Raw genomic sequence first — 144,179 nt, forward strand, 5'->3', positions numbered from 1 at the left:
GAAGGAGAGAGCCACAGCGGCTCACATCCTCTGGGACTGTGCCAAAAACCCGCGCGAAGCGTCGACAGAGACTATGATCCCGCCGCACCTCGAAGCCGCAGCGGGAAGCTACGACCAGGAACAACAGACCAAGGCCGTCCAGCAGATCTCGGCGGCCCTTGAAAGGCAACGACCAAGCGAAACCGACGGAAGGTTACCGCCCCAACAAAGGGGCAGGCGAAGCCAGCCGAAGGGAGTAGCGAGGCCGGAGCCAAAGTAGAGGGACAAGAAGTCGAGAAGACGTCACGGCCGCGTCGCGGAAAGACCCCCGCGCGAGGGGATCTAACCGAGCTGCAGGCACTTTAATAAAGTTGCTCTCTCTCTCTCTCTCTCTTCAACACTTGAATTCACTTATGACAGGGGCACGCGCGCCGGCTCAAACAGCGCCCGTGTTGGTTTTCTCGCACCATACGTACACCGGTGCTACATTACGCCCGGTCGCGAAAAAAATGGTCCCGGAATAAATGGCCCCGGAACAAATGGCCACGAAACTAATGGTGCAGGAACAAATAGTCCAGGAACAAATTGCCCTAACTTCAAAGAAGGAAAAAATGGCCCCACCACTACTGCACCTATGCATGAGCGCCTCTATGAGAGAAGGAAGGAGGAGGTCAGTCTATTTATATTTATATGTCTGTATTTGTGCACAATGTATTTTGCAGATTTCTATATACAGTGTGATCAAAGTTAGGTCGACATTTATTTTTAAAATTAGACGCTTAGATGTACGTGAAGACGACCGCTGCAGTGAGGTGATGCGCCAATGGCGACACACAGTGAGGTGGTAACTATAGATGTTCGTGGCTTAGTTAACCTACATTGGTTAATTACTTTTTAGCGACTGCAGTAAGCAGGCATGTTTGTATTGAACATTTAGAGGCAATCGTGTTTCCACGCAGTTCCATTTGGCAAAATTCTTTTAGCGCATTCGTGCTCTGAGATGTCGAACCGTGAAGTTTATTTGCCGTTCGCATGATTACGCATGCAAGGCAGTGAAGACCAGCGCAAAGCTCCTCCCTTTTGTAACGCGCCTGCTGTGTACGGTGTTTAGTTCGACAATGAGGAGGAGGCATAAGAAAAAGTGATAACTGGCACCCCTTCAGTCGTGGCTGGCGTTATCGCAATCTGCAGTACTCAGAACCGCTATCGAAACACAGAACAAAGGGGAGGAGCTTTGCGCCGGTCTTCACTATATGGCATGCGTAATCATGCGAACGGTAATTAAACTTCGCAGTTCGATATCTCGGAGTACGGATGCGCTACCAGAATTCTGCCAAATGAAACTACTTGCAACTTCTCAATACAAACATGCCTGCTTACTGCAGCCACGAAAAGGTTAATTATTCAATTTTAGGTAATTAAGCGACCCACATCAATATTTAGCACCTCATTCTGTGTCCCTATATACGCATAACCTCACTGTAGAGGTGGTCTTCAAGTATATATAAAAGCCCAATTAAAAAAAAAACCTGTCGACTTTACTTTGATCACCCTGTAAAATATATTTGCTAAGGCTGAATTTATTTGAGTTAAATGCTGCATATAAATTTGTTGTCATACGTGTAAGTTCTCGTGTGCTTCCTTTGCATTATTCTTCTGTTTATTAAAGCTTGTGAAGCGAGTCCCACTTCAGCATGAGCCTATTTACAGTGGCAGTATTATTTAGGTTATGTGTAGTATCGAAAATGTGAGTGGGCCGGTACTGCTGAATATCAAACAACATAGAGTTGTACTAGTGCATCACGCTCGCCGATTTATCGCTATTTCAAAAAAAATTTTACACGATGAATGGTATATTTCGTTAGCTATGCTGTGTTAAGGCGCCATCCATCTGAAAGGCTTTGATATCTGTAGTTCGGATTAAGCGAAGCGGAGATGATAAAGATTTTGGACCTTGATAATTTGGCAGCTTGCAGCTTAGATTAATTAGATCCCCAGTAAAATTTAGCCTGACCAGTATTTAATCAATTATGATCCAACTAGCTCAGATTCTGCTTATTGCAGCTGAGATACTTTTGTTTTTCTAAAGAAATATGTAATGTAGCTATTAATATGCCTCATATCTTGGTGCAAGGTTTACAAGACTGCAGTTAACATGATTTGTTAATTTTCCGACATGTTGCGGGAGCGTAACAATTGCTACGGGCAGCAGCTGAGCTCATTCAAACCGGTTACTCACCATTAACAACACACTTTATTGGTCGGAATTGCATTTCAGCACAAATATATGCAGTTTATTCGCACAAATACAAAAACACGTTTTCGCTCGTCTTTCTGATGGCTTTACTTTCCCAGAAATTGCGAGAACCAAAGAAGTCATTTGTCATGGTTCAATAAAAAGCCAACGATTGATGCTAGTTGATGCACCAGGCCGCCGGACGTGCCTTTTTCGGACACCACTTAAAAATTAGCGAGATCAAACAGCAACGACCGGGCGGTGGTTCGCTTCGGTCAAGGTTTTAGATTAGGTTGGTTTCGGTACAGTACTTCTTTTGCTTGAGCTGGCCCCCGTTGCCCTCTTTAGAAGAAATTTTGCCATGTTGCTGAATGTCGGGATAGCCACGTTGGACCAGCGGCCCAGCCCAGGTAACATTCAAACCGCTAAAGCACATAGCTAATCAGCTAAGGCACATAGTCGTAATCAGGCATGCCCACGTCTGGGAACTCTGCCTGCCACCAAACTCTCTTACTCGCGGCGGCTCCTCGCGACAGGTGTGCCTTCCTGGAACACGGCCGGACTCAAAAACTGTCTTCCTCGGTGATAAAGAAGCGTGGAGTCTGGCCGTGCCTGGACTTATTTGTTATTACCATAGTTGCTGTGGCAAGGAAAACCTCCGAGAGGGGTGGGAAGAACTAGCGAAAATATATAATTAGCGGATGTAACGGTGTAATAGTTATAATAGAGTAAATGGAGATAAACTGTAGTGCGGGATTTTTATAAATACAAAATAAATAACGAAATCAATAATACGAAAGAAATACAAACGTAAAAAATATTACAAACAACTAAAGAAGTAAAAATGTATTTTCAAACACCTACAACAAAGAATGAAATGAAAAGTCGAAATATTAAGGCGGGAACAAATAAAAAAATAACAAGAAACAGGCCAACTGTGTTACACCATGCATTTCCATTTGCGGAAAAATGCATACTAAAATGAAGCGATGCTTTACTGAAAGTTTTTGTTGCAGAAGGCAATACACCACATTCAGCAAGATGCAACAAATTTAAACAAAGAGTCAACGTAAGGTTTTGTGGAATCATTTTGCCCGAAGAGGTGCCCGGGACCATTTGTTCCGGAGCAATAAGTTCCGGAACATTTGTTCCTACTTTGAAGTTCGGATCCTTTGTTCCGGAACCATGGGTTCCATATTAGGTACATCCTCATTTGTGGCGCCGCGCACACGCAGCTCCGCGCGCAAAATGCCACCGCTTTTTGAAGTCCGCACTACTGGGAGCGCGCGCGCGCAAAAGCGGCGGCGGCGGCCGAGACCCCTCTCCTACAGGGAAGCAGTGGAGGAACCCGTATGCCCGCTTCGCGCCGGCCAGCTGCCCGGGGACAGCACTGACCTCGCAGCACACGCGAACCGGGCGCTGATGGCTCCTTGAGTTTTGCGCAAAGCGCCTTGCCGCAAAAATGGGTCACAGAGCTATCCCTGCGCGGCAGAGGAATCTTGCTGCAAAAGGGCGTTTTGCGGCGGGCGTTTTTGCGCTCGCGGCGCTGCGCGGGCACGCCGCCGAAAGTGAGGACTTACCATAACTATTCACGGCAAGCAAATGAGCTAAGGCTTTTGGGCGGTGTTAACTAGGGTATAGTGCATTCTTAAAAATTTTTGCTGAAAATAAAAGGCACTCTCCCTTTACACAGAAAGCAGCTTTACAAACACTCACTTTCCCCCCAAAATGAAGAAAATCTTATGAAAAGTTTTAAGTAATCTGCGTTGTCACGATAAACTGAATTTTCAAACCCTGATGTCCCTAGTTTTTTCTCGAGACAAGCCAGCGATATTGTCGTGAAGGAAGAACAGACCTTTTTGAAAGCACGTGCACGCACTGTACGTGCCCGCGCACGCCCTGTAATATCCGTTTGTTGTTGTTGTGTCAGGCGGGGGGGGGGGCTAGGAGGCCCATGTATAGTCCCACGCAGGGATGGTACTGCCCCTTTGTTGTTCCTCTTGGGTGCAACAAAAGCCGACCCCCCACTCATTTTCACTGAGTAGAGGGTGCAGTGGACGTTACACGGACGGGGGCAAATGGTGACCTGTGTATTTGAGACGAGGAATTGTGAACCTGAGTGCAAATAGCGCGGTTATTTTGGAAGAGCGATTCTTAGACTGGCAAAGGGCCTTCGGGTAGTTTCATGGTCCACCCACCGCAATGTCCGTGCACCGAAATGTCCGCACCGAAACGTCCTGCACCGACATGTCGTACACCGAAATGACCGGATACCGGCTGTAGGGCACCCTTCTTGCTTGTTTTTCCCGTTATTTTCATCATATTAATTGGCGGGCACAACATACCCATGTTCGCCAGCTCAAGCAACGGCTGTGTTGATTTACACGCGTCATATCGCTCACGTTCTTTTTTTGTGCGGATTCCGTGACCCCCGAGGGAGACACTGGGACTCGTTGCGGCTGCACCGACGATGCAGACGAGATTGAACTCTCCGGCTCATTATATCATGATTGCTTGTGCCATCATTCGTTTATTACGAATTTGTTTTCGTACATTGCAAGGCGATAACTACTCACCAGCTATCGGCTCAAGCCAGCCCGCCTTTCTGGTCAACGTCTTCGCCTACACTGCCATTTTCCCACCACGTCAGGTTTTTCCCCTGCAAAAGATGACGACCCACGCCAATACAATGACGACCGTCAGTGGCCCGCGGGACGCCCGGAATTCCTTCCTTGGAATTTGGGTTCGTCGCCCTTTCCCCAGCGAGCCAAGGCACGCACGTGAAGTTAGCGAGTCTTAAGTGCCCTGTACAACAGCGTCTCAGTTATTTCCCTCAGGCTCTTCAGCCGCCACCTACACTCCCTTCTCCGCCGCCTCTATCATCTGCGGCATTACTTACATAAAAAACCCCACTCGTCACAATTCCACTCGTCATAGGCCAACTCGTCACAGGTAAACTGGTCAGGAATGCAAACTCGTCACAGGGCATTTCGTACGAGGAATCCTCGTATCACCGGAATATTCGTCACACGGAAAACTCGCGTTACGACCTTGTTTTGGAATGTTAAAGCGATGTTTCCTCCTGATGCACGTCACCCATTTAAAACTGAGTATTCTTTCAAAGTTTTTGACGTAGGAGGTTAGGTTGAATATGCCGTCATACTCTGAGTTATATTAAAATGATAATTGCATGCAAATTTGTAATAAAAGTCACCCAGAAATGGCACGCAGTTAAAATGACGCAGTGAACAGGCTGTGAATGAAATAAAAAATGTTTATTGCACCCGCTTTGTACTGTTGTACTATTTGTACTATATATTGTTGTATTGCCTCGCTGTCTGGTTGTGTAGGAGTCTCCAACACTAAGTTCCGACGTTGTTCACTGCATCAGTCCAGAAGCGGATGTTGCGGGCAATATTCCGAAGTGTGTTGACTGGGGCACCGCTGTCATGATCACCCAGGATTCTTGCGGTGCGATCGTTGACATCTTGGTATTTGCGTGCGAGCCGTGTTTGTGCTATCCCACGATGACTACAACTACCACCGTGAAAAGCGACAACGAAAAATCTCAACAAACAATGACTCGCCGCGGTGGCACAGTGGATATGACGTTCTGCCGTTGAGCCCAATGAAGCGGATACGATTCCCGCCTACGGCGGCCGCTTTTCTGATGGAGGCGAAAAGCGAAAACGCCCGTGTGTTCGAGATTTCGGCGCACGCACATTAAAGATCCCCAGAGGGTCAAAATGAATTCGGAGCCCTCCACTACGGCGCCCCTCATAACCTGCGTAGCGTCGGCGCGTTAAACCCCCACAATCAATCAAATCAACAAATAAACAATTTCAAACCTAATGCAATGTCTGGCGGTAAGTCCTTCTGTGTTTAAATAGAAAAAAAAATCATCCAGCTCAGCTATGGTTCAAGCCTAGTGCAAGCTTCATGCATTTTTATTTTTTTATTCCCAGACTGAAAGTGGGGGCGCGGGTTATATGGAAGGGCAGGTTATACGCGGGAAAATACGGACGTACATCACCTTAACACCGATAACGATCAGCACTTGAAGAAATGCTGGTCGCGCTGGCCTCTCCCCTCCGCCGCTTCTCCCCAAAGAAAAAAAAAAGCTTTTTATGCACACCTGCTGCTCACACAGACCTCCGTACGCCCTCCTAAACAGCCGTAACGAAATTACCATTGTAGAAACCAGTCTCAGACCGGCTTTCAAAGACAATTTCCGGTCAGGGCTTCGAGGCTTTTGTTCACCCGGCCGCGGCGTAACGAAATCCATGCGACGAAAAGGCGCTTTGCATGAGAGTTCCTATCTCGAAATGGCACTGTACCCAAAGTCCGGTGTGACGAGTTGGCCTATGACGAGTTTTCCGGTGACAAGTGGGCTTGTGACGAGTGGGCTCGTTCCCATAAAAATCCTAGGGAGACTTTCGCAGGTACTACGAAAGCATACACGCGGACTAAGGCAAAACAAGCTGACACATTTCATCTTTATAACAGCGTGACTGCAGCCAGTTGGTCCAATGAAGTTTTGAACGCCCAAAAAGAGAAAGAACAAACTTACAAAAATTACTTTACCAAATAACACGTGTGCATCTTATAGGTATTTTGAAAGTAAGAAAGACTGAAATACAAAATCCCAGAAAATAAACTTGAAAGCATGATTGAAATCGCGAAATTATAATTGCACGTGTTTTTTGAAACATCTTCTGCGAATATTTAATTAGGATCGCTCGTCGATCCTTTTTCATTGGTTGAGCTTTCTTTTAAGCGATTTTTCAACCGAACTCACTTGAATTACGCAGGCCATGTCGCTATATTACTCAGCTCTTGTCGCAGGTTGCTCAAAAAAATACAGCAATAAGTCGTTACAAGAAACCAGTGAAAAAATACACGATAATACTGTCACTGATTTGTTCAATAAATTAAGTCCATAGAAAAATAGAAATAAGGAACAAAATTGACTGAAAGCTTCAAATATGTCGGCTCATTTTCCAAATTAAATGTACATTTTTGGAAAGGCCGCATAATCATCCGCTGGTCTAAAATAACGCAGAATTTCGAGCAAGAACATCTCTAATAAATAGCACAGAATGGCGTGCTTTCTCATTCTAATTATACTACCAGCCGCTCTAACATATGAATAAATCGAATTCAAAGAAACGAATTGTAAGCGCCCACATGCTGCATTTAAAACAGAGAAAGCTTGGTGTTTCAGCTTTCTCCCTCATTAAATTACTTTCATTATTTTTTGTGTTCAGGAGCCGTGTTTGCATGTAGCATTTGAAAGGCAGCAACTGAAACAAGGCATACATTTTGCCATGATAAAAAAAAATGCAGGAAACTATCCCACAGAAGCCCAAAGAGATAAGCCCTTCATAGTTATAAATTTGTTTGGAAAGAAATAAATGAGCGCCACGGAATACCTACAGTGTACAACAAAATAAGAACACAAGATTGCTGTCCAATTACCAACTTTAAATGCAGTAAGCGTGAATATAATTCAAAAACTTCGTTTATCTTTGTCCATCCGTGCAAAAGACTCTTCCCTAGATGTGTATGATTGAATTCAACGAAACGTCTTGACAGAACACTCCTTCTAGGAAAACGCCATTCGCTAAGAAAGACATTATTTGGTGTCGGTTTGTTTCAGCGCGTTAACTGATTGTAGGCTTACTTGTTTAAAGCCAACGGTATGATTTTATGCCCACGGTGAAAGGGTTTCGCCTTAAATATCAGCTGTGCAAGAATAATTTGCGTTGAATTGAATAACTTCATTGCTTGCCGCATTGTCTGCGTATATACTGTTTAGTTTGCAACCTGCTACACTGAATGTCATTTATGGTAGGTTGGAGCCAATGATCTGATTCTGTTTTATTCGCAATCGCTGTTCTGTATGTTAGGCAAATCATCGGTCACTACTTCATCGTACAATGTTATGTGCATTTGCCGATGTTTTTTTTAGGGGCGAAGCCTCTTAGGGGCTGGGGCTTTCTGCGTCTCCTGTCATTGTCGTCATTGTAGACACGGTGCTAAAACACCGGAACACTCGTTTTCCAACGACTCGCGCTAGAAAGTGACATCACCATGGGAAAAAACGCGTACTAGAAGAACCCACTGGGACACTCGTTTTCCAACGCCTCGCTCTAGAACGCTTCCTGCTACAAAGAAACAAGACTTTTTCAGCAAAGCTGTATACCTCTAGGCTCTACGCCCAAAATGATTCATCTCCATGGGCAAAAACGCCAAGGCGCCATGAATACTGTTATACGCTATGCTTTGCCTTTCCACACGTTTCACGTGAGTGGAGATGGTACGGGATTTTTTCTTCTTTCGCAAACACTGTTCGCTATTATGTTCAAACTTTGTGTGTTGGTTGCTATACCTTCTTATCTTGGTATCTAGCGAATTTGAGTTTTCCAATTTTTTACAAGGTACACAATCGACGGAACATCACATTGTTTATATCGCAAATATTTCGACACTACAGGTTTATGCACTGTAAGCCATGCCATGAATTGAATTCTTGGTCCCAGTAAAGCTATGTTTAAAGCTTTTTTGCCTAGGAACCCGTCTAGGTATTTCAGAAAATAGGTAGGTAGCTGGGTTAACTGGTTTATTCAGAGGAAGGGTTGCAAGCCAGCAAAACCCGGCTACTCAATTTTGCTGAACGAAGGGTCATATACCCAATAAAAGAAATCACTAGTACACCACAACGTCCACAAGATTCCCGAGGTTTAGTTGGTCCTTCTGGGTTCGTATTCATGAATTCGCGGTGGCAGGCTTAAACTATGCGTCATTAGTTTGAAGCGATACCTGTTGAGTAAAAAATGCATTGAAGGCACGGACAACCTGACGTTTCAGCTTCAGCTTCAGGCTATTTTGACGTTCAGCTTCAGGCCATATACCTAATAGTTTCTGGACCCACCATAGTATGGTTACGTACTGCTATTGTTTATGACGCCGTTCACGTTTTAGCCAGGAGTATATTGGCCAGTCTAAAATAACACGCTAAAATCACCTTCCTTGTGCTCTCCGCATGCGCGGGATGGTGAATTTTCACGGTCATTTTAACATCAGGTGCAACACGGCTCCAGGAGGAGACGGCATAACAAATAAGCTGCTGGCTAACTTAGATAACGAGTGTATTATTGAGCTCACGGGCCATCTCAACACGGTGTGGAGGTCAGGTCGACTCCCAGACGAATGGAAGATGGTAGAAGTGCGCCTTATTCCAAAGCCTGGAAGACCACCGAGCACAGAAAATCTACGCCCCACCTCCCTAACCTCGTGTTTGGGGAAGCTATTGGAACACATCATCCAGAAAAGGCTACAGAACTATCTCGAACAGCACAACATGTTTCCTCATACCATGTGTGGATTTCACAGTCACCTCTGTACCCAGGACATATTTCTTCAATTCAAGTAAGAGGTCATGCTTAAAGCCTCCCGGGACCACCCAAAAGCCGTACTAGCCCTGGATTTAAAAGGGGCCTTCGATAATATCAGCCACACAGCCATACTCAAACAGCTAAATGGCCTAAACTGCGGGCAACGTACCTACACCTACGTTGGAGACTTCGTCGAAGACCGAAAAGCTATTCTCAAGGTGGGTGACCTGAAATCAGATTCCGTTTCTCTCGGCAACAAGGGCACACCCCAGGGTGCCGTTCTGTACCCCTTGCTATTTAACATCGCCCTGATTGTTCTGCCTCCGCTCCTGGCTGCCGTACAAGGCTTACGCCATGGATTATATGCAGTCGATATTACCATATGGACCATTATTGAATCAGTTAGGGGCATGGAAAACAATCTACAGCAGGCGGCTGACATATTCATTTAATATGCACGGCCGTGTGGCCTAGAATGCTCGCCGCAGAAATCGGAGCTGCTGATCGTCTCCGGAAAAACGAAACTCTCTCCTGGGTCGCCAACCATCTCCCTGCACATGGACGGCCATGTAATTGTTCCGACTCCACAGGTCAGAATTTTAGGCATTATTTTCCAAGCGGATCGCTCGAACACCCAACTGCTCAATAGACTTAGCAAGTCAATAGCAAGTATCGCACATGACCCGCAGGATTAGTACCAAGACGGGGTATGCGAGAGGAGGATGTACTCAGGCTGGTTCAAGCCTTCGTCGTGTCTAGGGTTACTTACTCCCTCCCTTTCGCTATACTCTCCAAGACCTAAAAGGACAAGGTGGTGCCCTGATACGCAAGGCGTACAAACTAGCCTTAGGACTGCCTGTTAGCACCTCAACGCAGAAACGTTTGCGGTTGGGAGTCCACAATACCTTAGATGAATTATTGGAAGCCCAGAAGTTGAGCCAACTCTTACACCTAAGCTCTACCCCTACCGGTAGAGCCATTCTATCTCATATACACCTGCGATGCCCTCTGCAACAACCGCAGGCGGTTGCGACTCAGCTTCCCGATGAGGTTCGGAAGTTCATTGATGTGGCCCCACTACCCCGCAACATGCATCCGACTTATCACGAGTCTCGTAGGGAAGCCAGAGCGAAAGCTATTCTTAATCAGTATGGCCGAAACTCTGCCACAGTCTATACACACGCCGCTTCATATCCCAGACGAAGAGCTTTGACCGCTGTGGTTTCTGCTAACGAAAACCTCGTTACTTGAGCATCCATCCCCACACTCCAATCTCTGCAGGCAGAGGAAGCGGCCATCTCTCTAGCGATTGCACAAACATCGGCAGAAATAATACTCACAGACAGCCAACAAGCCTTTAGAACCTTCTCCAGCGGTTGCATATCACGACGTGCCCGAAAAATTCTACTCGAGCATCCTCCTCGACATCCCGTACAGATTATTTGTGCTCCAGACCACTCCGCCGTGTCTGGCAACGAAGCTGCCCATCAGCGTGCCCGAGAGTTGACCCACCGGGCAAGCCAAGAGTTCGGCGAGCAGTGGCAGGTCTCCCCTCTCTTGTCGTTCCATGAAATCACTCAGCAATACTGTCTCGAACGAATGCTATATCCTCCTGCGCACAACAGCCTCACCAAAGAACAAGAGCGCCACCTCCAAGGCATTCATACAAACATATTTCCCCAACCCACTAGAGCCCACATTCTGGCCCCTACCCTGTACTCCTCGCAATGCCGCTTCTGCGAAGCTCCGGGCACCCTCTACCATATCATGTGGGGCTGTGATAAGAACCCCCACCTGCCCCCCCCCCCCTGCCTTCCCCGTCCCCTGAGCACTGAGAGAGAGCACTGTCCAGCTCATACCCTGACGACCAGCTTTGGCTGGTGCAGCGAGCCCAAGAATCCGGACGGACTCAAGGGGTCCTAGAATGAGGAATCTTCCCCAGCGCTGACAGCTCTAGATACACGAATATTCCTCCTCCTTAACAGCAGAACTGGTTAGGCCCAGCTATGTCCGTCAGTCTCAGCAAAAAGTCTCAAAGCCTGAGAAATAACCGTGGTTCGGGAGGGCATGAAACCACAAACTAGAAACGCCATGAAACCGGAAACCTAACCCTGTGACACCCCAATGGCCCGAGGGTGGCACGGTTGTAGCGGCGGCAGGGAACCAACACAATAACAATAATAGGAAAGAAAAAAATCTTTGGCCATCTCCACTAACTTGAAGCCTGAGGTGGGCCAATGCATTGAGTGTATAAGTGCATTCTTCGCGGCTTGCAACGGAGATGAAACCACTGGGGGTAGAGGTATACAGCTTTCTTGTAAAATTCTCTTCTTTGAAGCACGAAGCTATCTTGCGCGAGGCATAAAATAGTGTCCCGGTGTTGTTTTAGTAATCGTTACGAAGCGCTCCAGCGCGAGAAGAAAGCGAGTGTCCCGTTTTTTTTATTGCGCGTTACGTTCTAGCGCGAGGCGTAAACGACTTTTCCTGTGTTTTAGCACCGTGACTACGTAAAACGACGATTACGACGACGAAGATGGTGACGAAGACGATGACAGGAGACGCCAACATCCCCAGCCCCTAAGGGGCCCCTGCCCGCGGTCGGTATCAATCCTAGAATCCTCGCGTTTTGGATACTGATTGAGCGTCGCATTCCGGGCACACCGCATTTCCTTTTGGGTTCGCCGCGCGGGCGTTGACTTTAGACTCGGCCGCCAGTTCTAGCGTGGGCGGCCCACTTGGGGGATGCCTGCAGACGAAACGATCCGGGCTTGCCAGTCTTGAAGACCTTTTAGCGGCCAGTTCGGAAATAAATGTGAGATGCAATAGCCTGGTCTCCTACAAAGGGAGCGCACTGCCAGTACTACTTTTTTTCTTGCAGTGCAAGGTGCTCCATTTTTTAAAGAAAAAATGTGTAGTCAACGCCGAGTCACATCAGGTGGAACAGAACTTCTACATATTGTGGCACCTCTCGGAACTGCAAGGCTGGAAAATGTTTGAATAGAACTGTTGGATATTTGAATAAAACAAGGCTGGAAAATGTTGAAAAGAACTGTGATACGCAGAGACTTACAAAACGTTTTTAAGGGGGTCTCAAGGCAATAGCTTGTTATTATTTTTTTATTATTATTATTATACTCTGATATTACCCCCGAATATTAAAGGGCTACTTCAAAAACGATTAGTGTAGGGATCGTTTATATAAACCTTGATGTTGAAAAGGAAACAAAAGCCAGTTTGAGTTTCATATAGCCCAACCTTTCGTCTTTCCTTTTTGAATTTTTTGGTTCTATACAAGTTCGTTTTCTCTCGGTGTCTGAGTAGTTTTACCAAATGACGGCCCAGGCTTTTGCCGCTTTCATTTCAAACATCCTGCATAGTGTCAAAAGTGAAGCCGGAACATGTTTTTCGAGAAAGAGTAGCGGAAGCTGCAGACAAACTCCCACTTAGCATCTTCAACCCTCTATAATGTTTGTATTGGCGGTGAGATGTTCGAGTGGCGCCCCCTGGCTCTGACGTCGGCTTAGGGATTCGCGCAGCTGTCGTCTGCTACACTCCGCTTGTGAGGGGCAGCAGTGTCTGTGCTAGAAATCTCCCGCTTTGTTGCTGTAGTGCGTTAAGAAGCGTATTTCTAGTGACTGAGTTATTTTTGTCAGCTTCTGGCACATCTGAATAATTTCAAGCTGTACACCCACAAGTTCGCAACACACAAGGAGAGAGAGAATAACTTTCATAGAGCATCGATCAGAAGATCATGTGTAACTCGTCCTTTCTAGCTTATTCGCGAGGATCAGCGATCACAGCTCCTGGAAAAGTATTCAAAATGCGTAGGCTTCCCTACAGTATTTTTGAGATGCTCTTATGAAGACTCAACAGTCTAATGCTACGTACCAAGCAGCGGCCCCAACATGTGCATCGTACAGCAGGAAATAAAACGGCTGTCTTCTATTTCAGTCGTTGTTGTTGTATTGTATCAGATGAATGTTTTTTGCTTTTTTTTCTGCCCAACAGATCAATTTTTCTGCACCGTCACAAACGTTTTATTAGGAGGTTTGTGGGTGTTTGGGCGCCTCACAAAGATCGTGTGGATATTTCCTTCATGTTGTATGGCATACATTCTCTTCCTCACAAATTGGCTTTCATTACGGCTGCGTGCAAGAAGGTGCATATCCGCAGCGTGCTTTGTTTATTCACATGCAAATACAATGAGAAGGTTTGTGCTACGCCACAGCGATCACGCCCTAAATAACGTTGTCCGCAGTACTCGAAGGCGGCTTTTGTGCTCCGAGTTTCTCTCGCAATCATCGTTATCATAACGAACTGACTCTCAAACCGAACAATGATGCTATGATTACGGTGTTGAAGGCAAGCTATACTCGCGAACTAACGCAATAAATAGTATACCTGTATACATTACAAGAATCGAAACCGATGAATAATTCCAAGCAGCTCTTTAATGCTTTCCAACCCTTCCAGGCGCAAAGAACAAATCGTATTCTACTCGGGATGGAGTTCTATGAATTGAAGAAAATTACTTTTACTCTCTTGTCCTGGATTGAGGACCCGGCCCACTAACCAGCTCAATTTAACTTTAAATAAAGTCTTCCCTCCTGCCCTTCTCCTCCTCCTCTTGAGTGCAGTTTTCCTATAACGCATATCCGAATATCGGGAAGATATGGCTGTGGAAAATGTACCGAAATATTCCTCCAGGTCTGACCAAACATAGTGTTACTGTATCTTTAATGTAGACGTGACTTGTTTTGCTCAACAAACCTCCATACTGGTTAGATGCCTGGTATAAAATCAGCACGCGACTATATACAGAGTGGGTAATTTTGGAACTCAACCTACAGTTTTTGCAGCCCACAGTGCATGTCGGCAAACTTTCATGCCTTGACAACGTAAAGCGATGAGACACAATACGTTCGAGCGTTCGGCAAGGTTGCAAAAACTGTTTTACCTTACATATGATTACTGGGAATCGTAATGCCTTCTGCCAAAGCCAACAGCCCTGAAGGCCTAGAATTTGTTTTGGTCTTTCATTTTCGCTGTTGTCGGTTATTAGCAGCTGTCTGTTCCCTTTGTTCGAAAGATTGCTCAATAGAGAAGCTCACCCCTAGCTCCGGCTCTTCGCGCTCCGCCCAGGACCGGCTTCGCAAGGAATGGAGCGACGCCGGCAATGTTTCTTCCGTAGCGGTATCCAAAACTATAATTTAACTGACACCATGAGCTAGTGTATGCGATTTTAAGCCTATTATTATGATAAAAGTTACCCACACGCCAATTCTGGTGCGGACAAGCATCAGCCGTTGACCGAGCGCAAAGACACAGCAGGGAGATCGAGCCTGAGTGAAGCAGACGACAAATGCGAGAATCCCTAAGCTGACGTCACGGAGGCGCGCTTCGCAGCGCCGCCCGTGTTCGCTCTCACCGCCAATACGCTTTAAAATCTAACCAATTGCCCAGTTAGGCATTCCATAAAATCCTGCCCTTCTGTTGCGGTGCTGTTTTGACGCTATGCTGTTTTGGCGATGTGCTCTTCCGTCGGGTGAGCTTTTGACGCCGTGCTGTTTGTCGGTGCTCTTCTGTCCCGTGCCCTTTCGTCGTGTGCTGTTTTGACGGCGCCCCCTTAAACTCATTGCCGCCTATGAAAATTTTGAAAGGTATTAGAATTGCTTCGTTACCTAAATTATTTTTATATGTGTAGTTTCAATACAAGGAGGTTTCTCTGCTGTCCTCCAGTGGTAGGAATAGAGATATGTAGCCGTCATAGTTGTTACTGTGATGCCTTTGAAGATTAGGATACGGCGTTGATTGCAGAGGCACAGAAGCGCATCTTTGTCGACGTTGGCCTTAGGCGCGAAGATATGCGTCTCGCGAGAGCCTTTCTGCGACTCCAGTGCTGGAAGGGACTGTGTCGACGTCGTCGTGAACATAACGTGCAACGCTGGCAAAACGGGCGAAGAGATTTGAAAGATTGCAAGATCACTGACCAAACTTACTCACCGCTTTCCTGGTACGGAATACTAAAAATGAGCGAGACGGGTTTTGACAGCTGGGCATGTGTAACATACCATCCTTTCCCTTTCCTTCAGGTACTAGGCAGCACAAATCATGCCAGCTAGTTCGCCGCAAGAAACCTTCTCTGGTTCTGATGTATTTGCTTAACCCTACAATAACACACCCAGTGTCCGAGAACTCCTCTATAAAAAGCTGCTGTGCTTCGCGTGTTAAAGAGAGTTCAGGGTAGAAATATGTGTGGTTCATGTTCCGAATGCGACTTTCCGGAACAAGAAATTTTCAGCAAATTCGGTATGTAGCGCTTGCATGACCACCACCGCCGGCTGGTGCTATCTAGATTCTGGGAAGGGAGGTCGCAGAGATAAGTCGGTCAATAGCGAAAGGTGGGTCCACTTGCCGCACCGCGGTGTCCAGATCCTTCCCTCCTGCGCTGCTTGGGTACCGAAGAACATTTCAAGTGTGGTTTTTCCCTATCTAGTTACGCTTCCGAGGCGTCTAGCATAATGTATATGTCTGGAGCTACCAACGAGTCATACCGGCCTTAAGGAGTGGGTGACTGAAGGTCCACTAATTGTAGTCGAAGCTGCAATGAATGTCAAAGTATGTACATCTTTTGGTGTATTCCCGTGCAAGTTACGAATGTCTACAGGAACACAAGTCACCTTTGGGAGTGCGGCCCAATTATATTAGGCGATGCTTGACCATGCTAGTTGTTGATGTTCTTAGAGCATGGGCTCTTCTCTGCGTTGCTAGCCCTCAGCACTATCAGGCTAGTGGTTTAGCCTGACTAACTGGCACCGTATTTATTGTTGGGTCTTGATGCTCTGCCCTGTTCAGGCGACCTAATAGGGCTGGGGCCTTTCGTCGCTGGAATCTTTCGTTGTGTGCTGTTTCGCCGGCTCTTATGTGCCGCAAATCTTCCCGATTCCTCCCGTAAGTTCGAGATATCAAATAGTTTATTTGGGGCATTTCGTGTAGAAAACGTCTATAACTTATAATCAATGTTTGTACGCAATTGAAATCCTGTTTTCAGGAAAAGAAATTTAAGTGGCGATATGGGCACACAACAAGGGTTGTTTGCTTACACTATGGAATCAAGTTGTTATATGAAGCCCCATCACCGCCTGAGATGTACTTAACCCGGCGGATTGCCGCATAACGCTTTCAAAAAAAGGTTAACAGGCTACAATTGAAGTTATTATTAAATTTAGCACTAGGAAATTACTGATAAAAACGCATTTACTCATAACATTTGTGTACATTGTAGCCATATATTTATGTAAGAAACCAAACCCGCGCAAATGTAAAAATATATCAATGATATTCGTGTTATGGAAATTTTGCATTTTCATTGATTTTAAATCTTTATTCCTCTTCAGAGTCTTTACGTAAGCAATATCTCCATTTCTTAAAACTCTCGATCAGAATGAGGAGTAAGAGAGTTGCTATATTTTAATGATGGTAGGGTGGGCGGTAAACCTTGTGTAATAAACTTAAGAATAAACAGCCTACTTTGTGAGATGTGTGTGCCTTAAAAAAAACTCTCTAATGTCCACGCGCCGCCGGCCGCCCAGCTTTCAATTTGCTCTCTTCCTCCTTCGTTTGCCCTCTCGTCGCTGTGCCTCTGTACATGGCTCTTCCCTTCTTCGCTCTCCCCAGAGGCGTCGTTTCTTTAGCAACGACGTCTGTCGTATGCCTGTCCTACTATGCAGGAGGAATGCCTGCACGCGCGGAATTTAAAGGGACACTGAAGTGAATTTGTCAAGCTCCCGTTTTTGCTTGCACTGCGTAGACTGGCTCAAATTAGCACACTTTTCATCGTTTATCCGGTTGACTAATCGGTAATTATTTTACAAAGCGCGAAAGAAGAAAGACATCCCCCTCGCGAGGGGCACGATCAAATGCACAGCATTTCCGAGGGGGTGCGCCGGCAAGTCGTATCTCTTGATTGCGGGACCCGTGTCGCCATCTTTTGGAGGCGCGGGACAACTTGTGGCGCTTTCGAAACAAACGAGAAATGAGTGAAGGATATAAGGCGCGTTCGGTGCGTCGAAATGTGTGTCGGTTTCGTGGCTCGGTCGGTAGGGCGCCGGGCACCTTGCGTTCCGCCCGCGGCGTCATGGGTTCGAAACCGGGCGCCGGAAACTGTTATTTTATTTCTTCCTGGCTGCGGACTACGACAAGGCGCGCATGCGGACTACGACAAGACGCGCATGCGGACTACGACAAGGCACGCCAACGCCGCGTGACATTGTGAGTTACTAAAATGCTATGCATTTAAAAGTTAAGCCCCGATTAACGCGAAGTATTGAATTTTCGGGTACCGTATCTCAACAAAAAATCGTTTTTATTGTTTTAACTTTACAGACAGGGTAATAATAGCAGACGTTTAGGGATTCACGATGTCTAGTGAAGCTACCCCTCACACCACACGAATGAACCAGCCAGGGCCGACAAGTGGTGCCACGCCCTCAGAGCCCGTCCAGGGCGCAATTTCGGCCGGCGCACAGGGTCACGCCAGGCGCAATAATCCCCCTGTATCTGTTCAGATAAAATACCATATTTCCTTGTGTGAGCTGCGAGTGTGTACGAACCGCGCGAGTGGCGTTGTCTGCAACCACCACAAAACAGGCAAATTATCTCAACCGGGCCATTCTCGCCACACACCTTTGGCACAGTCCAACATGAGCTTGCCATGCGCGATGGGGAGAAGTAATACTCTACAACAATTCGTGCCCACCGCCTGTCCCACATTTGTACCCTTACAGCGGAGCCACAAGTGCCCTCGAGACTACTTTGCGATCTTCGAGTGTTCAATCCCAACTCGCTCTTCGCGGAAGGCGGCGCGCTACCACTACACAGTGACGAAACCACCTCCAAGCGCGAAAAGTGGGCGAGACCACATCCGCCCAACGAAGACGAGCTAACCAACGTAAAATAAAGTCACCCATGCATTCAGGTCAAAACTAAGATTAAAGGACCAGTAAAGGTAAGTTATTAGGAAATACGACGCATGCGCAGTAAATCTTGCGCGAACAAAGCACTGCTTGTACAGCAATAAATGGCATGGTGCTATTCACGCAGTATGGTGTATTTCAATTTCTTGGGCATGCATTGGCGATGGGCATCCAACGTAGAAGTTCCGGTGGAAGCTCTTCGATTTCCGGTGTTGGAGTTTGTCTCCCTTTGCCAGCCTCCCTATCGCACCCGTCTACTGCCCGATGCTGCAGCAGCTGTCAAGTGTCACCACGTCCACTCTCTTTGTAAACTCGGTCGAGAGCCACTTTTCTTCACCACCAGGTTTACATACGCATGTTGTGGGTTTATGGTTTGACGCGCGTTTGGGCAGCCAGTGCGTTCGCTGTTCTTTTTGTTCTTTGCTCTCTCACTATGCCCAGCCACCCGACCTCACTGCGCATAATACAAGGGGCTCACGTGCCTACAACATACACGCACAGATAATCTCCCAGAAGTCCGTGGGTCTGCTTACCGTATATACATATCGCCACGAATGGCATTGTGATTGGCTGGCGTGCAGCAAGCATTGCAAAATCACCCGATCTAATTTTCCGTGTTTCCAAATGGAGACCAATGTTACCAACAGGCATTCGACCCACTCCGGCAAAAGTGTCGGCCTTTTTTTAGTTTTTATTGGTGAGGTGAACATCAGTTGCTAGCAGCCACTGCTTTTTTATTTATTGTTTCGGAGAAAGCCTTCTAAAACGAAAACATTACCATGCAGATTAGCATCGTTGTCCGGGTTTGCTCGGTATCGTGACCATCTATTTCGCAGTGCGAAGAGCGTCGGGATACGCATGCAGGACGCCGCCATCTCTCACGTCTGTGAAATGTGGCGACCAGCGTCGAAATGTCAGCTTTGCAGTTTGAGCACAACCAAGGGCTTAAAATTAAAAAAAAATATTATCCACAATCATGTCCTCCCAATATTAGGAATGCGGTTCTCAAGTTTTAGATTATCTAATACCAGTTTACGCTGGAGCCCAGATGAAATAACGAGCCTTTGGGCCCGCAACATGTGCAAATGTAAAGTAGTTTTACTCTCTCAGGGGAATTGCAGGGCAACATTCGTAAAATTATTTTTGCGGATTCCATTGAGTAAAATTTAATAATAAAAACCAAATGACATATTCAATGAGTGAAAATTTTTTTTGGAAACTCTTTGCGAACACATGTGTTGTTAAATTCGAAAACTCCGCAATTCCGTGTCTTAGGGTGGCACACTGAATTCTAAATATTCTCTTTTAAGTGCTATACGCACTAACAACGGTAACTTGTTCCGTGTGAACGGGTGAGGGCCATTATCACAAACTGCCAAAATCACCTTCCTTGCTGGAGTACAATTTCAAAACACCGGCATTTTTGAACCTCAATGCCGTGGCACAGCCGAATGCTCAAGTCTAAAGGCGTTGCTGTTTTTGCTGGGTGTTTATGAGTCAGTGACTGTGCCAGTCAGTTGGAAATTTTGTATTTACCCCTCATGTAAAACCCCTGTACAGGGGCCTTTGAGGTATAATAAATAAATAAATATATATATATATATGTGTGTGTGTGTATATATATATACATATAGATGATACTTTGATTGCGAGAAGGGCTGTCTTAGGTTGCCCTACCAATAGTAAAAAATAGTTAGGGCTTCTAGCAAAACTGTTTATCTGTCGACGTTTCGTTCGGATGCGAACTAAATCAAGACAACATTTCGTATTTATCTGCACCTATTTATAAGCACGTAGTCCAACGACACCGAAAAAAAGAGAGAGGGGGATTTGGGGAGAAAAGCAACAACAAACACACACTCTCGGCGAGGTGAGGTCATCATCATCATCATCATCACAAGCCTATCTACGCCCACTGCAGGGCAAATGCCTCTCCCATTATTATCCGATTACCTCGGTCCTGTGCCAACTGTGACCAATTTAACCCCGCAAACTTCTTGATGTCATCTGCCCATCTAACTTTCTGCCACCCCCTGCAACGCTTGCCATCTCTAGGGATCCACTCTGTTACCCTTAATGACCAGCGGTTATCTTGCCTTTGCATTACATGCCCTGCCCACGTCCATTTCTTCTTAATTTCTACTAATATGTCTTTAACACCAGTTTGCTGCCTGACCCACACCACTCTATTCTTGTCCCTTAATGTTACACCTATCATTTTCCGCTCCATTGCCCGCTGAGTCGTTCTCAATTTAAGTTGAACCCTCTTAGTGAGCTTCCAAGTTTCTGCCCCGTAAGTGAGTACCGGTCAGATGCAGCTGTCATACACTTTCTTCTTCAGCGACAATGGTAGGCTGCTATTCATTATCTGAGAATGTCTGCCGTATGCACCCCACACCATTCTGATCCTTCTAATTATCTCTGCCTCATGGTTGAGATCTGGGGTCACAACTTGGCCTAAGTAGATATATTCGCTTACCACTTCCACTGCCCCGCCACCTATCTGAAACTGCTGTGCTGTCCCGAGGTGATTGGTCATTACTTTAGTTTTCTGCATATTATTTTCAGGCCCACGGTTCTACTCTGCTCGCCCAGTGCGGAAAGCATGCTTTGCAATTCGTCCCCCGAGTTACTTAGCAAGACGTCATCAGCAAATCTGAGGTTACTGAGGTATTCTCCATTAAGTCTTACTCCCACCTGTTCCCAATCCAACGTTCTGAATACTTCTTGTAAGCATGCTGCGAATAACTTTGGAGAAATTGTGCCTCCTTGTCTGACACCCTTCCTTATAGGTATTTTACTGCTCTCCTTATGGAGGATGATGGTAGCTGTAGACCCATTGTAGATATCCTCTAGTATTCTTACATAATGCTCATCTACCACCTGGTTCGGTAATGACTGAATGACTGCTAGGGTTTCGACCGAATCAAATGCTTTCTCATAAACTATGAAGGCTATATATAGGGGTTCTGTATACTTAACGCACTTCTCTATCACCTGACTGATCGTGTGGATATGGTGAATTGTTGAATAACCTTTACGGAACCCTGCTTATTCTATAGGTTGACAGAAATCTAAGGTTGCAGAGATTCGGTTAGCGATTACCTTGGTTAATACCTTGTAGACGACTGACAGTAAGCTGATCGGCCTGTAAATTTCAAGTCCTTCATGTCACCTTTCTGATGCATTAGGATGATGTTCGCATACTTCCAAGATTCCGGTACCATTGCGGTCATTAGGCATTGCGTATACAGGATTGCCAGTTTTTCAAGTACAATTTCTCCGCCATCCTTCAAGAGGTCTGCTGTTATCTGATCGTCACCAGGTGCTTTGCCCCTTTTAATTTCTTTCCAAGCCTTCCTTACTTCTTCGGTCGTTACTGGTGGGATGTCTATCTCCTCTGAACTACTGTCTCGTTCGGCATTATCCTGTATGTCCCGGCTACTGTGCAGATCCCTATAGAACTCCTCGGCCACTGTGACTATTTTCTCCCTATTTGTAATGACATTGCCTTGCTTATCCTTAAGTGCATACATCTGATTTTTCCCTACGCCAAGACGTTTCTTCACTCCTTTCAGGCTACCTCCGTTCTTTACAGCGTATTCCATCCTCTCCATATTACACTTCCTCATGTCAGCTGTTTTGCGCTTATTTATTAACTTCGATAGCTCGGCTAGTTCTATTCTGTCAGCTGCGGTGGAGATTATCATGTTTTGCCGTTTTCTGATTAGATCTTTCGTCTCCTGTGAACGTTTACCAGTATCCTGTCTAGCCATAGTGCCCCCGACTTTTACTGCACACTCCGTGATATTGCGTGTAACGTTGTCGCTGGCTTCCTGTGTCGTAAGCTCGGCTTCCTCGTTAAGGGCGGAATATTGGTTCTACAGCGCGATCCTGAATTCTACTTTACGTCTTACTGTTAGCTCATTTATTGGCTTCTTTCGTACTAGCTTGTTGCGGTCCCTCCTCAAATCTAGCCTAATTCGAGATCTTACCATACGGTGGTCACTACACCTTACCCTTCCGAGCAGTTCCACATCCTGCACGACGCAAGGGTTATCGTATAATGTGATGTCTATTTCATTTTTGTGCTCCCCATTTGGGCTCCTCCAGGTCCAATTTCGACTCTCCCGTTTACAGAACAAGGTATTCATTATGCGTAGGGTATTCCGTTCCCCAAACTCTAATGGCCGGTCCCCCGTGCTATTTATGCAGCCCAGACCATAGTTCCCAACTGCCTTGTCTCCAGCCTGATTCTTGCCTACTTTAGCATTGAAGTCCCCCATAACTATATACTGTGTTTTTACTTTAGCCATTGCCGATTCCACATCTTCATAGAAGCGTTCCACTACTTGGTCGTCGTGGCTGGATGTGGGCGCGTAGCCCTGCACTACCTTGAGCTTGTACCTCTTATTGAGCCTAATAACAAGACCTGCTGCCCTTTTTTTAATGCTATAGAATTCGTCTATGTTGCCAGCTATGCTTTTATTGACTAGAAATCCCACTCCCAGTTTTCTTCTGTCCTCTAGACCACGGTAACATAGGACGTGTCCATTTTTCCGCACCGTAAAGGCTTCGCCTGCCCTCCTAACCTCGCTAAGCCCTATTACATCCCATTTAATGCCCTCTAGTTCCTCGAACAACACCTCGAGACTTGCTTCGCTAGATAAGGTTTCCGCGTTAAACGTTGCCAGGTTCAGAGTCCATTGGCGGCCTGTCGGGATCCAGGGAATCTTAGCACCTTATGCTACGTCACAGGTCTGACCGCCGCCGTGGTCAGTTGCTTCGCAGCCGCTGGGGACTGAGGGCCGAGGGTTATTTGGCGTATTCATGGGAGGTTCTTGCCGTTACTACACCAGGGTGGCCAATCCTGCTCTGGTGAGGGAGTGCATTACCGGAGATGGTCGCCGGGGTCAGGCCGCACCTCAAGCACCTTTGTGCAATTCCATCAATACGCGGATTTTTTTTTAATCCGGTGGGAATTGTCCGGAACCGGGATTCGAACCACCATCCTTCTGCACGCGAGGCGGGTGTTCTACTTCTACGCCATCGCTGCTCCCTCCAAGGTGAGGTAAAGGGTAACAAAAAAGAGGTATTGAGAGCGAAAAGAAAGAAAAAGAAAACAAAAACAAACCTAAACTTGCATAATGAAGCGAAGAGTGCACAACTCTTTCAAAAGGCTGTCCTCTATCACTCGTCAGCTTGTAGAAAGAGTGACAGGGACCGGCCGTTTCAGAAGGGCGCCGCTCTGCTCAAGACAGGAAAGCGCAAAGCAGTAACAGGGAGGATCTCACACAATCACTGGGAGGCACAGCATTCCAACGGTCACTGACATTACGGTAATAGTTTACAGGAAGCGGTCATAGCCGCACCCATGTTTCAGTGACGCCAAACCTACAAACAAAGCTGAAAGCTCGTTAAGAGTGTAGGTACGATTTCCGCACTGTGGCTCAAAACATGCATGGTTCCGCCGACCGGGAGGACGAGCGGGTGGCATTAATCATACTTAGGTCCATAATTCCGCTCTCTCCCGGCAGTCGAAGAGGTCGTCCCTGAACATGTACTTGGGGACAGGCGCTTAAACAATCATCTACCCGCAACCGCCAATGCCGCGGGTCCTTTGTTTAAATCAACGACGGCGCGCGCCTCGAGGTTGTTTGTGGTATAGGCCGCCTGTGCGGAAACCCCAGAAACAGTATAAATAAAATAAGAATAGCTTGATTACTTCTTTAAACAACACAGAGACTTAGAATCTGGATAGGGGAATATTTCGCAGCCAGATTTTTAACAGCATGTATAGACGACATAATGCCCGGGCTAACATTATTTCCTGCCTTTACGGTTTCGAAATTGAGATTAATATATAATTTACGTTGTTCGCGTTCTCTTGAAGTAGAAAATCCACTCTGTAAAAGTGTAACTTTGATATGTCGGGATAACGGTACATCCGACAGTGAAGGATCATGTGCGCAATGGTTGTTGAAACTCACGCGGAATGCCGTGTCCATCTATCCCATGTATTGAATGCCCCAAACACCGAACTCCAGAAGGTACTCAACATTAGAAGAGTCGCAGTCGAGTGTCGCGTGAATTAGATGTTTGAAATGGGAGTTGGTTGTTTCTGCCACCGTGGTTGCCTGCATGTGTTTACATACGCGGCACCGTGCCATTCCGCATGATTGACACCCACCTTTGGGTGCCCTCTCTGTTTAGGCGTGTACAAGGTAGTCTTTAATAATTTTTGGGGCACCTATAAACGACACGAGGTGGGGGGGCGGGGTGGGGAAGGTTATCAAAAGCCATTCACTCTGTTGCATCATGTTGAAGTTCTTTTTCAAGATTTTGTTTATGGTTGGGCAACTTCCCCCAAACGTCAGAACTAGGTTGCCTCTCCCTTTCTGGTTTATTTATTTTGCATGGTGCAGCCACTGTTGGCGATCAAGGGTGGCCACTTTGCAAATAGCGTCGTTGACAATGTTCACTATGGGTGTTGTGTAGTGTTGCTTCCCGAGTACATTGCGCAAGTTTTCGACGTTCGCCTCGAAGTCCTCGGTGCGGGAACAAATTCTCCTAAATCGGTGGGCCGGCGAGTATGGGATACTCGTTTTGCAGTGGCCCGGATGACAACTGTCAAAGCGCAGATACTTCTGCCTATTGGTAGGTTATTTGTACACTGTAGTGATCAATTTTCCTTTGTCTTAATTTATATAGACGTCTAAGAAATTGATTTCCGTGGTTGAATAGGTATAAGTTAATGCTATGCTTGGATGGGCCTTGTTAAAACAGTCGATGAATTCGAATAAGCCCTTCTCCGTACCGGCCTAAATAACAAATACAGCGTCCAGAAAGTGTTTGTAAAAAATGGCCTAATTTCACGGGTTGATAGCAATTTGGTTTCGAGATCGTTCATGAATGTATTAGCGTAGTTGGGTGCCATTCGCGTGCCCATCGCCGTGCGTTAATTTGTAGGTAATACTGATTGTGGAATTCAAAGCTATTTAACTCCAGCACAAGCTTGGTCAAAGTTTCAATAACATTGGGCTTGGTGAATCGTGATCCCGGTGTATACTATAGGATTAAACCAGGGCTTCAACCCATCTCGGTGAGGTATATTTGTTCACAGAGAAGTTCCATCTGGATTTACAAGGAAGGCGCCATCAGTCATATTTATGATGTCGGTTTTCCGTAGGAAGTGGTTACTATCACGGAGATACGCCGAATGGGTTGCGCGTATTTTTAATCAGGGATTCTATGTAGCTTGATACTGGTTTGGTGTGAGCGCCACTTCCAAAATAATTGGTCTACCAGGGTTCCCTTCTTTATGAACTTTAGGCAGCATGTGAAACCTTCCTGGCGTTACGTGTGCTGCTCTAAGTGGTTTAAGGAGGCGTGGCTCTATTTCAACAATTTTGACAAGATAATTCAGTGTTGTTTTTTTCCTGGTGTTAAAACAGTTGAATCTGCGTCAAGTTTTTGGTAGAAAAATTTGTTATTTACCTAACGGTGGCCTTCTTGTTTATAGTCTCGATTAATAAGTATTACAATCCTTCCCTCTATATCGGCCGGTTTTTTGACAATGTCTGTTCGAGCACGCAATGCCTTAAGTGCCTCGTGCATCTCTTTGGAAAGATTGTGCGCCCCTGGTTTGCGAGCGGTATAAGCCCGCAGCAAGTCTCTTTGAACGGCCTCAATGTATGAGTCCAAGTGTTTTTTCCCGCTTCGATTTTCGTGTCCACTACCGCCCTAGATTGATGGAGGTTGGGGCAGTGCGCTCTTTCTCTGGCTTATCTAAAAGATGTTCTTCTAGGCGCAAATTTTGTGAAAAAATATTCCATATCTTACACCAAGCCAAACATTGTATCGGCCGGTACTTGGGCAAAGTGTTCACCCGCGCAAAATTAACGACCACTCATGAATAGTAAGGTCTACTCCCGAGATGTAATTATGTTTTGATCCATATTCTTTTAAGTTTTTTTGCCTTTCTTTCGACTTTCAGGTAAGTTGTACTCCGGAGAGAATAATTATGTTTTCATCGATGATCTTTTGAGTTTTTGGCATTTTTTTCGACCGGCAGAGCCGAATTGGGGGTAATTTTAGGATTCCCAAAGTCCGCATGGGACAGGGGTGAATGGTTTTGAGAAAAATCGTTCGAGTATAAAACTTTATCCATTGACAATTTTTCTTTATTTTAAATCTAATCATTTCAGCTGTCTTCTGTTTCCCGAAAAGTTCTAGTTCGCTGGCCTCCAGCACCGAAAGGGCAATATTATTCCTAGCAGAAACTCCTTCGCCCTCAGAGACGCGAGTGTAATATCAAAATTATCCATTACAATTTCATTTAGCTAAAGTAATGCGGATTTAAGAATGTCACTCCAATTTGGTGTTTCACTTTTGTTAAAGGTATGCATCCTTGGTGATAATTATAGAAGAAGGTTCCGGAGGGCAATCCCAGCCTTTAGATATATTTGGAGTGTACGCACATGTAGGTCATGGCGCACCCGCTTGTCAATTCTTTTCCTTATCTTAAAAAAATTAGGCGTCAGCAGCTGATCAGGCGGGTCAGCTGAGGGAGAAGATGTCGGAACATTGGCGCGGCCAGGATGTCAGTTCATGTAAGTCTGACGTGCAGAGCCACAGTGTTTTCGGAGATCGTACCTTCCGATGTCTTGGGCGGGGGGCTTTGCTCGTTTTCTGGACTGGATTCCAGCATCCCGTAGTGTCTCGTCCTCCGCTGGGGGTCAGATGGCTGTGGGCTCTTTGAAGTCCGTTGTTTGAGTTCTGATTTCCCGGGCTCGGGCTCGATCACCTGCAGGCTTTCTATATATATATATATATATATATATATATATATATATATATATATATATATATATATTATATATATATATATATATATATATATATATATATATATATATATATATATATATATATATATATATATACGTATATTCATATATATATGTATATAGATACATATATTTAGAGAGAGAGGGGAAGAGCAATAAAACTTTGAATATCGTAGAGCACAGAACAAACAAAACTTCGAACAGGCCCGGACGAAGGCAAGTCTCTTTGCTGAAACGTCGGCAACAATCGTGGTTTCTACCTTTATCGAAGTTTTCTTATCTTGTGTATATATATATATATATATATATATATATATATATATATATATATATATATATATATGTATATTTAAATGTATATATATATATATATCAAAAACTAGAGTCCGACGTTTCGTTTTTGTTGAGACTTGCGTCGGACTCTAGTTTTTGAGATATATATATGTATATACATGTAAATATACATATATAAATATATATATATATATATATATATAAATATATATATATATTTATATATATATATATATATATATATATGTATATATATATATATAATATATATATATATATATATATATATATATATATATATATATATATATATATATATATATATATATTTATATATGTATATTTAAATGTATATATATATATATCAAAAACTAGAGTCCGACGCAAGTCTCAACAAACACAAACATGTTTACTAACGTTTCGACTGGTGGTCCAGTCTTCATCGGAGTGACATTTACAGTACACTGCAGAACGCTTTTATAGGTGCGTGTAGGGAGAGGAAAATTCGCTACAGTGCGCCCTCTTTAAAAAAATTATACGTCATCATTCACCAAAACAAGAAAAAACGCAGGACATACACACGAGAGGGAATGCACTGCCCTCCCTCTTTTTTGGGAGAAAAGGTGCGCTACACTGCGCCTTGTTAAGGAGTAATTATTGGCAGGTGATAGAACACAAAAAGAAAAGAAAAATGCCCAGGGACGTCTAGAAAGGAGGTAAATTGGCTCCTCTCCTCATAGGAATTAACAGAAGAAGCGGGGGGGGGGGGGCCGGAGAGAAAGGCATGAAGGCGGCAGAACGAGATAAGGCACTGGGGAACGCGCGTCAGCACGCCACCGCTTTTCGTCCAAGGAATGTGTCACGCGAAGGAATGTGTCAACAGAAGAAGCGGGAGGGGGGGAGGGAAAGGCGGCAGGACGAGATAAGGTACTGGGGAGCACGCATCAGCACGCCTTTGCTTTTCGTCTTAATAATGTGTCATGTGAAGCCGGCGATATGTGGCTAAGCCGTTGCTAAGGGGCTAAGTGAGTGAACCTGGAGGGATCAAGCCGGCGCTGGTATCCCTAAAAAGAGGATTGGTCACGCAAGACGCGAACGGAAGAAAGGCGAGTAATTACTGTGGCAACATGTCAGCGCGCCCACGCCTTCGTTCATGCCAGAGGATGCGGTTTTGAACTGAAATATGAGATATGATTCGCGAACTTCGCGTGCGTGGTTGCTGTTGAATTTGGATTCAATTATTGTTACCATCAAATTATTAAATGAGTGATCCGAGATTCCGACGTGGCGAGAAAAAGGAACGTTAGGAAGGGACTTGGCGTGTTCCCTCTGATTGTTGAACCTTAATCTAAAAGCGTTCGCCGTCTGGCCAATATATTGCAGGTGGCAGGTATTGCACTCGAGCAGGTATACTACGTTGGCGCTGTCACAGTTAAAATTTCCCTTCAGTTTTACAGAGAAGTGTGAGGCGGTGCTAGGCCGTAACTTCTGCCGCCATTCCCGGACTACATTCTGCCTGGACCATGGATTGGAGTGGCTCCCGGCGGCACGGGTAGTAGCAGCCGACGGCGTTCACGTTAATTTTGATGGAGTCGCCATCATGGCCAGTCATATCCGGCACCTGTGTTTTCGAAGACCCAGCGAGGATACTATGTGGTGCAGCTTCGCTTCAGCTGATTCACGGAGCCAGGCAACCCAGGACTCCCCCCGACATATTAATACGCCATCGGTTCCACAGAGACCTACGCCATCGGCTCGAGCCGTGGGCCCTCTACCCCAGCCATCGGCTCCGCACAGGCCATAGCCAAGCCCCCGCCGCTAAAACCTTCGGAGCAGCGGTGCTGAACCCCCAACAAGCAAGCGCCAAAATTGACTTCCAATCTTAGACACTGGTAAATCTGCTCCTTTGACCGTGTCTAGGCACATCCAAAATGCTAGAAAATTGGCAGAAAAACGCATTCGCTTTGAATTGCACGTCACCTCACTCGCCCACTATTTAAATGAATCTGCTGTTCCGAAAGGTCTCATGTTAACATTAGAACCCGCTACGTCTGAATTGTCCCCTCATAACCAAGCCAGATGGAAAAATGTCCTAACTTCTGCATCCCTAGAATTAAGCAGTATTGTTTTAGATCACAACAACTCGGAAGTTAAATCTGTGCATGAGCAAGAATCGACTTTGGTGCCTCTTCTCACCAAACATGAATCTGATTCTCTAGCAGTCTTTGAACTCAAGAAAAAGTCTTCAATAGCAACGATGAAGTCTAAAAAATGTCTCGCAACATGGTCCCTCCTCCGAAGCAATTTGAATTACCCCCTCCTATGCCATCATCCTCCAAAATGACCGAGAAGCGTGACTTTTCCACTAGTAACTTAGTGAATTTGTCAAGTGTTGTGCTGACAGAGATTGAAGTTCGCACACTATCCAAAGGCCTACGTTTTTGTCCAGGAACGAGAGGTTTCAGCGAATTCCAGTTTCTTAAAGATTTAGATCATTTCGCTCGCAACATGAGATTGCGTGAATTCTTTCATGGGCGCCGTAACACGGACAATGCCGGCTCTTTACCCAGCTCCAAGCACTGGACGCCACCGCCTCAGCGCGATAACGGTCTAGATTTATATAATAAAGCAGTGCAACATGACGTGCTTGAAGCCTATAAAAAGCAGATGCCTTTTCAACCCAACCTTTCAATTAAAGCGAAAGAATCACGAGAAGTTGGCATGTCGCCACGAAATTGTAATCAAGCCCGCTGATAAAGGTGGAGCAATAGTGATAATGAATCGAGATGATTACATCAAAGAAGCAGACCGACAATTATCCGACACATCCTTTTACAAAATTCTTCATTGTGATCCAACTTTTCAATATGACGAAATTGTCAAGGAAAAGCTCGAAGCACTACTGGAGGCCAAAGAAATAGACAAAACAACGGTGCGTTCTCTGATACCACTCAGCCCAATAGCAGGCAGGTTCTACCTTTCGCCCAAACTTCACAAGGCACATGTCCCTGGTCGCCCAATCGTATCTGGCATAGACACGGTTACCGAAAATATTTCCCTCTATGTCGACAACTTAATCAACAAAATTCCTCCTATCTTTCCTTCATACATACGAGATACCAACCACTTCCTCTCGTAAATATTAGACCTTGATATTCCCAGTGGCTGTCTGCTTGTCACCATGGACGTCACGTAACTATATACCAATATTACCCACTTACAGTGAATCGCGGGAGCCTAAGCCCGTTGAGAATTCCACTGAGATTATTTCTCCAGCTAAACAATTTTGAGTTCAATGGCAAACTCTATGTTCAAGTTAGTGGTACATCCATTGGCAGAAGGATAGGGCTAATTTATGCAAATATTTTCATGGCAGTTCTTGAGAAGGAGTTTCTTGGAAGCGTCGAATGGAAGCCATTTTTTACAAGCGCTTCATCGATGATGTCTTTCTGATTTGGCCACACGGAGAATCCAGTCTCCTAAGATTTATAGCCGAGTTTAACGCGGTCCACCCTAACATTTCTTTCTCACACCAATTTTCCGCTATCAGCATCAACTTCCTCGACGTGACGGTATCTGTCTCGCAGAACCAATCAGAGACCACCCTTTACCGAAAACCGACGGACTCCCATCAATATTTGCATTTTCAAAGTAGTCACATTAAGCACTGGAAAACGGTCATACCCTACAGTCAAGCGCACCGCTTCCGCCGGATATGCTCCAAGAAAACAGATTTTCTTTCCAACTGTGAGGGACTGAAAAACCATCTGCTTAAACAAAAGTACCCGCTTCAATTATTTGACGATTCCATTCGCCGAGCAGGAACCCTGAGCCGCAATGAAATCCTTAACACCAGGAAGCCAGCCGACCGACGCCCTTCAAGTAACCTAGTTCTCACTCACTCCGCATCTGTGCCGAATGTTTCTGGCATACTTCGAAAGCATCACAACATATTAAGTCAAAGTCCATGACTAGCATCAATATTTTCCGAACCACCACGTGTTGTCTACAAGGGAAACAAAAACTTCCGCGACATTCTCACATCTTCGAGGCTCAGCCATCAACCAGTGACCAGTTGTGGGCCATGCAAGAAGCCTCGTTGTCCGGTATGCCCCTACATGACGAAAACAAAAACCGCCTCTAGCCCCGCCTCGCACTTCTCTGTAGAACTGAAGGGAAATTTTAACTGTGACAGCGCCAACGTAGTTTACCTGCTCGAGTGCAATACCTCCCACCTGCAATATATTGGCCAGACGGCGAACGCTTTTAGATTAAGGTTCAACTGTCATAGGGCACACGCCAAGTCTCTTCCTAACATTCCTTTGTCCCGTCACGTCGGCATCTCGGGTTATTCAATTAATAATTTGAATGTAACAATAATAGAATCCAATTTCAACAGCAACCACGCACGCGAAGTTCACGAATCATATCTCATATTTAAGTTCAAAACCCCATCCTCTGGGTTGAACGAAGGCGTGGGCGCGCTGATATGTTTGCCACTTTAATTACTCGCCTTTCTTCCGTTCGCTTCTTGCGTGACCAATCTTCTTGTTAGGCATACCAGCGCCGGCTTGATCCCTCCAGGTTCACTCACTTAGCCCCTTAGCGCCGGCTTAGCCATATAGCGCCAGCTTCACATGACACATTCCTAAGACGAAAAGCGATGGCGTGCTGACGCGTGTTCCCCAGTTTCTTATCTCGTTCTGCCGCCTTTATTCATTTCTCTCTCCCGCCCACCCCAGCTTCTTCTGTTATTCCTATGAGGGGTGGCGCCAATTTACCTCCTTTCTAGACGTCCCTTGGCATTTTTCTTTTCTCTTTGTGTTGTACCACCTGCTAATTATTACTTCTAAACAGGGCGCATTGTAGCGCACCTTTTCTCTCAAAATAGAGGGAGGGCAGTGCATTCCCTCTCATGTGTATGTCTTGCGTTTTTTGTTGTGTTGCTGAATGATGACGTATGATTTCTTTTAAAGAGGGCGCACTGTAGCGCAACTTTCTCTCTCTACACGCACCTATAAAAGCGTTCTGCAGTGTACTGTAAACGTCACTCCGATGAAGACTGGACCACCAGTCGAAACGTTAGTAAACATGTTTGTGTTTGTTTTTTGAGACTTGCGTCGGTCTCTAATTTTCGACATTTCTTCTGGATCATTGGAAACTTTTCCTCAACAGTATATTTATATACGTATATATAAATATATATACATTTATATATATATAAAATATATATATATATATATATATATATATATATATATATATATATATATATATATATATATATATATATATATATATATATATATATATATATATACAGTCTAGTCCACTTATAACAATATCCAAGTGCCAAGAAAATCCCATCGTTATAACCGATAATCGTTATAAGCGGGTCGAGAAAAAAAAAGACACAAGAGAGATCAAAACATTTTATTAGCATGCAAGTGAGGTAGTGCAACTACTCGGTTGCAGAAAAGCCATAGTCAGTCAGCTTTGACTGCTTCACACGAAGCTGACGCACATCTTTTTCGACAGCATTTAATTGCTCCACATAGCTGAGCGCGAGGTCCTTCGCGAAAATGAAGTCCCGTAGGGACTGTATCATTCGTTGGGCCACGTGCGATGACGGTACCTGGGTAGGCTGCTCAGCCGCGTCGTCGTCATCGTCGATCTCACCGCTGTCCGCTGCACCACGCACACTCGCAACAATCGCCTCGTCACTGAGGCACTCGGACGTTTCCACACCATCGTCGGCATGGAGAAAATCGTCGAGACCCGACGCGTCATCGTGAAGCGCCGACCATAACTGTGGCACCCCTTCATCGTCGGGTGCTTCCGTGGCCTCCCCTGGGATTGCTTCCTCCTCGCCTGCTTCCTCCTCGTGATTTTCGGCGCGCGCGGTAAGCGGATTCAATCGCTATATCCGATATCGTGGCTCGGCAGCATCGTAATAAGCAGGTTATTTTACCATAGAAAGCATACAAAATTGGACGGTGCAATCGTTGTCCATCGTTATATCCGATATATTGTTATAAGCGGTATCGTTATAAGTGGATTCGACTGTATATATATATATATATAGAAGGTAAGGAGTTTGGGACTACTGTAGCAATAGGTAAAAACTTGGGTGCAGACACTTGGAGAGCACTGAACAAGGGTTTTATTTTCCCAAAAGTTTCCAAAGGAGGACCTTTCTTCTTCGGGGGTTATCTTAGAATAGACGGAAAAACGCTTATACACACTTTGACTCCGAGGGCTTCCCTTTCTCCTCACCCTCGCCAATGAGAACTCTAGGGGAGAGTAAAAGAGCGGGAGTGTAACAATAACATGTCGTAACTATATTACAGAAGGTGGGAAAAAGGAAGTGAAGAGGAAAGGACGGAGGAAAGTTGTAAATTGGAAGGAGGTGCAGTTGCGGGCTTGATAGACAGTAAACGGACGGATAAATTTGAACCAAAGTGCTTATACAGAAAAAACGGCATGGAGCGTCTGGGTGGGGAGAGAGAGAGAGAGAGAGAGAGAGAGAGAGAGAGAGAGATACATAACATTTGTAGAGTCAAAGCTAGAAAGCCTGAACGAAAAGGATCTCGAAGGCAGAGAAGCATGCCTACGTCTGGCTACTGGTGATCAACGGTAAAAGGAACAAAAAAAAGCATTTGTTACTTGTGGTTTGAGACCATCGTTAGACAAAGACATGTGCTACATAGCCAGCAGGTGGCTGAAGGAAGCTTATCGGGAAACGATACATTCGCGGACGTTCTTGAAAAAAATGGTCAGTGACTCCCCCGTGCGCGAATGCTCGTACGGGTCCGTCTGAGTGAAATGGTACAGAAAGTTTGCGTAGAAATCGATTTACGCCTTCTAAAGAACCACAGGCGGAGAACGATACATTACCTCACCGCCGCCCGAGGGGCAGTTGCCACGGCGACCGTCCCGCACCGCCTCACTTTTCCACCCCCCCTCGTCTCCTCGTGTCACAAATGCCGGCACAACGCCGCTCCCTTCATGGTCGGAGGATGTGTTCTACGAACTTAAAATTGGAAACAAAGAAAAAAGACATGTGAACGGTCGCCAGGATGCATTTGAACATCTTCAAGCACAACGTTTGAATCCGCTTTCAAAACCCACCATGACCGTGATGTTTGGGAATCTTATCTCATTTCTAAGTTTAGTTCAGCGTCACCAATAATAATGAAAGTTTCGGACAACTGACGTGCGTATCCCTCGATTAAAAATGTTGATCTTATACTTTTTTATCTCTTTGTTAATTATACCTACCCTTGAGTTTACCATTGGAATTATCCGATAATCTCCAAATACAGCCGATATATTAGCCTAATGCGGCTCAACAATGCGATTTGTTTATTGTAAGGAGCCCGCGTTCCCCCATCAGTCAAAAACGTTTGACCCTTTGTGATCTATGGAACGTATCTATATCTTGTTCAGTTGCTAGCTCACTGTGCAATGCTCTTTTCTGCACTGTATCTATCCTTCCAATTCCCGAAGGGAAAACCATCAATCATCGTTTATCGATGATTGATGGTTCATGACTCAATCATCGTTCATGCCTGTATGAATCCGTCCGAACCAGTCTCCCCACCCACTGAACAACTTATTGTATACTTTTACCTTCTTTTTCAAACCGGGATAATCCAGACTTCTGTGGTGTCTGAACTTGCTGTGTAGTGGTGAAAACTTGAGAGCTGCCTTGTTAATACGACACCTTTCTCTCTCTCTCTCCCTCTCTCTCTTCGCTCTCTTTCTTGTTGTTGTAACATATGCCTAGCAAGACTGCATGCATACTCTCCTTTTCTCAAACATCTTCCGCTCCTTCTCACAGCTTTCTGCAAATCTATATAAGAAATGTGTTCCAAATGTTTGTGACAGCAAAATCATGTAACTTTACTCTGATGAACGCAATTCCCATTGCCGCTACGTGAGTAAACCTTCTTTGTTGTTCTTGCTGTGTATCCGATTCTTTATGTATGGATGTATATATATATACACAGTGTAGCCCGGTTATAACGAAGTAAGCGGGAATCTGAAATTTCTTCGCCATAACCGCTTTTTCGGTATATCTGGACTATTATAAGACCGCTATAATTGGGACGGGTAATCAAGATCACTTCGTTATAACCGCTATATCGCTGTAAGTGGGTTCGTTATAAATGGGCTACACTGTATATATATATATATATATATATATATATATATATATATATATATATATCAATTTATATATATATATATAAATATATATATATATATATATATTGTGAAGGCGAAAACCAGAGGCCAAGTGGGACGCAGAGCAGAACGAAGCGGGAGCAAGGGGATAATAAAGCGTACCGCTCGGCTACCCCGTCGCTGTTTTTACAATGGCACAGCCGCCAAACTTCCGATGCCCAAGCAACGCCGCCTGTTGAACCCAACTCCCTCATGGCGTTCCGGCCTCAGCGACGGCACTCTGAAGCGGCCGAATCCTTCCAGAGATTCAAGCGCCTTTGTCCGAGGGCAGCGTGCACGGGCGCAAAACAAGCATCAGCGCGCCGCCGAACCCAACTAGCCCCGCTGATAATTTTTGAGCCATCGGCGAATTGACCCCATGGCTGGGCGACTTCACCGGTTGCGTCTGTGCTTCGTTTCTGAGCGCGGCGGCTCCTTCTTAGGTGGATGACACTTTCCCAGAGTTTCATGGCTTCCGCGATGACCCGGTGAGCAGGCTGCAGAAGATAGTCACGTTTACAGCTCTCCATGCGTGGCCCGATCACGTCCAGCGGTCATTCGCTGAAACTCGACTGAGCGATGCTGCCCGCTAGTGGCATCTTTATGATGGCCCCTCGCACTCGAGCTGGGGAAGCTGGAGGGGGCACTTAAATCGGCATTTGGTGACTTGCCGGCCACTCATGATGACGGCCTGATGAAAATGCCTGCTAGCCGCCAAGAACCTGGCGAGGACGATGCAACTTATGTCTATCACACACTCCACCTTCTCTCTGCCTCCAACCTTGCTTGGGAATCTCCTGCTCCTAGACAGAATTTCTTAGATGGCCTGGTGGACCCTGTTCATGCGGCTATTTTGACCGTACACCAGCCGGATTTGAGCCCACCAGCATTCGTCTGACTGGCTGCAGAATTGCACAACAGTATCACTCGCCGGCTTCCTGCCAGTACCCGTGCCACCGTGGCACCGAATGGCCCACGTCCAGGAGCGGCAGGTGCCACGGCTATACGTACAGGGCTTGTTCTGCGCCACGCTCGCACATGCACTACCAAGTGCCTCCCCTGCCGATGCTCCAGGTGCATGTCGATGGGACCGGCGACGTCACGGCCCTAGTTGACACCGGGGCTGAACGCACTGCCATCCACAGACGCCCTACTTCAGACGACGTCATGTAGCTGTGGATGCAGCCACCGCTACGTGGCCTTGGTGACTCTGCCTTCCCGGTCGGAGCGCTTGACCTGACCATACGAACGGGAGCTGGCTGCAGGTCGTTCACGGCTGTTGCGGTCTTTGCCGACCTGCCAGCAGACGTCATAATCGGGGCGACTACCTCTTTCAAGTGACGTAGAAGTACGCATTGACCGCGCACAAGTCCATCTGTGTCTTTCTACCGTTGCACAGCCATCGCCCACCATCGGCGAACGTTATTCAACGTTTCCCGATTATCTGGCCGTCTTGCTCGAGCGCCACAAATCTTTGTTCGCCGAACACACAGCGCAACTACCCGGTACGAACCTTCTTGCCCACTCAATACCCATGGGATATCATCCGCGGACAGAGGTTGAGGAGTGGACAGTGATTCACGAGCAGGTTCTTAAGAGGCTCAATGCAAGAATTATCCGGCCCTCATCCAGCCCTTGGGCTGCTCCCATCGTCCTCGTGGTCAAAATAGGCGGAACGCTTAGATTTTGTGTTGACTACCGGTAATTGAACACGCACACCATACTGGACTCATACCCGTTGCCCCGCACCGACGACGCTCTCAACACGGTGCATAAATCTAAGTACTTTTCATCACTGGATCTCCGTGCCGGGTACTGGCAAATGAACGTTGCAGAAGGAGACAAATGCAAGACAACCTTGCGTACTCCATAAGGCCTTTTTGAATGTATACGCATGCAATTAGGCTTGCGGACGGCACGCAGCACTTTCCAAAGGGCCATGAATTCAGTCCTAGGGACACTGAAAGGCCGAGCTTGTGTCGTCTACTTGGACAATATTCTTGTTGGGTCAAACCCCGAAGACCGCCTCCGAAATCTGGAAATGTATTACACGGCTGTACAACGCTGGCTTTCGCCTGAACCGCGAGAAATGCCGATTCGGGGCCACCTGCATCCCATACTTTGGTTACAGGATTTTCACCGACGGGATAGAGCCGCTTCCTGAACGAATCGCCGCTGTGGTGAACTACCCCACGCCGTCCTGCCTAAAAGAAGTGCAATCATTTCTTGGGGTTCCCTCGTACTTACGAAAATTTGTTCCTCACTTTGCTTTTACCGCTTCCTCCCTTACGGACCTTAGCAGAAAAGACACCAAATTTGTTTGGGGCGCTTCTCAACAAGAGGCTTTCAAACCGCTCAAAGAGCAAATGACCCGTTGTCCGGTGCTAAGCCATTTTACGAAGACTGGGAGACAGAAGTGCACACCGATGCCAGCCAGGTTGGCCTCCGCGCTGTGCTTATGCAGCGGGATCCAACCGGCAAGGAGCTCATCATGGCCTACGCTAGCAGTAAACGTTTCGACACCGAGCGGCATGACCACTCGAACGAGCTTGAGTGGCCCGCCGTTGTCTGGAGGATCGACGACAAGTTCCGGCATTAGGTACTTGGGCCGCGAGTTCATGGTGGTTACGGACAACGCCGCGATGACGTGGATGTTCACCAGGCCTATTCTCAAGTGCAAGTTTGCCAGATGGATCATTACTCTGCAACAGTACACGTACCACGCATGCCATCGCCCCAGGGTGCTGAACGAGCTCGCCAACGCACTCTCACGTCAACCCACCAGTGAATGCACACAGGCTCACCGTGGGGACAGTTGGATCATATTTGCTCAGGAAGACGTTAGCAAAGCACAGCGTGACGATCCCCACCTAGCCGCGTTGATTGCTGCTTTGAGCACCTCATCAGAAAACCCCAACTTCGTTCTTCGCAACGGAACACTATACTGCCGCGTGTGGTCCAAAAAACACAACGAGGAACACCATGTCATCGTAATCCCTGCGGCGTTGAGGGCTAAGCATCTGCGCGCCGTTCATGACTCCCCCGCGGGCGGGCACATCGGGCAACGTGCAACTCTCCCCAAAGTACAAGACCGCTGTTGGTGGCCGAGGATGCACAGCCAAATTCGCTCTTATGTAGCCAGTTGCGAAGGTAGCCAGCAGTACAAGAGAATCCCGCAGAGTGAGCCAGGCTTACTCTGCCCCATCGCGCCTCCAGAGGCAGTATTTACAGCGTCGGCATAGATCACATGGGGCCTTTGCCCACCACGGCTGACGGCAACCTCTATATTACTGTCGCCATGAACTACCTCTCCAAATACGTCGAGGTAGCTACTGTGCCCTCTCGCTGCAAGTCACGTGATTGACTTCCTGAGGACGAAGTTCCACTGGAGACATGGAATGCCGAAAAAGCTATAATATCAGACCGTTCAACGACTTCCCGCCGCCGCCAGGTACGCTTATTTCTTCGCCGAGCGGAATTAGAACACCATTTTGCGTCGTCCTACCACCCCACACTAATGGGCCAACAAAAAGAAATAATCAGACAATTAAATCATAGCTGGCACCGCACGTGGAGACCAATAAGGCAGGAGAAGCCGACTGGGACAAGCATCTGCAGTCCGCTGCGCACTCGGTCAGCCCATCCGTCGATTCTTCAGACGAGGAGAACGCCGAAAGAGAACTACCACCCCTCAAGCGCAGGAAACAAAAACACCTGAACATAAATACCCCACGAAGTGGAGGCTAAAGTAGCCCCGCCGGTAGCGTAGTGGTTGTCGCACCAGACCGGTATTCTGGGAGATCGTGGGTTCGGATCTCACCTGGCAGGGTATATTCTTAGGGCATACCAAAAGCAAATCTTTTTCCGCCGTAACATCAGAAGCAAAGGAAAGAAAGCCCGGGAAGAACTCACAGGTTGCCCCGAAATAGTAATCAAACCGGCCGATAAAGGAGGTGCCATCGTGATCCTCGACAAAGCTGACTATGTCAATGAGGCTAATAGACAACTATCAGATTCCACGTTCTACAGAGTACTCCCTAGTGATCCCAGTAATAATTATAAGCTAATTCTTAAAGATAAACTCAATGAGCTTGTTCAAAATCAGGAAATAACTGAAACAACTGCTCGCTCTCTTATCCCGTTGCGCCCAGTAGCAGGTTGATTATACCTTCTCCCTAAGATTCATAAAAATAACCACCCTGGTAGCCCCATTGTTTCCGGCAGTGGTACTGTCACCGAGAACCTCTCGCGCTATCTGGACTCTCTAATTCGGGACATTCCCCCCAGCTTTCCATCCTTCAGTAAGGATACAAATAATTTTCTCTCAGATATTCTGAAGATAGAAATTCCTAACTGTTTACTTGTTACCCTGAATCTCCTGTCGCTATACACAAACATTCCGCAGGAGGATGGAATCATGGCTGTATGATGTGCGTATGAGCGATCGGCGGGTGACAAACGTATCGATTCTCTCAACCCTGAAACTTTCCTACTCCTTATTCTTGAACTTAATAATTTTGCGTTTGATGGTGTCAATTACGCGCAGGTCAGCGGAACGTCAAAGGGCACCAAAATCGGGCCCAACTATGCGAATACGTTTATGGGATGTCTAGAGTCGAACTTCATCGAAACCCAATATTTGCAGCCACTGTTCTACAAAAGGTATATAGATGATTTATTCATGATATGGCAGCACGGTGAAATGGAATTTCTTGCGTTTATTAGGGCTTTTAACCTTGCGCATCCAACTATCTCCCTCTCTCATTCCTACTCTACGCACAGCAGAAATTTTCTTGATGTTACTCTGGCAGTTTCTCAGGGTAGGCTTCAGACTAATCTCTATAGAAAACATACGGACACGCGCAAGTATTTGCAATTCCACAGCAGCCATGTCAGGCACTGCAAGACTGCAAACACTTGTGGCCAATCTCACCGTTTTATCCGAATCTGCACAAGCCAGGCGGATTTCGATTCTAACTGCAGAGAACTTAAAACCGCGCTCTTGAATCAAAAATACCCAGAGCAGGTGATCGATGACGCAGTTATACGAGCCAACCAGTTGAACCGCACCGACATTATACGAAAAAAAGCTCCAAAACCCACTCAACAAACAAACCTCGTTTTGACCCATTCGGCCTCTTCTCCGAAAGTTGAATCTATACTAAGGAAACATCACAATATCCTTGCTCAAAGTGAACGCCTAAAGAAAATATTCCCCGAGCCGCCACGTGTTGTTTATAGACGGAGCAAAAATTTGGGTGACGTTCTCACTAAATCCAGTATCAGCCGACCACAGACTACTGGTTGCATGCCCTGTAACAAACCACGGTGTAAGGTATGCCCACAAATGACCACCACACAGCGCGCCACCAGCACAGCTTCAAACTATTATGTTAATGTAAAAGGGAACTTCAACTGTGATTCCGCCAACGTCATATCCCTGCTGTAATGCACCCGCTGCGGCAAACAATACATAGTCCAGACTGAAACACCCTTTCGTTTGAGGTTTAACAATCACCGTTCTCAAGCAAAAACCAGCCCTTCTTTGCCTCAATCAAAGAATGTTAACAATCCTGGTCATTCTTTTGAACAACTGAAGGCCACAATTCTTGAATGTAGTTTTAAACCCCATCACGATCGGGAGGTTGGCGAGTCCTACCTCATCTATACGTTTAAGTCAGCTTCGTTTGTCATCAATGAATGTTACGGAACAATAACGTGTCTTTACTCCGATTAAAATTTCGGCTGCATTTCTCAGGCTCGTTTTACGCCCGTTCATTTCTTTCCCTCTATATTATTCTCCTATCAGTTTGCGAGCTCCCGTAGAGGGGTATTGTTTCGTGATAGCACCGCGTTTTTTAGCACAATGGCTTCAGTAAACCAAATTTTACAAACAAGTCTGGACATTATGATCTGGGTAGAAGGCTGCAGTAATATTGTTAGCTTTGATATTGTCACCTCGTAATAAATTTATGTATGCGAGCGAGTGTGATTGCTTTCATGCCCTCTTTATTTGCATTGTTGTTTTCTAATATTCGTTGCTGACCACCTCGGCATTCCCTGAACTGGTACCATGCGTCGGCCATATGTATACTACCTGCTGCCGCGTCATACGCGTGCACCGGCCTGTTTTCTTTCTTTTCATGACTTGTTTTAACTTGTCTTTTTCTTCCGCTCTTTGTATACCAATGTACACTCATTTCCTGTCAAAACTGCTTTCCTTCTGCTTTTGGTCGCGACACTTGCCTCCCAGCAACAGAAGCCAAGTGTCTCACGTTTCAATGACCTTACCCTGATTCTTAGAACAGGTGTTTATGGACAGATGATCGCCCTTTGTGTGCATGGGCAAATCTTATTTCGAATTTCTTCGTTCCGCGAATTCTTTCGAATTTCAAATTCGAAATTCTTTCAAATTTCGAATTCTTTCGAATTTCTTCTTCTTCATCAAACACGTGCATGGGCATATCTTCTTTTGACCCCTCTTTCACCCCTGTTGCCACGTGGGAGGGGGGAATTACCTTGTTAATTTTTTTGTTTGGTTCTTCTCTCTTTCTTCCCTTGTGCGTACCGCGTGATACTGTGTCCATATAATACTTTTTATAATTTTTTTCCGCTCTCTCTTTATTCTTTTGCTACCCACTATCCATGATCCAATTTTACAACCTCTTCCTTGTCTTACCTTGCCCTCGCCTTCGCTACATTTTCTGTATATCTATATCTCTGAAACCAACTTATTCGGTACTCTGAAGAAAGGAAGTCCTCTTCCTGAAACGTCAGAAGTATATATATATATATATATATATATATATATATATATATATATATATATATATATATATATATATATATATATATATATATATATATATATATATATATATATATATATACAGAGAGAGAGATTGTAAAGAGGAGTATTAGACACCATCTACGTAACGCTAGCAGCGCAGCTACACAGAGGTGAAGTTGAAAGAACAGCCAGCGGAGCGTATAACCTCATGCGACCTGCATCATCATCATGACAATGCTCAAGATCATCACCATTGTGTTGGCACGAGAGCTGAGCACGCATGGTAGAACCCCTTGGGACTCAGCAGAGCCTCTCCGTGTTTCAATGCCAATAAACCTCGCCATAATTTTGGTGGAGTGGGCTGGTTTCTCCCCACCCTGGCACCAGCTTCTCTACGTCTAGGCAACGGCGGAAACATGGAGGGTACGCGGACCGTGTCCGGCAGCCCCTGTCCCACCGCGATCAGCACATGACGATGCCCCCGGCCCGGGTCCCCAGCCCATTTCTTTTGTCGACATGCTAGCCGAACAGCGCAAAGACCCGTGAATTTCTTCAATTTTGGCGCTCCTTTCACACCCGGCGACGAGATCAACACCCCGAGCCCTCTGCCATCAAGCGCGCTATATCACCTTTCGTGATCAGCTTCTCTACCGCCTCAGCTACCTCTCCCAAGGCCGGAAGTGGCTTCTTGTCATCTCTTGCCACTTGCACTCTACAATCTGCAACTCTTTTCACGCAGATGCGCAGTGTGCCAATTCAGGAGAGCTCAAGACATACCAGCGCCTCCGGCTGCGCTTCTACTGGCGCGGAATGTACACGTTTGTCCGCAAGTTCATTCGCTCTTGTGCCGACTGCAAGCGACAAAAATTACGAACGGACCTACATGCAGGTGCTTTGCAGCCGTTGCCATGCCCAGCCCGACCTTTTGACCATGTTGGTATTGACTAGTACGGGTCTTTACTGTTAACGAATACTGGACACCGCTGGATTATAGTCTCCGTCGACACCTCACCCGATACGCTGAAACAGCCACATTACCAGCCGGCCCTGCGCGCGACGTCGCAGAGTTGCTGTTACATCGTTTCGTGCTCCGACTCCGTGCGCCTCTTGAACTGCTCAGTGACAGGGGCAATGTATTCCTCTCCGAGGTCATTAAAGCACTACTCGCAGCATGCCGCGTTACCCACAGAACCGCTATAGCCTACCACCCACAGACCAACTTCCTTACGTAGCGTTCCAACCATACACTGGGCGATATGCTATCCATGTATGTCTCTTCGGGCCACGCGAAATGAAACCAGTTTGTCCCATTTATAACGTACGCCTACAACACCGCCCAGCAGGCCACTACAGGCTTTTCTTCATTCTTCTCTATGAACGCGAACAATCGCGTATCCTGGATACCAACCTTCCGTATCGATCAGACGCCTCAGAATACGCGCTGATTGCAGAGACTACTTCGCACGCCGAGGAGCGCCGACAGCTTGCCCGCGTATTCACTACGGAAGCGCAGTCACCACAAAAACACCATCGTGATGACTCCAAGCCATCAGCCGAATTTTATCCCGGCTTTCTTGTCTGGCTCTGTATACCGTCTACTACTGCAGGCCTATCCCGCAAGCGTCTTCAAAGTACCACGGCCTCTACCGTGTAGTGGACCGTACCTCTCGCGTAAACGATGTCGTGGAGCCGCTAACGCCTTCGACGGATCTTCGCAACCGCGGAAAGGAGATTGTCCACGTTGAGCGCCTCAAGCCCTACTACGATCATATTATTTGGTCGTGTCCCTAAGTCGCCAGGTTGGCTCTTTTTGCCGCGGGGGGTGATTGTAACGAGGAAGACTAGCCACCATCGACGTAACGCTACCAGGGCAGCTACACAGAGGTGAACTTGAAATAACCGCCAGCGAAGCTTATTACCTCATGCGAACTGCATCATCATCATGGCAAGACACAATTTCATCATCACCAGTGTGTTGGCACAAGAGCTCAGCGCGCACGGTTGAACCCCTTCAGTCTCAGCTGAGTCTCTCTGCGTTTCAACGCTTTGCTGCCGTCCTGCCAATCAACCTCGCGAAATAATAAATATACACACATACACACATATATATATATATACGTATATAATATATATATATATATATATATATTTATATATATATTTACAGAAATAAGGGTTGGCAGTCATGTAAATCTCGGAAAGCAAAGGGGAGGTTGTGGTAGGTCATTGAAACAGATAAAGAATTTGGAAAGAAAGAAAGTGAAGAAAAAATGCCCGCCAGGTGGGAAATACCGGTCTGGTGCAATAACCACTAGGGTAACGGCGGGGCAATTTACCTCCCCTCTTTCTGGGGTATTCATGTCAATTTAATTTCGTTCCTGTGCTTGGTGGTGGCAGTCAGCGCCACTCCGACTTCTCGGGGTGAATGGGACCTTCTTTTTCCACCCTGCGCCGTGACTCGAGTGTCTACGACATGTCCAGAGTGGTCAACCAGCGCTGAACCCTCTTAAGCTCCCTATGGCACCAAGACTACCAGAACAGAGGCCCTCGCTATGCATGTAGCGAATCAGAATAGGAAATGTGGGGCTCGTGGAAATAACACAGAAATAAGCGTTGGCAGTCAAGAAAACCTCGGAAAGCAAAGGGGATGTTGTGGTAGGTCATTGAAACAGATAAAGAATTTGGAAAGAAAGAAAGCGAAGAAAAAATGCCCGCCAGGTGGGATCCGAACCCACGACGTCCAGAATACCGGTCTGGTGCGATAACCACTACGAAACCGGCGGGGCGATTTTTCTTCCTGTTTTCTGTAGAGTTTATGTCAATGTAATTTTGTTCCTGTGCTTGGGGGCGGAAGCCAGCACCACTCTGACTTCTCGGGGTGAAGGGGACTTCCTTTTTAATCCCCGCGACGTGGCTCGAGTGTCTACGACATGTCGAGAGTGGTAAACCAGCGTTGAACCCTCTTAAGCTCCTATGGCACCAAGACTGCCACAACAGAGGCCCTCGGTAAGCATGTAGCGAATCAGAATAGAAAATGAGGGGCACGTAGAAATAACACAGAAATAAGGGTTGGCAGTCGAGAAAACCTCGGAAAGCAAACGGGAGGTTGTGGTAGGTCATTGAAACAGATTGTGATGAGTGGCTCGGAGGGGGCACGGTGAAAGTAGTGAAAGAAGATTTCACATCGCGGGAGACACCAAGTGACCGCTGGCAAAAAGACACCACGAAGAAGAACAAGACGAGGGCGTGGTGTGAGCAAGCGCTGCGAACCCGGGAAGTGCAGTGCGACCGAGACAGGGCACGGTTGGACTGGGCATTCCCACGTCAGACGTCCGGTCGACGTGCCGTCCGCCACGAGACCGTCACCATCGGGGACCAAGGCGAGCTTCCGTCTGGGTGCGGCTCGGGCACGAGTGATCGCAAGGCTCTGCCGCTTCACGTTACGGCTTGAGCCAGGGTTTCTGCGGCTGCGATGCCGGCGTTCATTGTGCGTCAGCGGCTCCATGCTCCTGCTCGGACCGCCGGGTTGCTAAGTCCTGGCCACGACTTCCGGGCCTGGTGTGCTTGGTCGCGGAGGTGTTTCAGAGCGTCCCACACCAGCTCGTTGGTGACCGGTCCGTGAAGCGGCCGGCCAAGTTTGCGACCCTCACCCTCGAAGACCACTGCGCCCCAACGAGAAATACCTGTGAGCTGTGCTCAACGCAACGGTTTTGCGGGTCTAGCGACAGCTACTGCCGTGAAAAGCTAACCGAACCCGTTTTTCGAGCATTTCTTTTTTTTTGAGTGACCTTCATTTCCTTGAGTGGCTAAATATGTTGTAAATACATTCTGTCCTGTGTGTGCGTCCGGCATTCTTCTCATTGAGTTCTGCACGATCCTAGCGCAGCAAAAGTGGCGAGCCTGCCAGGATCCGCCCATTAACAACCGCAGAACTGAGTTGGATGCCGAGCGCATATTCGTGACGTGAGTGTACTAACAACATGGATGTGGAGAAATTATTGGAGATAGGGACGCAGCTAGGACTCTCGTGGTCGGAACTTTGGGCGTGGATCAACACGCAACGTGCGGAGCAGCCTGCTGAGAGGGCGGCTGAGAGAGAGAGGCTTAAGGAAGCTGCAGAACCAGAGAGGAAAGGCGCTAGACAAGCCGCCGTGAGGGCAAAAGAAACTGCTGAGAGGGCAAAAGAAGCTGCGGAGAATGAGATGCGAATCCTCGAGCTGAAGATCCGTCTTCAGGAAGGATCGCGAAAAGCCGCAAATGCTACTGCCGACAGTGAAACTAGCCCCAATGTATCAGTGATGAATCCGCAAAAGCTCCTACCCCTATTTGACGTAAGGCGCGATGATCTTCACGCGCATCTTCAGCACTTCGAGCGCGTGGCAGCTGGACAGGGGTGGGCCCAGGACAAATGGGCCGTTGCACTCAGTATGTGCTTGACCGGAGAAGCGCCACCGTGATTGGGAGGATGACGGCGGTGGACTCACTGGACTACACCAAAGTGAAAAAGGCATTGCTGCAACGGTTCAAGTTCACTGCCCAAGGATACCAAGAAAAGTTCTGCAAAGCCCGGGCAGAAGATGGCGAAACGGGAAGACAGTTTGCAGCCAGGTTGTCGAGCTACTTTGATTATTGGGTTGAGATGGCCAATATATCTAAATCTTTTGAAGGCCTCCGCGACCTAATGATCTCGGAGCAATTTTATCGCTGTTGCCATGCAAGGCTCGTGGTGTTTTTAAAAGAACGCGAGTGCAACACTTTGGATGGGTTAGCGGATGTTGCGGACCGCTTCCTGGAGGCACAGAACCTCTCTAACCTAGGGAAGTTTCCAAGTGACACGCCGGAAGGTCCGAAGGGTGTGGCCGACACACCGAGAAAGGCGGCACAGAAGTGCTTCTTGTGCCATCGTCCCGAACACCGCGGGCAGGACTGTCGGATTGTGCCCAAAGACAATATAGTTTGCTCTAAATGTGGCAGACAAGGCCACAGGGCAGATAATTGCCGGAGCAGACCGGGAGGGAAAGATCAAGTCGCTGCGTGTGCACTTAACAAACGCCCGAGCAAAGCCGCGGAAGAAAAGTCCAGCAATACCAAGCCGTCTAACATGGCTGATGGTCCCAACTGCAAAACCACCGACAGGAATTCACTTTTCCTAGTAGAGGGGATGCCAGCTGTTTCAGGACGAGTGCTAGGTAAGGCCGCTAGAGTCCTCAGATACACCGGGAGCAACACCGCCATCGTCCGCCGGGACATGGTCAACAATCATTGCTTGACCGGAAAGACATGCCCAGTTGTTCTTCTTGATGGATGCATAAAAAAACTACCGGAGGCAAAAATTCGGATCCGCACGCCATATTTTGTGGGAGAGGTGATTGCTGCCCACATGAGTCATCCCATTTATGACCTGGTGCTCGGTAATATCCCAGACGTCAGGGAGCCTCACCAACCAGACCCCGATTGGGCGTATGAATGCCCTGGTGACGAGGAAACGGAGACGAACGGCATAGGACAAACACCATCTTCGGAACCTCTCAACCTAATTTCTGCCGTCGCGAGAACTCAGGAGATCAAAGCATCGCCTTTAAAGGTGTCTCCGATCACTCACGCCAACATCAACAGAGATAAACTCGGGCACGAACAACGCAAGGACCAAACTTTGAGATGTTGTTACCGGAAAGTTGGGAAGGAGTTTCGCTCCGGAAGAGGAAACTACTATACCTTCCTTGAAGACGAAGACCTCTTATACCGGAAATACCACCTCGCAACTGGAAGGACATTCAAGCAACTCGTAGTGTCGAAAGCGTTAAGAAATTCTATCCTTCGCATCGCACACGAGAGCGTCATGGCTGGTCATCAGGGTGTACACAGAACAGCCGAAGGGATTTTGGAAGAGTTTTATTGGCCGGACTTACAAGAGGATGTCAAACGTTTTGTGCGTTCATGTGACATCTGCCAGCGGACCACGCCAAAAGAGAAAGTCGGCGTAGCACCTTTAGTCAATGCACCCCTGATCCGGACGCCGTTCCAGCGGGTCGCCGTCGACCTGATAGGACCACTGTCCCCTAAGACTGAACAAGGGAACCGTTACATCTTAACCCTCTTTGACTTCGCTACCCGATATCCCGACACAGTAGCACTACCTGCGATGGACGCTGTGCATGTCGCTGAAGCTCTCGTGGAATTTTTTTCCAGAGTTGGAATGCCTGAAGAGATGATCACAGACCAAGGTGCCAAATTTACTTCCGACCTCATGAAAGAAGTAGGGCGTTTACTGTCCGTCAAGCTTCTCCGCACGACTCCTTACCATGCTATGGCTAACGGCCTCGTAGAGAAATTCAATGGCGCACTCAAATCGATGGTCAAGAAAATGTGCCAAGGAAAGCCACGAACATGGGATCGCTACCTTGCACCACTACTTTTTGCGTACCGTGAGGTGCCGCAAGCCAGCGCGGGCTTTCCTCCTTTCGAACTAATCTACGGACGCCACGTGCGTGGCCCATTGACTGTCCTAAAGGAACTTTGGACTAACGAGAACATTGACGGCGAAGTGCGAACTACTTATGGCTACCTCGTTGACCTTCGTGACCGGCTAGAGCAGACGGGCGGACTCGCGCATGAAGAGCTCCAGAAGGCGCGCATCAAACAGAAAAGGTACTATGACCGCAAATGTCGCTCCAGGAAGCTCCGTCCCGGCGATAAAGTTCTTATTCTTCTACCCACTGACCTCAACAAACTATTGATGCAATGGAAAGGTCCGTTCAAAGTGCTCGAGGCCAAGAACGACGTTGACTACTTGATCGATCTGGGTAGAAAGGGCAAGGTATTCCACGTGAATATGCTGAAGCTATACGAAGACCGAGAACCTTCGCCTCCGCCTCAGGCATCAGCTGCCATTACAGCCAACGATGTCTCATCTGATGCAGAGAACGGGGACGACTGCGAAACAGAAAATATTCTTCTGTCCGTACCACTCCGCAGTACCCAGACAGCGGCAGACGTCAAGCTCTCTTCTTCTCTTGATGAGAGCCAAATCACTCAAGTTCGAACGTTGATCCAAAAGTACGCAACGATATTTTCAGATTGGCCAGGCAAGAGTAACCTTGTCACCTGATCGTTGAGTCTGACGTCAGACAAACCCGTGCATATTCCCCAATACCCCATACCTCTCGCCTTACTCGAACCAACTGAACGTGAAGTTCAGGAGATGTTGCGAAAGGGCATCATCGAGAAGTCGCAGTCATCTTATCATGCACCCATTGTGGTTGTTCGGAAGCCTGACGGCACCATCAGGCTGTGCATTGACTTGAGAGAGCTCAACAAAGTCCTCCTCCCGGACTGTGAACTAATTCCCCGAATTGACGTTGTCCTGGCGCTTGTTGGGCCCAAAAGGTTCTTTTCGAAGTTTGAGCTAACAAAAGGATATTGGCAAGTGCCAATGGCTAAGGACAATCGTGAAAAAACCGCGTTTTCATGCACGTCAGGTCTTGACCATTTCCGGTATATGCCGTTTGGTATTGATACTGCACCGGCTGTCTTTCCTCGTCTTATGAGAGTTGTTCTGGGCGACTTGGCGAATGTCTACCATTATTTTGACGATGTAGTGATCGCCACAGATACATGGACAGAACACCTTGATGCGCTCAGGCAAGTCTTCGAGCGAGTTCAGCAGTCAAACTTGACCATCAAACCTAGCAAGTGTGGAATCGGGGAACACAGCATAACATTCCTGGGACATCAGATTGGTGGTTTACAAGTTAAGCCAATGCTCTAGACTCTGGAGAAGATCCTTGGTTCTAAGAGACCCTCTACCAAGAAAGCTGTGCCGTCCTTTCTTGGGTTGGCTAATTACTATCGGAAGTTTATACCGAATTACGCGGCCATTGCTAAGCCCTTAATGGATCTTAGGCGAAAAGGACAACGCAACACCGTCACCTGGGGTACGATGCAAGAAGAAGGGTTCAGCAACTTGAAGCACTGCCTCGCTTCTGCTCCCATACTTCACGCACCTGACCTCACTAAGCCCTTTGTCCTCCGTACTGATGCCTCGAACACGAGCCTCGGGGCCGTGCTTCTGCAAAGTGATGATGAGGTACTGCACCCCGTAGCTTATGCCAGCCGCAACCTGTTGCCGCGAGAAACACGGTACTCGACAATCGAGCGTGAGTGTCTCGCATTGCTCTGGGAAGTACAGAAATTCCACATTTACTTGTACGGCAAGCAATTCATCATCCAGTCGGACCACCAGCCCTTGCAGTACCTTCAGACGGCTAAACACGTGAACAACCGAGTCCTGCGCTGGAGCTTGGCGCTACAAGAATAAAGTTTCACTGTCGGGGACCGACAACGTGGGAGCGGACTACAAGGGTAGAGTTTACTTTTCTAATGTGGCAGCGATTTCTAAGGAACGACTACCTTTACAACTATATGATTATTGGACATTTTTCACACACTATCATTTTGTGTGTATGTACTGTGACCTGCAATATCAAGCGCATCGGGGCTCCGCACTTTACTGTGGTAGTATAGTTGTTCCCCAACAACTTTCTTAAGGGGGGGTGATGTGATGAGTGGCTCGGAGGGGGCACGGGAAATAGAGTTAAAGAAGATTTCACATCGCGGGAGACACAAAGTGGCCGCTGGCAAAAAGACACCACGAAGAAGAAGAATACGAGGGCGTGGTGCGAGCAAGCGCTGCGAACCCGGGAAGTGCAGGGCGACCGAGACAGGGCACGGTTGGACTGGGCAATCCCACGTCAGACGTCCGGTCGACCTGCCGGCTGCTACGAGACCGTCGCCATCGGTGACCAAGGCGAGCTTCCGTAAGGGTGCAGCTCGGGCACGAGTGATCGCAAGGCTCTGCCGCGTTACGTTCCGGATCGAGCAAGGGTTTCTGCTGCTGCGAGGCCGACGTTCGTTTTGCGTCAGCGGCTCCATGCTCCTGCTCGGACCGCCGGGTTGCTAAGTCCTGGCCACGACTTCTGGGCGAGGTGTGCTTGGTCGCGGAGGTGTTCCGGAGCGTCCCACACCAGCTCGTTGGTGACCTGTCCGTGAAGCGGCCGGCCAAGTTTGCGACCCTCACCCTCGACGACCACTGCGCCCCAACGAGACAAACCTGTGAGCCGTGCTCAACGCAACTGTTTTGCGGGTCTAGCGACAGCCACTGCCGTGTAAAGCTAACCGAACCCGTTTTGCGAGCATTTCTTTTTTTTGAGTGACCTTCCTTTTCTTGATTGGCTAAATATGTTGTAAATACATCCCGTCCTGTGTGTTCGTCCGGCATTCTTCTCATGGGGTTCTGCACGATCGTAGCGCAACACAGATAAAGAATTTGGAAAGAAAGAAAGCGAAGAAAAAATGCCTGCCAGGTGGGATCCGAACCCACGACTTCCAGAATACCGATCTGGCACGATAACCACTACGCTACAGGCGGGTCGATATTCCTCCCCGCTTTCTGGGGTATTTATGTCATGTAATTTTGTTCGTTTGCTTGAGGGTGGTAGCCAGCGCCACTGTGACTTCTCGGGGTGAACGGGACCTTCTTTTTAATCGCCGCGCTGTGACTCGAGTGTCTACGACATGTCGAGAGTGGTCAACCAGCGTTGAACCCTCTTAAGCTCCCCCTGGCACCAAGACTGCCAGAACAAAGGCCCTCGCTATGCATGTAGCGAATCAGAAAAGGAAATGAGGGGTTTGTAGTAATACACAGAAATAAGGGTTGGCAGTCAAGAAAACCTCGGAAAGCAAAGGGGAGGTTGTGGTAGGTCATTGAAACAGATAAAGAATTTCGAAAGAAAGAAAGTGAAGAAAAAACGCCCGCCAAGTGGGATTCGAACCCACGACCTCCAGAATACCGGTCTGGTGCGATAACCACTACGCTACTGGCTGGGCGATTTTTCTCCCCGCTTTCTGGAGTATTTAGGTCAATGTAATTTTGTTCCTGTGCTTGGGGGTGGTAGCCAGCGCCACTCTGACTTCTCGGGGTGAAGGGGACTTCTTTTTAATCCCCGCGCCGTGATTCGAGTGTCTACGACATGTCGAGAGTGGTCAACCAGTGTGGAATCCTCTTAGGCTCCCTATGGCACCACGAATGCCATAACAGAGGCCCTCGCTATGCTTGTAGCGAATCAGAAAAGGAAATGAGGGCCTCGTAGAAATAACACCGAAATAAGGGTTGGCAGTCAAGAAAACCCCGGAAAGAAAAGGGGAGGTTGCGGTAGGTCATTGAAACAGATAAAGAATTTGGAAAGAATGAAAGTGAAGAAAATATGCCCGCCAAGTGGGATCCGAACCCACGACCTCCAGAATACCGATCTGGCGCAGTAACCACTACGGTACCGGCAGGGCGATTTTCCTCCCCGCTTTCTGCTGTATTTATTTGAATGTAGTTTTGTTCCTGCACTTGGGGGTGGTAGCCAGCACCACTCTGACTTCTCGGGGTGAAGGGGACTTCTTTTTAATCCCCGCGCCGTGACTCCAGTGTCTACGACATCTGGAGAGTGGTCAACCAGCGTTGAACCCTCTTAAGCTCCCTATGGCACAAAGACTGCCAGAACAGAGGCCTTCGCTAAGCATGTAGCGAATCAGAATAGGAAATGAAGGGCTCGTAGAAATAACACAGAAATAAGGGTTGGCAGTCAAGAAAACCTCGGAAAGCAAAATGGAGGTTGTCATAGGTCAATGAAACAGATAAAGAATTTGGAAAGAAAGAACGCGAAGAAAAATTGCCCGCCATGTGGGATCCAAACCCACGACCTCAAGCATACCGGTCTGGAGCGATAACCACTACGGTACCGGCGGGCCGATTTTCCTCCCCGCTTTCTGGGGTATTTATTTCAATGTAATTTTGTTCCTGCGCTTGTGGTGGTAGCCAGCACCACTCTTACTTCTCGGGTTGAAGTGGACCTTCTTTTTAATCCCCGCGCCGTGACTCGAGTGTCTACGACATGTCGAGAGTGGTAAACCAGCGTTGAGCCCTCTTAAGCTCCCTATGGCACCACGACTGCCAGAACAGAGGCCCTAGCTATGTATGTAGAGAATCAGAAAAGGAAATGAGGGGCTCGTAGAAATAACACAGAAATAAGGGTTGGCAGTCAAGAAAACCTCGGAAAGCAAAGGGGAGGTTGCGGTAGGTCATTGAAACAGAAAAAGTATTAGGAAAGAAAGAAAGCGAAGAAAAAATCCCCGCCAGGTGGGATCCGAACCCACGACCTTCAGAATACCGGTCTGGTGCGATAACCACTACGGTACCGGTGGGGCGATTTTCCTCCCCGCTTTCTGGGGTATTTATGTCAATGGTATTTTGTTCCTGTGCTTGGGGGTGGTAGCCAGCGCCACTCTGGATTCTCGGGGTGTAGGGGACCTTCTTTTTAATCCCCGCGCCGTGACTCGAGTGTCTACGACATGTCGAGAGTGGTCAACCAGCGTTGAACCCTCTTCAGCTCCCTATGGCACAAAGACTGCCAGAACAGAGGCCCTCGCTGTGCTTGTAGCGAATCAGAATAGAAAATGAGGGGTTCGTAGAAATAACACAGAAATAAGGGCTGGCAGTCAAGAAAACCTCGGAAAGCAAAGGGGAGGTTGTAGTAGGGTATTGAAGCAGATAAAGTATTTGGAAAGAAAGAAAGCGAAGAAAAAATGCCCGCCATGTGGGATCCGAACCCTCGACATCCAGAATACCGGTCTGGTGCGATAACCACTAGGCTACTGGCGGGGCGATTTTCCTTCCCGTTTTCTGGAGTATTTATCTCAATGTATTGTGTTCCTGTGCTTGGGGGTGGTAGCCAGCGGTACTCTGACTTCTCGGGGTGAAGGGGACCTTCTTTTTAATCCCCGCGCCGTGACTCAAGTGTCTACGACATGTCGAGAGTGGTCAACCAGCGTTGAACCCTCTTCAGCTCCCTATTTCCCAAAGACTACCAGAACAGAGGCCCTCGCTATGCATGTAGCTAATCAGAATAGGAAATGAGGGGCTCGCAGAAATTACACAGAAAATAAGGGTTGGCAGTCAAGAAAACCTCGGAAATCAAAGGGGAGGTTGTGGTAGGTCATTGAAACAGATAAAGAATTAGGAAAGAAAGAAAGCGAAGAAAATATGCCCGCCAGGTGGGATCCGAACCCACGACCTCAAAAATACCGGTCTGGCGCGATAACCACTACGGTACCGGCGGGCCGATTTTTCTCCCCGCTTTCTGGGGTATTATTTCAATGTAATTTTGTGCCTCCACATGGGTTGTAGCCAGCACCACTCTTACTTCTCGGGGTGAAGTGGGCCTTCTTTTTAATCCCCTCGCCGTGACTCGAGTGTCTACGACATGTCGAGAGTGGTCCACCAGCGTTGAACCCTCGTCAGCTCCCTAAGGCACCAAGACTGCCAGAACAGAGGCCCTCGCTATGCATGTAGCGAATCAGAATAGGAAATGAAGGGCTCGTAGAAATAACACAGAAATAAGGGTTGGCAGTCAAGAAAACCTCGGAAAGCAAAGGGGAGGTTGTCGTAGGTCATTGAAACAGATAAAGAATTTGGAAAGAAAGAACGCGAAGAAAAATTGCCCGTCAAGTGGGATTCGAACCCACGACCTCCAGAATACCGGTCTGGTGCGATAACCACTATGCTACCTTCGGGGCGATTTTCCTCCCCGCTTTCTGGGGTATTTATCTCAATGTAATTTTGTTGCTGTGCTTTCGGGTCTCAGCTAGCGCCACTCTGACTTCTCGGGGTGAAGGGGACCTTCTTTTTAATCCCCGCGCCGTGACTCGAGTGTCTACGACATGTCGAGAGTGGTAAACTAGCGTGGAACCCCCTTAAGCTCCCTATGGCACCACGACAACCAGAACAGAGGCCCTCGCCATGCATGTAGCGAATCAGAAAAGGAAATAAGGGGCTCATAGAAATAACACAGATATAAGGGTTGGCAGTCAAGATAACCTCGGAAAGCAAAGGGGAGGTTGTAGTAGGGTATTGAAACAGATAAAAAATGTAGAAAGAAAGAAAGCAAAAGAAAATGCCCGCCAGGTGGGATCCGAACCCACGACCTCCAGAATACCGGTCTCGTGCGATAACCACTACGCTATCTTCGGGGCGATTTTCCTCCCCGCTTTCATGGGTATTTATCTAAATGTAATTTTGTTCCTGTGCTTTCGGGTCTCAGCCAGCGCCACTCTGACTTCTCGCGGTGAAGGGGACCTTCTATTTATTCCGTCCGCCGTGACTGGAATGTCTACGACATGTCGAGAGTGGTCAACCAGCGTTGAACCCTCTTAAGCTCCCTATGGCACAAAGACTACCAGAACAGAGGCCCTCGCTATGCATGTAGGTATTAGAATTAGGTGCATGTCGATGGGACCGGCGACGTCAAGGCTCTAGTTGACACCGGGGCTGAACGCACTGCCATCCACAGACGCCCTACTTCAGACGACGTCATGTAGCTGTGGATGCAGCCACCGCTACGTGGCCTTGGTGACTCTGCCTTCCCGGTCGGAGCGCTTGACCTGACCATACGAACGGGAGCTGGCTGCAGGTCGTTCACGGCTGTTGCGGTCTTTGCCGACCTGCCAGCAGTCGTTATAATCGGGGCGACTACCTCTTTCAAGTGACGTAGAAGTACGCATTGACCGCGCACAAGTCCATCTGTGTCTTTCTACCGTTGCACAGCCATCGCCCACCATCGGCGAACGTTATTCAACGTTTCCCGATTATCTGGCCGTCTTGCTCGAGCGCCACAAATCTTTGTTCGCCGAACACACAGCGCAACTACCCGGTACGAACCTTCTTGCCCACTCAATACCCATGGGATATCATCCGCGGACAGAGGTTGAGGAGTGGACAGTGATTCACGAGCAGGTTCTTAAGAGGCTCAATGCAAGAATTATCCGGCCCTCATCCAGCCCTTGGGCTGCTCCCGTCGTCCTCGTGCTCAAAATAGGCGGAACGCTTAGATTTTGTGTTGACTACCGGTAATTGAACACGCACACCATACTGGACTCATACCCGTTGCCCCGCACCGACGACGCTCTCAACACGGTGCATAAATCTAAGTACTTTTCATCACTGGATCTCCGTGCCGGGTACTGGCAAATGAACGTTGCAGAAGGAGACAAATGCAAGACAACCTTGCGTACTCCATAAGGCCTTTTTGAATGTATACGCATGCAATTAGGCTTGCGGACGGCACGCAGCACTTTCCAAAGGGCCATGAATTCAGTCCTAGGGACACGGAAAGGCCGAGCTTGTGTCGTCTACTTGGACAATATTCTTGTTGGGTCAAACCCCGAAGACCACCTCCGAAATCTGGAAATGTATTACACGGCTGTACAACGCTGGCTTTCACCTGAACCGCGAGAAATGCCGATTCGGGGCCACCTGCATCCCATACTTTGGTTACAGGATTTTCACCGACGGGATAGAGCCGCTTCCTGAACGAATCGCCGCTGTGGTGAACTACCCCACGCCGTCCTGCCTAAAAGAAGTGCAATCATTTCTTGGGGTTCCCTCGTACTTACGAAAATTTGTTCCTCACTTTGCTTTTACCGCTTCCTCCCTTACGGACCTTAGCAGAAAAGACACCAAATTTGTTTGGGGCGCTTCTCAACAAGAGGCTTTCAAACCGCTCAAAGAGCAAATGACCCGTTGTCCGGTGCTAAGCCATTTTACGAAGACTGGGAGACAGAAGTGCACACCGATGCCAGCCAGGTTGGCCTCCGCGCTGTGCTTATGCAGCGGGATCCAACCGGCAAGGAGCTCATCATGGCCTACGCTAGCAGTAAACGTTTCGACACCGAGCGGCATGACCACTCGAACGAGCTTGAGTGGCCCGCCGTTGTCTGGAGGATCGACGACAAGTTCCGGCATTAGGTACTTGGGCCGCGAGTTCATGGTGGTTACGGACAACGCCGCGATGACGTGGATGTTCACCAGGCCTATTCTCAAGTGCAAGTTTGCCAGATGGATCATTACTCTGCAACAGTACACGTACCACGCATGCCATCGCCCCAGGGTGCTGAACGAGCTCGCCAACGCACTCTCACGTCAACCCACCAGTGAATGCACACAGGCTCACCGTGGGGACAGTTGGATCATATTTGCTCAGGAAGACGTTAGCAAAGCACAGCGTGACGATCCCCACCTAGCCGCGTTGATTGCTGCTTTGAGCACCTCATCAGAAAACCCCAACTTCGTTCTTCGCAACGGAACACTATACTGCCGCGTGTGGTCCAAAAAACACAACGAGGAACACCATGTCATCGTAATCCCTGCGGCGTTGAGGGCTAAGCATCTGCGCGCCGTTCATGACTCCCCCGCGGGCGAGCACATCGGGCAACGTGCAACTCTCCCCAAAGTACAAGACCGCTGTTGGTGGCCGAGGATGCACAGCCAAATTCGCTCTTATGTAGCCAGTTGCGAAGGTAGCCAGCAGTACAAGAGAATCCCGCAGAGTGAGCCAGGCTTACTCTGCCCCATCGCGCCTCCAGAGGCAGTATTTACAGCGTCGGCATAGATCACATGGGGCCTTTGCCCACCACGGCTGACGGCAACCTCTATATTACTGTCGCCATGAACTACCTCTCCAAATACGTCGAGGTAGCCACTGTGCCCTCTCGCTGCAAGTCACGTGATTGACTTCCTGAGGACGAAGTTCCACTAAAGACATGGAATGCCGAAAAAGCTATAATATCAGACCGTTCAACGACTTCCCGCCGCCGCCAGGTACGCTTATTTCTTCGCCGAGCGGAATTAGAACACCATTTTGCGTCGTCCTACCACCCCACACTAATGGGCCAACAAAAAGAAATAATCAGACAATTAAATCATAGCTGGCACCGCACGTGGAGACCAATAAGGCAGGAGAAGCCGGCTGGGACAAGCATCTGCAGTCCGCTGCGCACTCGGTCAGCCCATCCGTCCATTCTTCAACGAGGAGAACGCCGAAAGAGAACTACCACCCCTCAAGCGCAGGAAACAAAAACACCTGAACATAAATACCCCACGAAGTGGAGGCTAAAGTAGCCCCGCCGGTAGCGTAGTGGTTGTCGCACCAGACCGGTATTCTGGGACATCGTGGGTTCGGATCTCACCTGGCAGGGTATATTCTTAGGGCATACCAAAAGCAAATCTTTTTCCGCCGTAACATCAGAAGCAAAGGAAAGAAAGCCCGGGAAGAACTCACAGGTTGCCCCGAAATAGTAATCAAACCGGCCGATAAAGGAGGTGCCATCGTGATCCTCGACAAAGCTGACTATGTCAATGAGGCTAATAGACAACTATCAGATTCCACGTTCTACAGAGTACTCCCTAGTGATCCCAGTAATAATTATAAGCTAATTCTTAAAGATAAACTCAATGAGCTTGTTCAAAATCAGGAAATAACTGAAACAACTGCTCGCTCTCTTATCCCGTTGCGCCCAGTAGCAGGTTGATTATACCTTCTCAATAAGATTCATAAAAATAACCACCCTGGTAGCCCCATTGTTTCCGGCAGTGGTACTGTCACCGAGAACCTCTCGCGCTATCTGGACTCTCTAATTCGGGACATTCCCCCCAGCTTTCCATCCTTCAGTAAGGATACAAATAATTTTCTCTCAGATATTCTGAAGATAGAAATTCCTAACTGTTTACTTGTTACCCTGAATCTCCTGTCGCTATACACAAACATTCCGCAGGAGGATGGAATCATGGCTGTATGATGTGCGTATGAGCGATCGGCGGGTGACAAACGTATCGATTCTCTCAACCCTGAAACTTTCCTACTCCTTATTCTTGAACTTAATAATTTTGCGTTTGATGGTGTCAATTACGCGCAGGTCAGCGGAACGTCAAAGGGCACCAAAATCGGGCCCAACTATGCGAATACGTTTATGGGATGTCTAGAGTCAAACTTCATCGAAACCCAATATTTGCAGCCACTGTTCTACAAAAGGTATATAGATGATTTGTTCATGATATGGCAGCACGGTGAAATGAAATTTCTTGCGTTTATTAGGGCTTTTAACCTTGCGCATCCAACTATCTCCCTCTCTCATTCCTACTCTACGCACAGCAGAAATTTTCTTGATGTTACTCTGGCAGTTTCTCAGGGTAGGCTTCAGACTAATCTCTATAGAAAACATACGGACACGCGCAAGTATTTGCAATTCCACAGCAGCCATGTCAGGCACTGCAAGACTGCAAACACTTATGGCCAATATCACCGTTTTATCCGAATCTGCACAAGCCAGGTGGATTTCGATTCTAACTGCAGAGAACTTAAAACCGCGCTCTTGAATCAAAAATACCCAGAGCAGGTGATCGATGACGCAGTTATACGAGCCAACCAGTTGAACCGCACCGACATTATACGAAAAAAAGCTCCAAAACCCACTCAACAAACAAACCTCGTTTTGACCCATTCGGCCTCTTCTCCGAAAGTTGAATCTATACTAAGGAAACATCACAATATCCTTGCTCAAAGTGAACGCCTAAAGAAAATATTCCCCGAGCCGCCACGTGTTGTTTATAGACGGAGCAAAAATTTGGGTGACGTTCTCACTAAATCCAGTATCAGCCGACCACAGACTACTGGTTGCATGCCCTGTAACAAACCACGGTGTAAGGTATGCCCACAAATGACCACCACACAGCGCGCCGCCAGCACAGCTTCAAACTATTATGTTAATGTAAAAGGGAACTTCAACTGTGATTCCGCCAACGTCATATCCCTGCTGTAATGCACCCGCTGCGGCAAACAATACATAGTCCAGACTGAAACACCCTTTCGTTTGAGGTTTAACAATCACCGTTCTCAAGCAAAAACCAGCCCTTCTTTGCCTCAATCAAAGAATGTTAACAATCCTGGTCATTCTTTTGAACAACTGAAGGCCACAATTCTTGAATGTAGTTTTAAACCCCATCACGATCGGGAGGTTGGCGAGTCCTACCTCATCTATACGTTTAAGTCAGCGTCGTTTGTCATCAATGAATGTTACGGAACAATAACGTGTCTTTACTCCGATTAAAATTTCGGCTGCATTTCTCAGGCTCGTTTTACGCCCGTTCATTTCTTTCCCTCTATATTATTCTCCTATCAGTTTGCGAGGTCCCGTAGAGGGGTATTGTTTCGTGATAGCACCGCGTTTTTTAGCACAATGGCTTCAGTAAACCAAATTTTACAAACAAGTCTGGACATTATGATCTGGGTAGAAGGCTGCAGTAATATTGTTAGCTTTGATATTGTCACCTCGTAATAAATTTATGTATGCGAGCGAGTGTGATTGCTTTCATGCCCTCTTTATTTGCATTGTTGTTTTCTAATATTCGTTGCTAACCACCTCGGCATTCCCTGAACTGGTACCATGCGTCGGCCATATGTATACTACCTGCTGCCGCGTCATACGCGTGCACCGGCCTGTTTTCTTTCTTTTCATGACTTGTTTTAACTTGTCTTTTTCTTCCGCTCTTTGTATACCAATGTACACTCATTTCCTGTCAAAACTGCTTTCCTTCTGCTTTTGGTCGCGACACTTGCCTCCCAGCAACAGAAGCCAAGTGTCTCACGTTTCAATGACCTTACCCTGATTCTTAGAACAGGTGTTTATGGACAGATGATCGCCCTTTGTGTGCATGGGCAAATCTTATTTCGAATTTCTTCGTTCCGCGAATTCTTTCGAATTTCGAATTCGAAATTCTTTCAAATTTCGAATTCTTTCGAATTTCTTCTTCTTCATCAAACACGTGCATGGGCATATCTTCTTTTGACCCCTCTTTCACCCCTGTTGCCACGTGGGAGGGGGGAATTACCTTGTTAATTTTTTTGTTTGGTTCTTCTCTCTTTCTTCCCTTGTGCGTACCGCGTGATACTGTGTCCATATAATACTTTTTATAATTTTTTTCCGCTCTCTCTTTATTCTTTTGCTACCCACTATCCATGATCCAATTTTACAACCTCTTCCTTGTCTTACCTTGCCCTCGCCTTCGCTACATTTTCTGTATATCTATATCTCTGAAACCAACTTATTCGGTACTCTGAAGAAAGGAAGTCCTCTTCCTGAAACGTCAGAAGTATATATATATATATATATATATATATTTATATATATATATATATATATATATATTTTTATATATGTATATATATATATATATATATATATATACAGAGAGAGGGATTGTAAAGAGGAGTATTAGACACCATCTACGTAACGCTAGCAGCGCAGCTACACAGAGGTGAAGTTGAAAGAACAGCCAGCGGAGCGTATAACCTCATGCGACCTGTATCATCATCATGGCAATGCTCAAGATCATCACCATTGTGTTGGCACGAGAGCTGAGCACGCATGGTAGAACCCCTTGGGACTCAGCAGAGCCTCTCCGTGTTTCAATGCCAATAAACCTCGCCATAATTTTGGTGGAGTGGGCTGGTTTCTCCCCACCCTGGCACCAGCTTCTCTACGTCTAGGCAACGGCGGAAACATCGAGGGTACGCGGACCGTGTCCGGCAGCCCCTGTCCCACCGCGATCAGCACATGACGATGCCCCCGGCCCGGGTCCCCAGCCCATTTCTTTTGTCGACATGCTAGCCGAACAGCGCAAAGACCCGTGAATTTCTTCAATTTTGGCGCTCCTTTCACACCCGGCGACGACATCAACACCCCGAGCCCTCTGCCATCAAGCGCGCTATATCACCTTTCGTGATCAGCTTCTCTACCGCCTCAGCTACCTCTCCGAAGGCCGGAAGTGGCTTCTTGTCATCTCTTGCCACTTGCACTCTACAATCTGCAACTCTTTTCACGCATATGCGCAGTGTGCCAATTCAGGAGAGCTCAAGACATACCAGCGCCTCCGGCTGCGCTTCTACTGGCGCGGAATGTACACGTTTGTAAGCAAGTTCATTCGCTCTTGTGCCGACTGCAAGCGACAAAAATTACGAACGGACCTACATGCAGGTGCTTTGCAGCCGTTGCCATGCCCAGCCCGACCTTTTGACCATGTTGGTATTGACTAGTACGGGTCTTTACTGTTAACGAATACTGGACACCGCTGGATTATAGTCTCCGTCGACACCTCACCCGATACGCTGAAACAGCCACATTACCAGCCGGCCCTGCGCGCGACGTCGCAGAGTTGCTGTTACATCGTTTCGTGCTCCGACTCCGTGCGCCTCTTGAACGGCTCAGTGACAGGGGCAATGTATTCCTCTCCGAGGTCATTAAAGCACTACTCGCAGCATGCCGCGTTACCCACAGAACCGCTATAGCCTACCACCCACAGACCAACTTCCTTACGTAGCGTTCCAACCATACACTGGGCGATATGCTATCCATGTATGTCTCTTCGGGCCACGCGAAATGAAACCAGTTTGTCCCATTTATAACGTACGCCTACAACACCGCCCAGCAGGCCACTACAGGCTTTTCTTCATTCTTCTCTATGAACGCGAACAATCGCGTATCCTGGATACCAACCTTCCGTATCGATCAGACGCCTCAGAATACGCGCTGATTGCAGAGACTACTTCGCACGCCGAGGAGCGCCGACAGCTTGCCCGCGTATTCACTACGGAAGCGCAGTCACCACAAAAACACCATCGTGATGACTCCAAGCCATCAGCCGAATTTTATCCCGGCTTTCTTGTCTGGCTCTGTATACCGTCTACTACTGCAGGCCTATCCCGCAAGCGTCTTAAAAGTACCACGGCCTCTACCGTGTAGTGGACCGTACCTCTCGCGTAAACGATGTCGTGGAGCCGCTAACGCCTTCGACGGATCTTCGCAACCGCGGACGGGAGATTGTCCACGTTGAGCGCCTCAAGCCCTACTACAATCATATTATTTGGTCGTGTCCCTAAGTCGCCAGGTTGGCTCTTTTTGCCGCGGGGGGTGATTGTAACGAGGAAGACTAGCCACCATCGACGTAACGCTACCAGGGCAGCTACACAGAGGTGAACTTGAAATAACCGCCAGCGAAGCTTATTACCTCATGCGAACTGCATCATCATCATGGCAAGACACAAGTTCATCATCACCAGTGTGTTGGCACAAGAGCTCAGCGCGCACGGTTGAACCCCTTCAGTCTCAGCTGAGTCTCTCTGCGTTTCAACGCTTTGCTGCCGTCCTGCCAATCAACCTCGCGAAATAATAAATATACGCACATACACACATATATATATATATACGTATACAATACATATATATATATATATATATATATATATATATATATATATATATATATATATATATATATATATATATATATATATATATATATATATATATATATATATATTTATATATATATTTACAGAAATAAGGGTTGGCAGTCATGTAAATCTCGGAAAGCAAAGGGGAGGTTGTGGTAGGTCATTGAAACAGATAAAGAATTTGGAAAGAAAGAAAGTGAAGAAAAAATGCCCGCCAGGTGGGAAATACCGGTCTGGTGCAATAACCACTAGGGTAACGGCGGGGCAATTTACCTCCCCTCTTTCTGGGGTATTTATGTCAATTTAATTTCGTTCCTGTGCTTGGTGGTGGCAGTCAGCGCCACTCCGACTTCTCGGGGTGAATGGGACCTTCTTTTTCCACCCTGCGCCGTGACTCGAGTGTCTACGACATGTCCAGAGTGGTCAACCAGCGCTGAACCCTCTTAAGCTCCCTATGGCACCAAGACTGCCAGAACAGAGGCCCTCGCTATGCATGTAGCGAATCAGAATAGGAAATGTGGGGCTCGTGGAAATAACACAGAAATAAGCGTTGGCAGTCAAGAAAACCTCGGAAAGCAAAGGGGAGGTTGTGGTAGGTCATTGAAACAGATAAAGAATTTGGAAAGAAAGAAAGCGAAGAAAAAATGCCCGCCAGGTGGGATCCGAACCCACGACGTCCAGAATACCGGTCTGGTGCGATAACCACTACGAAACCGGCGGGGCGATTTTTCTTCCTGTTTTCTGTAGAGTTTATGTCAATGTAATTTTGTTCCTGTGCTTGGGGGCGGAAGCCAGCACCACTCTGACTTCTCGGGGTGAAGGGGACTTCCTTTTTAATCCCCGCGACGTGGCTCGAGTGTCTACGACATGTCGAGAGTGGTAAACCAGCGTTGAACCCTCTTAAGCTCCCTATGGCACCAAGACTGCCACAACAGAGGCCCTCGGTATGCATGTAGCGAATCAGAATAGAAAATGAGGGGCACGTAGAAATAACACAGAAATAAGGGTTGGCAGTCGAGAAAACCTCGGAAAGCAAACGGGAGGTTGTGGTAGGTCATTGAAACAGATTGTGATGAGTGGCTCGGAGGGGGCACGGTGAAAGTAGTGAAAGAAGATTTCACATCGCGGGAGACACCAAGTGACCGCTGGCAAAAAGACACCACGAAGAAGAACAAGACGAGGGCGTGGTGTGAGCAAGCGCTGCGAACCCGGGAAGTGCAGTGCGACCGAGACAGGGCACGGTTGGACTGGGCATTCCCACTTCAGACGTCCGGTCGACGTGCCGTCCGCCACGAGACCGTCACCATCGGGTACCAAGGCGAGCTTCCGTCTGGGTGCGGCTCGGGCACGAGTGATCACAAGGCTCTGCCGCTTCACGTTACGGCTCGATCCAGGGTTTCTGCGGCTGCGATGCCGGCGTTCATTGTGCGTCAGCGGCTCCATGCTCCTGCTCGGACCGCCGGGTTGCTAAGTCCTGGCCACGACTTCCGGGCCTGGTGTGCTTGGTCGCGGAGGTGTTTCAGAGCGTCCCACACCAGCTCGTTGGTGACCGGTCCGTGAAGCGGCCGGCCAAATTTGCGACCCTCACCCTCGAAGACCACTGCGCCCCAACGAGAAATACCTGTGAGCTGTGCTCAACGCAACGGTTTTGCGGGTCTAGCGACAGCTACTGCCGTGAAAAGCTAACCGAACCCGTTTTACGAGCATTTCTTTTTTTTTTGAGTGACCTTCATTTCCTTGAGTGGCTAAATATGTTGTAAATACATTCTGTCCTGTGTGTGCGTCCGGCATTCTTCTCATGGAGTTCTGCACGATCCTAGCGCAGCAAAAGTGGCGAGCCTGCCAGGATCCGCCCATTAACAACCGCAGAACTGAGTTGGATGCCGAGCGCATATTCGTGACGTGAGTGTACTAACAACATGGATGTGGAGAAATTATTGGAGATAGGGACGCAGCTAGGACTCTCGTGGTCGGAACTTTGGGCGTGGATCGACACGCAACGTGCGGAGCAGCCTGCTGAGAGGGCGGCTGAGAGAGAGAGGCTTAAGGAAGCTGCAGAACCAGAGAGGAAAGGCGCTAGACAAGCCGCCGTGAGGGCAAAAGAAACTGCTGAGAGGGCAAAAGAAGCTGCGGAGAATGAGATGCGAATCCTCGAGCTGAAGATCCGTCTTCAGGAAGGATCGCGAAAAGCCGCAAATGCTACTGCCGACAGTGAAACTAGCCCCAATCTATCAGTGATGAATCCGCAAAAGCTCCTACCCCTATTTGACGTAAGGCGCGATGATCTTCACGCGCATCTTCAGCACTTCGAGCGCGTGGCAGCTGGACAGGGGTGGGCCCAGGACAAATGGGCCGTTGCACTCAGTATGTGCTTGACCGGAGAAGCGCCACCGTGATTGGGAGGATGACGGCGGTGGACTCACTGGACTACAGCAAAGTGAAAAAGGCATTGCTGCAACGGTTCAAGTTCACTGCCCAAGGATACCAAGAAAAGTTCTGCAAAGCCCGGGCAGAAGATGGCGAAACGGGAAGACAGTTTGCAGCCAGGTTGTCGAGCTACTTTGATTATTGGGTTGAGATGGCCAATATATCTAAATCTTTTGAAGGCCTCCGCGACCTAATGATCTCGGAGCAATTTTGTCGCTGTTGCCATGCAAGGCTCGTGGTGTTTTTAAAAGAACGCGAGTGCAACACTTTGGATGGGTTAGCGGATGTTGCGGACCGCTTCCTGGAGGCACAGAACCTCTCTAACCTAGGGAAGTTTCCAAGTGACACGCCGGAAGGTCCGAAGGGTGTGGCCGACACACCGAGAAAGGCGGCACAGAAGTGCTTCTTGTGCCATCGTCCCGAACACCGCGGGCAGGACTGTCGGATTGTGCCCAAAGACAATATAGTTTGCTCTAAATGTGGCAGACAAGGCCACAGGGCAGATAATTGCCGGAGCAGACCGGGAGGGAAAGATCAAGTCGCTGCGTGTGCACTTAACAAACGCCCGAGCAAAGCCGTGGAAGAAAAGTCCAGCAATACCAAGCCGTCTAACATGGCTGATGGTCCCAACTGCAAAACCACCGACAGGAATTCACTTTTCCTAGTAGAGGGGATGCCAGCTGTTTCAGGACGAGTGCTAGGTAAGGCCGCTAGAGTCCTCAGATACACCGGGAGCAACACCGCCATCGTCCGCCGGGACATGGTCAACAATCATTGCTTGACCGGGAAGACATGCCCAGTTGTTCTTCTTGATGGATGCATAAAAGAACTACCGGAGGCAAAAATTCAGATCCGCACGCCATATTTTGTGGGAGAGGTGATTGCTGCCCACATGAGTCATCCCATTTATGACCTGGTGCTCGGTAATATCCCAGACGTCAGGGAGCCTCACCAACCAGACCCCGATTGGGCGTATGAATGCCCTGGTGACGAGGAAACGGAGACGAACGGCATAGGACAAACACCATCTTCGGAACCTCTCAACCTAATTTCTGCCGTCGCGAGAACTCAGGAGATCAAAGCATCGCCTTTAAAGGTGTCTCCGATCACTCACGCCAACATCAACAGAGATAAACTCGGGCACGAACAACGCAAGGACCAAACTTTGAGATGTTGTTACTGGAAAGTTGGGAAGGAGTTTCGCTCCGGAAGAGGAAACTACTATACCTTCCTTGAAGACGAAGACCTCTTATACCGGAAATACCACTTCGCAACTGGAAGGCATTCAAGCAACTCGTAGTGTCGAAAGCGTTAAGAAATTCTATCCTTCGCATCGCACACGAGAGCGTCATGGCTGGTCATCAGGGTGTACACAGAACAGCCGAAGGGATTTTGGAAGAGTTTTATTGGCCGGACTTACAAGAGGATGTCAAACGTTTTGTGCGTTCATGTGACATCTGCCAGCGGACCACGCCAAAAGAGAAAGTCGGCGTAGCACCTTTAGTCAATGCACCCCTGATCCGGACGCCGTTCCAGCGGGTCGCCGTCGACCTGATAGGACCACTGTCCCCTAAGACTGAACGAGGGAACCGTTACATCTTAACCCTCTTTGACTTCGCTACCCGATATCCCGACACAGTAGCACTACCTGCGATGGACGCTGTGCATGTCGCTGAAGCTCTCGTGGAATTTTTTTCCAGAGTTAGAATGCCTGAAGAGATGATCACAGACCAAGGTGCCAAATTTACTTCCGACCTCATGAAAGAAGTAGGGCGTTTACTGTCCGTCAAGCTTCTCCGCACGACTCCTTACCATGCTATGGCTAACGGCCTCGTAGAGAAATTCAATGGCGCACTCAAATCGATGGTCAAGAAAATGTGCCAAGGAAAGCCACGAACATGGGATCGCTACCTTGCACCACTACTTTTTGCGTACCGTGAGGTGCCGCAAGCCAGCGCGGGCTTTCCTCCTTTCGAACTAATCTACGGACGCCACGTGCGTGGCCCATTGACTGTCCTAAAGGAACTTTGGACTAACGAGAACATTGACGGCGAAGTGCGAACTACTTATGGCTACCTCGTTGACCTTCGTGACCGGCTAGAGCAGACGTGCGGACTCGCGCATGAAGAGCTCCAGAAGGCGCGCATCAAACAGAAAAGGTACTATGACCGCAAATGTCGCTCCAGGAAGCTCCGTCCCGGCGATAAAGTTCTTATTCTCCTACCCACTGACCTCAACAAACTATTGATGCAATGGAAAGGGCCGTTCAAAGTGCTCGAGGCCAAGAACGACGTTGACTACTTGATCGATCTGGGTAGAAAGGGCAAGGTATTCCACGTGAATATGCTGAAGCTATACGAAGACCGAGAACCTTCGCCTCCGCCTCAGGCATCAGCTGCCATTACAGCCAACGATGTCTCATCTGATGCAGAGAACGGGGACGACTGCGAAACAGAAAATATTCTTCTGTCCGTACCACTCCACAGTACCCAGACAGCTGCAGACGTCAAGCTCTCTTCTTCTCTTGATGAGAGCCAAATCACTCAAGTTCGAACGTTGATCCAAAAGTACGCAACGATATTTTCAGATTGGCCAGGCAAGAGTAACCTTGTCACCTGATCGTTGAGTCTGATGTCAGACAAACCCGTGCATATTCCCCAATACCCCATACCTCTCGCCTTACTCGAACCAATTGAACGTGAAGTTCAGGAGATGTTGCGAAAGGGCATCATCGAGAAGTCGCAGTCATCTTATCATGCACCCATTGTGGTTGTTCGGAAGCCTGACGGCACCATCAGGCTGTGCATTGACTTGAGAGAGCTCAACAAAGTCCTCCTCCCGGACTGTGAACTAATTCCCCGAATTGACGTTGTCCTGGCGCTTGTTGGGCCCAAAAGGTTCTTTTCGAAGTTTGAGCTAACAAAATGATATTGGCAAGTGCCAATGGCTAAGGACAATCGTGAAAAAACCGCGTTTTCATGCACGTCAGGTCTTGACCATTTCCGGTATATGCCGTTTGGTATTGATACTGCACCGGCTGTCTTTCCTCGTCTTATGAGAGTTGTTCTGGGCGACTTGGCGAATGTCTACCATTATTTTGACGATGTAGTGATCGCCACAGATACATGGACAGAACACCTTGATGCGCTCAGGCAAGTCTTCGAGCGAGTTCAGCAGTCAAACTTGACCATCAAACCTAGCAAGTGTGGAATCGGGGAACACAGCATAACATTCCTGGGACATCAGATTGGTGGTTTACAAGTTAATCCAATGCTCTAGACTCTGGAGAAGATCCTTGGTTCTAAGAGACCCTCTACCAAGAAAGCTGTGCCGTCCTTTCTTGGGTTGGCTAATTACTATCGGAAGTTTATACCGAATTACGCGGCCATTGCTAAGCCCTTAATGGATCTTAGGCGAAAAGGACAACGCAACACCGTCACCTGGGGTACGATGCAAGAAGAAGGGTTCAGCAACTTGAAGCACTGCCTCGCTTCTGCTCCCATACTTCACGCACCTGACCTCACTAAGCCCTTTGTCCTCCGTACTGATGCCTCGAACACGAGCCTCGGGGCCGTGCTTCTGCAAAGTGATGATGAGGTACTGCACCCGGTAGCTTATGCCAGCCGCAACCTGTTGCCGCGAGAAACACGGTACTCGCCAATCGAACGTGAGTGTCTCGCATTGCTCTGGGAAGTACAGAAATTCCACATTTACTTGTACGGCAAGCAATTCATCATCCAGTCGGACCACCAGCCCTTGCAGTACCTTCAGACGGCTAAACACGTGAACAACCGAGTCCTGCGCTGGAGCTTGGCGCTACAAGAATAAAGTTTCACTGTCGGGGACCGACAACGTGGGAGCGGACTACAAGGGTAGAGTTTACTTTTCTAATGTGGCAGCGATTTCTAAGGAACGACTACCTTTACAACTATATGATTATTGGACATTTTTCACACACTATTATTTTGTGTGTATGTACTGTGAACTGCAATATCAAGCGCATCGGGGCTCCGCACTTTACTGTGGTAGTATAGTTGTTCCCCAACAACTTTCTTAAGGGGGGGGGTGATGTGATGAGTGGCTCGGAGGGGGCACGGGGAATAGAGTTAAAGAAGATTTCACATCGCGGGAGACACCAAGTGGCCGCTGGCAAAAAGACAACACGAAGAAGAAGAATACGAGGGCGTGGTGCGAGCAAGCGCTGCGAACCCGGGAAGTGCAGGGCGACCGAGACAGGGCACGGTTGGACTGGGCAATCCCACGTCAGACGTCCGGTCGACCTGCCGGCCGCTACGAGACCGTCGCCATCGGTGACCAAGGCGAGCTTCCGTGAGGGTGCAGCTCGGGCACGAGTGATCGCAAGGCTCTGCCGCGTTACGTTCCGGATCGAGCAAGGGTTTCTGCTGCTGCGAGGCCGACGTTCGTGCTGCGTCAGCGGCTCCATGCTCCTGCTCGGACCGCCGGGTTGCTAAGTCCTGGCCACGACTTCTGGGCGAGGTGTGCTTGGTCGCGGAGGTGTTCCGGAGCGTCCCACACCAGCTCGTTGGTGACCTGTCCGTGAAGCGGCCGGCCAAGTTTGCGACCCTCACCCTCGACGACCACTGCGCCCCAACGAGACATACCTGTGAGCCGTGCTCAACGCAACTGTTTTGCGGGTCTAGCGACAGCCACTGCAGTGTAAAGCTAACCGAACCCGTTTTGCGAGCATTTCTTTTTTTTGAGTGACCTTCATTTTCTTGATTGGCTAAATATGTTGTAAATACATCCCGTCCTGTGTGTTCGTCCGGCATTATTCTCATGGGGTTCTGCACGATCGTAGCGCAACACAGATAAAGAATTTGGAAAGAAAGAAAGCGAAGAAAAAATGCCTGCCAGGTGGGATCCGAACCCACGACTTCCAGAATACCGATCTGGCACGATAACCACTACGCTACAGGCGGGTCGATATTCCTCCCCGCTTTCTGGGGTATTTATGTCAATGTAATTTTGTTCGTTTGCTTGAGGGTGGTAGCCAGCGCCACTGTGACTTGTCGGGGTGAACGGGACCTTCTTGTTAATCGCCGCGCTGTGACTCGAGTGTCTACGACATGTCGAGAGTGGTCAACCAGCGTTGAACCCTCTTAAGCTCCCCCTGGCACCAAGACTGCCAGAACAAAGGCCCTCGCTATGCATGTAGCGAATCAGAAAAGGAAATGAGGGGTTTGTAGTAATACACAGAAATAAGGGTTGGCAGTCAAGAAAACCTCGGAAAGCAAAGGGGAGGTTGTGGTAGGTCATTGAAACAGATAAAGAATTTGGAAAGAAAGAAAGTGAAGAAAAAACGCCCGCCAAGTGGGATTCGAACCCACGACCTCCAGAATACCGGTCTGGTGCGATAACCACTACGCTACTGGCTGGGCGATTTTTCTCCCGCTTTCTGGAGTATTTAGGTCAATGTAATTTTGTTCCTGTGCTTGGGGGTGGTAGCCAGCGCCACTCGGAATTTTCGGGGTGAAGGGGACCTTCTTTTTAATCCCCGCGCCGTGACTCGAGTGTCTATGATATGTCGAGAGTGGTCAACCAGCGTTGAACCCTCTTAAGCTGCCTATGGCACCAAGACTGCCAGAACAGATGCCCTCGCTATGCATGTAGCGAATCAGAATAGGAAATGAAGGGCTCGTAGAAATAACACAGAAATAAGGGTTGGCAGTCAAGAAAACCCCGGAAAGCAAAGGGGAGGTTGCGGTAGGTCATTGAAACAGATAAAGAATTTGGAAAGAATGAAAGTGAAGAAAATATGCCCGCCAAGTGGGATCCGAACCCACGACCTCCAGAATACCGATCTGGCGCAGTAACCACTACGGTACTGGCAGGGCGATTTTCCTCCCCGCTTTCTGCTGTATTTATTTGAATGTAGTTTTGTTCCTGCACTTGGGGGTGGTAGCCAGCACCACTATGACTTCTCGGGGTGAAGGGGACTTCTTTTTAATCCCCGCGCCGTGACTCCAGTGTCTACGACATGTGGAGAGTGGTCAACCAGCGTTGAACCCTCTTAAGCTCCCTATGGCACAAAGACTGCCAGAACAGAGGCCTTCGCTAAGCATGTAGCGAATCAGAATAGGAAATGAAGGGCTCGTAGAAATAACACAGAAATAAGGGTTGGCAGTCAAGAAAACCTCGGAAAGCAAAAGGGAGGTTGTCATAGGTCAATGTAACAGATAAAGAATTTGGAAAGAAAGAGCGCGAAGAAAAATTGCCCGCCATGTGGGATCCAAACCCACGACCTCAAGCATACCGGTCTGGAGCGATAACCACTATGGTACCGGCGGGCCGAATTTCCTCCCCGCTTTCTGGGGTATTTATTTCAATGTAATTTTGTTCCTGCGCTTGTGGTGGTAGCCAGCACCACTCTTACTTCTCGGGTTGAAGTGGAAATTCTTTTTAATCCCCGCGCCGTGACTCGAGTGTCTACGACATGTCGAGAGTGGTAAACCAGCGTTGAGCCCTCTTAAGCTCCCTATGGCACCACGACTGCCAGAACAAAGGCCCTAGCTATGTATGTAGAGAATCAGAAAAGGAAATGAGGGGCTCGTAGAAATAACACAGAAATAAGGGTTGGCAGTCAAGAAAACCTCGGAAAGCAAAGGGGAGGTTGCGGTAGGTCATTGAAACAGATAAAGAATTTGGAAAGACTGAAAGTGAAGAAAATATGCCCGCCAAGTGGGATCCGAACCCACGTCCTCCAGAATACCGATCTGGTGCAGTAACCACTACGGTACCGGCAGGGCGATTTTCCTCCCCGCTTTCTGCTGTATTTATTTGAATGAAGTTTTGTTCCTGCACTTGGGGGTGGTAGCCAGCACCACTCTGACTTCTCGGGATGAAGGGGACTTCTTTTTAATCCCCGCGCAGTGACTCGAGTGTCTACGACATGTCGAGAGTGGTCAACCAGCTTTGAACCCTCTTAAGCTGCCTATGGCACCAAGACTGCCAGAACAGATGCCCTCACTATGCATGTAGCGAATCAGAATAGGAAATGAAGGGCTCGTAGAAATAACACAGAAATAAGGGTTGGCATTCAAGAAAACCTCGGAAAGCAAAGCGGAGGTTGTGGCAGGTCATTGAAACAGAAAAAGTATTAGGAAAGAAAGAAAGCGAAGAAAAAATCCCCGCCAGGTGGGATCCGAACCCACGACCTTCAGAATACCGGTCTGGTGCGATAACCACTACGGTACCGGTGGGGCGATTTTCCTCCCCGCTTTCTGGGGTATTTATGTCAATGGTATTTTGTTCCTGTGCTTGGGGGTGGTAGCCAGCGCCACTCTGGATTCTCGGGGTGTAGGGGACCTTCTTTTTAATCCCCGCGCCGTGACTCGAGTGTCTACGACATGTCGAGAGTGGTCAACCAGCGTTGAACCCTCTTCAGCTCCCTATGGCACAAAGACTGCCAGAACAGAGGCCCTCGCTATGCTTGTAGCGAATCAGAATAGAAAATGAGGGGCTCGTAGAAATAACACAGAAATAAGGGCTGGCAGTCAAGAAAACCTCGGAAAGCAAAGGGGAGGTTGTAGTATGGTATTGAAGCAGATAAAGTATTTGGAAAGAAAGAAAGCGAAGAAAAAATGCCCGCCATGTGGGATCCGAACCCTCGACATCCAGAATACCGGTCTGGTGCGATAACCACTAGGCTACTGGCGGGGAGATTTTCCTTCCCGTTTTCTGGAGTATTTATCTCAATGTATTGTGTTCCTGTGCTTGGGGGTGGTAGCCAGCGGTACTCTGACTTCTCGGGGTGAAGGGGACCTTCTTTTTAATCCCCGCGCCGTGACTCAAGTGTCTACGACATGTCGAGAGTGGTCAACCAGCGTTGAACCCTCTTCAGCTCCCTATTTCCCAAAGACTACCAGAACAGAGGCCCTCGCTATGCATGTAGCTAATCAGAATAGGAAATGAGGGGCTCGCAGAAATTACACAGAAAATAAGGGTTGGCAGTCAAGAAAACCTCGGAAATCAAAGGGGAGGTTGTGGTAGGTCATTGAAACAGATAAAGAATTAGGAAAGAAAGAAAGCGAAGAAAATATGCCCGCCAGGTGGGATCCGAACCCACGACCTCAAAAATACCGGTCTGGCGAGATAACCACTACGGTACCGGCGGGCCGATTTTCATCCCCGCTTTCTGGGGTATTATTTCAATGTAATTTTGTGCCTTCACATGGGTGGTAGCAAGCACCACTCTTACTTCTCGGGGTAAAGTGGACCTTCTCTTTAATCCCCGCTCCGTGACTCAAGTGTCTACGACATGTCGAGAGTGGTAAACCAGCGTTGAACTCTCTTAAGCTACCTATGGCACCACGACTGCCCTAACAGAGGCCTTCGCTGTGCATATAGCGAATCAGAATAGGAAATGAAGGGCTCGTAGAAATAACACAGAAATAAGGGTTGGCAGTCAAGAAAACCTCAGAAAGCAAAGGGGAGGTTGTCATAGGTCATTGAAACAGATATAGAATTTGGAAAGAAAGAACGCGAAGAAAAATTGCCCGTCAAGTGGGATTCGAACCCACGACCTCCAGAATACCGGTCTGGTGCAATAACCACTATGCTACCTTCGGGGCGATTTTCCTCCCCGCTTTCTGGGGTATTTATGTCAATGTAATTTTGTTGCTGTGCTTTCGGGTCTCAGCTAGCGCCACTCTGACTTCTCGGGGTGAAGGGGACCTTCTATTTATTCCGTGCGCCTTGACTAGAGTGTCTACCACATGTCGAGAGTGGTCAACCAGCGTTGAACTCTCTTAAGCTCCCTATGGCACAAAGACTGCCAGAACAGAGCCCCTCGCTTTGCATGTACCGAATCAGAATAAGAAATGATGGGCTTGTAGAAATAACACAGAAATAAGGGTTGGCAGGGAAGAAAACCTCGGAAATCAAAGGGGAGGTTGTGGTAGGTCATTGAAAGAGATAAATAATTTGGAAAGAAAGAAAGCGAAGAAAATATGCCCGCCAGGTGGGATCCGAACCCTCGACCTCAAGAATACCGGTCTGGCGCGATAACCACTACGGTACCGGCGGGCCGTTTTTCCTCCCAGCTTTCTGGGGTATTTATTTTAGTTTAATTTTGTTCCTGCGCTTGGGGGTGGTAGCCAGCACCACTCTTACTTCTCGGGGTGAAGTGGGCCTTCTTTTTAATCCCCTCGCCGTGACTCGAGTGTCTACGACATGTCGAGAGTGGTCCACCAGCGTTGAACCCTCGTCAGCTCCCTAAGGCACCAAGACTGCCAGAACAGAGGCCCTCGCTATGCATGTAGCGAATCAGAATAGGAAATGAAGGGCTCGTAGAAATAACACAGAAATAAGGGTTGGCAGTCAAGAAAACCTCGGAAAGCAAAGGGGAGGTTGTCGTAGGTCATTGAAAGAAAGAAAGAGAAGAAAAAATGCCGGCCAGGTGGGATCCGAACCCTCGACATCCAGAATACCGGTCTGGTTCGATAACCACAACGCTACCGGCGGGGCGATGTTCCTCCCCGCTTTCTGGGGTATTTATGTCAATGTAATTTTGTTCCTGTGCTTGGGGGTGGTAGCCAGCGGTACTCTGACTCCTCGGGGTGAAGGGGACCTTCTTTTTAATCCCCGCGCCGTGACTCGAGTGTCTACGACATGTCTAGAGTGGTCAACCAGCGTTGAACCCTCTTAAGCTCCCTATGGCACCACGACAACCAGAACAGAGGCCCTCGCCATGCATGTAGCGAATCAGAAAAGGAAATAAGGGGCTCATAGAAATAACACAGATATAAGGGTTGGCAGTCAAGATAACTTCGGAAAGCAAAGGGGAGGTTGTAGTAGGGTATTGAAACAGATAAAAAATGTAGAAAGAAAGAAAGCAAAAGAAAATGCCCGCCAGGTGGGATCCGAACCCACGACCTCCAGAATACCGGTCTCGTGCGATAACCACTACGCTATCTTCGGGGCGATTTTCCTCCCCGCTTTCAGGGGTATTTATCTAAATGTAATTTTGTTCCTGTGCTTTCGGGTCTCAGCCAGCGCCACTCTGACTTCTCGCGGTGAAGGGGACCTTCTATTTATTCCGTCCGCCGTGACTGGAATGTCTACGACATGTCGAGAGTGGTCAACCAGCGTTGAACCCTCTTAAGCTCCCTATGGCACAAAGACTACCAGAACAGAGGCCCTAGCTATGCATGTAGGTATTAGAATAGGAAATGAGGGGCTCGTAGAGATAACACTGAAATAAGGGTTGGCAGTCAAGAAAACCTCGGAAAGCAAAGAGGAGGTTGTGGTAGGTCATTGAAACAGATAAAAAATTTGGAAAGAAAGAAAGCGAAGAAAATATGCCCGCCAGGTGGGATCCGAACCCTCGACATCCAGAATACTGGTCTGGTGCGATAACCACTAGGCTACCGGCGGGGCGATTTTCCTTCCCGTTTTCTGGAGTATTTATCTCAATGTATTTTGTTCCTGTGCTTGGGGGTGGTAGCCAGCGGTACTCTGACTTCTCGGGGTGAAGGGGACCTTCTTTTAATCCCCGCGCCATGACTCAAGTGTCTACGACATGTCGAGAGTGGTAAACCAGCGTTGAACCCTCTTAAGCTACCTATGGCACCACGACTGCCATAACAGAGGCCCTCGATATGCATGTAGCGAATCAGAAAAGGAAATGAGGGCCTCGTAGAAATAACACCGAAATAAGGGTTGGCAGTCAAGAAAACCTCGGAAACATAAGGGGAGGTTGTAATAGGGCATTGAAACAGATAAAGAATTTGGAAAGAAAGAACGCGAAGAATAATTGCCCGCCAAGTGGGATCCGAACCCACGACCTCCAGAATACCGGTCTGGTGCGATAACCACTTCACTACCGGCGGGGCGATTTTCCTCCCCGCTTTCTGGGGTATTTATGTCAATGTATTTTTGTTCCTGTGCTTGGGGGTGGTAGCCAGTGGTACTCTGACTCCTAGGGGTGAAGGGGACCTTCTTTTTATTCCCCGCGCTGTGACTCGAGTGTCTACAACATGTCGAGAGTGGTAAACCAGCGTTGAACCCTCTTAAGCTCCCTATGGCACCACGACTGCCAGAACAGAGGCCCTCGCTATGCATGTAGAGAATCAGAAAAGGAAATGAGGGGCTCGTAGAAATAACACAGAAATAAGGGTTGGCAGTCAAGAAAACCTCGGAAAGCAAAGGGGAGGTTGCGGTAGGTCATTGAAACAGATTAAGAATTTGGAAAGAATGAAAGTGAAGAAAATATGCCCGCCAAGTGGGATCCGAACCCACGACCTCCAGAATACCGATCTGGCGCAGTAACCACTACGGTACCGGCGGGGCGATTTTCCTCCCCGCTTTCTGCTTTATTTATTTGAATGTAATTTTGTTCCTGCGCTTGGGGGTGGTAGCCAGCACCACTCTGACTTCTCGGGGTTAAGGGGACTTCTTTTTAATGCCCGCGCCGTGACTCGAGTGTCTACGACATGTCGAGAGTGGTCAACCAGCGTTGAACCCTCTTAAGCTGCCTATGGCACCAAGACTGCCAGAACAGATGCCCTCGCTATGCATGTAGCGAATCAGAATAGGAAATGAAGGGCTCGTAGAAATAACACAGAAATAAGGGTTGGCAGTCAAGAAAACCTCAGAAAGCAAAGGGGAGGTTGTCATAGGTCATTGAAACAGATAAAGAATTTGGAAAGAAAGAACGCGAAGAAAAATTGCCCGTCAAGTGGGATTCGAACCCACGACCTCCAGAATACCGGTCTGGTGCGATAACCACTATGCTACCTTCGGGGCGATTTTCCTCCCCGCTTTCAGGGGTATTTATCTCAATGTAATTTTGTTCCTGTGCTTAGGGTGGTAGCCAGCACCACTCTTCTTTGGATGAAGTGGACCTTCTTTTTAATACCCGCGCTGTTGCACGAGTGTCTACGACAATACGAGAGTGGTCAACCAGCGTGGAACCCTCTTAGGCTCCCTATGGCACCACGACTGCCATAACAGAGGCCCTCGCTATGCTTGTAGCGAATCAGAAAAGGAAATGAGGGCCTCGTAGAAATAACACCGAAATAAGGGTTGGCAGTCAAGAAAACCTCGGAAATCAAAGGGGAGGTTGTGGTAGGTCATTGAAACAGATAAAGAATTAGGAAAGAAAGAAAGCGAAGAAAATATGCCCGCCAGGTGGGATCCGAACCCACGACCTCAAAAATACCGGTCTGGCGCGATAACCACTACGGTACCGGCGGGCCGATTTTCATCCCCGCTTTCTGGGGTATTATTTCAATGTAATTTTGTGCCTCCACATGGGTGGTAGCAAGCACCACTCTTACTTCTCGGGGTGAAGTGGACCTTCTCTTTAATCCCCGGGCCGTGACTCAAGTGTCTACGACATGTCGAGAGTGGTAAACCAGCGTTGAACTCTCTTAAGCTACCTATGGCACCACGACTGCCCTAACAGAGGCCTTCGCTGTGCATGTAGCGTATCAGAATAGGAAATGAAGGGCTCGTAGAAATGACACAGAAATAAGGGTTGGCAGTCAAGAAAACCTCAGAAAGCAAAGGGGAGGTTGTCATAGGTCATTGAAACAGATAAAGAATTTGGAAAGAAAGAACGCGAAGAAAAATTGCCCGTCAAGTGGGATTCGAACCCACGACCTCCAGAATACCGGTCTGGTGCGATAACCACTATGCTACCTTCGGGGCGATTTTCCTCCCCGCTTTCTGGGGTATTTATGTCAATGTAATTTTGTTGCTGTGCTTTGGGGTCTCAGCTAGCGCCACTCTGACTTCTCGGGGTGAAGGGGACCTTCTATTTATTCCGTGCGCCTAGACTAGAGTGTCTACCACATGTCGAGAGTGGCCAACCAGCGTTGAACTCTCTTAAGCTCCCTATGGCACAAAGACTGCCAGAACAGAGCCCCTCGCTTTGCATGTACCGAATCAGAATAAGAAATGATGGGCTTGTAGAAATAACACAGAAATAAGGGTTGGCAGTGAAGAAAACCTCGGAAATCAAAGCGGAGGTTGTGGTAGGTCATTGAAAGAGATAAATAATTTGGAAAGAAAGAAAGCGAAGAAAATATGCCCGCCAGGTGGGATCCGAACCCACGACCTCAAGAATACCGGTCTTGCGCGATAACCACTACGGTACCGGCGGGCCGTTTTTCCTCCCAGCTTTCTGGGGTATTTATTTTAATTTAATTTTGTTCCTGCGCTTGGGGGTGGTAGCCAGCAGCACTCTTACTTCTCGGGGTGAAGTGGGCCTTCTTTTTAATCCCCGCGCCGTGACTCGAGTGTCTACGACATGTCGAGAGTGGTCCACCAGCGTTGAACCCTCGTCAGCTCCCTAAGGCACCAAGACTGCCAGAACAGAGGCCCTCGCTATGCATGTAGCGAATCAGAATAGGAAATGAAGGGCTCGTAGAAATAACACAGAAATAAGGGTTGGCAGTCAAGAAAACCTCGGAAAGCAAAGGGGAGGTTGTCGTAGGTCATTGAAACAGATAAAGAATTAGGAAAGAAAGAAAGCGAAGAAAAAATGCCGGCCAGGTGGGATCCGAACCCTCGACATCCAGAATACCGGTCTGGTTCGATAACCACAACGCTACCGGCGGGGCGATGTTCCTCCCCGCTTTCTGGGGTATTTATGTCAATGTAATTTTGTTCCTGTGCTTGGGGGTGGTAGCCAGCGGTACTCTGACTCCTCGGGGTGAAGGGGACCTTCTTTTTAATCCCCGCGCCGTGACTCGAGTGTCTACGACATGTCGAGAGTGGTAAACTAGCGTGGAACCCCCTTAAGCTCCCTATGGCACCACGACAACCAGAACAGAGGCTCTCGCCATGCATGTAGCGAATCAGAAAAGGAAATAAGGGGCTCATAGAAATAACACAGATATAAGGGTTGGCAGTCAAGATAACTTCGGAAAGCAAAGGGGAGGTTGTAGTAGGGTATTGAAACAGATAAAAAATGTAGAAAGAAAGAAAGCAAAAGAAAATGCCCGCCAGGTGGGATCCGAACCCACGACCTCCAGAATACCGGTCTCGTGCGATAACCACTACGCTATCTTCGGGGCGATTTTAATCCCCGCTTTCAGGGGTATTTATCTAAATGTAATTTTGTTCCTGTGCTTTCGGGTCTCAGCCAGCGCCACTCTGACTTCTCGCGGTGAAGGGGACCTTCTATTTATTCCGTCCGCCGTGACTGGAATGTCTACGACATGTCGAGAGTGGTCAACCAGCGTTGAACCCTCTTAAGCTCCCTATGGCACAAAGACTACCAGAACAGAGGCCCTCGCTATGCATGTAGGTATTAGAATAGGAAATGAGGGGCTTGTAGAGATAACACTGAAATAAGGGTTGGCAGTCAAGAAAACCTCGGAAAGCAAAGAGGAGGTTGTGGTAGGTCATTGAAACAGATAAAAAATTTGGAAAGAAAGAAAGCGAAGAAAATATGCCCGCCAGGTGGGATCCGAACCCTCGACATCCAGAATACCGGTCTGGTGCGATAACCACTAGGCTACCGGCGGGGCGATTTTCCTTCCCGTTTTCTGGAGTATTTATGTCAATGTATTTTGTTCCTGTGCTTGGGGGTGGTAGCCAGCGGTACTCTGACTTCTCGGGGTGAAGGGGACCTTCTTTTAATCCCCGCGCCATGACTCAAGTGTCTACGACATGTCGAGAGTGGTAAACCAGCGTTGAACCCTCTTAAGCTACCTATGGCACCACGACTGCCATAACAGAGGCCCTCGATGTGCATGTAGCGAATCAGAAAAGGAAATGAGGGCCTCGTAGAAATAACACCGAAATAAGGGTTGGCAGTCAAGAAAACTTCGGAAACAAAAGGGGAGGTTGTCATAGGTCATTGAAACAGATAAAGAATTTGGAAAGAAAGAACGCGAAGAATAATTGCCCGCCAAGTGGGATCCGAACCCACGACCTCCAGAATACCGGTCTGGTGCGATAACCACTTCACTACCGGCGGGGCGATTTTCCTCCCCGCTTTCTGGGGTATTTATGTCAATGTATTTTTGTTCCTGTGCTTGGGGGTGGTAGCCAGCGGTACTCTGACTCCTAGGGGTGAAGGGGACCTTCTTTTTATTCCCCGCGCTGTGACTCGAGTGTCTACGACATGTCGAGAGTGGTCAACCAGCGTTGAACCCTCTTAAGCTGCCTATGGCACCAAGACTGCCAGAACAGATGCCCTCGCTATGCATGTAGCGAATCAGAATAGGAAATGAAGGGCTCGTAGAAATAACACAGAAATAAGGGTTGGCAGTCAAGAAAACCTCAGAAAGCAAAGGGGAGGTTGTCATAGGTCATTGAAACAGATAAAGAATTTGGAAAGAAAGAACGCGAAGAAAAATTGCCCATCAAGTGGGATTCGAACCCACGACCTCCAGAATACCGGTCTGGTGCGATAACCACTATGCTACCTTCGGGGCGATTTTCCTCCCCGCTTTCAGGGGTATTTATCTCAATGTAATTTTGTTCCTGTGCTTAGGGTGGTAGCCAGCACCACTCTTCTTTGGATGAAGTGGACCTTCTTTTTAATACCCGCGCGGTTGCACGAGTGTCTACGACAATACGAGAGTGGTCAACCAGCGTGGAACCCTCTTAGGCTCCCTATGGCACCACGACTGCCATAACAGAGGCCCTCGCTATGCTTGTAGCGAATCAGAAAAGGAAATGAGGGCCTCGTAGAAATAACACCGAAATAAGGGTTGGCAGTCAAGAAAACCTCGGAAAGCAAAGGGGAGGTTGTCATAGGTCATTGAAACATAAAGAATTTGGAAAGAAAGAACGCGAAGAATAATTGCCCGCCAAGTGGGATCCGAACCCACGACCTCCGGAATACCGGTCTGGTGCGATAACCACTAGGCTACCGGCGGGGCGATTTTCCTCCCCGCTTTGTAGGGTATTTATTTCAATGTAATTTTGTTCCTGCGCTTGGGGGTTGTAGGCAGCGCCACTTTAACTTCTCGGGATGAAGGGGACCTTCTTTTTAATCCCCGCGCCGTGACTCGAGTGTCTACGACATGTCGAGAGTGGTCAACCAGCGTTGAACCCTCTTAAGCTCCCTATGGCACAAAGACTGCCAGAACAGAGGCCTTTGCTAAGCATGTAGCGAATCAGAATAGGAAATGAAGGGCTAGTAGAAATAACACAGAAATAAGGTTTGGCAGTCAAGAAAACCTCGGAAAGCAAAAGGGAGGTTGTCATAGGTCAATGAAACAGATAAAGAATTTGGAAAGAAAGAACGCGAAGAAAAATTGCCCGCCAGGTGGGATCCAAACCCACGACCTCAAGCATACTGGTCTGGAGCGATAACCACTACGGTACCGGCGGGCCGATTTTCCTCCCCGCTTTCTGGGGTATTTATTTGAATGTAGTTTTGTTCCTGCACTTGGGGGTGGTAGCCAGCACCACTCTGACTTCTTGGGGTGAAGGGGACTTCTTTTTAATCCCCGCGCCGTGACTCGAGTGTCTACGACATGTCGAGAGTGGTCAACCAGCTTTGAACCCTCTTAAGCTGCCTATGGCACCAAGACTGCCAGAACAGATGCCCTCACTATGCATGTAGCGAATCAGAATAGGAAATGAAGGGCTCGTAGAAATAACACAGAAATAAGGGTGGGCAGTCAAGAAAACCTCGGAAAGCAAAGCGGAGGTTGTGGCAGGTCATTGAAACAGAAAAAGAATTAGGAAAGAAAAAAAGCGAAGAAAAAATCCCCGCCAAGTGGGATCCGAACACACGACCTTCAGAATACCGGTCTGGTGCGATAACCACTACGGTACCGGTGGGGCGATTTTCCTCCCCGCTTTCTGGGGTATTTATGTCAATGGTATTTTGTTCCTGTGCTTGGGGGTGGTAGCCAGCGCCACTCTGGATTCTCGGGGTGTAAGGGACCTTCTTTTTAATCCCCGCGCCGTGACTCGAGTGTCTACGACATGTCGAGAGTGGTCAACCAGCGTTGAACCCTCTTCAGCTCCCTATGGCACAAAGACTGCCAGAACAGAGGCCCTCGCTATGCTTGTAGCGAATCAGAATAGAAAATGAGGGGCTCGTAGAAATAACACAGAAGTAAGGGCTGGCAGTCAAGAAAACCTCGGAAAGCAAAGGGGAGGTTGTAGTATGGTATTGAAGCAGATAAAGTATTTGGAAAGAAAGAAAGCGAAGAAAAAATGCCCGCCAGGTGGGATCCGAACCCTCGACATCCAGAATACCGGTCTGGTGCGATAACCACTAGGCTACAGGCGGGGCGATTTTCCTTCCCGTTTTCTGGAGTATTTATCTCAATGTATTGTGTTCCTGTGCTTGGGGGTGGTAGCCAGCGGTACTCTGACTTCTCGGGGTGAAGGGGACCTTCTTTTTAATCCCCGCGCCGTGACTCAAGTGTCTACGACATGTCGAGAGTGGTCAACCAACGTTGAACCCTCTTCAGCTCCCTATTTCCCAAAGACTACCAGAACAGAGGCCCTCGCTATGCATGTAGCTAATCAGAATAGGAAATGAGGGGCTCGCAGAAATTACACAGAAAATAAGGGTTGGCAGTCAAGAAAACCTCAGAAATAAAAGGGGAGGTTGTGGTAGGTCATTGAAACAGACAAAGAATTAGGAAAGAAAGAAAGCGAAGAAAATATGCCCGCCAGGTGGGATCCGAACCCACGACCTCAAAAATACCGGTCTGGCGCGATAACCACTACGGTACCGGCGGGCTGATTTTCCTCCCCGCTTTCTGGGGTATTATTTCAATGTAATTTTGTGCCTCCACATGGGTGGTAGCCAGCACCACTATTACTTCTCGGGGTGAAGTGGACCTTCTCTTTAATCCCCGCGCCGTGACTCAAGTGTCTACGACATGTCGAGAGTGGTAAACCAGCGTTGAACCCTCTTAGGCTACCTATGGCACCCCGACTGCCATAACAGAGGCCCTCGATATGCATGTAGCGAATCAGAAAAGGAAATGAGGGCCTCGTAGAAATAACACCGAAATAAGGGTTGGCAGTCAAGAAAACCTCGGAAAGCAAAGGGGAGGTTGTCATAGGTCATTGAAACAGATAAAGAATTTGGAAAGAAAGAACGCGAAGAAAAATTGCCCGCCAAGTGGGATCCGAACCCACGACATCCAGAATACCGGTCTGCTGCGATAACCACTACGCTACCGGGGGGGCGATTTTCCTCCCCACTTTCTGGGGTATTTATTTCAATGTAATTTTTTTCCTGCGCTTGGGGGTGGTAGGCAGCGCCACTCTGACTTGTCGGGATTAAGGGGATCTTCTTTTTAATCTCCGCGCCGTGACTGGAGTGTCTACGACATGTCAAGAGTGGTCAACCAGCGTTGAACCCTATAGGCTGCCTATGGCACAAAGACTGCCAGAACAGAGGCCTTCGCTATGCATGTAGCGAATCAGAATAGGAAATGAAGGGCTTGTAGAAATAACACAGAAATAAGGGTTGGCAGTCAAGAAAACCTCAGAAAGCAAAGGGGAGGTTGTCATAGGTCATTGAAACAGATAAAGAATTAGGAAAGAAAGAAAGCGAAGAAAAAATGCCCGCCAGGTGGGATCCGAACCCACGACCTCAAGAATACCGGTCTGGCGCGATAACCACTACGGTACCGGCGGGCCGATTTTCCTTCCCTGCTTTCTGGGGTATTTATCTCAATGTAATTTTGTTGCTGTGCTTTCGGGTCTCAGCTAGCGCCACTCTGACTTCTCGGGGTGAAGGGGATCTTCTATTTATTCCGTGCGCCTTGACTCGAGTGTCTACCACATGTCCAGAGTGGTCAACCAGCGTTGAACCCTCTTAAGCTCCCTATGGCACAAAGACTGCCAGAACAGAGCACCTCGCTTTGCATGTACCGAATCAGAATAAGAAATGATGGGCTTGTAGAAATAACACAGAAATAAGGGTTGGCAGTGAAGAAAACCTCGGAAATCAAAGGGGAGGTTGTGGTAGGTCATTGAAAGAGATAAATAATTTGGAAAGAAAGAAAGCGAAGAAAAAGTGCCCGCCAGGTGGGATCCGAACCCACGACCTCAAGAATACCGGTCTGGCGCGATAACCACTACGGTACCGGCGGCCCGATTTTCCTTCCCTGCTTTCTGGGGTATTTATCTCAATGTAATTTTGTTGCTGTGCTTTCGGGTCTCAGCTAGCGCCACTCTGACTTCTCGGGGTGAAGGGGACCTTCTATTTATTCCGTGCGCCTTGACTCGAGTGTCTACGACATGTCGAGAGTGGTCAACCAGCGTTAAACCCACTTCAGCTCCTTATGGCACAAAGACTACCAGAACAGAGGCCCTCGCTATGCATGTAGAGAATCAGAAAAGGAAATGAGGGGCTCGTAGAAATAACACAGAAATAAGGGTTGGCAGTCAAGAAAACCTCGGAAAGCAAAGGGGAGGTTGCGGTAGGTCACTGAAACAGATAAAGAATTTGGAAAGAATGAAAGTGAAGAAAATATGCGCGCCAAGTGGGATCCGAACCCACGACCTCCAGAATACCGATCTGGCGCAGTAACCACTACGGTACCGCCAGGGCGATTTTCCTTCCCGCTTTCTGCTGTATTTATTTGAATGTAGTTTTGTTCCTGCACTTGGGGATGGTAGCCAGCACCACTCTGACTTCTTGGGGTGAAGGGGACTTCTTTTTAATCCCCGCGCCGTGACTCGAGTGTCTACGACATGTCGAGAGTGGTCAACCAGCTTTGAACCCTCTTAAGCTGCCTATGGCACCAAGACTGCCAGAACAGATGCCCTCACTATGCATGTAGCGAATCAGAATAGGAAATGAAGGGCTCGTAGAAATAACACAGAAATAAGGGTTGGCAGTCAAGATAACCTCGGAAAGCAAAGCGGAGGTTGTGGCAGGTCATTGAAACAGAAAAAGAATTAGGAAAGAAAAAAAGCGAAGAAAAAATCCCCGCCAAGTGGGATCCGAACACACGACCTTCAGAATACCGGTCTGGTGCGATAACCACTAGGGTACCGGTGGGGCGATTTTCCTCCCCGCTTTCTGGGGTATTTATGTCAATGGTATTTTGTTCCTGTGCTTGGGGGTGGTAGCCAGCGCCACTCTGGATTCTCGGGGTGTAGGGGACCTTCTTTTTAATCCCCGCGCCGTGACTCGAGTGTCTACGACATGTCGAGAGTGGTCAACCAGCGTTGAACCCTCTTCAGCTCCCTATGGCACAAAGACTGCCAGAACAGAGGCCCTCGCTATGCTTTTAGCGAATCAGAATAGAAAATTAGGGGCTCGTAGAAATAACACAGAAATAAGGGCTGGCAGTCAAGAAAACCTCGGAAAGCAAAGGGGAGGATGTAGTATGGTATTGAAGCAGATAAAGTATTTGGAAAGAAAGAAAGCGAAGAAAAAATGACCGCCAGGTGGGATCCGAACCCTCGACATCCAGAATACCGGTCTGGTGCGATAACCACTAGGCTACGGGCGGGGCGATTTTCCTTCCCGTTTTCTGGAGTATTTATTACAATGTATTGTGTTCCTGTGCTTGGGGGTGGTAGCCAGCGGTACTCTGACTTCTCGGGGTGAAGGGGACCTTCTTTTTAATCCCCGCGCCGTGACTCGAGTGTCTTCGTCATGTCGAGAGTGGTAAAACAGCGTTGAACACTCTTAAGCTCCCTATGGCACCACGACTGCCAGAACAGAGGCCCTCGCTATGCATGTAGCGAATGAGAAAAGGAAATGAGGGGCTCGAAGAAATAACACAGAAATAATGGTTGGCAGTCAAGAAAACCTCGGAAAGCAAAGGGGAGGTTGTGGTAGGTCATTGAAACAGATAAAGAATTAGGAAACAAAGAAAGCGAACAAAAATTCCCGCCAGGTGGGATCCGAACCCACGACCTCCAGAATACCGGTGTGGTGCGATAACCACTACGGTACCGGCGGGGCGATTTTCCTCCCCGCTTTCTGGAGTATTTATGTCAATATTTTTGTTCCTGTGCTTGGGGCTGGTAGCGAACGCCACTCTGACTTCTCGGGGTGAAGGGGTGCTTCTTTTTAATCCCCGCGCCGTGACTCGAGTGTCTACGACATGTTTAGAGTGGTCAACCAGCGTTGAACCCTCTTAAGCTCCCTATGGCACAAAGACTGCCAGAACAGAGCCCCTCGCTATGCATTTAGCGAATCAGGATAGGAAATGAGGGGCTTGTAGAAATAACACAGAAATAAGGGTTGGCAGTCAAGAAAACCTCGCAAAGCAAAGCGGAGCTTGTGGTAGGTCATTGAAACCGATAAAGAATTTAGAAAGAAAGAAAGCGAAGAAAAAAAGCCCGCCAGGTGGGATCCAAACCCACGACCTACAGAATACCGGTCTGCCAACCCTTACTTCTGTGTTATTTCTACGAGCCCCTCATTTCCTATTCTGATTCGCTACATGCATAGCCAGGGCCTCTGTTCAGGCAGTCTTGGTGCCATAGGGAGCTTAAGAGGGTTCAACGCAGGTTGGCCAGTCTCGACATGTCGTAGACACTCGAGTCACGGCACGGGGATTAAAAAGAAGGTCCCTTTCACCCCGAGAAGTCCGAGTGGTGCTGGCTACCACCCCCAAGCACAGGAACAAAATTACATTGACATAAATACCCCAGAAATAAGGGAGAAAATCGCCCTGCCGGTAGCGTAGTGGTTATCGCACCAGACCGGTATTCTGGAGGTCGTGATTTCGGATCCCACCTGGCGAGCATTTTTTCTTCGCTTTCTTTCCAAATTTTTTATCTGTTTCAATGACCTACCACAGCCTCCCCTTTGCTTTCCGAAGTTTTCTTGACTGCCAATCCTTATTTGGAGGAGGGTAGAGGAGGAGAGAAACGGTTTTTGGAGCGAAAAGTGCTATTGTGGGTGGCCTTCCTAGTTCTGTGTTATTTTTACGAGCCCCTCATTTCCTATTCTATTTCGGTACATGCATAGCGAGGGCCTCTGTTCTGGCAGTCTTGGTGCCATAGGGAGCTTAAGAGGGTTCAACGCTGGTTGACCAGTCTCGACATGTCGTAGACACTCGAGTCACGGCGCGGTGGTTAAAAGGAAGGTCCCCTTCACCCCGAGAAGTCCGAGTGGCACTGGCTACCACCCCCAAGCACGGGAACAAAATTACATTGACATAAATACCCCAGAAATCGGGGAGGAAAATCGCCCCGCCGGTAGCATAGTGGTTATCGCACCAGACCGGTATTCTGGAGGTTGTGGGTTCGGATCCCACCTGGCGGGCATTTTTTCTTCGCTTTCTTTCTTTCAAAATTCTTTATCTGTTTCAATGACCTACCACAACCTCCCCTTTGCTTTCCGAGGTTTTCTTGACTGCCAACCCTTATTTCTGTGTTATTTCTACGAGCCCCTCATTTCCTATTCTTATTCGCTACATATACATATATATATATATATGTATATAGTATAAGTAAAGAGTCTGATACACAGCAAGAACAATAACAAACAATGTTTACTTACGTAGCGGCAACGGGACTTGCGTTCATCAGAGTAAAGTTACATGATTTTGCTGTCGCAAACATTTTTAACACACTTCTTATATAGGTTTGCATAAAACTGTAAGAAGGAACAGAAAATGTTTCGGAAATGGAGAGTGGGCATACAGTCAGGCTACGCCTATGTTACAACATCAACAAACAAACAAAAAAATAAAAAATAAACATATAAAAAGGGGGGGGGGGGAGCGAGAGAGAGAAAAAGGGGTCGTGTTTACAATGCAGCGTTCAAGGTTGCACCATGACGGGTCAACGTATGCCGCGTGGGCTGCAAGTTCAGACAATGGGGGAAACTGGACAACCGCGGTTTGAAAAGAAAGGGAAGAGTATACAGCAAGGTATTCAGTTGCTGGGGAGGCTGGTTCGGGGGGAAGCGAAGAAGGGTGTGTCCCCCGCGGATGAAGAGAATAGATAGGGGGCACAAAAGAGCATTTCACAGAAGCTAGCAATTGAACAGGAAATAGGTAGGGTCACAAAAGGTTAAACATGAATAGATCACAAAGAGTTAAACATTCTTAAGTGGTGGTGGGAACGAGGCCTCCTTCCCCAGGACAAATGGCATTGTTGAGCCGCATTAGGCTAATAAAGCTGCTGTATTAGGAGAGTTTCTGCGAATTCTGATGGCCAACTCGAGGGTAGGAATAATGAACATAGTTATAAAAATTATGAAGCCGCTAATTTTAATTGAGGGATAAGCATGTTAGTTTTCCGTAACTTTCATTAATTCCAAGTGTGGCTGACCCAAACTTATAAATGAGATAAGATTCCCAAACCTACGTAAATATTCGAACCTACGTAAATATAAAAGGTAACTTTAACTGTGACTCCGCTAATGTCGTATATCTTCTAGAGTGCACTGTTTGTAGGCAACAATATATCGGCCAAACTTCCAATATATCGGCCAAAACAATATATCGGCACTGGCTCCAGCAGTTCGGATATGCCAATTGCTAACCCCGACCTCCGACCACGTTCTACGTGGCGGCCGCTGGGAAAGAAGACGTTCTACGTATCCCGCGGTAGTCGAGGGGCGGCGCTAGTTGACCATCCTCAGAGCTCTTGTAAATATAAACCCCCGCTTTAAAGTCGAGAGAGAAGCCGCTGTGGGACAGCGTAATGGCCAACGCACCGCACCGGTTATGTGGAGATGGGGGTTCGAGTCCCGCTCCCGGAAAAACGGCGGATTTTTTCTCGACTTATATTTTCGCTTTTTTATCAATGAATCAAAGAAACGTGACAAGCACATGTCATTCGGCCCTATTAAATATTTCGAAAAAAGCCGAATAGCACTGGCAATGACGACTGCAACCTTGATATGTATCTTTACCGAGTCCCTCGTCCCGTATCTCTCTGTTCTGCTACATGCATTACGAGGCACTGGCTCCAGCAGTTCGGATATGCCAATTGCTAACCCCGACCTCCGACCACGTTCTACGTGGCTGCCGCTGGGAAAGAAGATGTTCTACGTCTCCCGAGGTAGTCGAGGGGCGGCGCTAGTTGACCGTCCACAGAGCTCTTGTAAATATAAACCCCCGCTTTAAAGTCGAGTGAGAAGCCGCTGTAGGATAGCGTAATGGCGAACGCACCGCACCGGTTATGCGGAGATGTGGGTTCGAGTCCCGCTCCCGGAAAAACGGCGGATTGTTTCTCGACTTATATTTTCGCTTATTTATCAATGAATCAAAGAAACGTGACAAGCACACGTCATTCGGCCCTATTAAATATTTCGAAAAAAGCCGAATAGCACTGGCAATGACGACTGCAACCTTGATATATATATATATATATATATATATATATATATATATATATATATAGCCTTGACGCCATGGTAGCATAAGAGGTTTTCCCGCCTCTTACCCGGTCATGACAGGCTGCAGACGTTCGAGTCACGCCCCGGGGTTCGAAAAGACAGTCCCGTTCTCCCAGTATAGTCTGAGTGGCGCTGGCTACCACCCTCAAACGTGGGATAGTGATAGTGAATATAAATACAACAGAAACTGAAGGAGAACACAGTCGCCCAGATAGCCGAATTGCTAAGCCATTCGAGATCTAATCGAAAGGCGTGGGTTCGTTCCCCACTCTGGGCGCGTGTTTTTCTTTCTTTCTTTTCTTCTACGTAAATAATAAAAATATATAACTTCCCTAACAGTCTAAACATAGTCTAACCAGTCCGCTAAGCCTCCTTTGGCGTTGTAGGCTGCGGCATTTCTTTAAATATTTATATATATATAAATATATATATATTGTAGCAAGGATAACGAGCAGCTCTTAACGCCATCAGCGTATCCGGGTATGCGCCACATCAAGAAAGAGTGCCATGCGATCGTGGCCAATCTATGCACGACGGTATGAGCGCACGCTGGTAGCGGTGGAAGAAGAAGTACTGCTGAAGGTGCTTCGCGCGTGTGTTCGGCCATCGTCGGTACGCTTGTACCTGCGCTCGCCTTGCTTCTGCTCCTGCCAATAAACAACGTTCGGTCTACTACAGGAGGGTCAACTATATCCCTTACAAGTGGTGGAGGTCAGGTGTTTCGGTCCCATCCTGGAGCTACGCAACCGAACGCTGTCCACGATGAACCACGAATCCGTCCAGCAGCCTTCGTCGGCGGCACCAACCGTCATCTGCTCGGCCGCACTGCGCGAACGGGATCCACCCAAGTTCAACGGCACCGACGGAAATGATGCTGAGGACTGGCTTTCCATGTTCGAACGTGTGAGTAGCCACAACCGATGGGATGACAAGAACAAACTGATCAATGTCCCCTTCTCTCTCACCGGCCTCGCGGAGACGTGGTGGAATAATAACGAATCCCGCAACAAGACGTGGTCCTCCTTCCGCTGTAACTTCATGGAAGTCTTCGGGCGCCCTTCGTTGAGGAAGCTTCAAGCCGAGCAGCGCTTTCGTGTGCGAGGACAGCAGGCTGGGGAGACGTTCACTAGCTACATAGAGGATGTCATCGACCTGTGCAAACGCGTCGACCCCTCCATGGCAGAAACAGAGAAGGTCCGACACATCTTAAAGGGAGTAGATGACGACGCCTTCCAGATGTTACTATCCAAGGACCCCCGAACTGTCGTTGACGTCGTCCGCCTTTGCCAGAGTTTCGACGAGCTGCGCAAGGAGCGAGCCCTCGCACGGCAGGCTTGTGCTCGGGAACAGCCCGTATCAAGTGTGGAGGCAGTATATGAAGGGGACCCTGCGCTGTTTGCGCGAATCAAAGATTTCATTCGGGAAGAGGTGGCCCGCCAAGTCTCCCTCCTGCCCTACATCTCAGACCCGCCTTCCACCCTGGCGCCTTCGCTTCAGAATGTCATCAAGGAAGAGGTCGCTGAGGCACTACCATCGGCTCAGCATAACCTGCCCGTAGCTGCGCCCCTGACTTACGCCTCGGTAGCAGGACGGCTATCGCACCAGCCTGCTTCGTTCTCTCGCCGACCTGTCGTATGCCCACCTGCCGCCTCCTTTCCTGCCGCTTCCTTTCCATCAGCGCCCCGTGCTCCAGCTTCATTACCAGCACGACCGCCGATAAGCCCGGTGAGCAGTCCCCAGCTAACGGGTGCGTGGCGCACGCAGGACAATCGTCCGATTTGTTTTGCATGTGGCACGCCAGGGCATGTCGCTCGCTACTGTCGCCGCCGCATATTGCCGCCCGTCGCCACCTATCCCCAGGCGCCTTTTTACGCCACCCCTTACTTTTCGCCGTATGCCGCTCAACCAGCGCCGTACAATTTGCCCCCTGAGCCGACTGACCGTCCAACTTTCGCTGGCCGCCGTTCAGCTTCTCCACGTCGCCGTTCGGTGTCTCCCATGCGTCGCCGCCCTACTAATGCCGAAGAGGAAAACTAAAAGCCGCAGTTCCGGAGGCAAGAACTGCGTCGCCATCGAATCCTAGAAGTCCTCATTTCTCGCCTAAAAATGTTATCGACGTAATTGTGGAAGGTGTCCCTACCATTGCTCTCATCGACACTGGAGCCGCTGTTTCGGTCATCCACGCCGACCTCTGCCGCTCTATTCGAAAAGTCATGACGCCCCTTTCAGGACTCTCGTTACGCACCGCCAGTTCACAGCCCATTAAGCCGCTAGCCGCTTGCACAGTTCGTGTCGTCATCCAGAACAATTCCTACACCATTGAATTCATCATGCTGCCAGCTTGCTCTCACGACATCATCCTCGGGTGGGACTTTCTTGCCCAATATAACGCTATCATTAATTGTTCTCGTGCTGAAGTCGAGCTTTCTTCTGTTCTTTTCGACGGTTCCTGTAATGCCGCTACAAAATTACTCGTCGCTGAAGACACCGACGTCCCGCCCAGCTCCTCCGTCATGGTGCCCCTGTGCTGTACCTCTGTCCCCGACGCCACTGTTTTGTTTACGCCTTCTGTCATTTTCTTTCGCCGCAAATGCCTTCCACTACCTTCCGCCGTTTTGGCTGTGCGTGATGGCGCCACCACTATGTTGGTGACCAATCCGTCAGCGACCCCGTGCGCTCTTCTACAGGGAGAAACACTTGGCTTCGCAGAGCTTGTAGATGCTCGTCTAGTTGTTGACGTACCAGGTGATCTTTCTCATGTTGAGATCAGTGAACTGAGTGCTTCTCCATGTTCGCCCGGGCTATTGCCATCCGATGCCTTTGCCCACTGCATCGACGCCAATCTGGATGCAACCCAGCGAGAACGTATTACTTCATTGCTTTCGAAGTTTCGTTCTTCCTTTGATTGCACGCAAACCTCGCTGGGCCGCACGTCTACTGTTACGCACTCAGTCGACACAGGATCACATGCTCCACTTCGACAGCGCCCATATCGTGTGTCTCCGACAGAGCGGCGAACCATTGAAGACCACGTCACAGATATGCTTCAACGAGGTGTTATTCGCCCCTCGAAGAGTCCGTGGGCTTCACCAGTGGTTCTGGTTAAGAAGAAAGACGGCTCTATTCGGTTTTGCGTTGATTATCGCCGCTTGAATACCATCACAAGAAAAGACGTGTACCCTCTTCCGCGTATCGACGATGCGCTGGACTGTCTGCAGGGAGCGGAATTTTTCTCGTCACTAGACTTACGCTCCGGGTACTGTAAAGTTCCCATGGCCGAGGCTGATCGCGCAAAGACGGCATTTGTAACCCCAGACGGCCTTTACGAATTTAACGTTATGCCGTTTGGGCTTTGCAACGCCCCCGCCACGTTCGAAAGAATGATGGACAGTCTCCTCCGTGGCCTCAAGTGGAAGACGTGCCTCTGTTACCTGGACGACGTAGTCGTTTTCTCCCCCGATTTCGAGACACACCTGATTCGCCTAGAACAAGTCCTGACTTGCCTTGCGAACGCTGGGCTGCAGCTAAACCTCAAAAAATGCCACTTCGCCGCACGCAAGCTTACCATCCTGGGTCATGTCGTTTCCAAAGACGGCATCAGCCCCGACGCAACAAAGCTTCGAGCCGTTGCAGAGTTCCCGAAGCCGACCACACTGAAGGCGCTTCGGAGCTTCATTGGCCTCTGTTCTTATTTTCGACGGTTTGTTCGCAACTTCGCGACCATCATTTCGCCTCTTACCAAGCTCCTCGGTAACGACAGCGGCATTTCTGCTTGGTCACCATCCTGCGACGAGGCGTTTGCGACACTGCGTCGTTTGTTGACATCCCCGCCTATATTACGGCATTTCGACCCGTCGGCCCCCACGGAAGTGCACACTGATGCGAGTGGGATTGGCCTCGGTGCCGTGCTCGCTCAGCGGAAATCCGGCTGTGAGGAGTATGTTGTTGCGTACGCAAGTCGGGCACTGACGAAAGCAGAAACAAATTACTCCGTCACAGAGAAGGAATGCTTGGCCATAATATGGGCGCTTGGGAAGTTCCGCCCGTACTTGTATGGCCGCCCATTTGACGTTGTGACCGATCACCACGCGCTTTGTTGGCTCGCCTCCCTGAAGGATCCTTCAGGTCGTCTTGGGCGGTGGGCTCTTCGCCTGCAAGAATATGATATCCGCGTGTTTTACCGTTCCGGCCGTAAGCATTCGGATGCTGACGCACTCTCCCGCTCTCCAATCCCGGCTGACGTGTCTCACCTTGCCACAGCGGACTGTAGCTTGTCGTCGCTCAGTGTCACCAACATGACTGCCGAGCAGCGTAAGGACCCATGGATAGCTTCCATCATCGGCGTCCTGTCTGGTCCTTCAGCTACCGGCGCACCCAGAGCACTGCGGCGACAAGCCTCTCACTACCAACTGCGTGAAGAGCTCCTTTATCGTCGGAATTACAACTCGGACGGTCGGAAGTGGCTTTTGGTTATCCCACGCCATCTGCGTGCCGACATCTGCTCCGCCTTTCATGCCGACCCGAGTTGCGCGCACGCTGGCGTCCTCAAAACGTACGAGCGACTACGCCTACGTTACTATTGGAGGGGCATGTATACCTACGTGCGGAAGTACGTGCGCTCATGTCCGGAGTGTCAGCGTCGCAAATCACCGCCTATTCGCTCTACAGCCCCGTTGCAACCACTACCGTGCCCCTCGAAACCCTTTGATCGCGTTGGAATCGATCTCTACGGGCCCCTGCCTTTAACGGCTGCCGGTAACCGGTGGATAATTGTAGCGGTCGACCACCTCACAAGGTACGCCGAAACAGCTGCCTTGCCGGCATCCACGGCTCGTGACGTCGCCAGTTTTCTTTTGCGTCACTTTGTACTTCGTCACGGAGCGCCTCGGGAACTTCTGAGTGATCGTGGCCGCGTTTTCCTATCGGACGTTGTGAAAGCTCTACTCGCCGAATGTCACGTTGTTCACCGCACGAGCTCCTCGTACCACCCGCAAACCAATGGGCTCACAGAGCGCTTCAACCGCACCCTGGGAGATATGCTATCAATGTACGTGTCGTCGGATCACTCCAATTGGGACCTCGTACTTCCGTTCATAACGTATGCATACAACACGGCTACGCAAACAACGACAGGATTCTCTCCGTTTTTCCTACTTTATGGACGCGAGCCGACCTGTACACTGGATACCATTCTGCCTTACAACCCTGACGCCACAGAATTTAAACCGGTTTCGCAATTAGCGCAGCAAGCCGAAGAGTGTCGCCAACTCGCCCGTTCCTTTACAACTGCAGACCAACAGCGCCAGAAGCATCGCCGTGACGATTTCACCACCCCTCCGACATTTGAACCCGGCTCACATGTCTGGCTTTGGGTGCCCTGCCCGACACCGGGTCTCTCCTCTAAACTTGTCGCCAAATATCATGGCCCTTACAAAGTCATCGCCCGCACTTCGCCCGTGAACTACATTTTGGAACCAGTCACCCCCTCCTCTGATCTTCGCCGCCGGGGGCGTGAAACAGTCCACGTTCAACGACTGAAGGCCTACTACGACCCCCTGGTGTCGTCCTCACCCTAAATCGCCAGGATGGCTCCTTTTCACCGGGGGCGATTGTAGCAAGGATAACGAGCAGCTCTTAACGCCATCAGCGTATCCGGGTATGCGCCACATCAAGAAAGAGTGCCATGCGATCGTGGCCAATCTATGCACGACGGTATGAGCGCACGCTGGTAGCGGTGGAAGAAGTACTGCTGAAGGTGCTTCGCGCGTGTGTTCGGCCATCGTCGGTACGCTTGTACCTGCGCTCGCCTTGCTTCTGCTCCTGCCAATAAACAACGTTCGGTCTACTACCGGAGGGTCAACTATATCCCTTACAATATATATATATATATATATATATATATATATATATATATATATATATTTATATATATATATATATATTGATATATATATATATCAATCTGAAGAGGGTTGTGGCGTCTGGTTGGGAAATACGTATATCAAAATGGGAACATAACAGTGTTGTTTGACTCCTCGTTTCGGACGGGGAGCGTTTTTATCAAGAGTAATGTCTTACAGATTCGAAGTGGTTTATATACAGTTGAAGCACTTGAGGTTCCAGGGTCGGTGACATATGTTTAGGAATAGAAGCGGGAAGGAAAAGAGAAAAGATTATTGAAACATCACAGAGAAAGCCAGCAGTAAGGAAGCACAAACTAGAAAAGCATAAATGAGTAAAGAGGGTGATGGAAAAAGGAGAGTAGGAAGAAATAAAATGAGAGAGAATTAAAGGCGCGGGGATAGGCAAAATAAAAAGTTATAAAGAACTGAAAGGACACGACAGAAATAAGCTGAGGAACAATATGAGACACATAATTGCGTGGTCGGACGGGGTGGCGAGTTGTAAACGCCCGCGGCCAGAGCCGGAGAACTATAATCAAGGGGTTTAAACGTGAGCGCGCTTCGAAGACGGCCGGTGGGAGGACGTGTTTTTGAGGGCCTCCCAGGCGTTTCCCCATCCACTTTCCAGCACCTTTCCTGCTAAGTGCGCGACGGTGCCAAAGCCGTATTGTGTCAACGTGTCAGACAAACCTGGGAAGAAAACAGGCCGTCCCCAGTCGCGCCGGCGACAAGAGGGCTAAGCTGCCGGAGAGTCAGAATGACAGTGATGGTGTCTGACTAGGGAAGCATGGATCGCCTTCCCCAGAGAGGCACGGTTGACAGCCGCGGCGACCTGTAATCATCCCGGTCAGCGTCGGCTCCGAGAGCGGAGCAGTAGGCATGCGAGCGCGTGCTTTCATGCTCCCTACGTGCGGAGGGCGGGTGTTTACGTCGGCCTCAGAGCAGATCCCCTGTCCCCCCGGTCCACTTTTCGCTGTGGCCGGCGCCAAAGACAAGGTATCTGCGTGTTGGACAAATTCGGTATGCGGATGCACGGGAGCCCCAAATGCTTCCGTACAAGGGGCGGGCAAAACAAGCCGGCCCACTCGCGCTGGCGATCGGGGTAAGCTGTCGGAAAGTAAAAGCACGAGTGATGATTTTTGAGAGGCTAGGCAAGAATCACCTCGCATGGTGAGAAAGCGAAGATAGTAAGTTAATCGGGACGGGAAAAAGGAATAGGTACAGGCGTTCAACCAGTAACAGCAGTAAAAGAAAGACCGAAAAAAAGAAAGAACTTATCAAAAACGGTTGGAACAAATGTACTCGCGATTTTAAAATGACTGAAGTTGTTGCCAAAGCCCCTAATATCTGAGGCAATATTGAAACCTTTACATGATTCGTGTGGTTTTTAAAACATTTTGGCACTAACAATGTTTAATATCTAAAGACTGACACCATGACGAACGGCAGTGTGTATCCCTCCAGGATAGCACTGGCTAAGGTAACAATCAATTGAAGTAGAATTCTAGAAAATAGGTGAAACAGGTGAAGGAACGTAATCTCTTGTTACAAAACACGGCAGCTATAAGAATAGACACCAGGACGCTATAGCAGAGCAGCCATTGAAATACAAAGCATAACTAGCAGTTGTGCAGAACTTTTTGAGGAAGGCAGGGCCTTACATAATGCCGCGAACCTGTGTTATCGCTGTTGTCTCTGCGCCAAGGGAGGCGCCTGTTCCATTCTTTCTTTCTGTAGCGGATGTGTTATCCCTACCGTGAGGGAGAGCGTTCCGAACGGACGTGAACCGCCTAGTATATTCTTCGTTAATCTGCAGTGTTCTGAATACAATACGGAGATTCCAAAAACCCTCGCGTCGAGTGATAAATTCCCGCTGAGCAGTCGCCATGGCATTCCGTTTCTTGACACTCGCCTCTGCAAGTCACTTTTTTGACCGCTGCTTCGCCGCCTCTGTATTCTTTTGAGTTGTCAGGGGAGCACAAGTTCATTCCAATAAACTTGTTTCTCCTTCAAGACAACTGCGTCGTGCTTGGGGTCGTGACATAGGGTGGAGGTGCGGTGTAAGCACCCTTTATGCTGCCAACAACCTCAGAAAGCCACCAAACCAGTACAACTAGAGCCAGCCGCCGACTGCAAGGCCTCCCGCCCGAGGTATACTACTGCCAGATAAATTGAGGCGGAAGACGTCGCTACCGGTGCCATGAACAGCGCTACCACTATGAACAACACATAGAGAGCCCCCGTAGTTCAGCAGGAGCCCCGGGAACCACCATCATTTTATGGGTCACGGAAGGTCCTGAGGAATGGCTGGAGCATCTTGAGAATGTCTGGACGTTTAACCGATGGAATGACGATGAAACACTCAGGCAAGTGTTTTCTACATTGAAAACTCCGCACGAATTTGGTTTGAGAACCACGAACGTACACTGACAACCTGGGAGCTATTCAAGACCCAGCTCTCAAAAACGTTCACAACACTGGCACGCAAAGAACGGCCCGAGCAGCTGCTGCAGACACGCACGCAGCATCCCAATGTAAGCGTGCTCATGTTTGTTGAAATGATGAAGTGACTTTTCGCCGTGCGGACCCAGAAAAGACTGCAAAAAAGGAAATAAGGCTGCTGATGAGAGGGATGAAGCAAGAGCTCTCCGCATGCCTTGCCCGCAACTCCCCGAAGACTGTGTCCCAATTTGCGTCTGAGACGCTTGAAATACGAACGAGGCAGTTCGACCGCCCAATCAGTGATCTGGGTTCGGATTCGATTGGTGCTGTCGCTATTAACTACGACTCACTGGGCGAGACCATTCGTGCACTAGTTAGGGAGGAGCTGCGGAAAATTTTCTCGACGAGGACGCCACAACTTCAATTCTCTTCCCTGCCTGACATGATCCGGGAAGAAGTACAGCAGTCTTAGGGAAGTTCTATGCCGTCCGAAGCACCCCGCAAACCAGAGGCTATGACCTACTCCGCGGCTGTTCGTTGACCCCGCCCTGTTCCAACACGTCGTAAAGAGGCCCCGCCGTACCACCACCGAATGTCGCCCGCCCGAACCCCTGTAACCCGAAACTAGGCGCCAAGGAAGACCGAGGTGTGGCGACCACGCAATAATCACCGCTGTGTTACCACTGCGGAAAGGCAGAAAACATCTACCGCCAGTACCCCTACAAGAGGCTCGGTTTGCGGGGGTTCTCCGTCCACGAACTTCGCCCCCGACCCGGCCAGCACCCGTCTCAGATCGAGGAATACCTGTCGAACACCAGCCGTGGTCAGGCCCGTTTCAGCCGTTCACTGTCGCCCTACCTATTCCAATCCCCGAACCGCCGTACCAATGCTGACTTCGCCCATGCAAGGTCTCCCACACAAAGCCGGGAAAACTAAAAGGAGGAACTTCTGGAGGTGAAGTTGCTCTAGGGCAAAAAACCGGCAACCCTCCAAAGGCGCAACGACGCGCCGAAGATAGTGATTCATGACATGCCCTCATCCCGACGACCCGACCTAACCCTGACGAGACTTCCGAACACGACGACAGCTACACAGCGCGACGGGTACCCGACATGGCCGAGACTGCCGCTGAGAAGACGACGACGACGCTTAGGGCCCGACCGTCAACACGCACAAGCTGAGATGCGACGCCCCGATGCACCTGGAACTAGAGAAAGGTGGCATCCGAAGTCGAGGTCTCCATTGACGGCTTTGATGTAGTCGCGCTCGTAGACACGGCAGTCGACTACTCAGTATTGAGTGGACCATTTGCGTCTAAGCTGAAGAAAGTTATGGCCAGATGGGACGGTCCGCACATACGCACAGCAGGAGGCCACCTCGTGATGCCAAGGGGAACGTGCACATCCAGCGTCACCATAGACGGCACTTCCGCGTTCGTTATCTTGCCCAACTGCTCCTGCGACGTAATCTTCGGAATGGACTTTTTGACTGACAAAGGTGAAATAATTGATCTACAGGCCAAGACTATCACATTTTCCTCCTATCCCTTCATGACGCTGGAACCGAACCCCGAATACCTTGCAGCTGTAAGGATCGCGATTATCATGTCACCCTGCCACCCCGCGGAAGCTTGATGACCACTGTCTACTATGAAGCCTTCCTCGTCCTCGTCTTCCTTGCGCTGGCTATTTTCTATCACCATGAACCAATACCAACTCGCCCAGCTTGCCATCTTGATGCTACTATGAAGGTGCTGCTCCTAACGCCGACGCTATTGTTGACAGTGACCGAAAATTGCTTCTCGACCGTGTTGTATCTGTCGCAAGAGGCATTGCATGGTTTATGCAACGACAACCCTACGTTTGGCTACCAATTTCACCCAGGAGTGCCAACATTTAAACAAAGCAGCTGCAATTCCGTTCCTCGAAGAAACGCAACAACCAGGTTACGTGATCGCGGTCACCGACTTTGAACGCGCACCCGAAGAAAGCCTCAAGCTTTAACATTCTTTCAACGTGAATCCGGCGCTAACGTAACAAGAAAGGGACACGTTATGGGCTTTTCTTCATCGCTACACAGAGTGCTTTTCGTCGAACACAAAGTTACTTCAGACACCTCTGGCGAAGCACCGGATAATACCCCAAGATAGCGCCCGACCTACCTCACAGTAACCATACCGCGTCTCTTCACACGAGCGCGAAGCAATCCGGGCTCAAGTACACGACATGCTCAGCGACGACATAATACAGCCATCGAAAAGTCCTTGGGCAGCGCCGGTCGTACAGGTGGAGAAAAAATACGGCAATTTAAGGTTCTGCATTTTCTGGCTGCTCTGTCATGGCTGCTCGGCTGATGGCTGCTCTGTCGATGGCTGCTCTGCCATATAGTTCTGATGTGTATTGTTATCGCTGCCGTGTTTTGTAACAAGGGCTCAAGATCCTTCACATGTTTCAACAATTTTCTAGATGTGTACTTCAATAATTCGTTTCTTTTCTTGATTGTTGCATTCGCCAGTGCTACCCTGGAGGGATGCACACTGCCGTTTGCTATGTGTCAGTTTTTAAACCCTAACCACTCGGTCCCGCAAGCTCCCTTTATGGGTCCACATATCAAGTGACGATTCACCACTGTCGCAACCCAACTAAATTACACGTGAATGCCTTCCAGGTTGTTGAAGACTGAGTTGTGTCGTTCAAGCTCGTCGCCACGTTTAATCGGACGATCCGCGCAAACTATGGAATGTCTACTTCGATTTGGAAGACGGTGCACGGGCTTCGTACGAGAACAATGAGGCCACTCTGACTACCTGAATCGACGTCTGCCAGCAGCTGCATGAAGCGTTTCACAAGCCGGATTTTCATCTATAGCTTTGCGTTTTGGAGAGTCGAGGATCCAGAAAACTAACGAGAATGTTGAAATATGAGCTGAGAAAATCGCATACCGTTTTGGCCGCGCTGATCCTCCCTTTCCTGGAACCGAGAAAGTTCGCTACCTGTTGCATGGTGTCAAGAAGGAGCTGTTTGCAGGCCTTGTCCGAAACTCGCCACTCACTGAGCAAGAGTTCTCCAGGAAGGTCACCGCGCTTGAGAGGGCTGTGCAGTTGTGAAGTCGCCAGTGCCCTAAATATCCACCATCAATTCTGGTAACGCTGCCAGCCTGACTATCGAGACCAGTTCTTTGCGAGAACTGATGACGTTAGGTTAGCTCGACGAGGCAGCTAAGCGTGGACGAGTGACTATTCATTCGGTGCCTTCTCTGGTCAACATTGCGCAGAGAAGCAGTGCCAAGCATATTCGTATCCATCCCGTCCGTACAAGACGGTGCTGTGCAGTAGGGATGCGTCAGCAGCTCACAATCAAGCCGACGGTATCGTCCCGTGAGCACCTGCCTGCTCTACTGTCCCCGCAGTCCGGTTTAGCAGTACCGGCAGAGAAACGTAGACCTAGAGTTCTCGAGGAGACCATTGCTGATTGCAGAAGCTCCACCGATTTTCAACCACTGAGGTCGTCGGCCACTGTGTTGCCACGACTACTCGACGCGAATGCAGTAACGATGGAGCATTGCCGCGGTGCAAACACAGCGACAGTGACTGCTAATGCGGACGACGTCACTAGTGTCAAGCTCAGGATTGCCATGAAGGACCATCAGGTACCGCTTAGCTGAATCCTACGTAGAGTAGTCCATCATGAGTAAGCAAGATGGCGACCGCCTGCCGAAGGTAAAGGATACCAAGGGAGAGGCGGCAGTTTTCGTCCGCTAGAGGCTAAAGCTACGATTCATCTTGCCTGCACCGACTTTATTGGCACTTTATACATTCTACCTTACTGCCGCAAAGATGTAGTCCTGAGCATGAATATTTTGTGTGGATGCGACGCCGTTAATGACAGCGGCTGGGCAGGGTGAGCCCATCGAGGAACTGGCCTCCATACAGCCTACCGAGAAGCGACGTTTGCTGTTGTGAATCGCCTAGGGCGACGTAGGAATGCAGCCAAAATCATGCGCGCTTGTCAAAGTAGCGTGCGACGATCCTTCATCCCCTTAGCCGTTGGTGATCTGTATACTACGCTCTTCCTCGGTCACGACTTTTTCATCGCGAGAGGTCTGGTGCAGCTATCCGTTGGCTGCGGCAACCTCCTCTTCAAAAATCTCACCAGTACGCACCGCCACATCGAGAAAGGGACTGCGGTAGAGTTCCTGGAAGGTAACGGCAATATCGAGGACTGTTTCGTGCTCCATACAGGCACAACCCCAAAAAGGAACGCGCAACTGACAATAAACGTAGGCTACAACCTGTTGTGGGAAAAACACCGCGCGCTATGTGTCCTACTGAAACAATATGCGTACTGTTTTTCATTCACGGCAGGTGTTCGTCATACGCATCTCATAAATAACCGAGTAATTACCGAAGAAACTACCTGGCGCATTTGTCGGAAAATAAACTTGTGGGCCTAGAGAAGCGCGATTGAATGCGGCGGCAGGTACCGGTAATGCTTTATTACATCATCGCACCACTGACTAGCCCGTCAAGGTCTCAAATCATTTTAGCGAAAAACAAACATGTGACATTACCGTATTGTTTAGACAACCGAAAACTCAACCAGGTGTTTGAAAAAGATGCTTACCCCCGGCCTGGAATGGAAGTCTCGCTCGGTACACTACACCACGAACTATTTTTGTCTGTGCATTTAAGAAGCGGGCACTTCGTTATCGAGGTCGATAAACGGGAGCGCGACAAAGCCGCTTTTGTGATGCCAGCTGCGCTCTACAAATACGAAATTTTGCCGTTTTGGTTCTGTTTCGCTCTATCCACTTTAAAGGAATAATGGGAACCGTGCTATCCGGCAGAAACGTGTAAACATTCTTGGTGCATCCTCGTGATATTACGTTTTACACCACGTTTGAAGAACATTTCGAATGGCTCACGTCCGGCCATCCGCAACGATCCGCTGTACTTCAATATTACGATCCACACGTAAGATTTCGGGTTGAATGACCATGTGCCCCTGTTCTTCGACCATGTCCCCAGCAGGGTCGGCACTCCACGTAATCCTGCTAAGACTCAAGTCTTTTCCAATGTCTTCATGCCTACAAGTATGCCTTAACGTACTTTTTGGGGCTATGCTCGTATTACCGAACATTTATAAAGACATTACCAGCATTTCAGCGGCGCTGACCAACGTTACACCTGATGATGTCGTTTTGTTTGGAATAATGAGCAGCAGGGGTTGTTTCACCAGCTGCTGCTTACGGTTGAAGGCAGTGCCTTTCCTTGTCAATTTCGTCGAAAACGCTACCACCACACTACATAGCGGCACCACTGACACTGTAGTCGGAGCAATTTCTCCCCAATGGCAATTTAAGTGGAGAAAGCATGATAGTGCACGACAAAGGAACGTCGCTTCCTTCAGTAGCCAACTACTCAGCCACCGAAAAGGAGTGCCACGCCGTCGTTTGTGAAGTACCTAAATTATCGACCGAATCTGTAGGCCCACCAATTTACCATGGTCACTGACCACTATTCACTGTTCTGGTTTAGGAGCTTAAAAGATACGCATGTACGCCTAGCACGATCGAGCCATCGGTTCCAAGAATTCGACGTCGAAGTCGTTTGCCAGTCCGGCCAAGATCATACCGATGCCAATTGCCAACATTGTTATCCGCCAGGGTGCCTCAAGATTCGTCGCTATGGACAAAGGCAAAGCGTTTCTTATGGGCTTCTCGACATCGTGAGGGAACGTTGCGGTGCCTCCAATCGGAGCTTAACAGCATTTCTTTCGCACACGAACTACTTGAATGAATGTCTCAACAAGATAATAACAGATAGGCTGAGCATACACAAGCACACCGACCACAAGACGTCAATTCCATAGTACCATTCGTCACACCCTCACAATACGACTCAGCAAGGTATGTCGCGGATGACGCCGTTCTTTCTTCATTATGACCGACCGGTGTTCACTATGCTCAAAAATGCTGCATTGAAACACCAGAACGACAAAACGCCACTAAATGAGTTTATGGGATCATAGAAAGATGGACCCAACTGGCGCGCTTGTAAACAATGCTGCAACAGCGCTATGACTCACTTTGTTACAACCTTCTTTAGAGGATTGCTGTTTTCCAACTAGGGAAGTACTTCAGGGTAGGAGCTCCTGTGCGATGTAAACGGCTATATGAAAAGCTCGACAAACGCGACTTCGTTCATTGAAGTCACGTTAGCGAAGTTGCGAGGTCGACCGGCTGCAAAATTTGCGAATAAATATCGGTCATGCCGCGAGCCTCAGCTCGAGGTGTGTGTGGTTGACGTGCTGCCTACAATCCCCTGTGACTGATACGTGCAGTGCTCTTTGGCTGGCGCAATAGTTTATTACATGCGTAGAAATGTCTGTGCCTCTGCTAGCATAGCAGACTGAAATAAATACACTTCAAATTCCCTTGCTGTAGTACCGTTGGTGATTTTCTACACCTAATAAATAGGGGCATCCCCATCTTCGTGTGTAAACTTGCCGCTACAAATTGTAGCATTATATATATATAAATATACATATATTGATTTATATTTACAAAAAAATATATGTATTTATTTGTATATATATATTTATTGTATCTGTATGGAAATAAAGTACGAAGTGAAGAAACCTAGGAAACCAAAGAAAAATAATGGCAGTTCAGATATATTTTTTGAAAGAAAGTGGAGAGAAAATGCATGCCTGGTGGGTTCCAAACCCACTAGGGTACTGGCAGGGCAAGACACCCCTGCACATTCTTGGGCATTTATCTCAAGATATTCTTTCTTCATTGCTATATATATTTATATATAATTAAAAAGAAGGTCCCCTTCATCCCGAGTAGTCCGAGTGGCACTGGCTACCAGATCCAAGCACAGGAAACAAAAACACCTGAACATAAAAACCCCAGAAAGTGGAGGCTAAAGTAGCCCCGCCCGTAGCATAGTGGTTATCGCACCAGACAGGTATTCTGGAGGTCGTGGGTTCAGATCCCACCTTGCGGGCATTTTTTCTCCACTTTCCTATTTTCAAAATTCTTTATCTTGACCAACTACATCCTCCCCTTTGCTTTCCAAGGTTTTCTCGACTATACAATTCTTATTTGGGTCCTATTTCAACGAGCCCCTCATTTCCTATTCTGATTCGCTACATGCATAGCGAGGGCATCTGTTCTGGCAGTCGCGGTGCCATAGGGAGCTTAAAAGGGATCAACGCCGTTCGATGACTCTCGGCATGTCGTAGACGCTCGAGTCACGGCCCGGGGTTAAAAAAGAAGGTCCCCTTCACCCCGAATAGTCCGAGTGGCACTGGCTACAACCCCCAACGAAGGAAACAAAAACACCTGAACATAAACGCCCCATAAAGTGGAGGCTAAAGTAGCCCCGCCATTAGGGTAGTGGTTATCGCACCAGACCGGTATTCTGGAGGTCGTGGGTTCGGATGCAACCTGGCGGGCGTTTTTTCGCATCTTTACTATTTTCCAAATTCTTTATCTTGAGGTACTACATCCTCCCCTTTGCTTTCCGAGGTCTTCTTGACTGCCAATTCTTTATATATATATATATATATATATATATATATATATATATATATATATATATAAATATATATATATATATATATATATATATATATATATATACATATATACATAGCGAATTAGAAAATGGGAAATGAGGGGCTCGGTGAAATAAGAGAGAAAATAAGGGTTGGCAGTCGAGAAAACCTCAGAAAGCAAATGGGAGTTTGTGGTGGGTCATAGAAAGAGATGAAGAATTTTTTGAGTCGGAAAGAATTTGGTGAAAAAATGCCCACCTGGTGGGATCCGAACCCACGACCTCCAGAATACCGGTCTGGTGCGATAACCACTATGCTACCGGCGGGGTTGTTTCCCCACCAGTTTGTCGGGTTTTTATGTTAGGTATGTTTTGTTTTCTGCACTTGAGGGTGGTAGCCAGCACCATTCGGACTACACGGGGTGAAAAGGACCTTCTTTTAAACCCCCGGGCCGTGACTAAAGTGCCTACGACATGTCAAGAGTGGTCGACCAGTGTTGAACCCACTTAGGTTACCTTCGGCACCAAGACTGCCAGAACAGTGGCCCTCGCTAAGCATGTAGCGAATAAGAAAATGGGAAATGAGGGGCTCGGTGAAGTAAGACAGAAAATAAGGGTTGGCAGTCAAGAAAACCTCAGAAACCATAGGTGAAGTTGTGGTGGGTCATAGAAATAAATGAAGAATTTTTTGAGTCATAAAGAAAGAAAGAAACCCACGACCTCCAGAATACCGGTTTGGTGCGATAACCACTACGCTACCGGCGGGGATGTTTCCCCACCAGTGTCTCGGGTATTTATGTTGGGTATTGTTTGTTTCCTGTACTGGGGGGTGGTCGCCAGCGCCAATGCACTCAAATAATCCTGTTATTGGCTCTTCCTCCTATTGTCATCACCATGCCGCGTGACCCCGCTAAGTTCTCCGTAACCAATAACATCGACGTTGACGACTGGCCGAATATGTATGAACGCGTCAGCCTCCACAACAGGTCGGTCCAAAAGAGTCCGCACTTGTGTGGTATCAGAGAAACGTGGAGGCGATCACATGCTTGTAGGAGTTCAAAGATGGGCTCAGTAAATTTTTTGGCCAGTCTAAGCGTCGCCAGATTGCCGCAAAATACGACCTTGCTTCCCGAGCCTAGTCTGTGAGGGAACCCTACGTTTCGTGCATACTAGACGTGCTTGCTCTATGCAGAAGGTTGATCTCTATATTCTCGAGTCAGAAAAAGTCGGCCACATGCTTTAAAGGTTTTGCCGATGATGCGTTTAATTACGTTTTGTTTAATAACTGCACATCTGTGGAAGCAATGATTACGGAACTCCGACGCTTGGAGGCGGCGAAAACCCACCGGATAGGTCGGTACTTCGCAAGGATACGGAATACAGCCTGAATATCGATGTGGTAGGGCCAGCACCTTTGAAATCCCGATATGCCCTCGTGTCCGCATGCATTAACACAAATTATACACCAGGACGTCGAAGCCTTGTCCTCTCTTAGTTTTCCACTGTGTATAGCTGCACCTGACTCCGCTACTGTATCACTGATATGGTCGTCCGTCAAGAAAGCGACAAATTGGGCTCCCAGTCTATTTGCGCTTTTCATCCCACCAGCAACTGCAATTCTTGCCACGCTCAACCGGCCAGGCATCAGTATTCGTGCCCTCGTGCTTGTAATCCCAGAGAATGGCGAAGACCTGACGACCGACAAATCTGCTTCCGCTAACGCGGCATCGGACATGTCTCCCGCTTCTGCCGCAACCGCTGGTCCTCACCTCCACACCCTGGTTTTGCGACATTTATTATTGGGAGCGTTGTCTACACTGATTGCTTCAGTGGTCATTCTCTCCATTGTGTCCAAACAAACTATCACAGGCATCGTCTCACCGACGCATGATTTGGTGTCATCATCGTATTAATAGACTCGCGCGATGCTAATCATTATCGGGGTTCGTTGGTTCAGCTGGCTGCTTGGTAAAGACCGCCGGAATACTTGCCGCCCTGCCTTAGCTTTGCTCCCCTGCTTTCCTCTCTCAATGGTAAGGTGCTTGTCGGCCCCGTCCTCCGCCGCTCCCAGCTACACCCCTGGAGCTCCGTTCCGGTCGATGTCTTCCGATACGCGAGCCAACGATGCAAAGTGAAAGCGCGTCGGAACGCAGCGCTCCGCCGCCATCGGCGTGGGTGATCGCAGGCCACCAGCGCAACCCCCCTCCTTCGCTGGTCTTTGTGGTGAAGGCGTCGAAGATTGGCCTACCACTATATTCGCGTAAAACGTTTACCCGTGGGATGATGCTTTTAAACTGCGGATTCTTTTATTCTACGTAGACCTGGTCGAAGAAATGGTAGTTCTTCAACGAGGCAACTTTCGAGAACTGGACAGATTTTACTCAGCGTCTGCGCTAAGCATTCGGTAATCCGTCAGCTCGCGTCGATCGCGGAAAAAAAATCTGTATGCTCGCGTCCTACGTCCAGACAAAACATACGCGGCTTACATCAAAGACGTCCTCGCCCTCTGCCGCCGGTTGGACGAAAGCATGCCATATGCCGATAAAGTGCGGCACATCTTGAAGGACATTGCTTCCTTTGCATTTAACGCCCTCACTATTCTGAATCTCCCGACAGTCACCGATGTGCGGGAAACCTGTCAACGCCTCGATCACTTTCAGTTTCCGAGCCTTCAGCGAGAGCCTGCTCCTCTGGATGGGAAGACAGGTCTGCGTACTCATATACGCACAATGATTCGTGAGGAGGTAGGCGACCATAACTTATCTTGTCTCCCACGCAATCACTGCCACCGTAGCCCTTCTCCGCTACGGGATTTATTTAAGGAAGAACTGGCATCTGTGATGGCGTATCCACCGCAAAATTCGACTCCTCCTGCCCTTACGTGACGACATACGCAGAGGCCGTTTGAAAACACCGCTTCTTCGTGGAATCGCCTGCGCTTTTGACGTCTCCCGAACATTTGACGGCCATTGCACCATCTCGGGGTGCCCAGGCGTACCACGCACACGTGCGCCTCGACCGCTAGCATTTCCCTTGAGACCGCCCGGTTTGATACTACTGTGGAATTCAGGGACACATCACCTGTTTTTGCAGAAGACGCCAGCATGATGAACGCCGAGGGTACGCTCCTGAAGAGTGGCATAACACGCCCTTTGCTTAGGGTGCTTGTCGAAGCATACACGTCCGTCCAATTCGCCGTTCTTCCCTACGCGATTCTCCTGAGTTTTCTCGGCGTGTAGTCCAACACGACGCAGATCGCCGTCGCCCTACAGTCGCTTCCTGTCCCCTCTTCGTCCTGCCTTATTGCCGAATAACCACCCTTCAGAAAACTAGCGGCTGCAGTTTTTCGAGGAGGAACTGCATTGTTAGAAGACACCAAAGTCCTCCTGAACGTCAGTGGAACGTATTATTGGTAGAAGTGGAAGGATTGCGGTGAAGGCACTTGTGGATACGAGGGCCAGTGTGTCATTTATTATTGCACAGTTATGCTCACGTCTGAGGAAGGTGAGAACTCGATACGTTGGACCATCCTTGTTTGGGGCAAATGGTGATGCGATTCGGCCTTTTATATACTGTACATTGCCAGTTACCATAGAGAGGCTCCTACATTACATTCAGGTTTCGGTGCTGACTCTGTGTTCTCATAAAATTATTTTGGGCTGAGACGTTTTATCAGCGTCATCTGCGGTAATTTTCTGCCGCCAGCCTGCGATTCACCTCACCAAGACAGTAATAGCAAGTGCATCAGATGAACCTGCACCGTGGTTGCTCTCTGCCGAAGATTTTGTCTTGTCTCACGGCCAAGGAACGGTGTTTTTAGTAACATTTGGCAGTATCGCCGGAAGAGATTTGTTTGCCATAAGAGATGGGAACTTTCCTGGCAAAGAGGTTATATTACCGCACTGCGTCGTTCGCTTTTCACAGGTATCAGCTTGCATCGCTGCGCTAAACATTGCCATGGAGCCGATTCTGCTTCCTAAAAGCACTAAGATTGCTTCTATTCCAACCCGGGAAGTTGGACCTCATGTGGTTTGCCCTATAGCCTCACTCCATCATGCCTGTGGGCAAGGTATTACGTCTTCGAGCCTTACATCCACCATCAGCACTGAGCTTAGCGAGGGAAATCAAACATCGGTACTCGCTCTTCTTAACAAGCACAAGGTGTTATTTGAGAGCCATTGCCTCACTCTTGGACGAACTTCAGCAGCGACTCATCGCGTAGAAACCGACGGTTTTGTATCGTCCGCCGTCATCCCTATCTCGTTTCACCTGCACAGCGCAAAATCATTCAAGATATTGTGGACGACTTGCTTCAGCGGGACCTTGTTCGCCCTTGGGGCAGTTCTTGGTCTTCGCCGGTTGTCCTGGTCCGGAAGAAAGGTGGCTCAGTGCGGTTTTGCGTGGACTACCGAGCGCCTAACAAATAAACCTTGAAAGTCGTCTATCCTATGCCCCGAATTCACGACGCTCTCAACACGTTACTCGTTGCACAATACTTCTCGAGTCTTGATCTTCGGTCAGGATATTGGCAGATCGCCATTCCCGATGCCGATAAAGGAAAAACAGCCTTCGCCACAACAGGGCGTCTATGAGTTCAACGTGATGCCGTTTGGACTTTGCAACGCTCCGGCAACCTTTGAGCGCATGTTCGATAAAGTACTTCGTGGCTTGAAGTGGAAGACTTGCCTATGCTACCTAGATGATATCGCCATTTTTTCGTCCACGTTTGCTGAGCACCTTCAACGTGTGGAAGAAGTCCTCACCTGTTTTGGAAATGCAGGTTTACAGCTGAACACCAAGAATTGCCGCTTTTCCAGTACTTCAATCAAATTGTTGGGCCACGTTGTACGCAAGGAAGCTTTACGCCCGGATCCAGAGAAGATCGATTCGGTCCTCAATTCTCCCCAGCTTCATTTTCAGAAGCAGGGAGCTACGAAGTTTCCTGGGCTTGGCTTCCTATTTCTCGTCGCTTCATCCGAAATTTTGCAGCAGTAGCATCACCCCTTCACAAATTTCTAATATTCTCTGACATTCTCTGCCCAAATGGGACATTTTTTCTCGTATCAATCCAGGTCGAACTTATATTGGCGATATGAGGGGGAAAGGACCGGGCTTGGATTACTCAAGTAGGCCTTGCTGCCCTCTGCTTAGACAATAGGGTAATATACAATATCTCTTCCGCCCTTCTTCATAATGGTTGCCTATGTCGTTGTAGCACCTATGAGGCTGCCGTCCCAGCACAGATGTCCGGGTGCATAGTTCTAAGGCTTATTAATTTGTGAATTCCTTGCCCTCCACCTCATGGTTGCCTGGAAGCCATAGTAGCTCTCATTTTTGTACATGGTGGTTCTTTCTTCTTAAGATTCTCACTGCCGCATAACCACCATATCTGGAAGTTCCTAAACGCTTTTTGGGAGTTCGTGCATATTTCCGTCGGATTTGTTAGGATCAATGCGAGGGCAATGGCTATATCTTGAGCTTTTTTAGGACCGGATTTAAGGACCAAGGCACCAGAGATGAGTTCTTCCCTTCTTGTGACGGCAATCGTCGCTCTCATCGAGTGCTACGGAACGGAGGTGTTTGTGAAGACAATTCATTTTCATGGCCTAGACTCGTTGAGGTTCTTGGCTCTGTCATGTCGGCTCCATGGGTTTCTGCCCGGCTTCATGGTTTGAGGTAGCGGTGTTCTATCGACTGTCTCGGCCCATGGTTATACTTTAGGGCCTTCGTTTTGATGTTAGGTTTTTACCATACATTTTTATCTACAACTGTTACCGCTTTTGTTTGGCTAATTCGCGCCATTTCTTTGATGTTTGCACTTCGATAGGCAAAGATGTCATATTATGTTTGGCCATCCCCAGTAGCTTCTCCGTAGATGAGGGTATCTGGATGCCGGATGTAACTACGCAGCATTTTGTAATACCTGTGTTCAGCTTGTCGCTTTCGTTGTGCAAAAGCTGGAAGAGCGAACTGAGCAGGCGATTCTGGAGGTCCCAAGTCCTTGAACAACCGTTGTGGACTTAGTATTCCTTGAGTCTTTTTCTGTATTTCGTATTCGTCTAATCAAGTTAGTGATTGATTCAGAGGTGTTCTTTAGCTTTTTGAGTGCTGTTCCGGTTTTACCATTCCCCTGAATTATTACTCCAAGTCTTCATACAGAAGGTCTTGGAATGATGCTAGACCCTGTTGTAAAAGATGACGCCTCGACTCTCTCGTGCGCGTCATCATCATGATCATGTTCGAATAAATCATTCTCATTAACGGATCATGGCGGCTCATCTTTTTCTCCACATTTAGGTGCAAGCAACCCGGAGCAAGGGACATCTAGAGGTGAGCCACATCGAGCGGATTTTGGCTTATCTTCGACCACAATCTCACCTGTGGCAAAATAAACGCTCAAAAAAAGAATGAAGCCGCCGTTTCCACGAATCGGTTGATCAAGCTGGGGGTCGGCTACAGAATAACAAGCGAGCCGAACCCGTTCGTGCTCCACCTTTGCCATCACACATGAGATGCGGCTTCGAGGCTGCGTAACTACCGGTACGATGGCGCCGACCTCTGTCCGGGAGCCTGATCGCCAGCCATATTTACGTCCGGGACGCTGCACTGGATCATGTAGGCCCTCATCAAAATGCGTGGGCTCCTGCAGGAGCGGCTAACCGATTTTCTCGACAAGGTTGACGACTTTTTTCGCCTGGAGGAACCACCTAAGCGTGAGTTGAGCAAACTTTTAACAACTTTGTCGGAACAAAACGATAACCTCAACGTGATTAACAGAAACGCCGAGAATACCATGGACATGAAGAACTTGAAATTCGAAATGTTTGACGCATTTGAATTTGAGGCCACAAAGATTGCGGCAAAAGTGAAACTGGAAATGAACATAGCCGAGAGAAGAACTAACCGGGAAGTTCGATTTGCGTATATGGAACCACACAAAGACTACTGCAGAGCAAAAATGAATTGGCAAGACATTCCTCCAGTGGAAAACAGCCGCCTTGGTTTCTGGGGTAAATACACAACCTGCTATCCAAGGCATATTGACTGCTCAGAAGAAGCTGCAGTAAACATGACTCTCATGAGGCATGGGCGACCAGCAAACAATGTTGACGAGTTGAATGTTAGGGATCCATATCCGAAAGAACAACTCCAGCCTTCACTTTCCCGATTTAAACGACACGTAAAGTGCCCGGTGACGAGAATAGGCATGAATACACTATTGGGACGTCAGACGAGAAAGCTGGGAAAAGAAGTACGGTGCTGCATCTGCGGAATGTTGAAGTTCTCTGAAATATTCCACAGCATGAAATCCCTGAAATATTCCCATAAAGGCAGGGAACGAACTACCACACCGGAACAGAAGAATTTAGGCCAAGTTTATTTCGCAACCTGACGAATTCAAGATGCATGCGGCATCATTGGATACGGACTCGGAGGTAAAGAGAGAGCATCGGGGACAGCCTGCGGACGACGCACAGAATAAAGCTAAAGAAAAACTAAGGAAAATTGCTCCTGTCATTCGACTTAGGTCGGTAATGTGTTTCAAGGTGATACGAATAATCCGAGTTTCTGCGATAGACAGAACGACTCCCGGCTAGCGGACAAGGAAGTGCAGACTTGTTAGCAGCAATGAAAGAATCTGTGCATTTATAACTTTCTACAGAATGAGTTCACCCGTGGTTCACCAAATGAGAAGGTCTAGGCTTCGTCACACTAAGAAGCGAAGTGATCACAGGTGGAAGCAGAAGCGCCGATGACCGAAACTGCTTGCTTCTACGGGCATAAATGACGTTTGCGCGCCACCTGGATTGCTTCCGTGACATGGACTCTGAACTCATAAATTTGTAACCATCTTCGCGTGGGGAAGGAACCAAAAATGTGGAGAAAGGGAAGAGCCGCCATGACCCCTTCTGATTCGTGCTTTTATTCAAACATAACACTGATGATGATTATGATTGCAGAAGGGCGTCGAGGCGGGATCTTTTTCTACAGACCCCTCTATACCTATGCTTGATTCTTTTGTCTTCCTTTTTGTGTGTTCGTTGAATCACTGAGAGCTCCTTTTTCACGGTGAGCAGCGCTATATATATTGTTAGGACGACAATTTTAGCCTTCGCTAGAGTTGCGGAAAATCTTCTTTGGCAATATCGTCCTCGCACCAACAGTGAGTAAACAATTTCGCCGATCACCCTCCTGATCTTATATTGCTCAAAAAATGTAGGTACCCAACGGCACCATACGCTTGAGGTATTGCGTGTTAAAAACCGTCTAAATTTAAGTTTCCAGGTAGTTTGTCATGCCCATAAAACACGCAGCGGCGGATGCTGATGTCTGGTTGCTGTAAGACTTTGTACGATCAATTTGCCCACTTTAACTGTATGTGCGGAGGGCTAGGCGCATCCGAAATTATCTTTTTTTTGTCCAGCTTCAGTGAGACTGAATTTCACCTTCGATAAAAAGTGGGCACATCACTCCGAGCGAGTCAAAAATGTCTGCGACTTCTTGTCTGCGACACACACACACACACACAGCTTCGGCTTGGCTGCATAGCTTCATTCGGGTAGACCTTGATGTCCTAGCAAGTAAGTGCAAGCGAGGTCAATATAAAAACCACTCCGCACATTAAAAATGCTGATACAGGAAGCTTGTTCTATCATCAAGAAATTACGGTTAAAGAAGAGCGGTACCGTGGAGGGCCGATGCACCACTTTCAGCAATAGTGTAATCATAGAGATACACAAGCCTCTTAGCCTACTCAGGAACAGCACAAAAAACGTGTGCTAGTTGGTTGCGTATGTGTGCACGCGGTACACTCTCTATTTAAATTTACGGCCTTATAGGTGGTATGACGCAGCGCCGCTTTGGTATGCGCAAAGTTGGACGCACCACACATGTGACTACGCTTAACCTGCAATAACTGAGAATAACTGAGTGGGCATGAGAGCTGAGTGAGAATACCTGAGTGGGCATGGGAACGGAGCGGCGGCCGCAATGGTCTCATGAAACAATTTTTTGCTCTTCGTTCAGCTATCAACAGTCATCGGCACGCGTTTCTTGGTCTGCGCGGAGCAACCTGCGCCTGGCACGCCAAACGGAACGTGCCCCCTCCGGCCTGAACAGACCCCTTGTTGCCCGGTGCCACTACGACCACCTGTACCCGTAACCCTTCATGCTGTCGGCCAGCCAACGCCATCGACATCGTCAAACCATCCTGGACACTACAAATACCGCCAGCCATGCACCTTTCGCCTCAGTGGGCAAGGGAAGGGAGCGGCGGCCGCAATGGTCTCATCAAACCATTTTTTGCTCTTCGTTCAGGTTGGTCACTCCTACGATTATAAGTGAAAGAGAAGTAGTAACTATTGTCTGCTTCTGTTCCCATGCCGAAGAGTGTTGCTTGTTACAATGACAGATTGGGATCTTGTATTGAAAGCACTCCTCCTTTGCGGGGACATTGAACAGAACCCAGGCCCCAATAGCGAAGTGCTGCAGGCCATCAAGAATCTAACGGCGCACTTAGAAGAGCGTCATGACAGTTTACAGAAAACTATTAACCAAGTTAAAGAAAATCGGTTACTACTTGACTCCAAAGTAACAGATCTAACCACTCGTCTAACTGTGCTCGAACAAAAAGTGAATTCCCTTGAGAGCTTTCCCGACGATCCCCGCAAGCAAGACCTTTTAACAGCTGCAGTGCGCAACGAAAGTGCCGCACTCAGCTCGCGTCTTCACGACTTCGAGGATCCTTCCCGTCGGGACAACCTAATTTTTTATGGTCTGTCGGATTCTGCCTCAGAAACATGGGCTGGGTCTGAGCTGAAAGTTCGAGAACTCGTGTCTGCGTCGCTTAAATTGGAACTGTCTGATGAGGCTATCTTCCGCGCTCACAGGCTTGGAAGGTTCGTACAGAGCAAATGTACACCCGTAATTGTTCGTTTCAGTTCTTTGAAAACAAGGCCGAGCGTCTTTTCAAATAAATATTTCCTTCGTAGCACACTTGTGTCAATTGGCGAAGATTTCTGCAAGGCCACTCGCCACATTCAGAAAAAGCTTCTAACCTTCCCAAAAACCACCGGACAGCCCTACTACCTAAAGTACAACAAGATTCTTATTAACAAAAAAGCTTGCATATTTTGCCCTGTCACTGATCGCGTAACTGAGGCTGGTCCAATCTCCGATAACCCCGTGCACGTTTCCCAATAAAACACTACCGATACTTCGGAGATGACCGCTGCTTTTTCTTCATCGTAGCTAGACAGGCCTTTTCAAACTCTGGAATATTCTTTCAAATGCAGAGCATTTCAGTAACTCACGATGTCACCCTCGTTGACGTACGTAGTCCGAACCGCACCCCTCCCTACTATATAAAAAAATACTATCCGGCACCCGGTTTTGATCCCTCGACCCTGCGGGCGGAACGCAAAGTACATGGTGCTCTACCCACTGCGCCACAATGCCGACAAAAGATGGGACGCTACGAACACGCCTTATATCGTTGACTAATTCAAATTACTGCTCACGAGCGCTCTCTCGTCAGCAGTTGCCACAAGTGCAACAACATTAACGAAACGCAAACTACTTAACGTCGTGCGCCCCCGGAAATGCTCTGCAGTTAATCGTGCCCCTCGCGAGGGGGATGTTTCACTGCGTCTCCTCTCGGTCGCGGGACCCGTGGCGCCATCTGGCGGAGGCGCGGCACAACACGTAGCAATTTCTTTGAAAAAGCGCCGTGAAAGCGCGGCAAATATGAAATAGGGATGACGCGCTTTCGAGGCAATCCACCACGCGGCTGCTTCGTGTAAAGACTTGGCAGCGAGCGTCCCGGGATTCTGGTGCCGACCGAACCCCATTTCTCTGCCGCTCTCCTTTGTCCCTGTAGAAAGTAATCGTTTGGTAAAACATGGGTTGTCCTCAACAAACAGGGTCAAGTTAGACAACGTCGCTTATGCCAATCGGCTAGCGTCGTATAAGACAACTCCAAAGCGTCGGACTGCTGTGTAGCTAAAACAAGCATAGTGCGGCCAGTACCAACCGCAGTGTGCATCGATATTTCCGTGTTTCTGTTTTTTTTTGCTTTGTAACACTAGAAGCGTGAATAACAAGCGCGGCGCTTTATCTGCTCTAATAGATACATGTGAGGCGGACGTCACTGTCTTGACCGAAACTTGGATATCCGCAAAAATAGAAAATCACGAGATATTTAACTGCTAAGAAAAGTTTGTATTCTACCGCAGCGACCGGGGTACGAGATCCGGGGGTGGCGTACTGATTGCTGTTAAAGACTGCCTTAGGTCATTCAGTGTGCCTGTTGTTTCGACGCTTGAGCTTGTTGCCGTCTTTGTTCGTATAAACCAGAAAGATGTTGTTGTTTGTGGATGCTATCGTCCCCCTAATCTTTCCACAGGCTTTTCAAATGAATTACACAATGTTCTAAATAAGTTGCGCGTACGGTTTCCGGCTGCTCCTTTACTAGTTCTTGGTTACTTCAATTTCCCTAATATGTCTTGGTCCCCTCCTTTTCCAACAATATCGCCAACCTCGCCCGAGAGCAGGTCCTTTCCTAACGTGTGTTTAGATTTCAACCTTATTCAGCTAGTTGATATGCCAACTCGCACTACGTTAGCTTCTTCCACTGTTTTAGATCTGGTACTAACCACGCATCATGAGCTAGTTAAGTCCCTTTCTGTTATGCGGGCGTGAGCGACCATTTCGCTGTTCTCTTTAGTATGACGAAAACAGTCGAAAAAACGGAAAGTACAAATTTTTTTAGGGACTACAAAAGAGCTGACTATGCATCAATTATTACCGAGCTTCAGGGTTTCCTCAGCGATTACTATTCACATTTTGCGGAAAGATCTGTCGAAGAAAACTGGAATTTTTTAAATGCAAGGTACAACAGCTTACCTACCGTCACATAACGCTCCGCAGAATTAGCCAAAATACAAAATCACCCTGGTACACGCCCGCGCTGAAACGACTACTCACTAAGAAAAAACGGATCTTTCGACGAGAAAAACAAACAGGGCTCAAAGATGGTCCGCTTATCTCCATGAAGCTGACGAGTACGCACGCGCACTATCTTCTGCAATAGAAAATTATTATCAAGAAACCCTTCCTTCACTCCTGGCCACTAAACCGCGGAAATTTTGGCAGACCATCAGCGGAAATAAAAAAACGACGCTAGAGTTAACCCAAGCTGTGTACCCAACGAAAAGAGTTGTGCCATTTTAAGTTCTGTGTTCTCATCTTTATTTGTTAAAACAGCAGCCCTTTCATTTCCTGATATCCCAGCTGCGAATTTTTTTCCGATAGAACCTATCAAATTTGACTCCGTCGGTATACAAAGATTAGTCGAAAACATGAATTTATCCACATCCCCGGGGGAAGATGGCATTTGTGTAAAGTGTTTACGTATTACTTCTGTATGTTCATCTTTTATTCTATGTAAGCTTTTTACGTAGTCCATGGAAACTAATATCCTCCCGTGCGACTGGAAAGGGGGAAAGGTGGTTCCTCTTCCGAAATCAGGTAACGCTCATGACCCCATTACCTACAGGCCCATATCATTGACAAGTCTACCATGTAAGCCCATGGAACGCGTGACGTATTCCCACGTTGTCACTTTTCAAGAAGATAACTGCTTTTTCAGCAATCATCAGCATGGATTCCGCAAAAATTACACATGTGAAACACAGCTTCTCTGCTTTACTAACGACCTATTCCTTGCTCTTGACGCTTCTTCTATTGTTGACTGTATTTTTCTTGACTTTGCCAAAGCGTTTGACGCCGTGTGCCATAAACTACTACTGTTGAAATTAAGTAAACTTAATCTTGATACTAACATTATAAAATGGATCGAATGTTTTCTCACAGATCGCTCCCAATTTATAACGGCTAATGAATGGAATTCCCATTCCTCACCTGTATCTTCTGGCATCCCGCAAGGATCCGTTCTTGGGCCGTTACTGTTCCTAATCTACATTAATGACTTACCTAATAACATTTCCTCTAACATAAAGTTGTTCGCTGATGACTGTGTGATCTACCGTGAAATTAAAAACCCTGCTGACCAACTTACTCTGCAGCTTGATCTTGATAACGTTTCTTCTTGTTGTAATACTTGGCTCACGAATCTTAACACTTCTAAATGTAAGATTATGAGAGTTTTACGTCGAACCTGCGATATTCTGACTATGTACTGAGCAATTCTTCTCTCAGCAAAGTTGCCTCTTACAAATATCTTGGTGGTACAATTTCCGACGACCTTTCTTGGCAGACTCACATTGACATATTAAAAATAATGCTAACCGTGCGCTCGGCTACTTACGGAGTAACTTCTCTCTTGAACCGATGCAGTTGAAACTTCTTTTTAAAACGTTAGTCAGGCTTAAGCTCGAAGATTCGCCATCTGTATGGGATTCACAGGTTAACATTGATGTTATAAGCTTAGAATCCATTCAAAATCGCGCTGCACGCTTCATTTTGTGAAATCACTCACGTGTGGCAAGCGTAACTTACAGGAAATCAACTGCGAATTTACCCAGCTTATCACATCGCCGCAAAATTTAACGCCTGTGCTTCTTCCACAAGATCTATCATTCTATGCCGTCGCTAAGTAGCTCGCTATTTTCGCCGCCATCCTACATTTCATCCCGCAGGGATCATCACTTCAAAGTTGGAATTCCAAGCAGCCGGACAAATCTTCATTTTAACTCATTCGTGCCCACTACAAGCTCGGATTGGAACCACCTCTCTGCTTCCATTGCAACAATCATCGACACTACGAACTTCAAGATGACCTTACACGCGTACCAGTTTTGATGTTGCTCCATTCGTTGTAAAATGTTTTTCACCAGTCCTCTCTGTAATACATTGCTTTGAGAGTAAATAAATAAATAAAAATAAATAAATAAACTACCACAAGCGCCGCTGGCATCGCACTGTGGTACCTTGCGAATTTCAGTATGGCTTAAGTTGTACCTATTTATAATTGTTTGTTAGTCAGCAAAGTAACGTGTAAAGAAGTATTTCCTGCCTCTTTAGGACTTTGTGTGCGCTCTTCTTGTCTTATTCTTCACATGACTCTTCTGATACTTCCAAGTCTCCGTTTAGGTTCAGCGCAGCCTCGGTATACGCCGAGTTAGAGGCACCAGACAGGTGACTACGCCGGAACTGAAATAACTGTCACAACCGCCGCCGGCATCCCGCCTTTGCACCTTGCCGATTTGAGCATGGCTTGAGGTGCACCTATTTATTTGTAATTGTTTATTAGTCAGGAAAGTAACCTGTGGAGAAAGTTTTTAGGTGCTTCATTTATAATGTCTGTGCGCTCATCTCGTGTTCTTGTTCATCACATGGGTCTTGTCATATCCGGTAAGTCGCCATTCACGTCATCTCAGCGGAGCGACCCAGAGATTTGTGTACAATATCTACGTGTACGTGTTAGAGTTACTGCCCCGGGAACTACTGTGTTTATTTTCTAGGGATGCCAATATATCTTTGTGCGGATCGACCACAGATATGTGGAAACATGTAGATCTACGAGGTGGATTGAACATGGGGAGATAGAAGAGTTTTGAGGTGTGGAGCACCGTTCTGGCGGCGGTCGAGATTGGGCGATGAAGAACGGACGAGTAGCGGGGCCAGATCTGCAGTTCCCGTGTTTTATTTGCAGTGCCAGTGATTCCGAAAACGAGGTCGGGCCTCAACAACGCGTGCTGGGCCCGAAGACGAGCTGGCAGAGATTCGAGATCACGGCCCATGGCGGAACCACCACGGCAAAATACTTTTAGATTGAGCTGCTCTTTTTGCTGCTTCTTCCGGGCGTACCTTTATTCGAAATGTAATAAAAAATCTTTCACACGTTTTTTCTATTATTTTTGTTCACTATGATACCATTTCCTGCTTTCCATGTTGCTGCGAGTACATTTTCCCATCTTACCGTTTCTCTCGTGTTTGGTTCGTATTCGTCAAATACCTCCAAAGCCAAACGAGTCCATCCTAATTTATTTTAGGCATACTTAGGTATTGTCTATAATCATTTTTAACTTATGTCACCACCCTATCTAATTTTTTTTTAAGTTTCAACCGGTAAGTTTCTCACGTGAACCTAATAATGGACCATGTTGTATGATACGGAAAAGTAAAAATATAGAGAATTAATCGTTGGTTGCATGGGTTCGAAAAAACTACCCCTAACTTGGCCATTACAGGAACATTCACAACTGTTGAATGAATTGCACAAATAGCCAACATTTATTACAGTCATATACAACTAATGGTACTGCGAAAAAAACTGGCACCTTGGCAAATAAATAGATTGCAGTCAAATTATTGTGTAAATACAAAAGACACAGAAGAATTGGTATGTGGTCTCCATTTGTTGAAAAAAATTATGATTACATCAAAACTTGTCGTCCGTATTCAAAAAATTGTACTTTATTCCACAGTCGTGGAAGGAAGCACCAAGCCCGCAAAATTGACGTTGAAAAAGAATTCATCATGTCTAAATCAGAATTGTTTGCATAAGAATAAAGTGAAAAAAATAAAATTTTAGGAAAAACAAAAATTGATTATCTAGAGCTTTGTACAAACCTGATAATCTTGCTCTGAAACGTTAAAATTGAACAGGTTCTTACTGCTAGCCCTCCTTTGCTGCGACAAAATATTTTTTAAGTTTTCTTGCTGCCCATATTTTTCTTGCCGAGATTTTTTGTCACGACTACTGATTGGCGCTTACTGTTCTTCACTCGGTACAGTTTAGATGTACGACTTGCTAGGGGAGTGCGGAGGAAACGTTCGATGCTAATGACTTTCAAAATATCTGCTGAACTTTTATTGCTATTTTTGAAACACCACACAACGTAACATACATGGTGTTATAGCGAAGGCTAAGTAATTAAAAATAGGCGTTCCGTAACAAATTTTTTTTCCTGTGGGAAATGGTCAGGGGCCATGTGGGATGCAATACGCAGGTTTCAAGTAATTTGTAAAGAGAAAATATTTATAATTTGGAAAATAACTTTTTACATACTGGTTAGGATCCTCTACGATCCCTAGAGGATCGTAAATAAAACGGATAAGCTTAATTAAATTTGCTAAATTTTAATTCCGGAGAGATCTACAGAGGTGAGAAAATGAGCACCCCGATGAGTGCAACGGGTTCCGTGTGGCAGCTGGCTGCATGAAATGAACTTCCGCGCGCTCATTCCATTTGAAGCTGTGTATGTCACTCGGCCATGATACCTTATTTTTTGCTCGAGCGAAAAGTATTGCGCCGTGGTTGCCATTTCCGTGTGAATAATAACAAAGAGGTGCCCGTACATCAGGTGCACTGGCTCCAAATTCTTGTAGGCAACGTAGTGCACACGAGTTTTTTTCGGATTTTTTGCTGCACAGCTGTCGAGGTAAACTGATTAAAAATTTTTAATATTGTCGGAAACATGCCGTTTCAGTGCGATACAGCGTGCATACCAATAAAAAATTCGCATTTAGTCGTCAATGTTTATATTGCAGTTCTCTTTCCATCTCTTGAGTTGGACTTGGTCATAGACCCGTGTAATGGGGACGCCTCCTGAAAAACGTTAACACATACGTTGTGGGCCAGATAGTTCACCTTCCAATGAAACAGTATAAGAAGCCCGAATGAAATTTGAGTACATTAACAGAACAATCTAAGGTATACAACCCACCCAGTACGCAGGTATTTTTGAGCGAAGCAACGCACTCACCGTGCCACACGACCTGGACTCTGCCTGAAAATTCGTTCTCCACAACTCTGCTGCTCCTCGCCACGAAACAACGCCGCCGCAGAACATGAACTTTGTGAGGGGGGGAGGGGGGATTCAGACACAGAACAATTGGTGGGTGTCAATCGGGAAAACACACTTGGAAGAGGTGTGTGACATGGCGAAAACTGCAGTAGGCGCGCATTTCTATGTTCAACTGCTTCACAGTCTGCACACGCATATGCAGACACATTGAAAAAAAAAACAAATAGCCCGCCTCCATTTTACACAACAACGCAAAAACTGGAAGACCAAGCAAAGGGTTTTTTGCAGAACACTTTCCAACGTGTCTGGTTCTATGACTATCCTTGAGTTGAGAGAACCCTGCTTGGTAAGGTTAAACTTGAAGAAAAATTTAATAGACCGACCAAGAAAGTCTTTAAAAGCCATCCAAACATTGTAGGGCCATAATGGCGGATTTTCAAACGACAGGACGAATTTTTGCCTCTCAATTATCATCCATCGCCTGACAGGCTGCCTGGGGAAGCTTTTTCAGAAGATTACCTAGAAATTGTTTACTTTTTAATGCACAATGGGGTTGTCCTTAGTTGTCCGGCAGGGTCTAGCATGGAGCAATAAATGAATGATAAATTTGTGGCCCTACACTTGTCCAATTGGGACGCCCTCACTCCTAAACTGTAGTGGGTGAAATTATGTCACCTGGAGGAAGCCTTTGCAGCCTTTGGTCATTACGATATCCTCAGCGACGGGAAGTCATCAACTACCGGGCAACATGCCCAACACTCTTGCTAGTTGTATGGGTGATTGGGGAGTTTGTGTCCGAATCGAAGCGGCATTCTCAAGCGCTCACTAGCAGGAAAATTGCGTACCCTTGGCGGATGTTTGAAGCTGCGCATTGTTAATCCTAATATAAATTCACTGCTAGAGGCATGACCATTGTCTTTCCCTGTTCAATGTGTCTAGACGATGTAAAAAATCTTTAAGATTGTGTAATCTTACAAGATGCGTAGGCTAAGTACATCTTGATGTCAAGTAACGGGTCTTATGAAAAATGATTTTAAGCTGAACCTAGTTGAACGCACTTGTTTTGGGTTCTCTAGAAAACATGGGAAGTGGCCAGATGATGGCATAGGATTGAGCGGTGTCTCGATTCCGCTCAAAAAAGAGCCACAGATCTTAGGCACACTTCTCGATTAAAAAGTCCCATTTATCCTCCAGACCAGAAAACTTATTCAAAACGGTTGAAAAAAAAGTGAATATTGTCCCGGTTTTGTCTCGTCACGGAAATGGCACTAACAATGCTCAACTGTGGATTTTTACCAGCCTGGAAGAATCGGGGTTGTAATATGGAGTGTTGTATCTTGATCACGAAGGGAAATAGTCTCAAAATGCTCGCCCTAACGCAGGAAGTGGGGCCCCGGCATACATTTACCCCTCTACGGACTAGCCCGGAGAAAGGAAAGTATGACAGGTATGGTATATGGGGCCAATCATACTAGGAAAACCAGTCTTCTTTCGATATGGTTTTAGTTTACAAAATATTTACAATTTTAGATGCGTTTTAACCGTATAAACCTAATCCATCTCAGTGAACATTGGCATTCATTACTGGATGTTTCCTATTGAGGGTGAAGGAAAACCCTTGCCAATTTTCTTCCTGCTTTGTTGATGCCTTGAATCTTTTTTTACTGCTTTTGTAGCCTTTTGGCATATTCAGCTTGTGTTAGGGGGCTTTAAAATGCATGTTCAATACACAGAGTACCAAGAACCTACTTTTGGACAGTTTTATAAATCGCAAAAAAAAATTTTACTCGTAGAATGTTTGTGCTTTATGGTGGTGTCTAGAGAACCATCTGTAATGCAGGCGAAGCCACAAATGTACATACCATAATTTACAAAGCAGAAGCAGGTGTCATTTCTCTTATTATAAATCATATTGCTGCTAGCTGGAATGGCGTTACCTCAAACTCATAAAGGATGTCCGGGGTTATGAGTGCAGTCTTCTCTCGTTCTCTCGTGACCCCAATCACTACATAGGAATCATGAATGTGACATTTTTCAAACATGATATTTCTAATTCCATCATAATCTCAGATTAGCCGGAGGCTGTTCGTTCATTAATATTCCAAACCTATTCCAAAAGGTATGTCATCGATCTTCATGTGATGTCGTTTATATTACCGTAAGCCTCGAATCTGAATGTGTCTGGGCGTTGTGTTTCCGGTTCCTCCGAGATTGCCAGAAATTACAAGGCTTAAGAAATGTCTGCTGTTGATGATACTACTTCCCTAATGGGCACAGTAGACATGCAGCGGTACTCTACCGTGATTTCAAACCAGACAACAGTCAACCTCGTAAAATACGGCAAACATAGTGGTGTAAATAGACAGACAATGTAATACACGTAATCGAACACCGCTTGAGGCAATACACCACTGGTCACAGAACGGATTATTTGAAGTTCTCTTAACTGGAATTCAGGCAGTTCAGACACACTCGTTTCATTCGCACCCGCTCACTGGCCCCTCATGCCTACCGTCCATAAGCTGTGGACAACGTAAGGGAATACTTACAACACAACAGCATCAAGTCTCGAAGCTATCCAGGCAATAGCCCACTCCAGCAAAGGCTCTTTTTTGACAATCCCATACTTTGCGAAACATGCGCTTGACGTATTTTAGAAAGGTCAATTTCTACACCCGATTTTATACCACACAGCTCAAAGCAGAGTCTCTACAGAAGCAGTGCTCATTGTGTTCGGATTGATTTTTATTGTATTTTTACGGTTCCATTTGTATTGTGTAGCCACTTTACTGACGCCCTTTGTCATATTTGGCCTCGAGTTAATATTATCATGCCTTTGTCTTGGCAGTGTTTCAACATGTTTATGTGAATGTTCAAATATCCTCGCGACAATTATGGGTGTTATGCACTCTTATTTGTGTTCTTTTTGTTTTGAACAACATTGAGAACCAAAAAAATGTGGCTGGAATAAATAGGAAAGCCCTACAAGTAATTGAATTCGGCAACACGGTCGAAAAGAGAGAAACACACAAAAAAGGCGAAAAAACAAAACCTACAACAACCAACTTAGAGAGCATGATGAAACCCCACATCAATCACCGAAATCAAATACTGCAGAATGTGGTCCTAAATCTTACTGACACTGGAGTTGTTGGTATTAATATGTAAGGTTATGAATGTAACTGTTAAGATACGGGAACACGAATAATGATTAGTTTGGTTTTGTTTTTAAAAATTATGGATATGCCCTAAAATTGAACTTTAATCAATGATACTACTGTGAGTTTCATTTTTTGGTACAATGTCATAACTTCCTTCGTGTTTGTCTGTGTCATGGAGTTTAGGTCCGCGATTGTGAATAATTTTTATAGAGTAGTTATGTGATAGTATGAAGCATTGTTAGACGGTACACCTGGCATTAGTTGTATTGTGACGTAGTGTTGTGACAACGGTTGCTTAAAAACCGAAAATATTTGTACTTCTTTTCGGGTACTACGACTTCCTTACTAATGTATTCGAAGGTTACTTGACCACATCGGCTCTAGCTTCTAGGCTATTCAGTTAACGGTTTCTAATGAACTTATGGTCCTGTGTCTAAATTATTTATTAATTTTATTACCTCAAGGGCCTCCAAGCGGAGGAATTACATGAGGGGTGGTACAAAAATACATTTGGTACGAGCATAGAAGTTTGACATGAGTTTCATAATAACAACAACAAATAATATGCACAACCTCGGTTCTAAAAAATGTACAAGAATATAAAATTCTGCGGAGACGGAAATATTATAAATACGCAATGCATTAGCGCTAAGGCTGAAACACAAATACGATGAAAAACAAGGAATAAAATAAAAAAGGCTGAAAATACAAATCATAAAGCGAAGGCCATCAAACAAAGAAATGACACCAATAAATCACACAATCCCGGGCACTGTAAGCGACGACTTGAACTGGTCAAGGTTTCTTAATTGGACCACGTGATCTGGAAGATTGTTACATTCCTTTGTAGTGCGAATAAAAAATGACTGCGCAATTGTGTTATTACGGGGGCGAGGGTATGTTACTTGTAGTTGTTTACTGCTTCGGCTAGATACATGGGGTTTTGGCGTGGTGTAATTGTTGGGTGATATAGAAAGATAAAACCGGTGAAATAATGCCAGCCTCGCGAGCTTGCGGCGGTGGCTGAGGGAAGGAAGAGCTACGCGTGATTTCAGGTCTGTGACAATAGTAAATTATGATGTAACAAACTCCTCCCCCGGAAATCGCGTCCGCTTGGAAATACCATAGAAGGGCGCGAGACAACAGTTATTCATATTTTAGGAGGGTGGCCGGCCCGTGAGTTTTCACGTGTGCCGAGATATCTGGGGTGAATAAATTCACAATGGAGATGCTCGACTACGTTTAAACTATAGAGGTTTACTGCACAAAAAAAATCTACAGGGCAACGCCCGACAGAAGAATAAGAAAGCTTCACACTGACATCGGCCTTTGCGCGCAGGCACTAATCCGCCGTGGCTTACGACTTAACCTTCTACTTCGAAAACACAACTCAGACAGCTGTACACGACACACTCTAGAGGCAAACACTTGTTTTAACCTCGACAACACAAATACAAAAAAGTACTAACAAGTACGCAACCCGCAAAACACTCTAGGGGACAAACATCGTTAGTTACAAGTGACGCTACAAGACGGCCTCGCACGGCAGCAGTTCACGTATTTCGGGGGTCCGGGGTGCAGAAGCTGGTCGGCCATGGGACTTTAGGCCACAGGCAAACTCGAGCGCTGAGCCGAGCCGTGGGCCGATACGTCGCGAGCCTACCTATGTACTTCCGGTAAGGCGCGTCACCCCCGGATTCTTCCCCGCGTAGCACGTTCTCGAATCTCCGCCGACTGCCCCAACCGATCGCTTGCGTCCGCCTAAATAACATCCGCCAGCCGTCCCGTAGACCCACTCCGAAGTATTCCCATTGTTCCTCTTTTCCCCCTCCAGCGATCATGACGTCACCCTCCGACAGCAGCGCTGGAATGCGGCAGCTCGCATTATCCTCGTAGCAGGCAGGGCGAAACCAAGGAGGTGAGCACAAAGCCGAACGAGTACCCCGAATTTCTCTGCGATGCGCAAAATGGCTGACTCCGTCAGGGAGGCCGTCATGTCGGCCGTCTGATAATAAAAAAAATGGAGAGTCTGGGCTGCAGTTTGTGACACTTGCCCCCTCATAAAGGATATTATCCCAGAATATTCTAACCCACACAAACAATAAGCCCCCACACATGCACACTGCTCTATACAGGCAATAAGAAAAAGCAACAAAAAAAGTTCGTGTCGAGTCAATGTCTCTTTTGATCGCACAACTTCGATGACTCGTTGAAACGCAAACTCACGGACCTGAGCACACGCTCACTTGCAGAGCACTTTTGGGTGACTGCACTGCGCAAATTCACGCGCCACCACACAGCGCACACAACTGTTCAAGTCTCTCTTTTGCACTGCCACACGAGTCTTAAACTGGGAGAACTCAACGCACAAATCTTGTAAGGAGAACGAAAATAAAAGCTTTCATTCCTACACCAACACTCTATCCACGTGCGGAGCAGATGCACGCCGCACGACACACTCAACAAAAAGACTACAGAGTAAAGTCACACACAAAATTGTCCCAAAGGACCCAAAACCGTCAACCCGCGAAACCGTCTCTACCCGCCTGGGCAAGTAGCTCTGCTTGTCAAACGGCTGGGGTAACTAGCCCCACGAGGGGGTACATACCGAGGGTCACCCGAAATGTTACGGAACGTCGTCCGCGGGGGCGCGGTTAATACGCTCAGGGGGAGCCGCCTATCTCTCTCTCTTCCGCGGGAATCGGAACTACGCGCACGCCTTCCGTTACGCGCCTGCTGCAAAGCGACCGAAGCTCTCTCCCGCGCCGGTAGGAACTCGTCGTACCCGGCGCGCTCCCTTGCTGGCCTACTGCCTAGGAAAGTCGGTGTCGTGGCACTACGCACGCTAGGGGCCAAAGCCCTCTGCTCTCGAGGCTGTTTCTGACCCACGGCCGTATGCTGAGAACCACCAGACACGCGCCTGCGCTGTTGCACTGCTCCTGCAACGGCGGCACGAACTCAGGCGGCCCAGCATCGCACGCCCCCAAAGCTGCAGACTCTTCCTGTACACCGCCCGGACCCTCGAGCTCGCGCAGCTGCAAAATGTCATTCGTCTTATCCATTTCTTGGTTTCCCTTATGCGCCTAGCGATCTTTCCTTCCCTCTTCTGACTCTCCTGTCGAGTTTCATCCATCTCTAACTACCTCTCCGGTTGCGCTTCCTCCTGCTTCCGCGGCAGCTCTTGTTCTAACTCCTTCCTCTGGATCTCTTGTTCAGCCTCTTCCTGTATCTTCTGACTCCCCTGTTCAGCCTCTTGCTGTTCTCTCATACTCTCTTCGTTCGCCTCATTTCTCCTCCTCTGTCTATTTCGTTCCAGCTCTTCCAGACTACTGTACTGGCTAACTAGGTACATCTCCAACTTATGGTTCTCTATCTCTCTTTCAAACCTCTCCGTCTCTCTTTGCCTCTCTTCATTCCGCTCATCTCTACGCCTTGCTCTCTCTTGCTGGACGAACTCCATCAGCTTACTTCCTTCCAGTCCGAAAATGCGGCCCTGTTCGATCAACTTGTCAGTCTCCGCCATCTCGAGCGCAGGGAGAACACAAAAAAATATCTGCTAGAAGCACCTTGTGTCGCGGCGGCTAGTTGAGCTACTGAGGAACCTCTAAGAACAAACACGCGAGCCAGCGGCTAGCGTTACTACACGTGAGACTCTCCGATTTCAGCAACCTTAACACCTAGCCGACCTGTCCTGTGGCGGACGCCACTTCTTGTCACAACCTCCTCCCCCGAACAATCGCGTCCGCTTGCAAATACCAAAGAAGGGCGCGAGACAACCGTAATTTATATTTTAGCAGGGTGGCCGACCCGTGAATTGTCACGTGTGCCGAGATTGCTTGGGTGAATAAATTCACAACGGAAATTCTCGACTACGTTTTGAACTATATAGGTTTACTGCACAAACAAAAAAAAACTAAAGGGCAACGCCCGACACAAGAAAAAAAAACCTTCAACTGCCGTCGGCCTGTGCACGCCGGCACTAATCCACCTTGGCCTGCGACTGATCCTTCTACCTCGAAAACATAACTCAGACAGCTGTACGCGACACACTCTAGATGCAAACACTTGTTTTAACCTCGACAATACAACTACAACAAAAGTACTAACAAGTACGCAACCCGCAAAACACTGTAGAGGCAAACACTTGTTTTAACCTCGACAACACAAATACAAAAAAAGTACTAACAAGTACGCAACCCGCAAAACACTCTAGGGGACAAACATCGTTAGTTACAAGTGACGCTAGAAAAAAGAAACTGAAGGCGGATATCTTAATCCGATGTGACAAAGAGTTACGAACGTGGGAGCGCGGGAAGAAAAAGTCTCTACGAGGCAAGGAGAACCCGCCGGTTCACCGACGGAAAGTCACGACGAAGTGGAGACGGCCTCGCCGGGCAGCAGCTCACGTGTTTCTGGGGACCGGGGTGCAGAAGCTGGTCGGCCATGAGACTTGCGGCGACGGGCGAACTGGAGCGCTGAGCCTTGGCGTGGGCCGATCCGTCGCAAGCCTACCCGTGCACTTCCGCTAAGGCGCGTCACCCCCGGATTCCTCCCCGCGTAGCACGTTCTCGAATCTCCGCCGACTTCCCCAAGGGATTGCTTGCGTCCGTTTAAAAACCCCTGCCGGCCGTCCCATATACCCACTCCGAAGTATTCCCATTGTTCCTTTTTCCCCCCTACCGGGGCCCTTCGCAACTTCGCCACGATCGCAAGCGCACGTCTAGGCCAGCGATCGTGACGTCACCTTCCGACAACAGCGCTGGAATGCGCAGTCGCTTTGTCCTCGTAGCAGGCTGGTCGAAACAAAGGAGGTGAGCACAAAGCCGAAGGGAGACCCCGAATTCCTCTGCGAGGCGCAAAATGGCCTACTCCGTCCGGGAGGCTGTCATTGTAGTGAAGGGCCAGGGCAGTGTGGTGGCCAATCCGCCGAACCAGGGGTGTAGCGCTGGCCGAAGGCAACAGGCCAGCAGGGATGAGGAAGAGGAAGGAGCTCGGAAGCGGTCGGGCAAGACGACAGCAGGACGGCGCCCTCGCGGTGTAGGCCCGAGGTCCGTCACCGACGCTTCCTTCGAAGTTCCCGTTCGTCGCGGTGTAGGCCCGACGACAGCCCTGGACGCCGCCGGGAGAAACTGGGGCCGGCACAAGAGTGAGCGGTGTGCCGGCGATGCAGAGCGCGGGCAGCGAGGCCTCGTTTCGAGCCCAAGCTAACTCCTCCCGCCGCTAATCATCGGCACCGCCACGTTCTTCACCGGGTTGAAGCACCTGGGCTCCCACGTCTAGTCACCTCTGCGGACGGTCTGCCACCTCGCGTCGACTCGCCGAAGTCACAGGCCCGTCTCCGCTCCATTCATCGTGCCAGCACCAGCGGACTTTAGTGGACAAGTTCGTCGCCAGTCTTGTAAATATTGACCTTCCCCCTTTCGTACCTGCCCGTTTGGATTATCTTGTTGAATATAACGCGTGTGTTTGTGTCTGCAGTAGTACGGCTCATCGCTCTGCACGCGGTCCGGCCCAACATTCATGACAAAAGTGGCGAGCCTGCCAGGATTCGCGTGTTACCACTAGAGAAGAGTCCGGTTGCTGTTAGCCATACAACCACGCAAATATTCGGACATGTATATCGCGGGCTTAGAAAGAATAATGAAGGCCGGGCAAGACTTGGGATTGACCGGTGCAGCCCTCCGCAACTACTTCGACACGGAGAAGGAGAAGCTGAAAAAAGAGCTATCCTTGAGTAGGGAGGCCAGGCGACTCGGTGTTGATGTTGCTCTCTTGAGAGACGCTGGTGAGCACAAAGATGCGATGCTGAAACAATGGCAGCAAAGGAAAGAGGAAGAGGAAAGGGTGGCACTCAGAAAGTACGATGAAAGGAAGGACGCGGATGAAAGAAAGATTGTCGCCCTGCACAAGGAAATTGCCGCGCTCGAATCGCGCATACGCCTCGCTCGTCCGGCTGACCTATCGCGTAGTCCCGTACAGGCGCCAGGCTCTGACTCTATCCACCCTGCTAATTTCTCAGTGCCTACAAGTCGAGAGCTTGGTTTGCAAGCACCGGAGACTAATGACAACAATGCGGAAGGTCCCGTGGATGACAAGGCACCGAGTTCGACTATTCTCGAAGCATACTCAAACAGCGGCCCGGAGGTCAATATTCCCAAAGGACTCGCAGCCACCAGTGAGATGTTTTCGCGCCCCCAAAAGAGACCGCGGAAACGAAAGAGGCACAAGAAGACTGCGACGCATTCGGCCTCGAAAACATCGGTCTGCGCCCCGAATTGTCGCACATCCCAGCAGAGACACTTCGTTTTGATTTCCAACCACCTCGAGACGGGATGTTTTCGGAAGTTCAGCATAAGAAACAACCACCACGTAACGCGTCGTCGATTTTTAACAGGCTCATTACTCCGTGGGAGTGTGAGGGTGAGCATCTTTTACGCAGGACCAACCCCTGCTTTCCGGATCACCCCGCGGAGTCGTACGCAACGTAAAGGAACTCCACCCAACCGTTCCCGCAAAGCCCTTAGAAGCAAGCGCCAACGGAGGCGAACTCCACAAACCCGAAAGAAACGTGACCTATTCACCACATTTCAAGCCTGCTTTTTTCCTACCGGATTGTCAGGACACAGACACCCTAGTAAGAGGCGCAGGAAAGGCAACCAGAGTGTCTTTCACAGCAGAGGTTCATGCTCCCCGAGGCGGAAGAGGCGCCGAGTTACTAGGCAACCGTATGCTTTTCCGGCAAAGACGCACGCATGTACATGGAAGTGTGACTCTGGACAACGATGTCCTGCTGTATAAAGCTCCGGACGCTTTCTTTTGTTCTTGTAGTGCACTCAAGCCGACTACGCCGTAGACTTTTCTGTTTCTGGTAGCTTCGAGAACTGCTTGAACTGTTTCCTACCCATGCGAACTGTTTACAGTGACGAGCTTGAACTTTGGTGTGTAAACTGTTTTCTTTTCTACGAACTCGACTGTGCTGTGTGACTTTGCTAATTGGATTGGTGGTTAGACCCTCTCTTCGACTCTTCGACACTGACTGGCGTTCTCCATCCCCAACGTCTAGAGAATAGTTCTTTCTAAGAACTTTCTGAAGAGGGGGGTAGTGTAGTGAAGGGCCAGGGCAGTGTGGTGGCCAATCCGCCGAACCAGGGGTGTAGCGCTGGCCGAAGGCAACAGGCCAGCAGGGATGAGGAAGAGGAAGGAGCTCGGAAGCGGTCGGGCAAGACGACAGCAGGACGGCGCCCTCGCGGTGTAGGCCCGAGGTCCGTCACCGACGCTTCCTTCGAAGTTCCCGTTCGTCGCGGTGTAGGCCCGACGACAGCCCTGGACGCCGCCGGGAGAAACTGGGGCCGGCACAAGAGTGAGCGGTGTGCCGGCGATGCAGAGCGCGGGCAGCGAGGCCTCGTTTCGAGCCCAAGCTAACTCCTCCCGCCGCTAATCATCGGCACCGCCACGTTCTTCACCGGGTTGAAGCACCTGGGCTCCCACGTCTAGTCACCTCTGCGGACGGTCTGCCACCTCGCGTCGACTCGCCGAAGTCACAGGCCCGTCTCCGCTCCATTCATCGTGCCAGCACCAGCGGACTTTAGTGGACAAGTTCGTCGCCAGTCTTGTAAATATTGACCTTCCCCCTTTCGTACCTGCCCGTTTGGATTATCTTGTTGAATATAACGCGTGTGTTTGTGTCTGCAGTAGTACGGCTCATCGCTCTGCACGCGGTCCGGCCCAACATTCATGACAGTCATGTCGGCCACCCGAAAATAAAAAAAAATGTAGGGTCTGGCCGGCAGTTTGTGAAAGATGAGTAGGCTGAGAAAGTGAATCTAACGGCGCGGTTTTGAATTGCTTTTATGCTATCGGTCAGGTACTTCTGATGCGGATCCTATATAGCGGCGGCATACTCTAATTTAGTGCGGATTAGGGTTTTATAGGCTAGCAGTTTTAAGTGAAAAGGAGCAAGTTTCATTTTACGCTGCAGATACCCAAGAGATCTACTAGCGATGGCGATTAACTTGTTTATCTGTACGGTCTAGGAAAGATCAATCTTGATGTGAACACCTAAGTATTTATAAGACTTTGTGGATTGTAAAGAGGAGCCCGAAAGAGTGTAAATAAAAGTTAACGGACTCGCGCGTCGTGAAAAATACATTAATTTGCACTTGGAAACATTTAGTGACATTTGCCAACTTTTACACAAGTTTGCAATAGTAATTAGGTCGGATTGTTAGTAAGTTGGTCTTGGTTACAAGTAATTTTGGCATACAGCACACAATCATCTGCAAAGAGACGAATGTTGTTAGTAATGTCTGAAGGCACATCGTTAATATAAATAAGAAACAGCAGCGGACCAAGTAGCGTACCTTGCGGCACGCCGGAAAGAACAGGGGTTGTGTTAGATTGCGCGGCATTTACTACGACGAATTGCTTTCTTGTTCTGAGGAAGTTTTCTATCCAGTTGAATACAAAAAAATTAGGTTTAGCAGCGATCGTCTGTACATTAGACGGCGGTGAGGTACCTTGTCGAATGCTTTTTCGAAATCAAGAAAAATTGCATCTGTTTGGATATTGCTGTCGAGATTAACGTGTAAATCATGGGTGAAGGCGGCAAGTTGTGTTTCGCACGATAGTCCCTTACGAAGCCCCTGCTGTGAGATAGAAAGGAAGTTATTGCGCTCGAGGTGATTTATGATATGTGTGAAAATTATATGTTCTATAATTTTTGATGGAAGGGATGTTATTGAGATGGGTAGATAGTTCAGAGGCGATGATCTGTTGCCACTTTTAAAGGTAGGAACAATCTTCCCTAGTGTCCATTTATGGAAACACAGCTACATGACAAGGAGTGAGAGAAGAGCGAAGCAAAAATGGCATTGATGTGAACCTGAACATTTTTCAGGATTTTGGTGTTAATTTTGTCTGGTCCGACGGCGGACGACAGTTACAAATTTTTAATTATGTTCAGAATTCCGCTGGGCGTGATTGAAATCGGGGGCATCGGTTCTGAAATTACTGGTTGCGACAAGAGGGAGGGGTTCATATCTGTTACTGTCGTGAATACTGAAGAAAACGCCTTGCTCAGTGTGATAGCAGTGTCACTATCGGTTAGTTCATCATTCTTGTCGTTATAAAGCCTTACCGTGATTGGAGGAGATGGGTTGTTGGCCTTCCAAAATTGCTTTGGGTTATTTTTAACATATTTGTTAGTGTTATCTCGAAGAAGTTTTGCTTGGCAGCACGAATGGTTTTTCAAAGCTTTTTTACCGCATTTTAGTATGCTTGCCACGTGGGCTGATTATTTCTTGCTTTTGCTTTCCTAAACAATCTTTTCTTTCTACTTAGTTCCTTTTTAATTGAGTTAGAGAATCATGGCGCTGACTGTTTGCTTTGAATAGTTACCATTGGAACAAATTTGTAAAATATTTCTTGCATTTTATCCGGAAATAGCCTCCAGTTTTGTTCTACTCAGCGGTCGCAATAACCTTGCTCGAAAAAAAATAGAATTCTTTAAGTTCAGTAGTAAATCTTTCATAGTTGCCTTTTTCACAAAGTTTTTTTGCTTCCTCCTCGGTTTTTCTGTCTGAAATGATGATTGAAAAAATGCCAAGATAACTTTGTGATCGCTAATTTCCTTTAGGTAAAATACTGCCTGGATACAGCTTCGGTCGGACATGAGAATCAAGACACGAATGTTGGCAGTCTGAGTGGTCTTTCTCGTAGCTTGGGTTATTATTTGCGTTAACTGAAAACTTTGAAGCGTAGCTAGGAATTGGCTGGACTCCCCAGTGTTTATATTGAATTGATTAGAGCAGTCAATAGCATGGTGGGTAAAGTAGCCGCATAATATTAAATTCCCTGCGGGATATTTTTTTCGAACAAGGTCAAGGTAATCATTAAAGTGCGTGCAAAAATCGGCATCTGGTTTTGGGAGGCGATAGCACGTTCCGATAATAGTGAGGTTTGATCGGGTTCGGCAAGCTATGTAGATTATCTCTCGGGGGCTTTGTAATTCAATTTTGAAGTGAATAATTGAATTGTTTATGAAATTAGAACACCCTCACCTCGGTTTAGTGGGAAGTCTCTACAGAAACCGCAAAACCGGGCAAGTACGGAGCAACTTCTGAGTTGGCAATATGTGATGAAAGTCATGTTTCTGCAAGAATGACGAAATCGCAATCAGCTGATTTGATTACGGCGGATAGTTCTTCGCACTTGGGAAGAACGCTACGAATTTTGGTATAAAGAATCGAGTATGTGACGTCAGTAGTAGATATAGAGGCGTTCTGCGGCGGGTTACGGAGGGGTGAATGTGGCAGATAAGGTTTTGAGATATTTTTCTTTTGCTAGCTACCCCGTTCTGCCGTTTCTTTCACCAGTTTATGCACAGTGTCAAAGTAGTATGTCTTCTTTCCATTGATCAGTTTTTTGTAGCGTAATTTAATGGTCGCATTCCGTTCACAAGCGAAGCGAATTACCTCACGACGAACGGAACGCGTTGCGAAACAGAAATCCTCAGATATGCTTATGCTTCTGAATTGAGCGTGAAGGCTTTAGATAGCACATCATCCTTAGTTTTATAAGAAGCGAAATTTACAATTATCGGACAAATTTTCCCAGTGGCGACTGTGCCGACACGATGCGCTCTTTGAATGACCTTTGGTTCCAGTGTTATTTTCAGTGTCTCTGCAAATATTGGTTTCAAGATTTTGCTGTCTGCCCAAGATTCCGACTCGCCTTCTTCGACGCCGTAGTAGACAAGATTGCAGCGACGCGACCTGCCTCGGCGTCATTTATTCTGTCCTCAATGCCAACAAGTCTGTCCGACGTCTGCATGGATGTTGTCAACAAATTGTCAACATCCGACCTCAAATCCGGTAATAGTTTGCATTGGTCCTCGGTTTTTACTATGCGTGCAACAATGTCAGCAAGGGTCTGTTCAGCATTAGGGAGTCGCGAATTAATAAACTTAAGTTCCGCTAAAATTTCTGCCTGTCCGGCTTCTAATTTTGCTAACATGGCGTGGACCGTTTGGTCGGTTTGGTCGGTTTGGTTGCGTGTGGTAGGGCCTGGATTTTCCCCCACGTCTCCCGAGAGTAACAATAGTTCATGAGCAATGTTCACAACACTACAAAGCAACGACACAACGCAGCGCAGGCTCGGCAGCTGCACCAGACAACGATTACTAGTCTTCTTAGCATAAAGACAATCGTTAGTGCGTACCTGCGTGATAAACACGAACGGCGAAGTTAGGCGCTGAGCCATGGCACAGCTGACGAGCCCATGAAGCGTTGGCTGTCGGGAGCGGCCCTTTATAGGTGACGGAAATCCTGATGTCGATGATGTTAGTGATGCTTGTCGAAACAAAGTACTTGGAGTATCGACGATGATGCCATCTCTTAGTCCTGCTGCCGGGGCTGATGTTTCCAGGTGGAGAGGGAAACCAGCAAGCGACACACGCGCGTTAACTCCAGGATTTGCGAAGCATCTATTGCGCAACAGGCTTGTCCCACTGCCGCAGGCGTCGGCGAGGCTGATTTCAGCAAGCACCTGCGTGATAAACACTAACGGCGAAGTTAGGTGCTGAGTCATGGCACAGCTGACGAGCACACTTTATTGCTTCATCGTTCTACAGTAACTTCATTGTTCAAATTATTGCTTCATTGTTCTACAGTAACTTTATGCTGTTTTTGTATATAGTTTAATTTGGGACATTTAACTTTATCTTTGCCTGAGATATCGGTGCTCTATAATATCGGTATAGTTCTTTTCACAATATATGTCTCGTGATTTTATTAACCCTGCGTAAATAGTGTTTATTGACGCCAAAATTCCAGCGACAAAAACTGGACGTCATTCAACTATACCACTGCGGGATCTTGATTCTAAATGTTTATTATTAGCTTCGATATTCAACTTTCGTGCTCCAGTGTAGATAGGTGACAATACATCAATCAGTACTCCATAGTCAGGATTGCTCGGAAGCTTGTTTTCTACACGTCAGGCTCTACCTCGTAAGGGAAGCTGGTCTTTGGCTTTTGAAATAAATTACATTCAATTTTATTTACAAAGCGTGAACATGTAACGTGCATAGGTACAGAGGCATTGGAAGGTCATAAGGTAAGAATTGCCGGCGGGCTATTCTATGGTGATCATACAAAATTAGCAAAAACGAATATATATAAAGCAAGACAACCATGCAATGTCTACCAATACACACTCAGCAGAAAACACAGCACAGTAAATACAAAAACCAAGAAATATTACAATAGGAAGCAAAAACACTAAAAACAATTTTACAACTTTAATTACCTAACAAATTGGGTAAACTATGCCACAGTAAAAAAAACATAATTTTGCAGTTAAAATTCAATCAAAGAAAACGGCCCAACAAAAAAGTTTTAGTCTAGATTTAAAGCGCGTAGAGAAATAAATATTTTGATATCCGTCGCTAGTGAATTCCAGACTGGAAATGTAGAAAATCCAATCGTATGTTTGCCATAGTTAGTCTGTATAGCAAGAAGTAGAAGACTCCGGCGTGAGGCAAGCACTTTGAATTGAGATTGGAGTGATGTCTTCAGCGAAAATATCTAAAGCAAGGTGATCGTAAAAAAGTTCAAAAAGAAAATACGAATGGTATAACTTTAAAGTTGATGTTAGGGCAAAACACGGACCTGATGAAACAAAGGAAAATATTTTGCTTGTCGCTGGGAAGATGTAATGATGCGTAGCGCTTGCTACTGCAGGGTTAATATTAATGTGATGCGGGTATAATACGTACTACTCCAAGAAAAAATGCAGTAATTTAGTTGGCTGTGGACAAAAGCGTAATACAACGTTACAAGGGTTTGTATGTTTAATTATGGTGTAGCTCTGATCAAACCTCTGGTACCAAACGTAACTTTTTCTGAAATGAAGGGTACGTGCTCATGAAATTTAACGTGGGAGTAGACTATTATCCCAAAAAATTTACTGCTACGACGAAGTTCTATTTTATCACCTGAAATATAGAGGGACGGACTGGGAAAAGTTTTTTTGAGGGTAAATAAAAAGCAGAAGGCAACTTTAGTGTACGTTTATAGATAACTTCTTGAGGAGACACCGTCGTTTGAGGGAAATCAAAAAATAAGTTAGCTTGGAGCTTTTGGGTTAAGCTATACATGTTTTGATGGAAGCTAAAGGTGATAGTGCCGTCAGCATGCAGTATGCATTGTAAATGAGTTAAACAGAGAGGAAGATTGTTATTGTAAATTAAAAAGGGCAGTCAACCTAAGATCGAGCCTTGTAGAACGCCTCCCTTAGGAGTTACCGGGGATGATGTTGCTGTGAACAGGTAGAGATGATGTTCGTTGTAGTTTATTTAAAGATTATAATCTCTTTTCTTCTGCTCAGTAAGCAAAATAATTTCCATCGGCTCATATAAAAGGCTTAATAAGTTGTTACAAAGGTCTCTGATAATTTGTTGGAGTAAAAGTCAAGTATGGCTCAGAGTACCCTGTTACCTCGCGCTAGTTCACGAACAGCACACCAACGGAACTCGTAAGATAAAGAGGTTGCGCTTTGATGTTCCTTTGATTTTGAAGGAGCGAGTGACGTGATTTTATATTCCGTATCACAGATAATTTTATTTCAACAGAGAAGTTTCTTAAGAAGCTGTACAGCTTTCCTTTATAGAAATATGGCTGCATTGAGGGGGGTGTCCAATTTTCGTCCGGAAGATTTTAAATAGAATGCGCAGTTTTTTTTTCTCAATGAGTTTTCGGACTTCAAGTGAATCACGGGAATTGTGGGGTTGAATATCCCGTTGAATCGTTCGTAGTCATGTGCGGTTGTTTGGAGCAAACTCCCCGGTTATACTTTGCACTTACTTTTTTTAGTGTGGCCACTAGGTTCATATGGATGTACGTTACGACGTTCTTCACAGTAAGTGTTGCTCTCTGCGTAAACCGTGAAAACAATGTCTGCCAGGTGTCTATATTTGGCATATAACTCATTGAAATTTACCTTGAAAGAAGTTGCCCCTAGCGGCGCATGTAGATGTGAAGCTGTGCCTAAGTGTCTTCCTGAAATCCCCAATGAATGTTTTTTTTTATTGAAAAAGTGCTCGGTTGTTGACAACGTGGTTCAGTCTATCGACTCTGGTTCACCTTCAAGCGGGAAAGGGTGAGTGACGTCGGTGACCGGCCCGTAATTCACGATAATGTTTCTGAATATTCGCACGTCGAAATGGACTCATCTCCGAAGGTAACCGGCGTTGGATCGACGGAAAGCAGATGGTTCTGCCGTTGGGAGCCGACTTCGGACACTGACTAGAGTGTAAAATTACGATGACTTATTATTGGCCGATTCAGTTATGATCTTTCAGTGTTATCCTTATCTATTGTGGGTATCGATAGACCCACCGACCAAGCACTATGCTCAGGTTGGCAGGAAGTGCTTTTGTCCATTGCGAGTTGCGCACTGCTGCTATTCTTCCGCCGGGCAGTAGAAGGTTTTGGGGCTTAATTGTGGTGCCTTCACCGTGAAGACTACAGCACGAACGGAAGAAGTGATGCCAACTGTAGTGTAATGCCTCAGATCGTGCACCTTCAGGAAATATTTGTTGCTGCGTGCGGGTGTGATAGGTTGTTTAAAAGCAGTTAAAAAATACATTAAACTATTTATGTAATGAATGACTAAAAAGAAAAACACTGACGGTCCTGGGATGTACTGCGAGCTTTTGCACTTCACTCATTGAGTCCAATATATACAACAGACACTTAGAAGGTCCGGTGGAAGTTTCAGATTTATTTATTACCTGTTTAGGTATGTTTGTACTCTATTCTATATTTTCTATTTCAATTCCCATGTCTCCCAACCGAAATGTAGTTATCAATTAGGTAATGGGGTTAACGTCGAACTTAAGTTGAACACTGAAATTGTAATGGCACCTAAAGTATTCTTTGTTTCTCGTTCGCTAGTGTCTCCGATACCTTTCTAACTTACGATAACTTTTAAAAATCCTTAAAATTTTACCATTGCCTGATCTTAGAACATCGTATAAAAGTATCCTTACAACAATCTGAAGACAAGCAATTCTTAGGGAATTACAGGTTCACTTCTCTTACATTTTATTCCTGCAAGCTTTTAGAGCATATTATTTACATAAATATCAGTGCATCCGCAGAGTTAGCGAGCCAAATATTCAATTTCCAAAACGATATTACGCAATATTATAGCACTGTAAATAGTTTACCTAAATTTGTACATAATATTTCCAGTAACAAGAACATTCAGAATCAGGTTGCCCTCTTTTCTATTACCTTTTCTAAAGAGCTAGACACTGTACTCAAAACGAAGTTACTACCTCAAAAATTGTACAATGAACACCCCTCAACTAGTTACATAAGTTTCCAATGCTCCTTCCAACCACTCGCAATACAGATCTTATAAATATCCAAATCCCAATCATGTAAATGTGTTCAGACAATTCATATTACTGTGTAATTTTACCTATGCTGTTTCTGCTGTATATAACGATTTCCCTTGACATGTCGGTTGTAATATTAGTCTTTACGCTGAGTTTTCCGCTTTGTGCTGTGCAATGGACCCTCCTTATGCTCCTCAGATTTAAATGGTTCTTATTTTAAATTTTGTTTTGTGGGGTTATGTGCGGAAAAGGAGTCTCAAAATATAACAAGTCCGTGTCTGTCTTTTACCAATAGCAAGTCCCCTTTCAGCTTCACGGATTGTTTAAACATATCAGCATTGAAAAAGGTATCAAAACAGAAATATCGTGCTGTTATCTTTTCTAAAAATTTGTCTTCGTCTCAGCAACTTGAGTTCATCTGCACGAGATGTTTAAATATTCGGTATTTAAGACAAACGCTTTCGTAATCACCAAAACGCAATAAGCTACCAATTTAAAAACGCTGATACGTCCAGTGGTTGAGTACGCATATCCCGTATAGAGCACTAACAAGCGGGTCGATATCGAGAAGTTCGAGACCATCTAAAAAACTATAATATAAGTTTGCAATCGTTCAGACCGTTACATTTCACTTTCCCTGGCCTTTCACCCTCTGAAACGTACGACACTAAGCACGCGCCGGCTCAATGTCTCAACATTGTATCGCTGATTTATTAAATCATTTCGCCGTTTCTGATACATACATAACAGCTGTCTCCCCCACTACCATAAGCAATTACTATCTTAACCAACACATTCACATTTAGTGTTTTTTTCTTAAACCGCTGAACACGAATGGATTGCCGGGTGGTATACTTTCTCTTATGCGGGACACGTGTGTTCCTGAACTTTCTTATTTATGCTGATTGTTTGCTGTTGTATAACTGTATTGCTCTGTTTTATTGCTGTTTAACTTGTTCTCGTCATTACTCGCCCCTCCTTTAGCCGCAAGTCGGAGGAGCAGTGCGAACAGACAAATACATATGTAAAATTGATGCAGGCGATAAGATCGTCCCTTGGATCATGATGACGGGTGGGCAGTTTTATGAAGCGACCATCGAGGATACCTGAGAAATCAGGGAATAATGCCTGTGTTTAGGTTGCCTAGGCTGACTGCAGAAAAACTTCAGTAATAGTTGCCTGCCCCTGCAGCATCATGAAATCGTTTGTAGCAAAGGGCAATTTGACTCTTTCGGACACGCGTGGAGATAGCAATACCATCGAGCAGCTGTGCCCACCAAACTGGGTCGCCCTCGTAGCTACAAAATACAGGGACACCCGTGTTAGCATTCTTTGAGGATGGGCTATGAGGAATGGCATATTTAGGTAGGCGCGATGTCGCTAATCCCCCCACACATTTCCGTGAGGGCTTAGACATAAGGGGGAGCTGCCGGTTGCAGCGGCGGATGCCATCCAGACAGCCCAACTACACTCCACGCACAATTCATAGTTGCTGTATTTATGGTCAGAAGGGCAAGGAGACAAACACAACTCACAATTGTTAATGAGGGCGAGTTGCCTAAGTGATGCCGCTAGTTGCGTTGCAAAAGCGTTTGTGCAAAGGACTAGGTCCCCACCGATGGGCAAAGGTAGCGGGGCAGAAGACCTGCCATAAATTGGGAGGTGCTGACGGCTGCCCCAATAGCTTGATCGCCACAAGAGAGAGTACCTTTGCAGGCTCCACGGTGACGGCGAAACTTGTACTGAAGCGGTAAGCCTTTTCTCATATACCTTTTTTATTCCGCCAGACTAAGCTCTCTGCTCCATCTTCCTTCAATTCTAGTCAGCTGCCTCTGATTACGGCTGAGCAGGGTATTCGATGTTGACTGTGGTTACCGTATTCCTTTGGCAATGAATTGCGTCCCAGCAGTTACTGCACAACTCCTTAGCTTATCGGACATTATTTCATAAGTCATCGTGGCATCTTGGTGAAAAAAGATAGTTGAGCCCTAAAAGAAGCCTGTATGAACAAAAGCAGCGCAGCTAAGCTCTTGTCCCAAGCCAACTTCTTTGGGCCGTTTTTGCCTAGTGGCCAAGTAAGGGCGCACGACGCATTGTTAACGAAAGCTGCATTTACGGTCAGGGGGCCGTTCTCTGCGAACCTTTGGATGGCTGTGTCATGCATTATTGCCTGGAGTTCACAGGTTTGCGGCATCAAATTACCCAGTGCATGCTGCACAACACTCCGAACCAAGTCGGTGACAGGAGCAGCTTGAGGGGGCGTCATTGTTGAAAAGACGTTACTCCCCACTTCACAAACAATGTCACTTATTAT

At 47.7% G+C, this 144,179-nt stretch overlaps 1 protein-coding gene and 1 pseudogene across 1 annotated transcript in view; both read left to right on the forward strand.

The window, feature by feature from the left end:
* The window catches only part of LOC144160815 (uncharacterized), a 2,411-nt gene extending 2,078 nt beyond the window's left edge, over positions 1 to 333 (forward strand). Inside the window, exon 1 of the mRNA XM_077691969.1 lies at positions 1 to 333. This exon is cut by the window's left edge and continues 2,078 nt beyond it. Coding sequence (XP_077548095.1) covers positions 1 to 259 — 259 coding nt within the window. The 3' untranslated portion in view covers positions 260 to 333.
* A 57,912-nt stretch (positions 334 to 58,245) lies between these two features.
* On the forward strand, positions 58,246 to 116,732 carry LOC144160975 (uncharacterized; annotated as a pseudogene).
* Positions 116,733 to 144,179: the final 27,447 nt, after the last annotated feature.

The sequence above is a fragment of the Haemaphysalis longicornis genome, unplaced genomic scaffold (assembly GCF_048455015.1).
Source record: "Haemaphysalis longicornis isolate Haplotype H1 unplaced genomic scaffold, Haemaphysalis longicornis Haplotype H1 scaffold_11, whole genome shotgun sequence".
Lineage (NCBI taxonomy): Eukaryota > Metazoa > Arthropoda > Arachnida > Ixodida > Ixodidae > Haemaphysalis > Haemaphysalis longicornis.